Here is a 144,179-nt window from a genome sequence, read left to right as displayed (position 1 = left end):
GCCATGTGCCTCTCTGATACAGAGTATACAAATAGTCTGCCACAAGAATGATACTGAGATGGTCTTTACTATAATGTCAGTATGCTAGTCACAGCTACTTATCCTTAATATAAGTCAGCTTGTATTATTTTTATACAGACACAAAGATATTTTTCACTCTTTTTCACAATAAAGAAATAAAAAATTGAATTTAAGCTTAGATTCTGAATTAAAATATAAGTATAATGAGAGGTGCTTAAAAAAAATCAGTTTTGTATCTGTCATACAGGTTCTCTCTTGAACAACTATCAAGTAGAGAACGATATACAACAGATAATAGTGTTTTTCTGTACAGTTTAGTCCAACCTAAAGGATTTTTTCCAGTCTTAGTTATGCCCCTAGCATTTCATATTTTTCTGCATACTACTTCATGACTAATTGGGGTAACATAAGCTTGCTCTCCCTTGGATATTATTCACTGTCAGTTTTCTCTCCTGAATAAACTGATCTCTTGAAAACTTACTTACATAGCACACAGCAGGAGAAACAGAGAAGCAATCAGTGTCCAAAGAGAGGTGGAAAGAGGAGGCTGAATGAAAAAAATGCTAGATACGAATCTCACATTCCAGATGCTGAGGTAGAGAGGGTTTATCCCTAATACGTGGGTGAAATTGCTGAGAAGCGTTTATCCGCGTGAATATAGGATTCCCGTGGTGCTGCCGAGGTCAGCGACAGGGAGGGCGATGGGCTTGGTAAGCGCCCGCTCTGCACGCTGCCTAGGGACTGCGTTAACCTACGCACCCAGTTTTTTTTTCCAAGTCTACCAAACGTTTTAGAAATTAAAGTGTATGTGACAGGCCTACGTGGGCCACGTGTTCTTTGTTTGCTGCTTTGCCAAGYAAGCCCTTGCTTCCCTCTCTTTTATATTTCTTTATGCTCTGGATTCCTGAAGCTTGAGCGGCCGGTTCGGGAGGCACCTTTCGTTGAGGTAGCCCGAACCCCGGGACGGGGGCGTAAGCGGGGCAGGGCAGGGTGCTTAGCCTTTGATGGGTGGTTAAGCAGMAACGAAAGGAGAATCCGCTTATCTCAGGGTGCCCCCCTACATTGTTTTCAATTTCATTTTTTCATTGTGGGCTACATTGTTTTCAAACGGCTTTTAGCTGGGACTTCTCCTCTCTTGATAACATTATATACTGTTTGAGTGATTACCTCAAGAAATATGGCTGTTTCAGATACACCCCTTGGATACTACAGCTAGCCTCAACTCCAAATTGAGTTAAAAACTGTATTGTACTCGATAACACCAAAACACGCTCAGATCAGCTTCTGGCAGAAAGCATTATGTTCCTTCTTTCAGCAAGGAGAGCGGTGCAGATCCAATCCACTAATGCCCTGCGTGTGCCTGGCTGCTGGATAAACAGGCTAAGATTGCTGCAGATGTGGGCATTTACAGCGCGCCTGGGGAGCTGCAGGCTCCCCCGACGGTGTTATCCACCGCCCCCACCGGCACCAACTGCCCAAGGTTTCCGAGACTTGACATAAGCTGCATAAAACATTTTCTCCTCCTTTCCCAAAGTATCGCTTGGGTTATATTTATGCAACAGCTGTATCAGAAATTATTTTACTGGACAAAGTGATTAGTGACAATCTGAAATTATCCAGCTATTAAACCAAATGCTAATGTTAAGTTAATAGCATTTCTAGTTTAAAAACATGATGTGCTGAATTAAGAGGGTATTTTCCAGTGACATTAGGAAAGATCGTTCCCATAAAGGAAAACCTACACAGAAGAATCAGGGTCTGAGATTAGGCCCRGAATGTCATTATAGTCAATGGAAAGCCTGCCATAAAAACTAGGAAGTTTTCCCCTGGGGTTTCCAGGAAAGATTAAACTCATCACTGCCCCCATTAAGCGTGCAGGATGTTCACCTTTTGGACACTATAAACCTTTGAGATTCATTGGAGAAATCTGAGCAGAATTCTTACAGTTTCCAAACAGTTCAGGGGGAGAGAGAAAGCCCATTTTGCACCTGTCCCTCGCCTCCTCCAAGGCGCGAGAACTCATGGAGACAGACACATTTGTTTTTGCAAAGCGGCTCATGCGTGTGTGCATGCGTGTCTGTGTACCCTTAAGTGTGTCTCTGTACGTGGAATTCTTAATGACCATATGGGATCTTTGATACATGTGTAGTAAGTGCTTACCGATGGTTTGTTTTCTCCTGAGCATATGGAATCCTCAGAACAGTAAAAAATAACAAAAAATGTGTTTGAATAAAATAAGAAGTCTCCAAATCAAGACCAAGACAAAATTTAACAACTTTGAGATTTTTTTAAAATTTTCACATTCTGTTATTTCTTGCTATCATATCAAATCTCATTTTGTTGATCTGTTCTCCAGCCTAATTTTTGACACCCAGAGTAGTTTCCTGCCCAGAAAATTAAATAAAGAGGTATGATCTACAATTCAGACCAAGAGATAAACTCTTATAGCCTAGTCGCAACTTCTACAGTGACCACCCTCTTTAAAAAAGAGAAGCTAATGTTAGGGAACTACCAAGAAAAAGTTACCTGCTTCACAGAGATGTTATTAACCTTACCTAGACTATACTGGTCCAAATTCCACTGAAGTCWACAGAAAGATTCCTATTGAATTTGGAGCAAGTCTCAAACATATTAGATATTACTGTTTAGTTAAGCATCTAAGCTGAATACAAGCGCTGCACTTTTTGACATTTGCCAAAATCACCTGGCATTTTATGCAAAATATTCTGGAGAGCAAAGGATTTAACCTGCTTCTGTCAATCAGCATTTCCTTGTCACAAGTTTAATAACACCTTTTGCAACTGATTTTAGCTGGTATTAACAAAATCATTACTTTAACCCACTTGAAGGTATATCCTGCGATTGACTGTTGCCAAGTGGATTAACAGAGTTCATCAAGACAAGGGTTCTGAAGTATTAACATCACCTTTCAGTTTTATTTTTATCCTTTGATGTCAGTGTTTAACCCCAGAGAATTGAACTTTGAGTATCAAAAATATTTACAAGCTATGGGCCAGTGATCGTCTTGCAACACAGACTATGGAAATACGGAGCAATAAACAAGATGAACATTGTAGCTGGAGATGTTAGCCGTTCATTATACACATTCCTGTCCAGTCGAGCATTCAAACAGCAGATATACCTGAAAACTGGAGGCTGAATATATATAAATATTGTACCATTCAGTGTCCTGGCAAATGTTGCAGATAATTTATAAGAGTAACTGAATGAGCGCTTATATATACACACAACACATACCCAGCTTTCCAATTGCCTCCTCTCTTCCTCAAAGCTTTACAAGAAGGCACATATTCTTTTAATGACATTTCATTAAAAATATGCTTCTTTAGAAAGTGGTCAAGAATAAAGCCATGCTTCTGCTTGGCAGTGAAAGTGGTACAGCAGGCATCGTGCTGCAGCTAAAGAGCATCACAAGCTGCTTTACTATGGCTGTGAGTAGTAATCACAGGCGCTTCCCACGATAAATCACTGGCACTCCTTCCTTGACTTTTGATTTCCCGTTTCTGTCTTCTCTCTCTTGTTTCAAAGTTTTTGCTGTATGTTCCTTTTCTGAGTGGATAAAAGTGGAGCAATGGGAAATATAATTAGGTTATTAGGAAGACAATCCTCAATTGAACTAGTTTTGTTATTGCTTGAAAATTTGTTTTCCTAAAGCCCTGTACTGCAGTTAAAGAAAAAGTGGTCTCATTAAAAATAAAGTTTGGGTGACTCTCATTTGTTAGAAATAAGGCAGCAAAACAACTGACCTTCAGTGTCTATTCAGGTCAGAAGATAAATGTCAGAGTCTTGCTTTTGAAAACACAGATGCATTTTGCTGTTCAAATAAGCTTTACCAGGGCTCCGCTTTTTAGAATACATTTTCCATGATTAAGACTAACTGAAAGCAATCAGCAGAGGGTTTTTAGAGATGTATTTTAGGCAGTGCAGCAACAGTATTTTCAGATGTCCCCAGCGTTTCTGAACAGGTAAGAGAATTCTACTTCAATTATTTATTCCTCTCAAAATCTAGCTTCTCTTTTTATTAAATATTAAAATGTAAGAATTTTTTGAAAGACACTGTTTGCATTGATAATGGTGGTTCGCTGAATTACTTTTAACTAACTTACTAATTGAAAGCAGAGTTTGAAAAAAGTGAGTTAAGCATCTTCTGGGAATGGGATTGTAACAGTGTTTTTCAAGGTTACTTTCTCTTCATTAAAAACTTTGTAAAATAATAATGAAGAGGAAACCGTCTCATTAAGGAAAGAATAAGATCACTCATCAGTTTTACTGCTCTTCTCATCTAACTTGATATCAGTAGGAGCGTAGCAATGCCTCGCATTTCTTAAGAATTCTTTGCCCCACATGCACTGTAAACAGAGAGGAGCCATAATTATACTTCATTTGATCCATATCAAAGCAACTGATCCATGTATCGATTTACATAAAGTAAAGCGCATAAAGCATTTTTGCTTTTCACCCTTACTCCACCACCTTCTAACGAAAGTTTTCCTTTGCAGACTTCATTTGAATATAAAAATCTCCCGTTGAAATTTGCGATGTTAAACAAACCATACCAGTCATTCAACTTTTTAATTAAGGATTCAGTGTTCCATCCCTTTTCAGACATTAAAATTCAGGTGCAGTCATTAATCTTTCTAAATGAATTCACCTGTGGCTAATACTGATGTATTTTCTATGAGGCTTGTCATGGACTGCATACTGCATGCATAACCACTCTACAGTTAATTACACAAGGGATTATCGTTAGTGTCATAAAGATAAAGCCTTGCTAGAAGCCTTACAGACATTTTTTGAGCAACGACTTATTTCATTTTTGTTAACAGCCACCTAAGTACTTAAGAACAATAGAAGTTTGTTCACAGCGTGGAGAAGCGAGTGGCGAAGTTCAGAGAGCTCTCAGAACCGGGAACACTGTCCCGGGCAGCCGGCCACCTACTTGCTGTCTTCCCTGTATTCGTTTCGCAGCTATTGCTCTTAGCAGCAAGTTAGAAAGTAATGCAGATAAAGTACTTCTTTTAAGATTCATATGTTAGAGTTATAGGCCAAATATTCTTCTCTGAAAAAAGATGAACAGCACAGTTTATAAGGACTATAGTTTATAGCACTACGTGCCAGTCTACCGGGGAAGAAAAAAGTTCAAAGGTTGTTAAGGAACAAAGCAATCCCTGAATAGCAAGCAGTGTAATTTACAGGAAAGTTCGTGAAAACGTTCATGGTACAGTGGCAGGACAAACAAAAGCTCAGAGCAAAAGAAGAGAATAGCATATATACCACAAGAGTTCTTATACTCTAATGTCTAAGTTTATTTATTGGATATTATCAATTAGAAATACCACTCTGTCTAATAAGCATGTGCCTTGTAGTAGGCAAAGTCTTGGTGAGAGACACTTGCCGTCATCAGCAAGGCTAGAAAACATTTCCTATCAGTTGAATTCACAGGCACTCCTCCTGTCATAACTTGAGGAGACATRTCTCAGCTGTCCAAAGAGATCTAATCAACGCAGAGCAAACAAAATAAACATTCATAGATAAAAAAAACAAAAAAAACAAGAACAACTTTGTTTAAAATAGGCAAGATAATAGAGGAGAGAAAGAGATTTGATTTTAATGCCTGTTGCATCTATTTTAGATTAGCTTCAGTTGAATTACTCCTGATTTGCACTACTAAAAGACAATCCCCAACATGTTCCCAAATTATTGAAGAGTTTGAAATTATATACATCAGTGAAAAACTCAGAATGATAAAGCCAATTAAAAGAATGACATTGTGAAAGGCTGAAAACAGACAAAACAGTAACTATTGAAATAGTAAAAATTAAAACTTCATTTTTTTATTTCCTAATATTTTTAGGGACAAGACAGACAGACACAGACAGACACCTGAAACTACAGTATTTTTCTAATTCAGATATTTAATAAGAAAACTTATTCTCCAAGAATAAGTAATGTTTAGCCTGAGCAGAATAGTAGTAGGAAATAGATAAATAAAATAAACCAATCAAAAGCCTGATGTAATGATTTACTGTATTTTTTTTTTTAATTTCCCATACTTTTGAACACCTGAGAACAGAGGGGCAGTGGAGCAGAACCACCCACTTCAAAGCTTTACTTCACACTTTGCTTTCCCGTCTGTTAAATCCCTAAAGGCTTGCTTCTATAAACAATAGCAAGTAATTAGATTTATGCATGTAATTTGATTTAAATCGATTCTAGTGGTTATCCAGTGATGTTGCAGAAGACGCGAGGTGAGTCAGTGGACACACGTGCACTAGCAACTTCCCAAAAAATATGAAGCTGAAGCAATCACTGTTTTTACATAGAGCTTCATAGGTGCCATAAAAAGTATCACAAATTAAATTACTTATGTGAGCAACTTAAATTTAAGTGAGTTTTGGAAGCTTCCTCATACATCCTCCCATAATCTTTCTAGTTTATTCTGCTGTCATTGTTACAGTATCAAAACTACATGGAAGATGTTCAGGTATCAGTAGCAAATTCCTTATGAAGTCTTTGGATTTGCCTTTATTTGGGGGTAAGAGTCTCAGCTGGGACARTTTCCTGAGATGCGGCTGTGGGATGTGTTAGTGTGGACAGGGTGCAGTTCTTGCTGTGGTGGAAAAGATGCTAGTGAATACTAAACATAAAACAGAAAGCAACTCACATTGGTGTCTGAGGTCAGTGATGACCACTAAAACTGACTAAAGTACTGATTTCCTTCTATGTAAATGAGTGCAATATCCTCCCTTTTCTATTAAGAAGAAAAAAGAAATCCTCCAGTAGCCTTTTAACCAAAAAGGCTGCACATATGAAATTTTCATCAAAAAATGAATGGATTTTTTTTAATAGAAAGCCAATTATGTTGTCACTGTTCTTTGCCTCTAGAAATTTGAATTCACCTGTCATCTCAAAGAAATAATTTCTTATCCAAAGGGTAGGGAAAATTCTAACTATACAGGATGTATTTTTCCTCTTGTCCCTTCTGATTTAATATGATAATGGCTACCACCAAAATATAGTAAAAACCCCAAAGCAAGCCAAACCCCCAAACTATGATTTTTTTTTCTTGTTTCCAGTCTGCCTTCTTTATTGGGGTGGGGGGGGGGGGGGGGGGGGGGGGGGGGCATAAATCAGGAGAAAAGTGGGTCATGGTGGGTGGAGAAAAGCAAACTATGTTTTAATGAAAACTAAAACTTTGGGCAATTTTAATGTTCTTCCCTTTCCCTTTTTGTTCCTGGAGTTCCTAAAAACATCCTTGCAGGTGCCTAGAACAGCTATATTCCTCAAGCTGCCCTGTGGGAGAAAGAACAGTAAGACATTGAATTTAGAGCTTGGGAATGTCTTAGGCTTGCTGCAGGTAATAAACAGTGCTGTCATAGCTTCTTATTTATTTAATTTTGAGAATGAATTTGGTGCTAATGAGGTTGAGGGGCTGATAGTGAAGTCTAGAGTCAGGCACAGCATGGGCAGGTGCTCTGAAAGCTTCTTCAAACAGCTCTGTCAGCAAGCGCACTTTAATCCTGCCTTGCAATATCCCCACTCGCTATCAAAGTGCCAGTTCCTGCCAGGTGCCGAGTGCCCTCCACTCGCGGCAGTGACAGCGGAGGGGGAGCGTCACACAGCGAAATCAGTGCCTGGCAGAATCAGGGTCTTAAACTCTCTAGTGCAGAGCTGGAAATTTAATCTAAAATAAAGCAAACTTAGTCAAACACAGACCTTTGTCCTAAGGACAAAGACAATGGCACTAAAGTCTGTCCTCAGTAGTGCGATCAGTATTGACATCGAGGTTCTCCAGAGCTCACTTCACTGCGTTTAACAGTGACACTGGCCAGCCCATTTCCTTTGCTATGAAGTAGATGCTTTAAATGATGTAAAATTCAAATATTATTAAAGTTAGCAACTCCACATTAACCAACCGTATGCTGTCTGCTGATGAAGCAGACAACCTAAAAGGTTTGTCTGGAAGCACAAAGGTAATGGATTTGGATGCTGTAGAAGTGTAAAATCTAAACATGTGTTACACAGACCAAAAGCGACACAACTCTTGGACACTGAGTTACCTGTGCATAGGTCTCAATCATTTTTTTGGAAGAGGTCATCTGAACTCCAGGCATTAAAAAGCATTTATGTATTAAATGCATTAAAGAGCAAGTTTCTCAAGCTGATTTTGAGCTGAGGTATTCATTTTCTTTAAATGTCTTTTCTGCTTTGCTTGTTGCGCATCTAGCCCTGATCTTGATGAGTGCTCAGCTTCCTAAGCTCCTATTGCATTCAGCTGCTGCTCAGCAGTAATTTCACGCTTCTAGGTCTGGAGGCCCTGAAATTGTGATATGCTGTGGACACCTAACACTCACTAAAGATCTGGATATAGCACAGCCTGGTTTCCTACAGGTCAGTTGATTGAAATGTCCAAGACAACGAATCCTAACTGAAGCTTCTCCCATGGCTGGAGCATCTCTATGTCTCTTCTCTTTATGGATTCTCTGATGTCTAATATAGGCACAGTACCACCTTTCCCTCCAAGGAGTCACTAATAGTCTCCCTTCTACCTGGCCTCTTACTATCACAAAACCTGTATTAACTGTTTCTGTCCCTCCACAGTTTATGAGCACATTTGTTAATTTCAACCAAATTTGCCAGGAAGGTTTCAAAAAGACACATAGTATGATTGCGTTAACCTCATTTTATTCAGAAACAAGACTCAAGAACGTGCTGCTTATTGCAGTTGTGAACGTGAGGTCTCATGGATCTTGTAATGGAAGTTGTTAAATAATGTCAGCAAAAGAGAACAAAGCTGCAGTTAAGTTGCAGAAACCTACAAAAGTACATACTACATTGTATATTTTGGATCAAGTAATGGGTGAGGAAAGTGTTTGGAAAAAAAGATAAACATTTAATAAGAGTAGGCTTGACATGTTAAATTGAAGCCAAATTACAAACCTTTAAAAATTGTATTTGGAATTGCATGAATGATGACACAATATATGTATAGGACAGATTATTAAAAAATCTCAGAGGAACATCTTTGGAGAAGCATTGTTCATTCCTCGCTCTGGAGATAACAAACAGGAATAGGAATACAAATAAACTACAATATTCTTTAACACATTAGAGTTCTAATAGTGGATCCATCATGTTGGAGAATACATCCTTTCCTTTTTTGCATAAACACCCAGGTATACACAGTCTGTTCTTGTTACCCAGCACACACATTTGCACAGCAACAGTGGAGCTTTCAGATGGACTACACAAAGAAGGCAGATGCTAATTTCTTCGTTATCCCTTGCCATATCATCAGTTCYTTGCAGCAGGTTGTAAACTTACTGAGAAGAGAAATCCCATGCTTTAGTGCATCACAATGCACTAAGATACCAGTAAGGTTAATGTAACACCTGTGATGCAAATCTTTGACTGCTTTAATAACTAGATTATTACTCCATTACTCTTCCTAAACTCTATTCTTTAGTTCCTTTTAGTTGGCTTCTGTTAATCATTCATATTAGATATAATTTACATAGTTAATAATAGTATCTGTCAGGAGGATTTTGGAAATACACTTAATATTTTTGTGATTCACTAGTACAGCTAGTGYTAGGCTAACAAGGTTATGCTTAAACTAGACTGACAGCACTTTGTAAAACATTATTTTTCATTTTTGGACATTTCTCCATTTCAGCTCACAAGCAAGCAGGTTGGGGCCTGATACAACAGCCATGAAAGACTTCATTCCTCTCATTTATTCATTGAACAACGTGCCTTGTAGAGTATATTTGCAAGATGTCATATTCTAACAAGCATGTAAACAGGGCATGGCGTCAGAAGCAAATTTCACAAAAGACAAGTTCCTTTTCATCTGTGGGCTCTAGCGCTAAGAGCCCAGCAGGATCCATCCAGTTTACAAAAGCTGTTCCTTCTTGCATGCAGCGTGCACTTAGATATACCCACATCATCCCTACCAAATGTCTTTCTGGCTGCTCAGTTCATATTTGTCACCAGTACACAAAATGTAAAGTCTAAAGAAAGCATGAGCAGCTTGTGCATCACTAATCTCGTTACTGTAATGGCTATGAAAATATCCAACAAAAAAGTCGCTTATAAGCCAGTCCACACATACATGCTACGCACAGCATGTGCCCATGGATGTTCCCTGGCTCCCTGAAACAACGATGAAAACCAGTCATTTTAATGTTACTCCTCACATCCAACTGCAGGTGACAAATACCTCTTCTCACCCAGATGAAAGGGCTGCTGACAGTTCTTTCTACCTTAAAGACAGATGAAACACATTGATGGGAAYAAGAAGTTCACCAACCTCTCAAATCCAATTAAATATTTTTATCTTTAGAGTCTTTGGAAAGAGAAGAGGGATTCCTTTCCCCCTCTCCCCTTTTTGAGCTTCCTACTTGTCATTTATCCCCTCTTTAATTTGGCATATAAAACCCCCAAGACTTCAACCCTAAGTCTCTTGAGACCAAGATTACATCATTACTGTTATGGCATGTTATACACTAATCATAACCATTACCACTTACAAGTTCACAGCTTCATTCAATTAACTGCCTGACATGGATTTTGCAGTTAATTCATAGTGAAGGTCACCAGTGGTCGAATGGCAGGTGCATTCTGCTACCTCTCTGAATGCCAATTACCAGTCTTAAGCAAGTCCAGGGGAATACTGAGTCTGAACAAGTCAATTAAAAGGCTCCAAACTTAAGCATCATTTTTATAGGTGTGTCTAATAGTCTGTAAAATATTATGGCAARATTAGCATATTCAAATGACAGTCACACCACTTAAAACTCTAATTTACAATGAAAGGCAGAAAGGAAAATATTATTTTACTTTATCTTTTCAAAAGAAGAGAAAAAGATGAAATTATGGAACTATATTAGAAGCTGCTAGTACCATACCTAGCAGAGATAGGCCTATCACAAGTACTGATATGCTATTTAAATATTTCAAGATACAGCAAGTTACAAGCACTTCTCGATCTGCTGCTAAACCTAGGCCTGCTTGCTGCTGAAAGATAAAGACAGACATTATCGAATTACCTCGTAGTAGAGATGCATCAATATAAAAATACTGTCTTGCTCTCAACTTGCAGGACAAATTCCTAGAGTAGTTGTACTGAAATGTATGCAAGTAGACAATCGTATAAAGTATGATCCGAGAAGAAAGATATAATCAAGATAGTATTTCTAAGGTAGGACAGTTTCCAGCTGTGGCTGGCAGAACAGCTGAGGAAGGAGCCTGGACCAGTGACACCTGCCCAGATGTGGGGACCAGCCCAGGCATCCAGCAGCCAGACATCTGCCCTGCAATAGAAACTAGTCTCCCAAATATCCCTGGGAAGCAAGGAATGCCTATTTCTCAAGAGTATCCTGAGAATATCTAATGTGATGTGGAGCTGGCAATTCGTTTGCTTTAGAACAGGAGCCTAAATACTCAGATAGTGGACAAACATGTTTATTCAACCCTACTTTTACAGTCTAAACTGAGCTGCAAAACAAGCTTTGTATAATTCAGTGAGTCTAAGCTTCCCAATTTGGTACCAAGCATTCTTGTTCTAACTACATAATGCAATATTATTATTATATATATAAAAAAGATATTCTGTATCACAGTTACACAAAAAGGGAGAGTGGAATTAGATTAGGAAGTCCCAGTATAGAAATTTAGGCACCTTTTTTAAAAAGGTTACTAGAGGTTTGAAATGCTGAAGAAATTCACCTACCTAAAGAGGGAAAGGGGGGGGGGAGTCCCCAAAGCCTTATGTTGCAGTTCTAGTAAAGTTTCCTACCAATGTTAGCAACCTGCAAGCTTACTTAGTGCTAATATATAAAATTAATTTCATGCTTGTCTACTCTTATAAAATCACTGACAGAATACTTCACTTTTTAAGGTAAAATTGGGGACTCATAAACTTGACGTTATTTTAAGCTAACTAATATTTAGTTTATGTGGCTGTTCAATTAGCTGAAATAATAAAGCATAAACTAAGCAAAGGTTCCTGCTAGGAAAGCAAAATTTGTCAACACAGGTGCCAATGCTTTTTGTCTCTAYTCCCTTGCTGACCAACACTTGATGTGTTATTTCATACAGATGGAAAGTGACAGTGAGAAATATGTATATTCCTTCTCTATATTATACAGTGATAAATACAAAAGCACTGAGAAAAATGCCTAAGGTATAATATTGGAAGGATGGAAATCCCATCAATAATTAAAGTAGAACATTTACATGAGTAACTATTCACATATTTTATTAGAAATCATAGGCCCCAGGACAGTTTTCCTAGCAGTGGAAGAATGCACAATCCATTTGTACCTTGTGTCAAACAATACAGAGGAAAGGGTTTTATATTTTGTATTCCTAAGAAAACTCGAAAAGCAGAGAAAGCCACACCCAGGAATGAAAGTGAGATTACTCATTCTTATGCCCCAAAATAGTTTAATTCTTCTTAATTTTCCAACTGAATTAAACGCACACACACAAAAAATCCAGGGGAATATCAAACAGAACTAAACAACAGAAGGGTGTACAAATGAGAGGCAGATATAAGAAAACACTACTTTGGGAAACCTGAATAATTAAGAATAGTAAGACTATCTGCCCCAGGCTATTCCAGCAGCGCAGATATGCTGGTRTATCAAGCGATACAGTCTTCCTTCTCCAACTCAAATGCAATTCACTGGATCTGAAGAGGTTTAACTGCTAAGCAGGCTGCAAGAGGGGCAGGCTCTGGGGTCACGGCTCAGTAGCTAGACAGGCCCTCAGACCTCTTCCTCCCCACCACTGGTGCAGACCCAGCAGTCCCACCTGCTTTACATTTCGGTTCCCTCACTCCTGCGAGGCTCCACACAACTGCTCCTCCTTCTTTTCTCTTAAGAACCCATATATCAAGTCTACAGTCCATAGCTCTTTTAAGGGGACATCAGTAACACTCCAGCCCCTCTCTCAGGTCTCACTATGAAACATAAAAGACCTGAAAGCAAGCCTTCCCTTTGCCCTTTCGGTTTGCTTTTCTCACCATTTCTTTTCTGCAGTCACTGAGGACTTTTACAGAGGTTTTGATGACCCCTCTGTCCCAGGGACATCAAGCAAATGTTTCCTAACATGAATACAAATACTGTGTTCACCCCAGGGTTACCAGAGCGATATTTTAACAGACATGTCACAAACATTTCATACCCATCATACCAATGATTCTTCTAAACCCATTTTTCCTTAAATTGTAACCATCCTATTGCATAGTGTCACCTAGACTATTTCGTGATATAAAACAAGCAAGTGCTCTCCCCCACAATGTAAGGGGATAGGAGATTTAATATAATAGAAATGACAGAAAAGAGAAACCACTTTTTCATTAGATCAGTTACTTGCTGTTAATTCAGAAAACAAGTGTCTGGTATCCAAGTTATGGAAATAATTTAAGTAGCTACAAAATAAGTGTGATACAATTTGCTGTGGTTTTTACATTGTATTTTATTCTATGTAAGGGATATCTTGACACCTTTCTATATTTAAACATGATTCTGACAGGAATCAAACTAAAACTTCTGCTGAATGCTTTATGGTGTGTAGCTTGTTTTACCATTTTTAAAATTATGCATTTTTTTAAAGGAGAACTGCTTCCACTCCTGGGTCACCTACTTGAACTCAGCCATCTTGCCCTACAACAGGATCACTTTTCCTAATATTTGTGGTGTCACCTCTCAGAAGAGAGAGCAATATTACCTGTCCCCAGTGGAGAAACTTTTGCCTTTGTGGTCCTTGAGAGCGTTACCTTGCACAGGATGTTGTCTAACTGCTTTGCTGTCAGATGAGCCCAGTGCAAAGACACTGACTGGTGGGACCACGTTTCTGCCCAAACTTTGTATGGAGCTGCCTGTCCTTTTTCTCCTTAAAATAAGCACATAAACACCTAGACAGCTCCCAGACTGTAAAACAAAAAGCCACTAAAAAGAGGCCAACAAAACCATAAGCTAGGGAGCTCTTCAGATAAAGGAAGCTCAGCTCTGCCACAGGGGAAAGACTAAAACAAGGGGGGTGGGGGGAGGAATCCAGTCTTTTCCTTATCAGCCTGTCCTCACAGGACCAATCTTTCACTCTTGCAGTGGCTTTAAAGGTTGCCCAAACTCTCCACAGTATTCTCTAAGTCCTTAGAAAAACCTCTGCCTTGCAGGCTTCGCCACATACCTTATCCCTGCTGCTCACACAGGAGCTTCTGCTGGCTGGAGGAGATGGTCCTGTGCACCCACACAGCTGTCCTCAGGGAAGGAGACTTCACCCACCTCTCACAGGGCCTTTCTCCCCAGGCTCCAAGCACACTTGCAGCAAAATGTAAAATGCAATACATGTGCATTAACTTGGGTAATACTGATTTGACTCAGTGCAGCCACTGAGCCCACTCACTCTGATTTCCTTTATCAGTCACTTTAATTTCCATAGCAGATAAGTGACATATGGTCCTAACCAGTGGCTAATTACTAATTATCACCTAGAACAAAAGGCATTAATGTTTGGTTAATTGTTAATTGCTTGTGACAAAGTCCTTAGAAATAGTTGGTTTTCTTCTGAACGTAATTCAGAATTCTGTTCCATCAGAGCATGTTCTGAAACAGCAATGCTCATCTCTTCAAATGTGATTGATTTTAATAAGAAGAGATAGGGTTTTTTCACAACTGTAGTCTTAATCTCCCTAGTCTGGGCATATTTCTTCTGTCATAAAAACCAATGTAAAGTAATTCAGTGAAGATTCATAAGTAATTCATAATTCATTGCAAAAAGAACTCTCCCTAAAAGATGTTCACATTCTTCATATGGATTTTTAAGTTATGCAGTTATGGATATGATCCAAAAAGTATACAAAAATAATAGTTTGGATTTAATGAGCTGCCCTCATCCATTTTGGTAAGATAAATTTATGGAAGTTGGATGTATGGTTGATAAATAGCCAAAAAAATCCACAGCCTGTTGGAACATCTCTTCCTCCTTCTCCTCCAGGTTGCCTGCAGCTCCCACATCCAGCAGCTCTCACCCCACCTGGTACACAGGAAAGCTGGGGCAGCTCTTTCCTCTGCGACAGAATTCTTGTTAAAACTACAGGAAAGTCATTTACTCTCTCTGCTTCAGCTCCCCAACTATAAATTGAAAAGAATACTATTTCCAGGACTATGCTAAAGAAAATACTTTCCATTATAGACGGGGAAGTGCTTAGGTGTAAAGGTGCTGATATAAGTACCTTAGATGGATAAGTATCTAGGGTACAATACAGGCAGATAACAAATAGCTTAATCCAGCTCCTTATCAAGCTGGTCAGCAACTTCTGCAGAAGCAAGTTGTTGGACACAGGAGAAACCTCTTGAGGCTCAAAGTGGAAACTATTAGAGAGGTCTGAACTCTGCATCAAGGACTGCTCAGAACAGTGAAGTGCTATTAGTCCCAATTTACAGATGGGGAATCTGCTGTAAGAAGTTTGAGGAGTGCTTCTTCTGCTAGCTCTGCCTTTCCCAAAGGCCAGAGTGCAAAACTTTACAGAGCCAGCTGATACAGAAACGACAGAAGCACGGTCATCAGCCACGTGTGCCTCCTCTCGTGACTTCTGTGTTGCCCTGCTGTGCTTTCAGAGCCGGCGTAAATTAAATGCTGGTAAATTCAGACAAGTGGCAGAGTGCAGTTCTGCACAAATCCAGTATTATGTCTGAATGGAAGCTCGAAGCATGCAAAAAATGAGGATCAGGCCTCTAGAATATACTCTACAACAGCTATGAAATTACTGCATCATGTTTTTTTCATGCATTCAAATGGGATCTGTCTCCTTGCGCCTCCTCTGCATCATCTGACTGGACTGCCTGCTGGGAAGCCACAGTACCGTGGCACTTTGCACGGAGAGATCGCTCAGTCACACCATTTACAGCTATAGAGACTGTAAATCTCTCAGGGAGACTATGAAAGGGTGGCTGTAAAAGATATGCTGATTGTTTGTTAGATTTGTTTTTAATGTACAGTATTCATTCCTATTTAGTAAGCATTTTGCTAGAGCATCGAGGGTATTATAACTAATTTCCCTTCAAAAAAAAAAAAGCTTCTCATGGGCTGGTAAATTTTTCAGGGGTTTCCCTCTGACATTCTCTTTTTCTCCAGACTCTAAATTGAAACATAGCTGCCTTTAGTTTTTAAAACCACACTGCTATTACTAACCTGACTGTGTCTGCCTGTAGTAAAGCAAATTTTACAAGTGCGTTTTGCAGGTTTTTGATTTGAAATCTGTATTATTTTGCAGACTCTACTGCATTTTGCAGACCATATTGCATTTTAATGCCTTCACTGTATATGTAATCAGGTCAGTTGTTTACTTCTAAAAGTTTTTTTAAGATCCAAACCAGACTAAACTGAGAAACTACATTAGTCTTTTTCAGTTGTGTGTCTGAAGTGCACCAGAAGTCAGAGAAGAGAAAGTAAATGAAAAATGTGTTAACTAACAAGAGATCAGACATCTGCAAAAACAATGTTTTATAATCTCCCATTTAAAATGCACAAATCTTTCCATTTCACAGAGAAGATTTTCTAGATTCACTTCAATGAGAGCTAAGAATTGTGCAGAAATGACTTTAAATGAATGAAAATCATATATCACTGTTTAAACTGCCACTAGCCAAATAGCATTTTGCTAATGACTTCTACTTTCAGACTACAAATCAGACTTATTTGAGTAGCTGAATTGCTCCTGCTCTTATCCATCATGAGCAGACAGCAAAGTAACCTGGAAGATGCTGCTTCTGGGTGGGAAGGGGGAGGAGAAGTAGGTAATTTCTTCAGTGGATGAAGAAATTCTTGAAAATTTTCTCCAGTTTATTCCAGAGGAATTATTTTGAGACAGGGAACTTTGACCAGTCCCAGAAACTGTTATATAACAGTATGAGTTGAACATGGTTCATGGACGCTGTATTCTGACATTCAGGCCTCCAGCTTAGAGACTGTATTTCAGAGATGTTGTGTGCACATGCAGTTAAAAAAGTGCCATTGTATAAGTTCAAGATATTATTATTATTATTATTGCTATATTTTCACACAACCACTATGAACTCAAACAGTTTAGGGTAAAGAGAAGACAGTTAGTGTTAAATTCAGTTTTGAAATGAAAATTCACATTGATTTAGTACTTCTGTTCAGTCCATTGTTGTTCCCACCAATGTCAGTAAAATAGGAGTTAAGTCTGTCACATCTAAGCCAATTTGTCTTTGGTTAACTTCAATAAATTTTCGGATATGAATTTGCTCACTCGTGTATTTCCAAAGCTTGCTTTTAAGGTTCTTCCACATGTTTACAATATCCATAGCATGCTCAGTATTGTTTTGTAAATCATCTTTTGGGGAGCAGCAGGAACACAATAATTTAATTTCTTTCTATGGTTAAGAAAAGTGCTAAGATAGTCTCTCCTAATATGTAAGGAAACACAGAAAAGTGTTAGAAAGTGTTAGATTACTTGATGTGAAACAACCTTTCCTTTTTTTTTACAGTTACTAAATAATTACAGTTTTCCTTAGACAACCATCTTTTATTAATATATGGATTTCAATAGGATTTTAGCTCATATTTTTATCAAATAATTAACACTTACAGATTTTCAAAAGGAGGTATTTAATTTACAAGAGGCCTGTAAGAATTATGTTTTTCCTCATTAGGTTTAATTGAGGGATATGACATTTTGTTCAAGAGAAACTTTTTAGTCTTAATTAGTCAAACAATGCAATGGTTCAAGCTTCAGCAGCAGTTTAGTATGACGTTACTTAAAATTCTCAGAGACTAAGCACAGGGAGAAGTATATGAAGAAACTAAGAATAGAAGAGAACTGCAAATAGCATCAGTAAAACGGTCACATAAAACAACAATTTTCCCTCCTTGCTGAAAACTGAAGTCTCATAGCCTGAAAGTAAGGCTCCAGTCTTGCAGGCATATTTTCATATGCTTAATTTTAAAGCTGTATTGCTAAACAGTTCATAGGACCAGGACTTAGTGTAAAACATGTTTAACCCAGCTGATGACAAGAGAATTGTGTCAAATATAATTGAGATCAGTATTGGTGTCCCAGATTTGTGATTTATGTATGTTAGCGAATGTAAAACGTGAGACCTGAAGTCTCCTGAAAGGAAGATTAATGCTTTTGAAATGTTCCCATGAAGCCATACTCTGAAAGCATGCAAAATGTGCAGTTTCTCTCACTTTTGACACCCAGCCAGAAAAAAAACATTGGTTTTTTGATGGTGTTTTACTTTGCAATTTTAAGTTTGCTTGAACTCAAAACCTCATGGGCAGATTTGAGGGTGGAAGTGGGTGTGAGCGGACACAGGTTGAAACCAGCCCTCTGTTTGCACAAAGCTGGAGAGAGAAAGTCRTGCACGGTCCTGACGTACGCTCAGAGCGGGTGTGCATGAATATGTGTGCATACGCAGCTGGATCACAGCTAAAATCGGGAAAGGCCTTTGTCGGCTCATGTTCGATTTCGGTACAGTCCCTGGTTTCAAGACGTATAATAAATCTATTTAAGTTGAAGCTCCTGGAACCTTTTCCCTTTCCATCCTTGTACTGTAAGTGTTAACAAGGCACTCGGAGCTGTCAAACACTCTGAACAGTACACTTTGAATACTCAGCAAGCCAGGAAGGTCTCAAAGGTTGTGCCATGTAAAAGTCAAGTAATTAAACACTGATTACTTACTGTAAAAAAAAGAAAAAAAGTGTCTGCTGGGAAAGGTTGGATTCAGAAGGTCTAATTTAACACAGAAGATTTCAATGGAAATAAAGCCTTTAACTATATTCTGCTTGACTTCATCCAAAAGAAAGGGATGAGAGAAAAGATTAGAAAAGCTATTCAGTACCCTCTTTCAGCAGTGGTGCTTTGGGAGGTGACAACAGCTACTGGTAATTCTTTCCATAATCTTTTCCCCCAAACAGCATTTAGAATCCTCTTCAAAATTTGGCTGCGGATCTATGGCTTCACTATTTTTACAAAATACAAAAACACCTCCCTTCTGCGCTCTTGGCTACAGATTAAGTGTTTCAGTTCCCCAGAAACATCTCATTTAAAAAAAAAAGAGGTTGCAGACCCAGGGAAGTCTGCTTCACCTGATTCGCTTGCCTCCACGCACACAAGGTTTTCCTGCCTTCGCCCCGTGTCCCCGCGTGGCGGCTCCTTCCATCAGCGCCATCGAAAGCGGCAGCGCGTTTTYGTGGCTTGCCTGCCTCTGCAGTGTCCCCAGAGGAGGAAAAGGCCACGGGCCCCGCAGGCGACCGAAACTATTTTCTTTGCTATGAGCCGCCACTGCCCTGCCCCAACGCTCCCTGCCACCGCCGGCACGCCGGCTCTCCCATATCGCATGGGCAGGATTAAGAATTAACTATTAAAAGCTGTCACRTGTCTTCACAACATTAGGGAGTCGGTCATGTGAAACGTGGGCTTTTTTTTTTTTTTTCCACAGACACGCATAGAAATGAAAATTTTCTCTGCAGTAAATTATCTGCTCCAAGCTTCTCAAACACTTACGCATTAATATTGTTTATTGGAGACGGCAGAATGAAGGCCTCATTCGCAACACACAGCAAGTTGATTACTTACATCAATTGTTGTGATGGGAAAAAAAAGTGCTTCATTTTCTTGGCACTGAGAATTGGCTGAGTTTATTCACACCTACTGAAATATAAACAGGCTTATGTTTACATTAGGTACTTTGGGGAAAACATCCTGCAGCCAGAACTCTGGAGTGCTTCAGGAATTTTAAATACAGCTATGATATTATACCCTAACCAAGTAGGCTTCTCTGTTCACTTTTCTCTTTGCAATCACATTTCACATGTGTTGTACTCTCCTAAGGTTAAAATCCAGAGAGAAAATGCAGTATTTAACAAATTGATGCTTATTCCCCCACACCCTTCATATCATTAAATCTCATCTTTTCCCAGGATTCACTGTCAATGTAATTATAAGGCACTTGGGAGGTGAATGTTAGTTGGGGAACACAGGAATTCATTTTTAGAATTGTGTTGCATTTTGGCAATTGAAATTAAACTGTTTTCATGCACATTAAAGGAAATTCTGACTCCTTAGGTAAAAGAGCTAGCATGGAAAGCAAAGGTAAGGAGGGCAAGGTAACAAAAAGTGTGTGAGAGGAGAATCGCATGGCCAGTCGTTAGACTGAGAGCCAAGGGAACAGAGTCTCATTGCTGCTTTTGCCACAGGGTCCCTCTGCCTGCGGCAGCCACGTGCCCTGCCGAGCCTCTCGCCCCCATCCGGCCCCCGTTACCCGGGGCTGCTCCTCTGCCTGCGTGCCAGCATCTTCCTCTCGGAGAGCCTTTGTACAGCGCCCAGCATGAAAAGAGGCTCGTTCCTTGTGTATGGAGATTTCAGAGACTATTTTCCTTTCAAACAGTAATAAACAATTAATAGATTTCATAGTCGTATAAGCAGATGCCTCTCGAGTTAGGTGGGCTTATCACAGTCAGTGGAGACTTCTCYGTAAAATGCAAAAGTGCTTGCAACACATCATGGAGACCTGACTGGTATGTACTGGGCTCAAGTGGTCAATATGCTATTGAAGAAAGAATTCAAATCTTTTCAATCTAGACCAAAAACAGTAAGAAAAATCACTGTGTGTGATGAGGCAACTTGTGGCAAGATCAAGAGGAGAAACAACACGCGGTGACATGCTTAACTGCGCATAAGGAACAATTATTCAGGGCAGCAGTGAAATTGCTGAAAGAAATGTGGTTAGTAAATGAGCACTGCTGAGACAGGTGTATATTTTAATTCTACTCTGACTATTTTTTGAATGTAGAAGTACAGTTTTAATCAATGCGGCAGTTTCAACCTGTTTTTGATTTTTACCTGTTTTAAAATACTTCCTTTTCGAGTGGATAGAAGGGTAAACAAGGGAAGAGGTCCTCAAGCTTCCCAGAGGGTGGACAGATATCTCCACCCAGGCTTTACTTCAATTAAATCCATTCCTACAGAGAAAAGACACTAAAGCATTTCCTTAATTCCTCTGGTCTAAAGGTTCTCATTAACTCTTCAGACTTAATCCAGGCTCTGACACGGGCTTGAAACTTCAGCCTCAGTTTCCAAAGTGTTTTGAAGATTGGTTAATGTCTGTAAGACACTTTAAACATATCATGTAAGGAACCTTACTATAGGTCTCCTTTACTAATACATGTTTAGAGAAGAAAACATTACCATGGTAACAGTTCATGCTAAGCTTATATACATACATACATACATACATACATATAAATATGTATTTGTATATTTAAAGGCTCATGTACACATGCCTCGAGAGCAAACAAGATTTGTCCTTTTGTGAAATATATTTCCTTATCTAGAGAAGAAAATCTTTTTGTTTCCTTATCTCATAATAGAGCATGCTTTTCTTTTTCCCTTGGAAAATGTCTCGAAAGTCTTTTTTGGCAAGGAAAACGTCTCTGCTGAGGAGCACACGTGACGGTCGGGCRTAATGCGGTTAGAGAGAGAAAGGCAGGGAGGGAAAGTGAAGGCCTTGAGATACACTTGCTCTTTAAAAACAATTTTTGCTAATCATCAGAGTAAGTTAGTTACAACTTTATCAATAAGTTCTCCCAGGAAGGGCAAATCCTCTCAGCCTTAACCAGGCAAGTGGACTGTCCCTGGAAAACTTGAACTGGTTCTGCCACTTCTCCTCCTAATGGCGAAACGACTTTCCCACACGCGAACGTGTTTGTGCACGTGCATTTTGTCTCCCAGACAAACACTTATTGATTCCACTTAATCCCTGTGCTGCAAAGTTGTTACATTTGGAAATGGCCAGCGGACAGCTTCATTTGCAAGCGGCGTGTTCTGGGAGCCGAGCGCATCGCGACAGCTGGCAACTCCAGGAGTTTGTACCTGTCTCGTCCCTTAAGAAAAGAGGATGTTCAAAAGATGGCTCTGGAGACTGTTTTGCTTTCAGAGGTAACATCACACTTTACAGCAATGAGGAAGAACACCACTGGTGTCCTAAAATCTCCATCGCTCCCTCTCATGATACCTGAAAAAGTGATAATATCATAAAATGGCTATAATCACCATGGGCCATGCTGTAGACTGATTTCTCTGTTTAGAACTTTCTTAAACAAATAGTTCCACTGAAATAAATAGGATTGCTTGGATGAATAACTTCTCTCTCAGGACTTTACAGTCTGTTCCCAGGGAGTAGCAAATATTTTACTTTGAATAAATCACATTTTTTAATGCAAGTTTGACCTAATTTGGAATTAGTCTCTGCTATCTAAACTGTGTCCAGCCATGGTGGTGTGGAGTTCAAAATTACTCGTTACATGAGCAAAAGGGAATGCTAGAAAAGAGAAATATATTTGGCCGAGTAATCTCAAGGGGCACATACCCACCATTGCTAGATCAAAGTTTGGTCTCATGAAAACGAATGATAAACATAGTGAAAGAATACAGAAAAATGTTCAGAAATTTCTGTGAAACATTTTTCATTAGCCTTTTGATCTTTGTTGAAGATGGCAGAAAAACTGCAGACCTATTTCTTGAAAAAGGCAATTTATTTTCACTGAGAACTTGAAAATCTCAGGGTTTCCCAAAGCTGAGGGCCTTAGTGTTAATGACATGTCTGGAGAAGTATGAAACTGAGCACAGTTAGGCAGCAAATTATTAAAAAGAAAACCAGTGGGCAGTCCATACCAGTTTTTCAATGACGCAAATGCAGGGGAACTGAAGTAATAATGCAAATAGTGCGCAATATAAAAAGGTGTTTCATATTGATTAGGCTTCTCTGATTCTATAACAATAGTAACGAAAATATATTTTGTCGATGAATTTATTTTTTTGGTAAGATAACAGCCTGGAATAACATATCTGACTAACTAGCTGTAACAGATAACATGCAGAACTTCATTTAGAAATATCCTGCAAAACATAAGGGAGAACAATTCATCTGAAAATCAGATTTCTGTCTCAACAATTTTTCTTTCTTTTGGTATAAGCAAACCCTGAGGTGACAGAATCAGCGAGGAGTATGTGAATATGAGCATGTGCATATGTGAATGTATGGATGCATGTGTACATACACACATATATATGTATGTGGGTGTGTGTGTATGCATGTGAGTGTATGTGCATTTTTCTTCTTTTTCTCCTTGTCCGTTATCTTGGTGGAAATTAAAATCATTATTTCTTTTTGCAAGGAATTCCATTTTCACTTCTTCCTCCCCAAAACATACATCAGAGCATGTCTAACCATATATACACACACCATCATCATGTGTTAACATCAGAGACAGGCAATACCTGGGTAAGTCTTTAAGGTTTTGCAGACCCGGCCTGCCTGGGCCAGTACAGCAGAGCGCAGGGCTGCAGGCGAACACACGTGAGCCAGGTTTACGTGGCCTGGACTCYGCCTCGGAGGCATTTTGCCCGCCTTGTGCCGGTGGGCTTGCACATCGCGGGCAGTTTGCGGGGCGCAGGCGCTCTGCTGCTGCAGCCCGCGCGGCTGCTGGCGGGGCCGGTCCCCCTCCGCTAGCGGCTGCTCCCCGGGAGCTGAGAACTGTGTGACGAGCTGCGCGTCGCTCCTCGTTTTTTCAAGTTCTTCCACTTTGTGCTTTTGGCACGGAACTGCTGGGCAGGTGCAGCAGCGTTGAGAGAGGCAGGCGAAGCGGCGCCTGCAGCCGGGACGCGAGCGAGGCCCCGCTGCAGAGGGGCTGGCGCCTGCTCGGCGTCGGGGGCCACCGGCGGCCCGCGGCAGAGCCGGGGCTTCGCCAGCGTGCGAGCGGGCAGCCAGCCACTGCRGCAGATGGGCGGCAGAGCAGGCAGCCAAAAGGCAAGGCGCGCACGAAGGCAACTACGGAAATACACCTCTCAGCTGAATTGTGAAATGTCGATCTGTCTGCCTTAATCTTATAGCCCCGTATAGCTAAACAGCACCGACAGGTTGTATCTGTAGAAATTAATACTCTAAATGCAATTCCATTTTTGTATCAATACAAAGTAGGCTTTTGACTTATCTAAAATTAGCAGGTTCCAGAAAGAGCTACAGGCAATCAGTGTTATCATATAAACATATATTTAAAGTCAAAATGTAACAGATGTGAGGAAGAGTGCAGGTTTGTTACCGTAACAAAGTAAATTAAAAAGAGACTGCGAGGGGTTTCGTGTATGGAATCAAGCTCTTTGCAATGCTGGTTAATCCTGCTGCTCCTTAAGGAATGCCATCTATAAACTGTAGAAAATAAAATGGCAAATATTTCATGTCATTATATAAACCACTGACAAGCTCAATGCTAAAAACTTTTGGTCACCTCTACTGAAAAAGCTGGGGGAAAAAAGAAATAGAAAGCAGTTGGCAATGATCTCCGAGGATAACTGAAGGCTTGAAAAAAAATCTTCTCTGAAGAGAGTAAAAAGAATAGGACTGTTTATTTTAGAGAAAAGATAAATACAAAGAGGCCAGATAAAGCTTTATAAAATCATATATGGCAGCGAGAGTACAGAGTGGAATAGTCGGCTCCAGCTTTCTCATATTACACAGACAAAGGGATATTCAGTTAAAAGATGAAATTTAAAGCTGAAGAATGGAAATATTTGTCTCTGCAATGAAGAAGAATTATACTGTGGAACTCATTGCCAAAAGGCAGTGTTGGTTTTAGCAGGATTAAAAACAAATAAAAAAAATCACATGGACAGTGAGAGTATCCAGAGTGATAACACTGAGGTGTAAATCAGATATAAGTTGCATTGCAAACTCATTTCATTGGAGGGGAGACAGCAGAAGAAAAACCCTTCTTTTGGTGTTAGGCATCCTGAAAAATCCCTTCTTTATTCTTTCTCTAAAATAACAGATACTTGCCACTGCCAGACAAAGCCTGTGGGAGTAAATGAGCTACGAGCCAGATTCAGCATGTTAATGCTATAACAATAAGCAGAATAATAAAGGTTAAAATCACTTTTTGCTTTAAAGTAAGTGTTTCCACTTTTAAATAACAAAGAAATATGAAAAAGAATAGCAAGTATTGTTTGACTTTGTTGATGTCACAGACTCCCATCAGGAGACAAGTGGCAGCAATAACAGTGCAAGAGATTCAAGATGAGTGCCACAGTTTCACACGTGGACTTAGGCAGTGCTTCATGAAATGGGCTGCTTGCCAAAAAATATAAGTGGTAGCGATGGTGGTGGGAGCCAGAAGAGGGTGGGGGCTGGGAGGCGATGTCTGAGCTGTAAGCAATCCCCACATTTACTGTAATTAATGGTATGAGTCAAAGACTCACTCCATCATCAAACTCCCATGGAGAAGCATCATCACTACAGCTGCTTAGGTACTAAGGAAAAAAAAAAATCCAGACCAGACAGCTGAGATGGGTATTTAGGAGTTCTAGTTACTGAAATTTAAATAACAAGTGGAAAAAAGAACGAGGTATGTATTATGAGGATTTCATACTCTTGTTCAGAACCGTAAACAACTCAGTTTCTTTAAATTTAAAAAAAATTGCTTCAGAAGGGATAATCGCAGGACGCTGTTGGTCCCTCCCCACCCCGGTGAGAGCTGCTGCGTGTCTCTGTCTCAGCCGCCCCAGCTGCCTGGTGTCGCGGCGGACGTTGGCTTTGCACGACATCACGACGCAGAGCTGAATGCACCTTCCCGTCTCTGTGCCGGGTTCAGGTCTTCTCCCCGGCATAGCCGCCCTTGCAACTGTGGCCCGGTTTTGCAAGGGGCTCGGAGCCGGCATCGCACAGCTGCTGCAGCAGAAGGAAGGGTCTCCAGCATACCTGCATCGAGCCATTAAGAAGGGCTTTGGACGTTGCTTCAGCCGGGGAGYGCGAGCCCCGACGGCTCACAAATACCTCTCTTTTTATCTGGAGCTCATCAAGCCCTCACAGCTGCAAAGAAAAGGGGCTGGGAAGAAAAGTATGTCTTTAGATAAGAGATCTCTTCTACTCTGAAAATGTTGAGCTCTGTACCCCAACACTATGTACTGGGGGTGGCGCGGATCTCTCTCTTTCTCTCTGCTTGTATGTTGTTCAATGTTTTTTCAAGACCTTCCCTCTGGTTATGTCACAGCTTTGCTAAGTGGCATTGCAGTAGTATTATCCTTACACTGATTTAAGTGGAAGCTAAGGCAGAATGGGCAAATGATTTACCGGAGTTAATGTCAGTATTACTATCACTGTGCTGTTGCTGGTACTACAGAGCTACCCTGCTTGCAGCCATAGACTGTGTAGCTGAGAAAAGTTGAATTCAGCCTGTCCAGGACTTCAGAGGGTGTCCATGACTGCTCCAGGATCAGGGGTGTTAGCTGTTAGAATTTTTTTAGCTTTTGCCATACCATGCCATACAGGACTGCTTTCCTTTGAACAAGACATAGCTAGTGACACGTGTACTACTGAAGTATAACAAGGTGTTTTTCCAGGAAAATTTTACCTGATTTGTGTCAATGAAAGCCAAGATTTCCTCAACTTTTCCAGTGTCCCTGAAGTCAGGGAGCCATGACCATGGGATCCAAAGGATCTCTCTGCTCTCTGGTTTCTTTCTGCATGGGCTTAGTGGACAAGGTTGCCACATTAATTCCGCTGGACACTTCTTTATTCCCAGATGGGAAAAGAAGTTCAAAGAAAGTGCTGATTCTCATCTCAGGTCAAGAAGCATGTTGGTCATTGCGGCCGAAAGCAAAACACATGCATGCGATACTGAGATGATGAGCAATGTCCTCAGCTGTGGCCTGGCTGCAGCATGGTATTACTTTTTTTCAGAAACAACCATTTAAAATATGTCGTCAGGACAGAAAAACCTGTAAATTTCATCTGTGTTTATTGCATAAAAAGTTAGAAAGAGAGATGGGGAGCTGTGACAGCTGTCTCACATTGCTTGTTATCTTTAGATAATATAGCCGAGAGAAATGTGAAGGTTTGGACAAAATGCCCTTTCTTAAGTGTTATTTCTCCCAGTACAAAAAAACATGGGAAAGAAAAAAAGAGCAAATAAGAAGAAAAGTTAGCTTATTTTTAGATGAATCCGGTAAAAACAGTGACATATGATGTCAGTCACCAACTGGGCAAATATTTCTTTCAGGGATGTATATCTACCTTGCGTAACTAGGAAACCATTATCTGGCTTGGTCTTTTGCTGTTTCCCATTCAGCCTGTCATATTCTTGCCATAGCCTTACCTACAGCACCCATATTATTTTGAAACATTTACTGGTTCAAAGGGTAGTTCATAGGTACAGAAAAATGTGTTCAAACAGCAGAAATACTCTTAGTGAGATGACAATGTACTATTTATTGTCTAGCAAGCAAGAGGTGGAAGGAACAATTAAATACCAGAATAGACAACTGTAAACAGAACACTTTAAAACAGTCCAATAATGTTTTGTATTAAATCGTCCATTAAAACATTCACCCAGACAAGATGACTCTCTGTACTGGAGGACTGCATGAAATGATGTATTAGAAGTCTCAGATGAGTTTGTGATATCCCTGAGTTTTATGACTGAGAAATAATTCTGTATAGAAAACAAAATCTGCTAATAGGCATCTGCATATATATACACATGACTTTGAGAGGTAGGGAAAATCTACTAAAYTGATCTGACCCATCTCCTGTTATCCTGTTATTTTTCAACAACTTTCCAAGCTTGCCAATATAATGTTCCTAATATTTAGTATGATTCTACCTTTATTTAGGGCTTCCTGGTAGATTTGTACTCCACTTTAAATGAGCTCTTCCTAAGAGACAGACTCAAAAGGATTATATTTATGCACACAAGGCTTGAAATAAGACATATCCTAACCTTTAATTATGAATCACTGCCATGGTTTCTGAAAAGCAGCTGAAATCCTAGTGATGTTTTAAGAACGTAAAATCCTGAGGTTTATTTAAGAGGGTTCTGTTACTTTAAATGTCACATACTGAAAGCCCTTGTTAATAAAGACTGGCACAGGTCACACTGTCAAGGGTAAACAATCATTCCTAAATCCTTTGTTTCAGGCTACAGTGAAACCTAATCCCCATGGTGTTCTTGCCTGGCCATGCATGCATGTAGATATGCACCACTTTTATGGTACTAGTGCTTTCTTTCAAGCACGTTGCTCCTGACTGCAAGGCACTTGATTTCTGGTAATTAATCAGCTCATCATACATGCTGTGCTTCTCCCTCAGGCCCAACTCAAGTTAGTGATCCAAATCTGGCCCCGGGAAAAAAGAAACCATTTATGTTCTTAGTGCACAGAATGAAACCCTGATAAACAGTGCTTGGCTAAACGTTGAATTCAGATGGCATTATTTTCTTTTACAAGCTATAAGTCTAATTCTAATATAGCCTTCCCCCCATCAAAAAAAAAAGACAATTTTGTAATTTCTTGCTATTCTTGACAAAAAAATCACCTCACTCCGAGTTGTAGAAGACCTTTTTTTTTTTGCAAGCTATAAGTCTGTGGGTTTTTTTTGGTTTTTTTTGTTTTTTTTTGGTAAGCTTTAAGTCTATTTCTTCTGTCTACCCCTTCAAAAAGGCAAAAAAGTACCAAAACACAAAAATGTACCCAGAAATGAAACATCACAATTTACTGCATTATTTTTGAGATTTTGTGCTTCAGCGTCTGAACTCCTTGCCTGAAACATTAGTGTTCATTTTTTAAACAATGCTTTGTCACATGTTCATCCGTCATGCTTTATCTTTGTGTTCTTTCATGTTTGGATTGTCTGTATAACAACCTGGTTACTGCAAATTTTATCAGATCCAGGAAACAACTTCGTCTTGTGTTAGTAATTCTTCATGCCTAGAGATGTGGCTACTTTCATCCTTTTCAGTTAGGTACCAGTTGGCCTTAGCTGCCATTTGTGGAGTCGTGCATTGCTACTAAGGATCCACGAGAGCATTGGAAAGCGTAGCAGGCAAGCTCTCACTTTTTCTTTCTTATGATTAAAAAAATGACCTTTATGCCTACAACGATACCATGCTCAGGTCATGAGGGCTACTGGCTCCCTACCCTCCCTCAGCTCATGGGTTGTGGTACTGCTCCTTGTTCTGCTAATGCATAAGGATTTTGAGCACTTGCTTCCTGCAGTGATGAGACACACAGCCCTGCCAGCACTATTTCTGGGCTATATTTTTTTGGCACAAACTAAGCTTTTCATGCCAGTTCTTTTCCCTACGGCAAAGGCAAGAAACTGAAAGGAATTATTTCACCTAATAGCTYCTTGCCTCACAGGGCTGTTGTGAGACTTAATTAATTAATGTTTGTAAAGTGCTTGGAGAGCCTGGGATAAAAAGGTGCTATATAAGCATTGATACAAGTAGAAAATATTGTTATTATTAATTCCCAGTCTGATACAAAGCTATTGAGTGAATGGAAAGCAGAACTGTAGTCTCCTGTGCAAAAGTGGGGATGGTTTGTGTGCCACAAGGAGGGGCATCTCGGTGCATCGTTGTTTGCAAAGACTCGTGTATGAGATGTCTTTAAGCCATGGGTCAAGTTGACTCAGAATTCTAGCAAAACAAGAAGAAAGAAAAAAGGCTTTTGAGTACTACTGTGCTGCTTTTAATTTCTCTGTCTTTTCTTGTTCTAAGCATACCATCCAGATAAGGAAAATAAACCACACTGGACTACAGATTAAGTCAAATATCAAAATCATTGCATGCTGACCATGAAAACTCACTCATGCTGAATGTTTGTGGGTTATCAGGATCGAAGAGCACTTCAATATTTATCAAAAAATGTAGCCCACTATGGTTTAGTCTTCATTAACCTGGTGTGTATTTGAAGAACTCAACAGAGCTAATACAGTCCAAGCTAAAGCTGACATTTTTTGACTTAGGAAAACATTTATCCTCTTGAAGAGATATGTATCAGTTTGTAAATGTTGAGAAAGGGCAGAATAACATAAGGCTCACATATGCTATTGGGTTGTCTGCATGCAATAAGCTTTATGGAACTGAATTATGCCTTGTACATAGCGTCAAGAATGAACTTGTCATTTCTGTAATACCAGTAAAGCTTATTTCACGTATAATGGGACACCCCGCTGTGCATAGATGATACAATTTTTCTAGCTGGATTTAAAAATATTAAAATGAAAAAGAGGCTAAATTAGGCTGTGAAAGCTTGGTATACGTGATATGAAGGGTAGGCAACCAGCTGTAGGGAGTTTTGGAAATACATGGCATTACTCCACCTGCTACTTTTGGCTGATTGGGTTTCATGTCTGAACAAGACCTTGAGGAGTTTAGCTCATATAAAAGACTCTCCTGTTTCTATAGAAAGGAATATGGATCATAATGGGTGTTAGTTTTGATTCCCTGGCACTGCCTTTAGCCTTTTCAGTCTGTTCTTACTGTGCAACTAATGTTCACATCCATGATGTTCAGTTGGAAAAAGATCATTTGAAAACTTGTCATGCTAAAACAGTGAATTAATATTTCAAAGTTAAAATAAAATAATGTATTTATGCATACTGATGACATCCGATACACATATTCATCAGGAAGAGCAAATGAAATGGAGATTATGACACAAGACCTAGGCTCATGACTCAGCTTTTCTGTCTGTTTCTCCTCATAACTTGGGCAAGTTGTTTAATCTCCCCAAGCCTCCACAAGGGGTTGTGAATCTTTTTCTTTATTATTTGTATAAAATGGCAGGAAGTGAAGCAAAGGGGAGATGATAGGTGTGACTGAGAGGATCATGAATGTCAAGAGGGATAAAGAGAAATTAGGAGTTTGATACTTTAAGAAAAATAAAAGCCAAATGCCAATCAACCCTGACAGTTGACTGGAGTTCAAGACGAAGAGGTGTTTCAAGCAAAGTGGAGTTAGGCATTATTTACTGCTGATTTGCTCCACATTCATTTCTGAATCTCTGAATATTTTCTTCTCATATATAAAGTCTTAATGGCACAAGAAAGCTGGTGAGAACTGCGCATCTCTTCAGTGCTGGCCTTCCAATGCAAGATGTATAACTTTTTAGGATCCCTTTAGAGTTAAACTGAAACATAACAGGAGCCAGAAGCAGTAACTGATCCCTTTATTAGCTCTTTATTGGCTGTTGAATCTCATAATAATCACATTCTGGTGCTGCTTCTTAAACTAGGAGAATATCTCAAAAATTAAGGAATAACAAGGAAATAAACTATGATATTTAGAAGCATCATGACCATAGGTAGAAGGCAACGCATTAGTGTCTGCCATTTATGCATACTTTTTAACTAACTCACTTTAATGCTAGTTTTTGCATCTCATTTCCTCATGGCTGAAGTTCCTTGATTGCAGCTACTGTCAAATACTAACAGGAGACAGTTTAACCAGAAACTGCCAGTAATCTGCAGCCTGTGCAGATTCCCCATTTTGACTAAAGCCAGACTGTGGGGAGTTGCATAGCACTCTCATCCCCTAGCGCTTGTCAGAGCCTCTGTTTGCACTGACAAGCTGGCAGCATTTACGAGTTGCACCAGATCCCTCCATGTCACAGCAACCAGTCAGTGCTCAGGTAATAAGACAAACTGACCACTCCTCGTCCAGAGGATTCCCTCTGTAAAATGGTCGGGTAGCGGGGAGTGGACTGGGGCACATGGAAGACAGGAAAGCTCCATAATTCCTTGTATCACTGAGGACAGGAACATGTCAGAGTGCTGGTGGGAGACTGATCCAGAAAAGAAAGAAAGAAAAAAAAAAAGCTGGGCATTTTGCACCACCTGCAGTAGAAGCCTGTCAAGGGAAGAAGAGTGAGTATCTGGATCTGGCCGCATTTGAATGCAAATGAGAAGGAAAATACCAGCTGCAATGGGAACAGAGCAGTGGCCTCTGAAGGTTCAGTGGTTCAGTTGAATACCTCTCTTGTAACATCAGTGACTTATTTTTCAAAGGAGCTGTGCACCTGTAGTTCTTATTGTTCTCTACTGTTTGAATTGTTTATTCCTTCCAAAAATGAGTTTACAGTTAGATATAAATGTAGGTCTTTGTACAGGGCTAAGAAAAAAAAAAGGAGAAGGAAAAATGCAACAAAATACTATGTTGGGAGAGAGAGAGTTTTAGACCCTTGGTTTCTTCAGGTTTTGAAATAGGGTTTGGCTGGGTTTTCCCTACCAAATTAGTTCCTCCATCTCCACAAAAGGGACTGGAAATCTAAGAAGCTTCCTGAGTTAATCGAGTAGAGGGGAGAGCACAACCAGAGTCTTATCTGAGTTTTCCCTCTGGCTTTTCCACCAAACCATCCCTTTACTCCATAAACTTCCAGCAAGTTTAAAGGCTCTCCGGCAGCATAAATGTAAGTGGGTTGCCTAAGATAAGGGACACTGCATGAAATGGAGAACATGAAAGCAAGCACACATCGAAACAGCCATCTGCTCAGCCTTGGAATAGGAACATTGCAGAGCTCATCTGTGCATTAGTGTTGCCATTTAATGCAGTTTCTAACAAAAAAAGTTAATAAAATTCATGGCTGTAGCTGACTCACATTATAATGTCCTTCTAGAAAAAGCCTGTTCCATTGCTCTGTGAGCCTGTGCTCAGAATAGTAATATGAGCCATAAAGCAAACGGACTCAGGTTTCTGTTGCTGCAGGTAGGTGGACTTGCAGTTTGCAAGCAGTTGGAATATCCTTTTGGACTGCCAGCAACAACCAACCTGTTTGCCTGAAACGTACCACAGGCGAGGCTGTCCCCAAGCCTGCCAGGTGTTCTTAATATTCAACAACCGTGCCAACAGAGTATGTATTGAAGAGGAAGTACAGACCACTGTTATTTACATCACTGGAAAATTATTAATAATGAGATATAAGGTCAACAGAGTCTTAAAACACCTCATCAGCATTATCTGTTTCTACTCTCAGTTATGTTGCACTTGGTGGTCCACAATGAAACCTTTCAACATTTGCCTTTTAACTAAGAGTTCACTAGTCATATTACTAGTAAAGGTAATGGTAAGCTAAGTTGATGGAACACGGCAAATACCACAATAAGGGTAATTGCTTGCAAATAGAAGCTGTGAGGCTGTTAAGAGCAACCATTGTATACAAACAGTACAATTTAATAGCCTATCCTACAAATCATTGCAGTCATTTTAAAACTGTCATTCTGCAGAGAAATATTGTTTCTATAGGCTGGTTCTCATTCTAAAGCCTTTAAGGGATATATTTGCTAAGAGCTACTTCCATTTCATTTACATTATTAAATTAGGTTTCTCAAACAAATATTGTCTGTAGTATTAGTAAGCAGTTCTTGTTTCATTTACTGAAGATGGAGCCATGAATTCTCTGAAGGAAAAAACAGAGAGTTTTAAGATATGCAAAAATTTGGAGGGCACGATCCATAGCATCAGCCATTTTCTTAGGTGCTATAAAGTGGTGTTTTTCCACAGACTTCAGCAGAAGTGTTTTATTTTACGTAAACAAAGAGATAAGAATCCAGAAATCTCTAAGTACAGCCAGACTGCAAGACAATATATTTAACAGTTTGTAAAGTACATTTGTTTCCTCTCAAAGATGTTTAGAGAACAAGGTATTTAACTTCAGGATATATTAAATAAAGATTCCAAAAATATGAAAGAGAACTCTGCAAAATGCTGGAATCTGCCAGATTTATAGGACTGATGGGCTTTGTGTGCCTGTGTGTGCATGTGTGTCTATGCTTGTGACGCCTGAGATTCAACTGCCAATGTAATTACTGCGCTACCATGGGAGATACCGGGGCAGGGCTATTTCCTAAACCCCRCACTCCCTGGTGTTGAGCCCAGGTCTGTCTCAAGTGGGTGTTTCTAAACATCTCATGCTGAACTGTTTTATTTGGCGCAAATAAGTAAATAATCTGTAAAACAGAGGTTCAGCCCTGACACTTCCCTCTTAGATGAGCTCCTAATGTCGAGGATATTGGGCTTGGAGAGGAAGCATGTGTTGCATTGCCATGCCAAGACTTTTTCATATATTTTCTCCTAAATGGCTCAGGGATCATTAACCGTGAATCAAAAAACTCTGTAGTGCTTAAATCACGTTTGAAAATGAAACTCGGGCTCCTAAGTTACTTGGGATCTTTGGAAAATGTGATTCTTGCAAGATTTTATGCCCGTTCATACTACTGCTGGCCTGGAGTCCCAGTGCTGCCAAAGAGATTCGTAGGAATGGGGGTTCCCAGCGGCACTCAGCTGCGGTGTCTTGGGTTACACGGAACAGGGATGAAATCTCTGTCCAAATGACACCTCTGGCAAAATTCTCCATAATTTTTGGATTTCATTGAAGGTTGTGGGACAGGATTACAGGGGAAAACACCAGGCCTTGCATTTCAGAGACATTCACAGGCTGCAGCTAAATTCTTGCTTATTGCAACACAAATTAATTAATTCATCTCAAATAAAATAAATGCTATCAAGAACATGTAATACTAGCAGAGGAGGATTTTTTTTTTTAAGTTTACTCTATTAGTGGTTGCAATGGAAGAAGTAGGACATCCAGGTTCACTTTTTTCCCTTCTCAGGCAAACTGAATTTCCATCTCACGTCAACCGCTAACTGCTGGACTGGATAACAGCTTTTGTTGGTTTCTATTTAAATGTGCAGTATAAAACACCGTGAAAATACAATGAATGCGATCCACCCTAAATTGTTTGTAATTAACATTAATTGAAAAATAGGGGTAGATAGAAGGAAAAGCAAAGTGAGACTTTTTTGTTTACTTAAGCTAAATTTTCTATTCCAGAATTTTTTCATTATCTTGATTTTCACCCCCCCAGCTTAGAATGGGGAGATCTATGGAAATCTGAAAAATGCTATGGAATGGAACATGGGACAGGGCTGAAGAAATTGCTGCAAATCAATATAATACAGAACCTAAAAATGCAAATAGATTAAACAGATGTGACTACTAATTAATGAGTTAAACTGAAAAGGGAGACCTGAAGGTTATTGCTCCTTGTAAACAGTCTCAACATAACTAGCAAATGAAGAACATTTAATCTTTTCTCTCTCCACTGTGTAGCAGTGCCGACTAATCTGCCACTGATGCTCCGCACTTGGCTCTCCGTCTGCTATGCACTCAAAGTTTTTGCCACTATCTTCTTGCTTAAAAGCTGCACAGAATGTTATACATCAGTGCAAACAGTGTTTAAATGTGCCCAGCTAATCACTGTAGGCATTGTCACAGAACAGAGGAGCGATGCAGGCAGATCAGATGCTCTGGCAACTGTAGCATAATCCAATCATTCATTAACATAAATTAGAGCTACAATGCTGCAGGCCTAAGAACTGAAGAAAAGTTAGAAATCTGGAATTTAAAAGGACCTGGGTTTGCAGGGAACTTTCAAAGCATTGTCCTACACAAACCCTGTCTCCCTCAGCCAATGGACAAGGAATTTCATTTACCTAAAAATGGAGCCTTTGAAGAAGCTGATTAACACAGAGTTCAGCCTGGTGTTATGGGCTAAAGAAATGACTAGATAAAGCTTCTATTTTGAGACTGAAATAATAATGTAGCAGCACCTTTTCACATCATCTATTCTGTTTTTTAAAGAAAATACTTATATTACAAGTAATTAAGATGCCCTTCTGATTTTTGAAGCCTGCACGTTATAGTCAGGCTGCAGGCTTTCCTTCTGCGCTAGCTGCTAGTGGTTGCAGGCTTTCTGAAACGCTGGAAAGCAGTGCTGAGTGGCTTTCTGACTGAAAGGCAAGCTCATGCTTAAAGAATAAAAATGTCTCTTCTCACAATGTCACACATCTCCAGCTTTGGGTTTTTTTCCTCTAAGATGTGCTATATTTTTAGTTCCACTGGAACTATGGCAGCAAATTTTGTAGCATGTGAAGTAGGTTATACAAAGGGATTTAACTCACTCGCACAGAAAGTGAAATTCTTTCCTCAGCCTTGTGCCATAGAAAGTTTCCATTGTATTTGAAACTGTCAAATCCTCTTGTAATGATCAACCTACTTGAAACACAAAATTCTAATTTAGAACTAAATGACTTAGATGAAAAATTCACATTTTGAAGAATAAACTGACTATTGATTTCACAGTCTCATTGCATTTTATATATTTTATTTAGAAAATGCTTAATCAATTAATAGTGCCAAATTCTATTTTATCATTTTCAAAAAGAATCCAAGATTGCATTGTGCTCATAGGCATCGCATATAAATACATCAAAACATTTACATTTAGGCTTTCAGATACAAAGATGACTCTTCTGATTTGCTAAAATTGCTGGCACTAGATCCATTTGCTGATCTAGCAATATCTGTATTTTCATCTGTTTCTGATTTCAGTCTTTCCTTTTGTTTGCAGTTCTCACTGCTCCAATGAACCTATTACTTTCAAAAATGCTGTATTTGAAATTATACATAATAATCATGGATACATGCAGCATATACGAATAGGTTTGCTTTAAGCAGAAGAGAAAAGTTATTTGTGTGCTTACTTTTTAGGTAAGTAGTGGTGTTTCTCAAGGGAAGTGTATAAATACCTTTATCCCCAGACTCTGCTTCTTGATACAATTTAAAGTTTTAACAGAGATTTATAAAAATTTCATTTTTGGCTACAATATCTGCTTTCATGTTGTAATTGCTCTTGAACTTAGCTGAACAATTTGAAGGCTATCTTTAAATGTGTACTGCCTTTTTGCCTTCCCATCTCTCATTTTATTGGACCTTATGAATATTTGAACAGTGTCCCTCAGGTTGCACTCAATCAAATGTTTATCATGTTATTAATTTAATACTTTCAATCTAGCATATATGCTTAAGGAGATTTCCTCAGCTCTTTTCATAATCATAAACTGAAAAAAAAGGGATTAAAAAAAGAAGGACCTTTCTAGATGAGGAGCTTCATTCTATGCCTGACCCGTGAGGAGTGCTGGATAACCCAGAAGAGCCTCTGGTCTCCTTTCCTAGCAGTACCCGAGCGTTTCCCTCCCTCATGTTGCAAAGCAGGGTATGCAACATTTGACTGCATTTCCTGGTTCGAYAGAGTCAGCTTTTGTGATTGTTGGCATGCTGTAATTGTTAACGAGAAAGCTTAGCTCAACCCCAAAACGGAGTGGCCTAGAGCCTGTCTTGGGACATGCCTTATGGAGAAGATGAGGGTTTCAAGAAGAAAACACTGCATCTCCCAACAGTGTGCTGGGAGAGCGTTGCAGTGCTGGTGGCAGGAAAAGAACCACCGATAATAAAAAGAGTGCTTTCTAGATCACTGTCTGTCTAGTGGGTCCTTACCCAGTTCTCATCTAAATCCTGACCTAACCTGACCCTGAACAGGATATCGTTTGAAAATTGCACCAGATGCAAAATAATATGTGCTTAGGAAGTGAAAAAATGCAGTGCATGTGAGCATCTAATGTAAGACAAAATCTGCAGAGCGACTTAGCCATGGGATTTATTAATGGTTATTTCAAGTATATGTAAACTAGAGAAACAAGACTATGAAGTACTCAGTACAAAATGAAGAAACAATCTAAAGAAAAATGTCATAATATGAATGATTAATAAGGATGATAGCTTTAGCATAGCGATCTCTTTTCCCTGTCTTTGCTTTACAAAGACGTACTCTTCCACAGCTCCCAGCAGCTTGAGACTGACCAGTGTATGTATGTAACTCTTAAGCAGTTAAATATTTAAACTGCGCTCCTGTTTCTCCTAGATTCTCAAATGCCTGGGATTTCCAAATGCCTGGTATTCTCATTTTCAGATATTAGCCCATAATTTTGGTCTTGAACCTCTCTAACAGTGATGCAATCCCCAGATCTCTTTCCCCAAATATAGGATATATTTTTTCCCTACACTTATAATTTTCCTGGAGCAAGACATCACTACTTCAACAGGAAGGCAATAAAACATTTCTGAACACTAGAAAAGGCAGAGTCTCCCCTGTAATAGATTCCTATTTATTTTTAACAGAATCAATAGTTGTTTGCAAGTAATTGCACACTGCAGTCTGTAAGTAAGGTAAGATTGAGAGTATGCAGCTGTCTCCTGATTCAGGTACAGTAATCCGATGAAGTCTGTGGCTAGTTTCTTTGAGATCCTCAGTGCCAGCTCTTTCAGCAGGTTCAAAGAGTGACCCCTTTCCAGATGGCTCCCTATATCCCTTATGAAATCCATCAATACAGTAAACTTCCTTTTCCTAACCTCTACATTGATTGAAGTTAAGTACCACATTTGCTAGTAGAACTCAATGAAGCTAATCATCACGCAAGCGTGGCTCAGTGTTTCCTATTCAACAGACTCCAAAATACTTGAATATCATAACTGGTCTGCAGTTGACTGTATTTCTATCTTCATCTCAAAGAAGGATGAACTATTCCCTTTCAAACACGTCATACTCAGGTAACTCTCACTCATCAGACACAGGGAAATAATGAAAGATTTATACTAGCCAGTGGTTTTCTGTTACAAAGAGAATGCTCAAAGAAAGTGTCTTTGAGCCTCAGTCTAACTCTTCCTCTCCAGCTTCTCCACAATGCACAATTGCTTTGGGATGAGTATTAGTGAATCATATCCAAAATATTAATTCTTTTGCAAAAAGACTTTACTACTGACACTGGAGTATTATCTCTGGCTGGACTTTAATCATTGCTAGAACCTAAAAGACAGAATGACATAGTAATGTCAGCAGCAGCTTACAAGGTTTTTGCTTTCAGGAGAGCAGTCACATTATTCATTCTTATTTTAGTAAGATGCTCCCTTGAGAAGGGTRGGGATATATGTAACCCTAATTAAAATGCTGTTACTGAAAGGAACTGCCTAAAGAAGCACAGCTCTCCATTATGGCATAATTTTGATTTATTTTGATTTATAATAAGAAAAAAATCTACCTGTTGTGTACTCACAGAATTTGTTACTTCAGATGCCATAGAAGTATACAGACTGTGCAATGGAATATCTCCTAAAAGATGCTCATAGACAATGCAAATGAAATGGCTAATGAAACTAGCTCCTATCTTGCATAGAGGTTTCCAAAGGAGGTTTATGGGCACCCTTAAAGAATGTATTTTGTGCTCCATGAAATGACACAATGTCCTGGAGAGTCTATCAAGAAGCTCCAAGAAAGAAAGGCTTTTGGTTAAATGCACAGGTGTGCTGAGAAAAAGTACATACAAAAAAAGCTGAGGATAAAACAGGATTCAAAACTTCCATGAACTATGGACCAAGATATCACCGTAGGCCTTCTTGTGTCTATCCACCATTGGTGAAAAATGAGTTAAGACATTGCAAATATCCCAAGTTCATTTTTAATTAGATTTATCTATTTAAACAGAACAACACATCTCCAGCAGCAGATCAAATCCTAATGAAAATCATTCTACTTTGAAAGAAGCTGCGCAAAATTCTTTGTTCGATGCCATTGGACTTTTTGAGTACATTCCAAATGAAAAGTATAAGACTCAGGGTTTTCCAATAGTTTGATTCATATTTGTGAAGTTAATATTTTATACATTTATCTACCTAATCTATAACAGGAACAGGGAATGTGCTTAACAATCTAATTCAGAGAGTGGCATATCCATTGACTCCTGGGTGGAGTCCAGATGTTTTGCTATCAAGACCAGCTGCTACATGCTTCTAGAGAAAGAGGGATTTTTTTAATGAGACACAACACAACATGTGCTTCAGGTTACATGACATCACACGAGACCAGTCAGATAAAACTGCAAGTACCTAATTGAAGATATTTCATGGTGTTCAGAATTTAAAGAAATATTGCTTATCAAAAGAGAAGACATTTTTAAAAGTTATTCTGAAGGCATAAGAGAAGCATGTCATGGTTAGGCTGAATTTAAAAGCAATATTATGTCTTAATGTCATTTTTTCTAATGAAAGGGTGACGACAAGGTATTGCAGTGGGAACCCTTTTCCTGCACTCCCCTGCTATTTCCTTATCTTTGGGATCTCTGCTTCCTTCCTTGCTCTGACAGAGCCTAGGGACTGTTGCAAAGTCTTTTTTTCTTCTTTTCGAAGAGAAATAGGATCATAGCTTAAATTGCAGGAATGTGTGGTTTCTTTTTCTATCAGGGAAGTTTTATTATTCTTGTTTTCTTTAAGTAATTTTAATGATAATTTAGCATATATCCAGTGAGGTTCTTCCATATGCATAGAAATTCAGATACTGCAATGTATAAGTGGAAAAAAATTTAATCAATTTATGAGGAAAAGCAAGTCTAAAACACAGTCATCATTCCTTTTGCACACTGCTAATGGTAGTTCAAATAGAAGCACAAAGGCTCTTTACTAGCAAAGAGATAAATTTGTGTGGGACCATGGCAGCAACATATCTGCAGCATCGTTCTTGGTCAAGAGCTATTCTAATCTAGACATAATAAACCACTCTCTCTCTTTTGGATAATGATTTTCCCACATAAAAATCCTCTTTCATATTTCAACCACATGTAATCAAATGCCTATTTAATACCATGATATCTATCATCACGTCATCATAGTTATTTGTTCTAGTGTCAGTTCTTTCACTATCAGTTTAAACCCATAGCCTTTCACTGGCTGTCTGCTGATATTTAGAGTTATATCTGGTCCTGATGCGATTCAAAGAAAAAAAAGTGCATAGGTGTTCCAGAAATGAAAAGAATTAATTTTCCTGACTCTACTAAAGCTACTAACAAAAGCTGTACCAAAGTTCTTTATAAACAAAAGTTAACTTGCTTTTGCTTGGAACAAATTTGAGAATATAATGAGCACAAAGAAGATGGGAGAGTTGTACCTGCAGTGTCCTCCTCTGGCTAAACTGGCAACAGAACTTAATTAAAATTCTGCATACCAGCAAATCTATTTAATGCCCATATTAAAATGAAAATGTTACTGCAGTATGCTTTTCTGATGTCCAGCAAATATCATATTTGTATTTGTTGCATACAAATGAACATACCTATTAAAATAATGAACAATAATGAAAACTCAACTGTAATATCAATAACTAGAAAAGTTAGCAGGGAAGAAAGGAAAAAGTTTTATTTCAGCATATGCAGAACTTCTAGGATTTTTTATAATGAAAATGGTTTTAACCATTTACTCTGAATAGTATAATCTGTTTTCATAGTCTCATGAAATGTTGAAACATAACTGCAACTCTTCAACTCTTACATAAATAATCTAAATTCAAATGTAAGCTCTCCATTTGGTTTCAGTGAAAGTCCACTACTTTTTGGTAGTCTTTCAAGTGTTTAGGTGCACTAGAGCTGCTTACTTTACAGAACATAAATTAGTTTTTTCTTTGAACTAGCCATGTTCCTTTGTAAGCCTCAGATTTGGATGCCTGGAGTGTATTTATACACCTGGAAATACAAAAAAGGAAATGTGTTGTGCAAACGTTTCCTGTTCTGTGAAATAGGTGCTTAATATTGATACTCATAAAATGCTTATAAACCTAAGTTATCTGTGGCTGCAGTTCCCATCATCAGATTTAAACTATAAGTATTTGTGTACATATTTGCACCAGATTTTGCAGAGAACAGTATCTTTTTCAATATTTATATGCTGAGAAACAGATTTAGGACTAGCCGTGTTTGGAAGCAATATATTATTGAAAAAGATATTAATATAGGCTGTATTGCTTTTTTAGTATTTACAATATAAAGGCTTTTCTCCATTCCTTTTTTTGTTGTATGTTAATGAAATAACAAGGATAATTATGAGATAATTTTAGATAACAGAATTAATTTATTGATCTAAAGCTACTCTCTCCAATTAAAATATTGCAACTTTTAAGAACTAGAGCTTGTCAAAAGCAAAGCGATGTGCCAAAGGCACTCACATTAACAGTCATATTCAGCCACAGGGCTTTTTGCTTATAAAATGCATTTTTAGGCATGAAGAACAGCTATGATCTGGTCAAGTAACAGAGGCATAAACATCATATTTCTTTCTTATTTAAATTTTGAATGCCAGACACATGGCTTGTCTATATAGAAGGGATCAAGATATTGCAGTGAATTAATTAGACTTAGCTGATATAATAGTTTACACTATCAATGCATGCAGACAGTGTCACTCTTTTGCTCTCTGAATTTCAAAGCAGAAAGTGGAGCTAAATCTAGATCTGTTTATTCCATTCAGTCTGGAGGAGAATTGCCATTAAGTTCGTGCCATCCAGTGGTAGAGCTTTAAGCCAACCCCGTGGACTGCAATGGCCCAATGAAAGCCTGGTCAGTTCATTAGCGGTATTTGAGTCTGCAGGCACGCAGCGGTGTAGGAGAATATCCCCGAGTGGGCAGGGGTGTTTGCACTATAGCTCAGGTTGCATCTTTCCTTCCATTTCTGACCCAACCTCCATCCCAGCCTTCATTCTCTAGTTCTTCTCACCATACTAAAATTACATTTCTGAAGATCAGAATCCAAAAGCTGTTACATAGGTGCATATGAAACATATAGATTAATGTGCCATATAATACTGGTCAGAAAAAAGAACTCCCTAATCACCTGGGTTGAATGTATGAAGCAAGACCTATTTGCCTGCCATCTGTTAATGTAAATGGTGCAGCTAATTTAACAGTATTAGACCTGAATCATCATGCTATTATTCCAGTTTTACACCATGGTGAAACTGAAAGTGAATCATTAATATCAATGAAATTACACCGGTGTCAGCCAGGGAGTAATCTGCAGAGGGGGATCAGGTTCATTAATTTTAATAATTTATGATACAGTGTAGACTACAGAATTTTACTAAATCTACTTCTATTTAATGTGACCCACTGATCCTTTCATATATTACAAATCATCCAATGTATTTGATATGAGTCTATTATAAGCAGCTTTTGAGGAAGCATGACTTTTTAGCACAGAGTGTACCAACTTCTGAATTTTTCTGGGAAGACTGCCGACCCAAGCCCTGAGGTGTTGACCAAGATGTTAGCTGCTACACAATGAAGACTTCATGATGAAAAGATGAACTTTTCATGCCAACATAATGGTCATTCAAAATCTAAATGTAGGCCACTATATGATGTGTTGAAGTCTATAAGTATAAATTGAACGCAAGAAATGGAGCACCTAAAGAATCACTGATTTAATCTATCGTTTACCAAAACATCTGAAACTAAATTTTATGTGACATTTTCACCTTTAGAGCTTTGCAAAATACAAGTGAATGAAATTTGCTTAGAATTATAATTTCTGTTATTAATACAATTTTATAAATAGTATGAAATATATAATAGAATGAGTAAGAGTAAATTGAAAGCGTAAAGCATTTTTATAACATCAATAAAGCACTTTTATAACATAACAGTGTATTAATACTAGGGAAAATGCAGAGTACATAAGAATTGCAGTATGACGTTATAGTTATATCCTTCAAATTAACTTTACTGTAGGCACCGACTAAAATTTTTTTCTTAATGGCTGATAGTTGTTGATTGATGATAATGATGATTTTCTTAATTGATTATTTTAAAATGGCTGGTAAGATTCTCAAGTGATAGATTTTGTCATCCCTCCACTGATCCAGTAAAAATATACTATTTTGTAATAGTACAAGGTCTGCTGGCTATTTTCATGAATATCTTCAATTTGATTTCTAGCCTCACTTATCAATGGATTCCCTTAAAGAGGAGTGGGAAACCTGCTTCATTTGAACTAATGACTATTGTTGTAATCAGATTTTGCTTTCATACCAGTTCAAATTCAGAGAAAAAGCTACTGCAGCTCCTGAAGTTTCACAGCCAGTTTCAGGAAATCTGACCCCTCGGAATGTCATTTAGTGGCTTCCATTTTCCTTTTGGACACACAGCAGGAGTTCAGCTGTACAGGAGGAAAAAAACGTGAAGATATCTAAAAGAAGGCAAATTCGTTTCTTTCTGGAGGAGAGAAAATCATGGCTGTGCAATAGAAAAAAAAAAGGAAGACAGAAATGGACAGAGTTTGAAAGCAATAGAACACAAGCAAAAAAGAACTAATAATTTAGATAGTAAAAACAAGCATAACCTATGTTCCTCATTGGTAGCTATATAAAATAAATTATGCAGGGCATTTTTCCCTCTAGAATGACTCCTGCAATTCAAACCCTTACTACTCCCAGCAAAACTTAACTTCAGAGAATCATGTGTAAGGAGGAGCCAGGATGTACCATAGGTGAGAGGCAAAACATGAAACTGCCAGGCCTCTTCCCATTTCTTTTCCGTGCTGTGCTGAGAGGCTCTTGCTGTGCAGACTCCAAGCTTCCCGGCGTGCGGCRGGAAGGAGAGAGGAGGACACAGTCTTGTAATAGCACAAACGCTGCAAAACGGCAKCAGCGTGAGTGGGGAAACGGGTGCTGCTCTCCTTCGAAGGGTGCTGCTCCACCTCGTGCTCTTCATGCACCGTCTCAGGCAGAATTTCTCCTTTGGCAGGAGGGCTCTGCGCTTGCTGTCCACCATGGGACTTTTCAAACAAGAACTTAAGGTACCAGTTGTCTCTTCTGACCTCGGATGAGCTGGATGCCCGTTAACATAGCAAGATTCCTGACTGTCTGCTTAGGGCTGTGTTACGACTGAGCTGCATCATTTACTTCAGGTCTGTAAATTACAGATCACCAGTCTAAGTTGCACATAAGAATCTTTAAGGTGGCAGTGAATGAACCGCAAAAGGTTGGCACATGGGCCCAAGCAAATATCTGAACATTTGGATGCTTCCCCAAAGGCATATGTCTGAACCAAAGTTTGAAATCTCACAGAATATTGGCCTTCCTAATTTGATGTCTTTGTATTTCAAATATATAGCTACCCACTTCATGATATTCCATTGCTATCATATATTATTTTAGATCAAGATTTTTTTAAACTCTGCATTCTTATTAGACAGAAAAGGTCTACTTTTTGGTTTTCTTTTTTTTAACCTTTTACTTTTCCTGTCATTTTTCCAGTATGAAAATTATGCTTTAAAGGAAAATCTAAAAAGCAAAAAGAAAACAAAATATGGCTGAAAGACAGAAGAAAAAAACTTTTAGAAATTTTTTCACTCCACATTTTCCATTTAAAAACCTTATAAACTCTGTGTATCACTTTTGTTATTCCTCTAATACCCTTCAAATATTTCCATGTGGATTTTCTAGTGAGAGATCTTTTTTAGGCGTCTGTCCCTTTGATTATGAAGTCAAGAGGTTAAGGGTATTTTTGTGCATGTCTGATACATTGTCAAAGTTAAACAAACAGCATATTAAAAAATAGACAAACCTCAGAAAGGCATGGCTTGTAGTTCAGGCAGATTTTTTTTTATACAAATCAGTTAATCCATCCATAAATTTTGACAGAATGGAGTTACTCTCATTCACTGCATAATGATTTACATAATAGGCATAAGTTTGAAAAGCCATTACAGCTTGAAGTTTATTTTTTAGCACCTCCAGGGATCTTAAATACCTTTTAAAGATTTTTTTTTTTATTAAAGAAAATTACACAGCTGATTCCAGGAATTTATCCTGTTAGGTCTTGTGTCTAATAAATATTTAGACATTACCCACAGTCATACTATCTTGGGATATCACCTTACTGAGAGCAGCCCCTGCTTCACTTTCCATCCGGGCTGGTGCTGTTAACTTGCACTTGAGGGGGTGGAAGGTGACGTGCCCAGGCTCCAGCAACACAATTGTCCAGTTAATTACAGGAGCAACTGCAGAGTAACAAAGACTATCGCTTTAATTTGGAGCAAAATCTAGTTCTGGCTTCCTTCCAGGTAGACAAAATATAGATCACATATACTAAATACTGCTTCAGCGAAAACTGTCTCTCACGGGGTGTTAACAGGTTGGCCTCTTCAGACTTGCATACCTAAAGTTTCATACAAGAACCAAATCGATACCCAAGCTGGCAATCGATACCCAGTCAATTCAAGTTGGCAGAGGTGCTGACACTCTCCCTTCGCATCATATCCATTGAGCTGCTCATTGCCTCTGTTTTTCTGTATCCTGAGCACAGATTTGAAGGCATAATCTGATGTACCTGAGCTTGAAAAAGTGGTTAGTTCATTGCTGTGGAACAAGTAGGTACCAAATTTAGAAGCTGATCTCAGGAGATCTAAGATAAGCCGCTGGAGAGTGTATCTGCCGTGGTTTGAGATTTTACCGGCATGTATCTGCCACCCGCTCCGGGGAAGCCGCACCACCAGAAGGGGTGTGTGTCTGTGCTTCTGCCTCTCCAGCTCACAGCTGGGAACTGTAGTACAAATCCATCTTCATCAGTGGTTGAAGCTAATATAAAAATAGGCTCAAACATGCTTAATTATCAGCAAACTGCAGCTAACTTTCTAAGTCTTAATGCTACTGGCTGCAAGTGAATATTTCCTCTGAATGCAAGGAATCTATATTTCTGGAGTGGATTTTTCTGGAACTCTCTTCCTTAGATCATTTTTAAAGCACTTAGCTGAATATCAGGTTGTTAGTATTCATCCCGTTATCACTCCATGGATTCTGTATACTCAGATACCCCCCACTACTTCAGCACCCTTTTAATATAATAGGTTTATCTTCTTGATTTTTCCTTATTATTTGGATGACACTTCAGTAGACTTCTCAGAATAACAGGGTAGTTACTGTCACTGTCTGGCTTATGCTGTGGAATTATTATAAATACTGCTTTATGCCCTTTCTGTGCTTTGGCTGATGCCAGCATTTATAGGGACAGAATGACATTTAGCAATATCTCTTGCACCCTGGCACTTTTAATTAGTATGTCAAACTTGTGTACTTCCATTTCTATATCTATTTCTAAAGCAGAAGCACTCCGCTCGTAGTTTGGTGTCAGAATGCATGAAACCTCCTTGGCATAATGAGAATTAGAACCAGCAGCAAAATGAATGAATGATTAGCATTGGGCATAGATCCAGTGTTTGACATTCCAGTCATTAGAAAGTCTACTCTAATTAACGTAATTGGAATCTACTGGGTGTGCCATTGATGGATTTGCTTGTCACCACAGTTTTGTTTTATGTTCCATCAAACTCATTGGTGAAAACATGATGTATGCTGAGATTACCTTGCAAAGACCCAGTTCTTCAGAGGGATCTGCAAATTACAGCCTCTTGCTCCCACCCAGGGACTTGAAGAAGTCAATGCGAGGTGGGGTGCATGCTAGTGAACCCCTTTCCCTGATAATTATTTTCTCATAGTCCATATGGGTTATATATATAACAGCCACACTTTGCATTTATCTAGCACCTGGGGATTTCAAATGATCTCCTAAACACTGAGGAATCAATTGAGCCACTTTTTCTAACGCTAATAGCACCTTTTCCTACAAGGGGTCACTGGAACTACTCAGTAAACTCATTGCGGCTACTCAATACATCATCAGAATCTGGCTGTAATTAAGCAAGTCTTGCAACAACACTGTTATAATTAAAATCATACCCATTTTCTAACTGGTATACAGGGAAGCTGATATTTCCGTAACCATACAAATAATAAATAAATAATAAATAAATATAATAATAAATATATATAATTATATAAAAATATATAATAATATAATAAAAAATAATAAATAAATAATAAAACCAGAATGAGACCAAGGTCTCTGTTCAACAAAGACCGTCTCTGTAAGTTACCACTGAATCACTAGAACTGCTACATTACTTGAAGGATTTTATCCTGTCCTTTTATCCATAATCCTATTCCTTACATGATGACACAGTCTTCTCAGTTGCAGCCAGAACTTTTGCTTTTCAGCTTGAAGATGTACATCTGTGCTAACTTTCCATCTTCCATATATACATATACATATTTCATTAGATCAGGGCTCTCATAATGGTGGGTAAATAATCCATTTTTGGTCTGGAAAATAGCATTGATATTAAATGTAAATGGGAGGTTTGATTTCCATTACACTTTTCTAGTCTAAGGCATAGAATTCTATTAACAGAAGAAAAAAGACATACTTTAAGCTTTGAAAACATGGAATAGTTAAATAGATGCAAAYGGAAAGAAAATTTACATGATGGGGAAGTTTATAGACAAAGCTAAGTCCCTTTTAGTAATATAAAATCTGTGGTCACACTTGGAATGAAACACGTATCCCCAGAGACATTTAAAGAATACATGTAAGAAGAAAAATATCATTGTTAGGTCATGAATAATGTGCTTCAATAGATATCATGACAATAAGTATATTTTAGGAAACAGTATTGTTTATAGTAGTCTGTTGAAAGACTAAAAATATTTAACATTTCATTTATATTGTCTATTTTTTCCTACAGCTTTCTAAAAAATGGTCTGTAGAATATGCTTCTTTTTAACAGAAATTTCATGAGAACAGAAATACCGTTGTCATCAGTTGTTGTGGTTATTAACATGGGACTGTGGAAAATTTCCTCTTACCAAAACTGAGTCCTGTGAAACTAATCTACATTTATTTAAAAGCTGATGAAGACTTACAGATGTTGCAATGAGTGAGAGAAGTTAGAGTAGCATCCAAAGATGCCACTAGAAGGTGAGCTAGAAGGGTCTGCTGACCTCTGTGATTTACAGTCCACTGTTTGAGAATGACTGGATAAAAACTACAACAATCATTGCAAAATACGATTCGCTAGCATAAAGTTGTCTCTTTTGTAAGAGGAGAATAATCTTGGTCAAAATATAAAAAAAATTAAAATGTACAAGTATTTATATTGTGCCTGCCTCTAGAAAACTTGAAACTCAGCTTTGCTAGAAAGTTCAGATTTTGGTGAACTAAAGTGAGAAACTAAAAATTAAACCCAAAGAAAGAAACCAAAGCATTTTCCAGTAGGCTCTATGTTCCTTTAAATGTACAGTGAATAGCCAAGACTGCACAAATTGATGGGGAAATGAGCTATACTCTTGTGACAAGTACAGATTTAATAACTTCAAGTTGGTGGTTTAGTGTCTCATTCGAAAGACGGCATCTTCATTCATTCCACAAAGTTCAGCCTTTTAAGCTTTAGGAAAAGCAGAGGTGGCTGAACTCCAGCCTTCTTATCTGTCTTGCTTCTTCCAGCGGTAACTCCCAAATGTTTTTTTCTTCACTGTATAGCTATGACATAATAAATTATTTCAGGAAATTGATAAACTAGATAAAAAATGGTACATAACACATATATTGGCCTGGAAATGCAAATCCAGAAAATTGTATTAAATATAAAAGTACTATGCTCTAAACAGTCATCTTCCAAATATACACTAGAGACTAAACAGAAAAAAAAATCATAAAAATGAAGACAAGTTGATCTTAAAAAAAAAAAAAAAAAAGGAGCCAATTAAGATAATTACCCACCAAAAGTACTTTTATTTTGCAAGGCTCTATCTGGATGCCTCTCTGGAAGTCTGCATCTTCTGAACTTAAATGTGTTTTGCAATCTGTTTGTATGTTTTTGTACTTGGAACATATTTGTAAAGAGCACAAAGTTGCTTTTCCTCTTTAATTTTTTGTCATACCCAACTTGTTTCTGAGTAATGTGTGAATTACAAAAGTATCCTAGGTCTAGATCAACTAAAGTGCCATTGCAATGGTCTGTTTCATGACCTTTTGAAGGACTAAAACATTTCTTCAAAGTTTCTGAGGACTTTTTTCTCCTTAAGAGTATTTTCTTCTTAAGATCAGGTTTAATTTCTCTCTGCATTTAGACTTTCCATCAAGTAGGAGATGTCCAATTTCCTTGGGCTATTGACCTACACAGTTACRCAGTGTGGGAAGACAAGTCCTTCTCCTCCTCAGCAAAGGTTCCACCAGGCTTAGGCTGCAGAAATTAGCCTTGAGCACTGATAGGGTTTAAATAAGCTGATATGCTGCATCACTGAAAAAAGCATTTTCTGCATCACCAGCACCTCATTGTGATCTCACAAATTCTGGCTTTAAAACACTAACTCTTGATTTATACTAAATGCATCAGATCTGCTACATTCTGAATCCACTCCCATTTTAAGCCTATCATGCAACCAAACTGCCACACAAATGGGACCACGTCTTTTCCCAGGTATCATAAATTTAATTTCTGCTGCCTTTGCCAGCCTTTTTTTTTCTTAAATGACATGGATGGCTAGTAACCATTTTAATTCTTTTTCAATTTTTGCTTAATATGTTTTAAGTTAATATATTCCAATTTAACTTACTTTTGATAATAAAGTCTATAATAACATATTTATAACATTTACATTTTACCTAGTTAATTACAACTTAATAAACTTTTAACCTCTTGCTTAAAAGAAGTATTATACAGTAGCAATCCTTTTCAAAAAGGCTTTTTGTGCCATTGTTCTGGGGACTACATGCACGCCTAAATGGAAATGCTAGGTGAGACCCAAGTTAGGTGAATCGCTTTGGTCTGCAACGGGAGGAAGCAGAGAGGTCTCAGAGGAAGCTCCACCTGCGTTAGCTACGCTGAGATGCAAGACTCACAGCCCAGATGTACTGCCGTGGGTATATTGTTCCTGGTCAGTTTGAGGAGTAGGCAGAACAAAGTATGGCTATCTGGGATTGGATTCTTAAAAGTATATGAATGACAGTACACTGATTTGTGGTCCCTAACACGTGAAACAGCCTGCACTTCCTCAGCACCCCCAGTCAGCCTGCACTGTGTGGACCCAAAGCTAGAAAGGGCGGAGAGGATGTAAAATCAAACTTCCACCCCAAAATAGTATTAGTGGGTTTTCTTTCAAACTATTCTAGAAGGCAATTTCTGCCAGGTTCAGACAGCTGAATAAATAGCTCCTGGCTTGTTGACACTGAAGGGAAAAAAGCTCTAATTTATCACACTTTATCGCATGCACTTATCCTTAAGTTTTTGCCAGGATAAGTATATAAGATTGTGCATGGTGAATTTGTGTCTGTTTTTATGAAAATTGGATGAAGAACTGGGTCAAAGTGCTGTTCTTTACTACACTAGTCTAGCTGCAAATCCATTGTCATCTATATGACTTTGCCCATCAGATTTTGAACTTTGGTCCTGAGCAGTTTAAAGTAAATTGCTGTCCTTAAAACAACACTTCTTATTAATGCTCTGTGTAGCAAGTACCACTTATACAGTAGAAGCTGTAAAATGTGCAGCATATAAAGAATCCTTGTGGAAAGGTCTGWTTATCTCATCAGAATGAAATTATATCTATGTAGACATAATGTGCAGTAGATATATTGATATATATGCAGTATCATGTTGCATGTTATAATGCACTTTACAAATTGCCCAGAATTTGAAAAATAATTTTCAGGATGACATATTGCCAATGAAAACATGGCACTATAGCTTAAACTTGGTATTATTTTGTTATTTCATTTTTTTCTGCTCTTAATAATGAGAAAAACAATATTGATTTTGGATGTAACCATTAAAGAATGACGATTAAGAATTACAGAAATCTTTTGTCCTGCAAGGTCCTTATAATTCTCATGAAATTGTGAACTGGTGTACTTTGTTACCTCACAAATCATTAATATAGGCCAGCAGTAAATTGTGGGTTGGCACAGTGCCCAGCATAGCACCAAGATCAAGCCTCTGCTTTCTAGTAAATTAGAACCCAGCTCTTTATATCAGAGCTACATACATTTRCAGAGGCATTAGATGTGAAATCATCTTTTGTTTGCCCTTTGCTTTTCTACATGGCTAGCTTTAAACTAGGTCATGTAAAGGAAGTTATCTGCAGATTCAGGAAAAACTACACTGAATAGGCCTGTACCGTGAAATCAACAGCGAGGAGGATTTGCTGAGATGCATTTGAACCGAAGGCTGAAAAGTAAGTCTTTTACTGAGAAGTAACTCTTAATTGGGCAATTAAAACAAGTGTGAATCACTGTGTGCAGGCTCACAGAATCAGGCATTTCATGTGCATGATCACAGAGCACAAGACAGCACTGAAACCCATTGAAAAAGTGGGACTTGCTCTTGGCAATTTGGCATATTAATGAAATTAAAGCACTGGAACAAGACAGGGAGAAGTCACACCTTTTAAAATTGTTAGAAACATGTTAATGCATTACTTTTTGTATTCTAGTGATTACTAGCAATTTCTTAATCACTGTTTGTGTAATTACTTGTTGTTTGCTTGTATTTACACAAAATTAGGTCAGATTATTTCTAGCATGTTATTAATGTTACTTAAAAAAGTGGACAGATAGACTTACTTGTTGACAGATTGTCTTCCTTGATCAGTACATGTGAAGAGTATTTCATAGCAGCCCGATCACTTCATGAAGTTATAGAACAAAGAACAATGATTTCACAAAATTGTTCTTTTCCTTTGAACACTGATATATCTTAGTGGGCTTTTGGATATGGAGCATGAAAGGAAAGTGATGACAACATGGCTCCTGTTAAAGCTGATCTTCAGCTGGGGATAATCTGGGAAAGGCATCCTGGAGGATTGGACTCCATGGGAGTTTCCCARGTTTCCAGACATTTTTCCAGGTTTCGCAGGACTGTCCTGTTTACACTGTTTAGCCAATTACCTACAGCAGTCCTAACCTGTAGAGGTAATTTCCTAAGAAATGTCTTTGCTTCTCATCAAGGAAGCAACTGCTAATGCTTAAACTTGTCAATTGTTTCCATTTTACCCCCACTTCAGGGAAGGGGAATGCTCCTAACRACTGAAGTTTACCCGTGGAACAATGTCTAAGCCAGGAGCGAAAATTTCCCTCCCGGTACTGCTCGTGTTGTACAGTATCTTGGGTATACTTCTGCACTCCTGGAGCCGTAGAGGGAAGTCCCAGGAGAGGTTTCACAGCTGCTGCTCATCTCACCCATGCTAGATGACTGCCACCACCCGGCAGGGCTGACGGCCACGGGGCAGCTCGCAGGGGGTCAGGGTGCTGCACGCCGGCACCCTGAGGCCGGCACTTAACAGTCTTCACAACTCTGAGACTCCCGTTTTGGTGCCAGGAGCTGCCAGTGTTACTAAATCTTAAAACTAAGTATAATAAGCCCAAATTCTCAAGCAGTTACGTGGATACTAATAAAGTCAATGGAACTACACCTGCTTATACCAGCTCTGAGTTTGGCAGAATGTCATTACTCCAAATATTATTGTAAAATCACCCCTTCATGTATATGCTCAAAGATGGATGTACACAGCTATAGGCTCTTTGGGTGGCTGATAGAATGGGCCTTCTTTAAGTGCCACAGGCATTTCATATACAAATATTTTCTATGGTTTTCCTCCTCAGACAGGATAATATTGCTGCAGCCAATGTAAACATGCATGTGAACTTACCAATAGGTGGCAAAATGGGGACTGAGGTGTGAAGAACAACAAAAACCAACCAAACAGAAAAAAACACCCTAAAGAAATTGACTCCAAGGATGGAATACAGAGATTTTGGCCTTAGACAGAACAGATAAATTTTTCTGAAAACAGCTTACTGCTTATAAAATCTTACTAGATTGAACTTCTTCTTGTGTTCTGGAAAGATTTGCCTCATAATTATGATGAGGCAAAGATCAGAAAGGGAAACTCCTGCTTCCGGGGGTGCAGGAAAGTTTTGGGGTCAGTTTGCTACATCCCACCCACTGCAGCCCGCACTCCTCTCTCTGCCGGCTCCTTCCAGGTCTGCTGGACCAGAAGTCCTCCTGGGCAGCAGCCACAGGGCTTAGGGGGGCTAACAGGCCTCGGGCTCATTCGCTCCCTTTTGATATCCTCCTTTTACTCCTTCTTTGCAACAGCTCTGACTACAGAAGATTGTAGCATATAGTCAAAATACTTTCCAAGTATTCCACCCATACAAAGGAACAGAAAAGTGTCCATTTGCTCCACTGACATCTGAGCTAGATACTTTAAGCATAAATCACTCTTTCTCCATAAGTATTGAAAGATGAGAAGGGAAGCAACAGGAATATTAAAATGTCAGTAGTTTGAATATAATGCAGATGACCAGGTCCAGCACTTGTGCGGACCACTAATGCTTTATTGCTCCAGTTTAGTTTGAATTCAAGACTACTTATCACAAATGGCCTTTAATTGATTAAAAAAAAGAAAAAGTGTAGGTGATGAGCTGAAGGGGTTATAAATGGAGTGCACTATATATCAAATCAAGAATACCAAATTACCCAGAATACCAAATTGCCCACCTCTGCATTTTAGTACAAATTGAAATCTCAAAGTATGGTAAAACATAGAAATGATGCTTGGACAAGGACAGCACACGGGTGGCATCACATTATGTGTGGATTTACATTTGTTTCAATGAATTGGGGATCTGATAGCACTTTAGCTAATTAAAGTGTAAGCAAACAAAAGAGGGCTCAGAAGGAGTGGGCTATCATAGGAAAGGTTACAATAAAATGTAAGTTGATTATATGTATTATATTACTGAAAGTGAAGTCAAAACCCTTAGCTAGAAAAAATGTGAAATATGAGACTAAGAATAGAGTAAATGGGATACTATGAACATTTAGAAGATTTTTAGAAACATTAAGAAAATTGGTGAAGTAAAAATGACATAAGATATTTTGTACAAGGCTAGAATATGTGACCCTGTCTGATTTAGTTTTCTTGAAGACCACATTTAAACATATACTTCCTTTTATACCAAATGCGTGTAGTAGTTGACAGTAGTCCTGTGACTACTAAAAGTATGTACAGGACACAGAATAGAGAAAAAACAGAACTAGGCAATGATTATTGAGAGATTGCTTACGATTATCATGGAGTGATAAATGACAGTCCATAATCATAAAACCTATTTATTCTAGGTTATATACTAAAGATGTTAAAAATGAACAATGACACAACACAGGAATTTAGAAAGTGAATAATCTATTCTGATGGATGGAATGAAAGAAAATTTGCAGAAAAAAGAAAAAATCATGTTTTAGATAACATCAGTTTGCTTGAAAGARAGGAAAGGTAATGAGGGTGTTCAAAGTGCTTATGGGAAGAGTTTGGCAGTTCAGAGTAGAATTGTTGAAGTTAATAAAAATATTAAGAGCTAAGACTGCAAAAGAGTTTAGCAAAGTAGAACATGAACCCGCTGCAGGGTTTGCYGTGAATATTTGTATTCAGCACTGTTGGAGTGTATGAGACAGTGATAAATCAGGCAAGATTTGGAAAAGTCTCTGGAATCTCTATGTGAATCTCCTATAATATAAAGTAGTGCTGGTCCCACAAGGGGAGAGAAATGCTGACGGGGAGAATATGCTGCAGCATGCTGAAAGAGACACATGTTGAACACAAAATCTTTTGAAACCCAGGCTTGCATTTTTTGTTTAAACCCAATGAAATAGTTTTCAGAAAGGTAGTCATATAAGAAGGAAGGCACAGGAAAGTTTCCTCTTAATCATTTGGATATGATTTAGAGAGAGAGGAAATAAAAGCTACCCCCCCCCCCCACTAACTATTTCCAGCCTAATAGCACAGCAACCTTACTATGTCCAGCAGAGCCTGCACCAACCCTTCACACACAGGAACAGTTTTCTTGGGTTTATCTGACTCCCTTTTAATACACAGCAGCTGCTCTTAAATAAACTGTAATTCTGGATTTGCCTATTACTGTCACTAAATTTAACTTAATGGGCTCGAGTTTCACATCCCCATCAGCAATATCAGTAAGCAGTCACATTTGTTCTCCTCCCCACTCACCATCATCAGCTGAAGGAGCGTGGAAGAAGTCATGGCTTTCTCTGATGTCAGCCTGAGTTTCACCTGAGTCCTTCAGGTGGCAGGAGGAATTGAGGGCCCCATGTGCTTGATGTGCACCATTATCTCCAATTGTGTCCAGACAGCAGGATAACTTATTAGTGATACTGCCAAATTAAATATATTGAGAAGTGTTACCTTCAACCTGAAAGTCTCAATACCTATGACATTTAATGTAGATTTTGTTGACAGTGCATTCGATGCTGTTTTATCAAATACCAGATAAAATATCTGATTAAGGATTAAGTTTCAAGGAGGGTGGAATCAATCACAGTACTATAGTATCTGAGCTGGAAGAGCTAATTTGAAGAAGTTATTATACAAGAGGACTACTTCTCTTGTGGGAATAACTGTGGGTGTTACCATAAAAAATCTTAGCTTCATTGTTGGGTGTAATTGTATACCAGAGTAGCATCTAATACTCTGTAATAAAAGCATTTCTGCATTATTTGAAGTTATGGCAGAGAACTGAATGGATTTTTTTCTCGCACCATTATTGTCCATCAGTAAAATGCTTGCAATAAAAATATGCTGCTTATGAATGGTGTAACAACTGAGCATATTCCAGTTCCAAATAGTGTCATTGCATACTGATAATACTTTGAAATATATTTTCAAGAAGGGGCAGATTTTAGAGAAAATATTGGGTTCAATTAAGTGACCTGGATATCTGGCAATGTATTAGCTGTTCCAAACAGAAATACTTCCTCTGACTAAGTCTGCGAACAAAACCATCCCAATCACAGGAAGCCAGTTAGATATTAGGGATAAAAGTGCATAGTAATAAGCATGATGAATACAAATGGAATTTATTAGCTGTCTTTTTTTTTAGTTCTGGAAAGAAAAATAGAATTTTGGATCAAATGAACAGTTTCACTAATCAGTAGTATAGTTTAATAAATTCTATCTAACAGACTATGTCTTATTTAAAAGGTGTTTTGTTTCACATCATCTATTCAAACAAAAAAAGACTGAATACTATGACAAGTACACTGTATTTCCCTGAGCAGAGAGCAAAATATGCAGATTTATTTCAGTATTGTGATAGTATCGAGAAGCTTGACTCAGGGAACCCACTGCATTAGGGATGTAAAGTGACATTTACTTGAGATTAAAGAAGAGAAGAACCACGAAGAACAAAAGTAAAGTCTTCAGGAGAAGGCAGAATATGTATATGTTTCTCTGCTAAAGGTTTCTARGAAAGAAAGCTGTCACTAAAAAGTGAAGACAGATAGACAATACGTATTTTCATAGCTGTGGTCCAACCGGGCCCAAATAGAGATGCAAAAGAATATGTAATTATTTAAAAATTCTCAACTTTACTTTCCAGTAAAGAGGGTATGTTTCTTCACCTAGGGTAGGTAATATTTCTGTGCGGACTAGCCAAATGCAATATGCTGTATAACCAACAAAGTGACAGTGTATATTACAAATAGTTCAGTTACAACAAGAAGTGATCTGAGCCTTTGGCCATCCTTCAAACCAAATTGAACTCAAACCTTTGACATTTCAGTTGCATTGTCTCCTGCCTCATCCGACATTTCTCATGGCATAGTGGCAAGATGAAATGCCCAGAGGTCTGATATTCAAAAAGGGCAGCGACAGGCACCTTGCCACTTCCGCTGGACCATGGCTTAGTCAGAGGAAGAAAGCTAGAGCTGTGGAGGGGGGGCATTTTCCCCCTCAGGGCAAATATTGTTGGTAGGGAGAGGGCAGGCCCTTTTTCCATGCTGCACGATAACCTCYGAGGAGAGCATTGATGATGGATGACTGCCAAACTTCCCTGACAGAATGTTGCTATGCCCTAAAGAAAGAACAATATCATACTCACAGGAAACCCACAGAAAGTTCACTTCATTTGGATACAATAAATCTAATAAAGATTCCACTAATAAAAATACCAATATATTTTCTATATTCACATTAGATTTAGCTGGAAAAAAATCAGCAAAAYGTTATACAATCATTTCTCCCTGGATTTAAAAAATTCAGAGATTACATTTCCTTCCACAAATAAAACCAAGACATTTTCAGTTGGATCTAACAAAACGGAATAAGATCTGTAGCTTGCAGTAATGTATCTTTTTACCCTCATAAGAAGTATTGACTGGAAGGGTACCAGGTATTCTGTGATTAAAAGTGTATTAATCATTTACTGAAGATTATTGAATGCTTCAAGATGAATTGCCTGTTTATATCATTGATGCCAGTATGATTAATCCAAATCTCCTGCTAGGTTTAAGAGGACAGAATTTGAGATATAACTACAAGAACCCTCTTGATCCACAGTTAGTATGTCAATAGTTGTTGCATCCTTTACCTAAATTAGTAGAAGAAATGTTGTACAGAAAATTAAAGTACTTCAGTAATTACTGGGTTCTTTTTCCCACAATAATGGAGTTTATATAAATCTTTAAAGATGTGACAGATGGGAAGGCTGTAGTATTTGTCATACACACACATGCACACACACACACACACGTGCACACACACACACATGCGCGCACACACACATGCACGCATGCACGCACGCACGCACAGGGTTTATTCAAGGGAATAGGTGGAAACTATAGGTAAATGCATTAGAAGCATCCATACCTAAATGCTGATTAAGCTCAAATTCCTCCCAAACCAAAATTTTAGAAAAGACTGGCAGCTAAAGTATGTGACAAGAAGTCAGAAAATCTGAATTCTGTTTCTGTCTATCACCAGTCTTGTGCAACTTAAAGCAAACAGTTTAATCACTGGTGCCTCTCTGTTCTAATCTCTTACATGAAGATTATAAGGCACGTGCTGCAGGGAAGTAGGGTAAATTGAATTACTGACACTTGTAAAAGATTTGGAAACTATAGTAAGGAGCCTTTATAGAAGTACAAAGTATTGGTAGCTATGTGAAAAATCAAGGAGGGGCTTACACTGCTAGCGAAGTGGCAAAATTGCTAACTATTAAACTCTCACTGACTTTTATTTTTTGTGATGCTTAGGCCAATTAGAAGAATAAGTTATAGGCTTATTATACAAAACAATTCACACTTACATATTTTGCATTTTATCTAAATTAGATTGTCTTTATGCAGAAAGTTCAGCATCCTTATTGAAGTAAAAAATATTCAAAATTAAGTAAAACACATGATTGCTTATTGAAAGTGGTGTCCTTGATGTCATGCTATTACTACTACTTCTCTGCATTCTCCTGAGTATTGCATTTGTACACAAATTTTTTTGAAATGCAGTTATTAATAATTTTCATTTATTGTCAAAATGAGTATTGATTTACTTCTGAAATTCAGTTTATTTCACATTACAGCTAGCATCAAACAAGATAACAGGATGCTATTGGCATTACTAAAAGCCAAATGTAGGATTATGCCTGCTTATTATCTTAAGCAGCCATGCAAGCTAAGCTTCAACTAGTCCTACACAGGGAGCAATATTCATATATTAAATCTGACATGCAGTCCAGATACTGCAGAAAAAAAGTCACTTTATCTGGATTTCCTAAAGAAGAGTTGTTTATGTGATCAGACTATCTTTCTGCCTCTACTTTTTCCTGTTCCACCCAAAGCCTTTTGAGCCACTTGACCTATTTCAAGCAAATTCTCTGACATTTTTTAGTACTATAGGAATAATATGGGAAATTAATAAATATCTATTTAAGATGTTAACATTCGAAATATCCTGGAGACAAGGTACAGCATTAAATTCAGTGGGATCCTTCCCAACATAAGCTCATGTGGTGAAGATTTTGTCTTGCAGAGTGTGTATTTTGCCACCACCTTCCAATAATCATCATCATCATCATTTAGCAGATACCATGCTGTCATGACTAGTGTGAAGCAGACTTCAATTTCTTCTAGCAGTCTCAGGGAGCAAATAAGCATTTGTGCATTATGTATTGTATAAAATAAAATAAGCAAATTAATTTTATCTGTGGAACTACAAACAAAAAAATCTACTTAGTACAAACTTAGGATCAATATTATGAAACAAAAGCAAATTGACTTCCAGAACCAGTTCAATATTCTAATGATTGTAAAGTAAGAGATAAATAATAGAGTTGCTTCAAGTTGTATATTTCTGTGTGTTGTAGTTTCAGTGAAAAATACATTCTTTTAACATTTATTACTGATACAAAACCTGTAGTGCAATGTTTGATGGGTCAAGGGTCAAGTTAAACAAGCTAAAAAAGTAGGTCATGTGACAAGTATTCCATATTTCAGCCCGTGTTTCAACAGGGATGAAGCTCTCTTATGCTAAGCCCTGAATTTAAACTGAAAGCAACAACTCCTGTTACTATGCATTGCCCTGGTATTATTTCTGTTCTGCTAATATTCCTCTGCAGCATTTTATACTGACAGAAATGTATCACGGGGTCAGCACTGTGCTTATCTTGAGCTCATTCAAATAACTCCTGAGTATATGAATATGAGGACCGAGCTTTCCAAAAGGTTCTCTTGAAACTCCTTTTTTAAAGGGATATAATTTTACTATTTCATGATATTAAATACAGGAAAACTTTACATAGAATTTACTGTTACCAACATATGCAGAAAACCTCCTTATATTCTCACTTAATCATTTGTATATTTTAGGAAATTAATTTAATCAAATGTTCATTAGCAGTAATAATTAATTATAGCAAAGTTCATCAGACAACATATACGTGTTGCCAAATGATCACCATGATGTTCTTTTGACAGAGTTGTTACAGCACAAATGTTCATGCATTTTTATGCAGACATTTCACCAGAACATGACATATTAGCTATAAATCTGCATTTACAGCTCTATAAACTACAGATGCACTAAATAATATTTAAATGTATTTTAATTTTATTAATCGTATAATTTTGGATAATAAAAGCATATTCAAATACTATATAGATTATGTCTACAATGAAAAATTGATTATTTTCAATGTTAGTTATTTCTACAAATATGCTAAAAATTGTCCACAGAAGGATTCTTTTGTTTACTAATATATCAGTAAATTGAAAACCACTCCCTTTCAGAAAGTCTGCATTTTTTATCAGGAGCAGCATGACTTGAAATTCTTGCTGCCTGGAAAAGAAGAATAGCTTTGTAGTTAGGACATATGGCTTGGGGGAAGCATATTCAGTCACTTTGCCACAGGTTTCCTATGACTTTGGGTAACTCATCTTATCTGTCTATGGTTCATTCTTTTATTTATAAAATAGTGATAAGAGCTTACTTTCTGAAATAGCTTGCTCTATCCRTTTATGTTTTGGGGTGTAGTGGGGAGACATGAGGCATCTTTCATTACCTTTTTTCCAAGGCTTAACAAAATGAGGCCTTATTTTTGGTTTAAGCTTTTAGATACTGCTATGCTATATAGTAATAATATAATTATTATTGCTCTGACAAACCCATTAATTTAATTGCTCTTTCTGATTCTTGAAAACACTGTTGGCGCCTGAGCATTTYGTGCTCAAATTGGGCTGATGAAAACAGAAAAGAAAGCTCAGAATAAATCCCTGCTAAAACTGCAAGGAGTTTCTATACTTCCCTTTCCCCAACATTTAATATGTTTCCATATGTTTCTGGGTGAATTAGTCTCAGACGTGTATACAAAAACTTGGTTATGTTTGAGCTATTCAAGAATATTTCTTGACATTATATCAGAATTTGTCAATGTTGGAGTATATTGACAGCATGCAATTAAAGCAGCTGCCAAAAGTGTGTATGAATAATTAGTGGCAGCTAATAACCTGGGAGATAGCAGACCTATTTTGCTGGACCCTTTTCAAAAACAAATGAAAGATGAACATCCCTCAGACATCATAAAAAAGTTCCAGAGAGACAGGTAGGTCCAGTTGAGGTTGTCTGCATCAAGATATGACTGGAAGACTGAAAGAGCTGGGCGTAGGTATGGGCACATAACCAAACTGATTGGCCTTAGTTGGGTTGACATGCTTTTTTAAGTCAAATCTCTGTGTGGATGTCGAACTGGTAAACCCCATGTAGCAAATTTGCCTGCAGTATTCATTGAAATCCAGCCAAAGAAAGCCAAGTGTATTTGGCTTAAACCTGTACTTCTCCTTCACAGTGCAGTGACAGGTTCATCAGTACTTAAATTCTGGCACTGTTCGAACTGGAAACTTAATATATGAGTTTCCCTTAGCTCACCCCCCAGAGGCAAAGATACATCATGGCTCTTCAGTGAGCATTTGATTGTATTAGAAAACCTTGCAGTACCCAGACACAACATGGAAAAATCAGACTAGGGGGAGTTCTTTGGCACTACGCTTTCTTGCTTTTGTTCGTATGAGTCAGAACCATTAATTGAGAGTAGTTTTCTTTTCGAGATGTTTTACAGTTCTGCAATGTTGTTTTTCATCTTGGACTCAGTGTACTAGAGTGCCAGCCAAGAATAACAATTAGCTACTTAGCTTGTCCAGTTCTTATTTGAACTGGAATGTTAGATCAGTCCTTCAAACAATGGTGACAACATCTCTATTAAAGTCGGGGCCTGGTTCAGTAAAAAGGGTCACAGGCATCTGCGTTAAGTCATCTTGCTAAGGCTTTCCCTTTTTACTACACTTCTCGTATCATCCCACCATCAACACTGAGCAAACCAGCAGACTTCAGGTGTGTTCTTGGGAAATCTGCCCATTTTCACTCACCACAGTGATAGCATGTGAGGACGAATCTGTTTGGTTTCTAAAAAGCCCACATGAAAATTCATGAACGTGGTATTATGAAAATGTCAGTCATTGCTTTAAAATGAACTCAGAGAAAAAAACCCTACAGTTTCAGAGCTTTCAAAGGGTGGGTAATGGTCACAAATTGGATATTGTTCTTCTCAGGTTATCAGACAGAGATCCATTCTTTCATTCTGGCAAAGGAATTCAACATTGATAATTCTCGTTAATTGCTATCATCTTTCATTCGTTTTTTTTTTCTGTCAGTATGTGTTGTGCAGCAACTGTATAGACCAACTGTGTTTCTAGTCTGAAACAGTAAAATGATACAAATGCTAATTCTTTTCAAAGGACTTCACTTTTTAGTTAGAAGTCTGGGAGGAGAGAGAGGAAAATCAAGTAGCCAAATAGGAAAATGAAAAGATTAGATCCACAGTCTTCTAAATTGCARCACCAAGGACATATGCTTGCATAAAGCAGAGTCTAAGACTTTCCTTTTATGTTAGTCTTCAGTATCATATATGGAAGTATACTGAGCAATAATTGAGATCCAACTATCTCAGCTGCAGACTGAGCCTAGTTAATTCAGGTTTTCAAAAAAATCTATGCAAGAGCATAAGCAAAATGACCACTTAGTTTACTGGGTCTTGTCCTGCCTGACAAGTAAAAGTTCATGAATTTTTTAGAGTGAAAATAGAGTTAAGCATAGTTGTATATCACTCTCTTCTGGCCTAAGACAAACTACTCCATTGTCTCTGAGCAGGAAGCCCTGTGTTGCTGAGTAACTTTTTTGATACAGTTCAGGAGCATATGGTTGCCAGTTACTGACTGAAAATAATGATTAGTTACATTTTCACCTGTTCCTCTTCCACATCCCAGAAGTTTCTAGTGTGTCCAATTAGTATGCTTTCCCCTGTCCCCTGTAGGCAGAGGATAAAGGAAAGACTTTCCACTGGGGAATTAACGCTTAAGTCACCAGTTCTTCAGGCTGCATCTTGGCTGGGTGTAGGTTACTAAAAAGGAACATCTCCTTCCACCTTTGTTCTGATTGTAGAAATCTTCTATTTGATCATCAAGCATCCTGGTGGGAAAATCTTGTGGCCTTGTGTAAGGGGACAGGGAGAGTGAAATGGAGAGAGATAAATAAAAAATACAGTAGAAGGGACCAATCAACGAGTAAACATAACTGTGCTTCAAATCATCAGTGCAGAATCTGTGTTCCCAGCAATACCTCCCATGATTTTCTTTAAGATTCCTTCATGTGGTATTGAAAGAAAAGGCAATTTCTTTCAATAGGTTAGTGTGATTTGTGGAAGGAAACAATAAGTATGGATGAGAAATAYTACGAAGTTCAACAAGCCATTATACTTCCAGCCTGTTAGCACAGATTGAATTGAGAACTTCTAGCACAGGCTTCTTTCACTTAAATTAAGGGTATCAGGATAAAATTAAATATCCTAACCGTATTTTCACAAGTGATGTAACCAATATTATTTTCAGCAGGTAACAAGCACTGTTGGTGCTACTGGTATCTAAATACTTACTTGTAAGAGCCTGGTTCCTTTTGAAAACTACCCCAAGCCCCATATGTGACCCCTTCTAGGAGGATCACCCTTCTGGAAACAGTGGGCTATACATTCCCTATGATGATACTGGAAGTATCTCATGTCTGTCTGCGTGCTGGAGCTTTTTAAGCAAAATTCAATACRATTTGTTTTGTACAGTGACAAAACTTGTAAACAGCTCTCTGCTTCTAACAGATGAGTTAAACTCTTAATGAGTACTGCAGTAATGAATCCACAGAGAAGGACATATCTTATTTATATTGTTACCAAATTAAGAGCATCACCAAAAAAGCAGTTAAGTAAGGTATGTTAAAATTACTATCGTTATTGTCAATCACTTACACATGATGGCAAATATATGGAGCATAGAGAAACCCTCATATGCCCTAGAGACAAGCCTCACAAAGACAGGTGCTGATAATGAAAGGTATGCCAAGATTATTTTTCAAGGAAAACAAGATAGGAATTTCTCTGAGAAAATAAGTTTTACGAGGGGATTAGAAGGTGATAAAAGGTGGGTGTGGGGAGAACATGAATTGGATCATTGTAGCTTCAGAAGGGGGTGTTAGAGAATGTAATAAAGAATGCCGTAATGAAAAGAGGAATGAAGGAATAAAAAAAAAAAAGAAATAAAACTGAAGAGACAGTTTTATTACGTGATTTATAATGAAGTTTTGTGGGGCCTCAAACAGGAAATGATCTTGAATTTAATGTCGTTAAAAAATGAAAGGAAATTGATAAAGAGATTCAAGGAGTGATTTGATATGATTGAAGCAGAATAGCTAGAGATAATTTTATCAGTGGTGTGCTGTACAGACACTCTCAGGAACGGGGAGGCAGGAGAACAGAGGAGGCTAGTGGAGAAGGCTTTATTAAGTTATATCAGTCAAGATGAGAGAACAGGGGATGAGAGAACCAAATATTTAGCAGCTGGTATTCTGAGATGAGAATGAAGATAGCTCATACTAGACAAGACAAAATGGCCAAAATCATTCCAGCCAGATTTATTCCAGTTTCCACAAGATCTAAGCTTCTTCTTTAATCACTGTTTCATCTGAGGAAGAACGTTCATTAAGTAGATTCACCAGTACCTGCACAGGTAATGAAAACAGTGTGTTTCTTAAAAAGGCTTTGTAGGAATATACATAGCATCAGAGCAGTCCTTCCTTTGAGAAAGAAGGATTTAGTGGATAGCACAGAAGCAAATGCTATATAGGAGGCTTAATCTTTCAGGTTTTCATTCTCTCTCTTTCTTTTTTTTTTTCAGAGGGAGTAGGAAAAAAAGTAAGTATATACTTATCTGAGTCAGGAATGTCACCTGTTGAGCTAAGTTCTTTCTATCCTTGCTATTCATTTGAGCCACTTATACTCAGAAGGAAGCTGGATATAATGGTCATGCATTCAGTGAAAGGAGAACTTCATACTACATTATTTTATAATGCATATTTTCTTTCATAATCACAGTGAAATATAGGAAATAAAAAGGTTGAGCTAGGTCTTATGAATCATAACCACAGTGCAGAGAAGCCTTAACGTGTGCAGGGCTTGTAGTTTTAAAGCTTATGACTTCATCTCTAATTTTTAGGTCATGGAGATGATTTTTGTTTTCCTCTGTTGAAAATATGCACTTGTGTAACCCAGAGACGTATCTCTGGTGCTAGTGAAAAGTGTGAGAATGACAGTTCTGCATGGTGAAAGTAGCCCATTTCCTTACAGAAGGAAGAACAACTTGGGATGCAGCAGTGAAAGCTTCCTCTGCCTTGCTAGTATGTTCCAGTTCAGTGTGGACCTAGTCCGGTGCCTCCAAGGACAATCTGCAGAGGTCAGAAGAGGATTCTTGTGACAGTTCCTGGCCTCCCTGTCAGAGTGATAGCACAGGATGGCTGCCACGGAGGCACCTCGTGCTGCGGCCGCCTGCCACAGACTCCTAAACGTTACCAACTTGCAGCGCCTTCGGCAGAAGTCTCAAAGAATCTTTCCGTTTATGAACTATGCAACAGCTRTTTTGTCAAAAGCTGAAGAGGAAATGAAAGCAGGAAGAAAATGGCAAAGACATACTAAAAACCAAAACATTTTTGTTACCTTTTTTCAGTAACTTTTTTTTCTTAATGCCAAACATGGTGACATTATGTTCACATCAAGCATGTGCTGTAAAATTGCACTTGTCAAGCATTTCATTTGGCAGAAATGCAGAGGAGGAGATGGTGAGCCAAGAAATGTTTCTCCTTTTCTCCCTCATAAAATGGAGAGCTTCAGAACAAGCAGGAGTCTGTTCACTCTGTTACATTAATGTGTGAGAGACTGTCAGTTTTTTCAGTACAAACCTTCATTTTCAGATGGTTTCATCTCAGCTGTGGACACTTGATCGGGGCTGAAATCAGGCAGTAAGAACAGGCACTGCAGATACAGTGCAGCTTCTAATAGCACATAATAGCTTTGTGGACTAGATCAGTGTCTTTGTGATAGCTCTATCTGTGTTAGATTGCAAGTTATCGGGAGCAAGGACAGTCTCTGTGTTCACTCAGAGCACACAGCCCGAAAGGGGCATCCTCATCCACGGCCAGAAAGCAAAAGACACTGCAGCAAAGTAACAACAAGCTGAAAAGCCATATGACAAATCACTTGCTGTACCATGTAATAATTCTGTCTATCAATGATCTCTTCTTTCCTCTCCTGCCATTTGCAAATACATGAGCAGCTTTAGACATCTGCGTGATTAGGATGGCTGCTTCTTTCATTTTCTCTGTAAAAAATGGCACRTGGCATGAATGCGTGTTAACCTGTGGCTGCTGAGGGCAAGGGAAGCAGTGTTCGAATTCTTCGATATTCCTCCAGTTAGAAGCACTTCGGCTGCCTCACTGGGACCCTCTCTGGGAGCCTCCAGGTTTCCCACTGGCTCGGCCTGCCGAGGAGATGTCTTCGTGCTGCGGCAGCCCCACTGGAGACGACACAGTCCTAAGGAACATCCTGACTGGACAAATAAGCAAGTCCTGACTTTCAGTAACAGTTTGGTTGAAATCTCCCTAGCAAGCTCAAATATATAAAATTTTATTGGTATCATGCTTGCCAGCACCAGCAAACTACAACTCTGAGATATCTGTATCCTCTGTAGACAAGTGTAGGGTGAAATTTTTGTAGCAATTAGCTAGAAYAGGATTTTTCACAGAGGTGCATTTCACTTATGATGAGTATCTGTGACATATATTACAGCATTATTTTCCTTTTGGGACCAACTGTCCTCTCTGCTGGTTTGTCTTACAGGCTTAACAATCCTTAAATTTAGCCCCTTGAGTATTACATTTAAACACATTCATAGTTTTCCAAATATTTTGCAAGGGAGATTATAGCACCTGAGTAATAAAATCACAATAACAGTTTCTAGCTGGGTGAGAAAAATTTAAAACATATTTATCTTGAATGAGTGTGTGGAAAGCACACATTACTGTTAAAAAGTAATAATTAAACTGCCTCCATTCTATCTAGAAGCACAGACTCATTATAAATAAAGATAAACAAGTGCAATATAAAACCCCCAAACATTTATTCTTTTTTAATGGACTTTTAAGTCAGTTTCTCTAGTTGTTGATGAATGTAATAAAATTAAATTAAATTAAAAGAAATGTCAAGAAGAAAAAAAATTTAAAATTAACAAAGCCCACCATAAATTTGCAATTACTTGTCCATTAAAGGTCTTGAAGAAAGTTCATTTCAGCAAGGAAAGAATCGACACTACTGGAGCTTTAGCAGGAACAATTATTATCATTGCAAATTACTTAAACTATTAAACTGAGAATAATTCAGAAATATCATTAGCAGTCAAATTACTTAAAAAAACTTGTTTTCTTTCTCCTTTGTTTAATTTAAACTTAATGTCTGCTTATTCTCACACAAGCAGAAAATGCTGATAAATAATTCCAGAGCATGCCTAAACATCTCCCTTCACAGCTAGCTTCTAATTTGATCTCAGGAGACCCTTTTTGGTAGCTGAATAAAATATTTTCATTTATTCTAGGAAAGCCTACATCACCATACATTTCTAATCTCATGTTGCTTGGTAATGCCGCTAGATGAGGTCCTCAGCAAATCATTAAACTTGTTCAATAACAATGTTACAAAACACAAGAGATTTGCCCTTAGTGAAACAAAGAAGTTTTTCAAATATGGGGAAAAAAAAAACTTTAATAAGCTAACTTGAGTTTCTAGGGCAGTTTCAGAGATTATTTAACATTTTAAATTTCCTGGTGTGCACAGTACAAGAACAAGGAGACTTCAATGCATTGTCAGAGTGGTTTGAAAAAGCCATACTTTCATGTTATGGAAAATACAACAGTGATATTGCTTTTCTGATAGAATCAAACATTTTGTCTTGGTCAGCTCACTATGCCCATTACATGTTCACTGCATCTGAACAAAATATGGTGTTTTGAAATTTAAGGATTTAAACTCCCAATCTTATCTTTCTAACAACTAAGTATGTTTCCTGATGATATGATAATGTAAATGACTTTGCCATGGAATCCATGAATCATCAAGATGATTTGAAGAGAGGAAATTAAACACTTGATTCAATTAATCTTTCTTATTAGGCTAGAAATTCATGATTTGCACTCCTAATAAATATGATGTGAGATTGCATATGCATTAATCACACAAGTGACCTAGATACTGGCTGCCTGATCTGGAGGGGATGGAGAGTGCTGTAGAAGTGGTACACTGTCCCAGCGGAGAAAAGACTCTCATCGCCTGACAGATCATCCATCTTCTTTCATGGCTTTATTGTATTTTTTCCATATTGATGGAATGGCTTTCTCTCTGGGAAAAGTTTGTTGGGTCTAGTGCTCAAAATCAAACCTGTTTCCTCATACAACAGTAGGGAATAAAAGTGCAATGGGACAAAGAAGTATAACTTGGAGCTTAATTGAGGTCTGTTAAGCTTCTCATCACTTGAGCTCACTGAGATGTTGAGGTTAAACTTTTTTGTTTCCACTACATTTTTATAAAGGACTTCACTTAAGATTTTCAATATTCATTAAAAATAACTGGCATTCAGAGCATGCCTTCTGAATTTTTCCTTAAGAAGACAATTCAGTATTTATTTTACTTATGCATAAAAATGCACATAGTGTGATGTCTACCCATCCGTACATGAATCCACCCATCCACCCACCMCTCCATTCCTTGGGCCACTTATTCACATACCACATAAGAATAGAAATCATTTAGTCAATTCTGTTCCATCTCTGAATAATTAAATCAATAGTATGGAACTATAATTATGTATGTAACTATATGTTATGTACGTACTTAAAAACACATCTAGAGAATTACAAGGGAGTAGGTAGACAATTATATCTAGACATTTATTAGCCATAACTCTTCTCCAGATTTAGGAAAACAGCTAACATGGCCTGATAGTGCTAAGGGAGACACTGTTATCGAAGACGCTGCCTCTGCGGGTCACGACTAATAGCACCTACATAGTCCAGTTGCAGGGTGGGTCTGTCGAACATCTCTGACCCTCCCTGAGAGCATCCCCCTTTCCCAGTGGTCGCAAAAGAGCCCCGTGGCCTCATTCTCTTACCCTGTTAAAATCCAATATGGCTAACTTTGAGTGAGGTTAACAAAGAATGTTCTTATCAGTTAAAACCTTGAATATAGCTAATTTTACCTTACTTAGGATAAAGCATATCTGTAAGTGAACTATCTAAAGCTTATGAGTCTTCAGAATTGCCCTTGGAGTAAATGTGGGCTGAAAACGATCAAAGATTTTCCCTGTGATTATTGCCTATATATTTTAAGAAACTGCATTGAGTAAAATAATTTCAGTCTAGCCCTAGCTAGCAGCTTCTTATGAAGAGGAATGCCAAGACACTCCTGTATCCTTTTTTGTTTTCAGTTGAGATATAATTTTAGTGCATATAATACTTTTGGAATCATAAGTATTTTAAACCTTTTAAAAATAAACAATTTTGCAAACATGTTTTTTAAAGTTTATTGTCATTGTGAAACTAGTCATTTTAAAATATCAWCAAACTATTAAATGTCTTGTTAAAGCCATTTTTGGGGAAGGTAAAAGTTTTATTACATTTTGAATCTTGAGAAATGGAAGAAAAAATAATATTAATTTACAGAAAGAAAGAGAAAGGTGGAAATCAGTTATTTGTAACTGTTGCAAAAGATTTTTACATAGTATTTTGGCATATTCCATATGTAGAACCACTTGCAGAAAGAAACTTTTTCTGTGAACTGCAAAATATCCAATTTTTTATGAATAAGGGTTAGACTCTTTTCTTTTGTTTCACATAATCTCATTTTACTTTATGGTTCATCCTCAGCTCATTTCTGATCTCTTAGAAATACCTCTGGATAGGGCAAAAGCAATGTTTTAGTTCATCCATATAATCTCATTTTCACCATGACTAGTTTTTTGTTTACTTTTTTCCTCCTTTTCCAAAGGATAGTCAAATTGCCATATTTGCTAGCCTGCTTCACTTGTCTTTTGAAGATGGGATACATAAAACATACAGAGAAGACATACGGAACTTCCACAGCTTTGTCAGAATAGTTCATTTATCATAAAAATGTCTGATAAAGATGTCTGCATAAGATATTGATTCCTGAAATTGTATTTGCCTTTGAAGTACCTTCATGTGTTTGAACCTTCTGTGCCTTAGCTGCTTCTGCCCACAGTCTCTGCCAGAAGAGTATATTCCTTAGGACCCTTTTTGCTTTTCGTTATTAGGGAAGGAACGTAGCTGATACCAGCGCACACAAGAAATGACTGTGCAAGTACAGCATTCTGCTTGTCTCCGTAGTTTCYGAGTTGGTGGTAGCATCTCTGCCTGACTTCACAATGATGGCTATCGCACACAGAAATGCCAGTCACCGACACAGATACGACACATTGCGCGGCTACTACACAAACTCATTACAAAAAGATAGCATCTCCCCTTCCCCCACAAGTAGATTACAGTTAAAGTGTAGAACAAGAATTGACCTTTAAATATTCCCATTTTTTGTCTTTTCTGTGTGTATGCTTTTTCCAGGGAAGTGTTCAGGTCTCACTGTAATTTTTCCATTGAAGGAGAAAGTTTTGAATATTGTTGAGAGAATGGATAGGAAATGATGGACTAATAGCACACACAATGTCACTATATTTGAATTCTCCTGCTAATTATTGTATTATTTCTTGCATTTTGTTTGATATGCTACRTTGAAAGGTCTGTGTGAATGTTATTTCAGGGAATGTTTATTGAGCAACCAACATGCCTCTGTCTTTGCAAACTAATTAACTTTGTTCTTTCTGGTTTGTTTTTTTATGTAAAGTGTAATAATCTGAAACTGTTTTACAACAGCTCTGTCCTTTACAGAGCCATTACTTTGTGCTACTTAAAATAAAACTGGCTAGTTAAGCTTTAGTTCATATACATGTCTTTTCACTTTCTATTTTAATTTAAAGTGAATTCTGCAAGGTAAAAGTGATGAGGGCATCATAGGTGGAGATTCCCTGTAGTCTAAACTGGCAGTTTTGCTGAGCTCTAGATACAAGTCACCTCAGAGCAATTTGGAGGGGGGGGTTGTTTTTATGTTGCCTGTAACACTGCCTGCCAAAGAGTAATCTGAGACAAGAGGGTGGGCACTTGGCAACTTTTATCTTGGAGGTGACAATGCAGAGGCTGCTAATTAGTGAATGTTGTTTGTATCAACTAGATCTCGCATGCGAAAAGTGCACAAATTTTCTTTGTGCCAAATTGGCCTCCATGTAAGGATTGGGTGGATCCAATTAATGTCAAACAGCCCTGGGTACAGTGTTTGTATAAAGTAGAGTGAGATACACTTACATATGGCATCCTTTCCAGATGATGTGCTCAACTATGAGTAGGGATGAGATAATGAACACAGAGCATATTCCTTTCAACTGAACCAGACAGAAGACTGAATTTGTCCTGAACTAGATCATGAACTACTACAGCCAGCTTCTTACTTTCTTCTTTAAGTGCCACAAGATTTCAGCCAGCTATCGTCCCTCTATTTGATTTGTGTTGGTTAGTTATTCAATGGATTTCTTAATACCTCTCACTCAAAAAAGAGAGGCATTTCCCCCATTTCTGGAAATCAGACATATTATTGAAGGTGTGACAGATAACTTGTTTTAAGCGCTGACAAGCTCCCAACTTCTTGATGGGTGCCAGAAAGAAAATATAGCTCCAACTATTGTATTGCTTATTTGTCACAACCATGATAGAAGGAAGAAAAGGGATTTTTGTGCTGGTTTGACTAGGCTCTGTTTTGCATTGGAGACAAAGAACTGGACATGAGTGAGATATTGAGATTATCATTCCATGTATATCACGAAGGATAGTACCAGTGGGATGTATGGGCTCTAATTGTAAAGAAAACACGACAGAGTAAGTACAGGGAATTTGAAATGAAAACTGTACAGAAATGTGGATTAATTTAAACAAATCCAATCACACAAAGAGGCTGAAGTTCAGCATTAGATGGTTATTAATCATTTACAGAACGACACATATTCAGAGATTTACAAATACACATGCAAGGTGCTTGCTCAAAGGTACCAAGGCCTAATTCAGAGGGATAAATATGATCAGAATAAGGACTAAGTGAAACTGATGTTCCTAACAGCTGTCTCTCATTCCCTGTTCAGAAAGCAATACTCTACTAATGCAACGTGGAAGTGCAATACTGTACTGTTGGGCTTCCAGGTAATGCAGGAGATGTCAGCTCAAATGCAGTCACTCAGGGAACTATGTACTATGACTTTGTACTGTGATAAAGATTTGAAGAAGCATTCAGATGAAGGTGGAGAAAGTTGGAAGGCCATCAATTTTCAAAGCTCAGTTGCTACAGTAAAGCAAAAGATGTTCAGAGTCTTGTCTGTGGCCCAGGCTTAGGACTCTGCCATGGAGTGTATTTAAGTCAGAAATGCCTGATGAGTGTCTGAATAAGTGCCAGAATCAGAAAAATTTGTCAGTGTTAGGCAAGTAGGCCAGTAAGACCTAACCAGAAGGTCTTCATAACTTGAGCAATAATGTGGCAAAGCTATTTTTGAACATGAGCTGCTTTCTTAACATTATGGTATTCTGCCCAGTAGTGACTTATAAATGTAGTCAGGACAGGCTGGCATTAGCTAACATGTCTTTGTACCATACTTCACTGTGCAGAGTAGACATGCCCTATATCTGCAAAGAACAGGGATGGGGTTAATGCAGGAAAGATTTCTCCTGAATATTTTTCAAATAAACCAATAATTAAACAGGAGACAAAGCATGACATTTGCAATTTCACAGTACTTGTGTTTCACTTTTAGTAAATACTAAAATACGCATGATACATATGTCTTATTTGCTAACAGCTGTATTCAAATTCATAGGGAGAAAAATTAGCCAGATAGGCCAGGTCTATTTCTGTTGTTCATGATTTATCTATCTTTCAGTAAGCCCTTTGGTAGAGCTGAGAATAAACTATTGCCTTTACACTTTTTTGAACAGCTGAAGTCCTGAAGTGACTGAATTTTGAAAATGAACAAGGTGAAACATGCAGCCTATATCCTGTATGAACCTTAAAATTGTTATATATGCCAGTAGATAAATAGAAGGTATTTACCTTCAGTGCTATGTTTGCTTTTGGTTATCCTATCTTAAAAATGGATATAGCAAGAAAAGTGCCAGAAAAGAACAGCTAAGAGAAAGGATTTCTTACAAGAAGAGATTACAACAATTATACCTATTTAGTTAGAAAAGGAGATGGATGAGAGGACACATAATGGAGAGATATAAAATAATGAAGTGTAATAAAAATGTGCCAGTATTACAAATTGACTTCTTGGCCTTTTTTCTCTAATTTTGCTTTTAAAAAGCAACTATTTTAATGCTATTAATGCAAAGTGATAGCCATTTTCTCTCTCCAGAAGGACCTGGATGTTAGCAGTGGGTAGATTCACCCATGTATGTGCAACAGATCATAGATGCAAAATTTATAATGCAGAATTAACCATTTTATTTATATGCCTGAGATTAAAGTTTTGTCTGCAGTTTAAAGGATTTGCTGGCTTAGCTGGGGACCACAGTGCCATAGTATGCTTTGCAGAGCTTGCAAAGTATTTTGCAATACATCCACATTCACTGCACATTTCCCAGTTTTCACACTTCCTTTATACTATTTCTGTGTGGAGATACAGATTAAAATATTATCTTTGTCAAAACATAAGAAATCTGAGGAGGTTTGTACCTTACCAGTCTAACTTGCAGTGGAGTAGCACTTCAGAATTGACTAAAACAATGTTCTTAAGGTACTCACGGGAATAACACCACCACCGCTGTTACAGGTGAATAACAGGGTGTTCTTCTTAGGATGCTGACATTTAACAGTGAACCCTACTGCTGAAGTGAGCTTCAGAGAAGCTGTATAAATAAAACTTTCTTTTTGTAAAGGGCAGCAGGGACCGACATCTACATAAGCTGGATGTGGAGGAATCCGCTGAAGACAACGACTTGCTGAAAAATGCTTCATAGATGTCAGAGAGGGCTCTGCAGAGTCCTGACAAAAGCCTTGCTTCTTCATCTGAGTGACCAATAAATGCTGGGATTTCTGTTTTAGATAGTCAATATTCATTTCTGCTGTTTCTTTATTTCCCTAATTACTTAACTCCTTATTTCACTGATGATTTTGCCTCTTTTGATGAGGGTCTAGAGATAAGCAACAGTATTGGGTCTTCAGACCCAGACTAGCGCAGCTCTGCTGCCAAAGCCCAAAGAAACCTGGCTAGGTAGGGTTACTCAGAAAACTGTGAAAAGGCTGGCAGAGAGAGCAAAATCCCTTTCTGACAAATCTATGACACGAGCGAAAATTTCTGTTACAAATATATATGAATATATCCTCTGAATGGAAATTGCTGGATTATAGATGAATATGAGAGATGATTTTCACAAAAAACAATTGGATTGTAAGAGTTAACATGCTTGCTCATTTGGTTCCATGATTCTTGTTTATTTTCTATCCTTGAGGCTTGGGAAGACGCTGTTGGGATAAAATGACTCTAATAGAGAAGCACTTGTACAGATTTTCTCAAATCTGAACTCCGAAGTACTTAGCATCTTTGCATGTGGGCCATAGTAATTGTTTAAAAAATATTTAGTGTTGTCATTATAGAACAAAATGCAGCATACAGATGAAAATTAATACCATCAAGGAACTGAAAAAATCCTACAGCTACTTCAAAGCCATATCTATTTTGTAAGAGAAGTCATCTGTCTATTCCTTTCTTTAAGATGGTCAGAACAGTTTTGAGAAATAATGCATTTACTTCCTCATTAAGATTCTTGAATCTTCATTCAGGTAATCTTTGTAGTTTTTCTTTACAACTGGAACACGACTCAGTATATTCAACAACCATTTCTCAAGAAAATTTCTTAAATTTTGGGAAAGCCTTTCCCTATCTTCTTTGTTAGAAATAGTTTGGCCAAAATAGCTTCTGTGTAGTGAGCAAATTCAAAAGAAATATATGTGGTTGAATTCAGTACCTTAATCTAACTTGAATGAGTTAGAACAAAATATTATATGTGATAATCTTACATCACAGACCTTTGTTTGGAGAGCATCCAGACATGTTGCTAGTATTATCCTAAGTACGTTCTGGATAAGTGCTAATACTGATATCTATGCCTCTCAAAAGAGAGATATGAACAGGTTTTTCCAGTATTGAAAAGGACTTAACAAGCCTTTTTTATCTGACCTTTTAAAGTAGCATAGTGGGCAATAACCATTACCTGATCAAATATGAGAAATGTCAGGTGAGGAATAAGCACTGACAGGGAAATATTTCATCTCTTTAAGCTCATGAACAATCACTGACAAACCTTGGCTCCTATTAAGGCTACACTTTTTTTTTTCTCCAAATATTCAGTAATAGGTATGATGGGTTGCCTCTTGCAGCATTACCCCACTAAGTTAAATCTGAAGCTAAAAAGAGATCAAACAGTCTAAAGTGTCCTATAATTCTGAGAAATTCATCACTGTTAGTTACCCAGATATTCTCATTTTCATCACACAGTGCCAGGTCTCATTTAGTAATACATTTAATAATTCTAACAACCCACTTATCTACTTTTCTTTAAGATGTACAGCATAATCACTTTCAGATCATCATGTGTCACTGTAGATTCCTTTCCCTTCTGTTAATCCAAATAATTCAAGTTAATAGTGAATCAGAAAAACGGAGCGCTTTGTACTTAAAACCTCATACATGCTACAAATCTTAGGTTAGACAGACACCGTATTTATTTCATAAGAATTTGCTATCAAGAAAAACATTATGTCTAACATAGATCAGAAGTCACTGGGAACACTGAGGGGTTTGAGTCCTCTTTGCCAGTTTTAGTGTAGTGTTTTATCCTGGCAAAGCCCATTGATTTCAAAGGACTTGCTCTTTATAACAGATTCCAAAAAGTTCTGATGATTAGAAACATCAGGTTACAGAGAAGTGCTGGGCCAGAGCATGCTCTGCACCAAAACCATGCCAGTATCCAAATTCTTCAGTGTTCTGGGTAACTATGAAATTCTATTGCTCCCAAACAGAGCCAAAGCATTGGTTATGCTATAAAAGGAGAAATAATCTCCATGCCAGTCTGGAATTCCTGTCCATGTAAAATTCTTCAGATTTGACTCTCTTCTGTGTTTAATGTCTGTTTATAATATTTTTAATAGTTCATACTGTGAAGGAAAAACTAATTAAAATGAGGTCTTCTCCTTAGGCCCTGGCTCCAGCTGTTCTATTTAAAGCAGCTGGTAAACTTCCATAAATAGTCCGTCAAAGATTAACCCTGAGAAATGCAGACTGTTGAGGGGGGTTGTAGTTCCACCAGACAAAGTTCAGTATCAACACTTAACCTGCTAACAGAGAGAGAGATTACGTCAGGATCTGTGAGCGGCATATCGAGACATGAGGGACCCAGGCCCGAGCCCCGGCGGGGTTTTCCTACCCGTGCTGCTGCTTGGAGCAGCCCTTGGGCTGCCATATATTCAGCAGCGGTTCTTTCACCACTCAGCTGGTCTATAATCAGGGGTACAAAAGCAGGCTGTAGAGGTCTCTGATTTTTTTGCTTTGGGCTTGTAAAAGAAAGAGGAGGGTGAAACAAAGAGGATCTGAAGGCAAAAGAGCTGGGAGTTACAGCTCTGTGTTCTTCAGCTGAGTTTTATTTTTGCTGTGTGATTGCTCTGCAAAAACTAAAACTGACCCTGAAGAAAGGAGCTTAAAAGAGTAATCTCCCAGACTTTACCTCCCTGCAATTTTTGGTGAAAACTGCCCATCAGCTTTCAGGCACACTTCTCATTATCTGCAAGTGTAAACTTGCCCCAGCTGGCGATTAGGACCACAGTGCATTAAAAACACACTAGTGTAAATCCAGATCGATTCTGCATTGTGCATGGAGGAGAGGGGCCTCTTGAGAAGCAATATAAAAAACTAAAGGTCTTTTGGGTACCAGTTTAGGTTCAGGTTTGGCACCAGAAAGACCAGAGAAGCGGGCAGTAAAAATGAACAGTAACTTGAGGATATTTTAATAACAGCTGCTCTGTTTTCTTTCTTAGTGCGGTTTTATTTTATTTGCACTTTTGTAGTTTCATCTTGATGACATGGCTATTATTTTATAGCAGTTTCAAGAAGTTAATTAATGAACTGCACACATGTGACATGACACCACCTTGCCCAATTATCTCTGGCATCTATTTTTATGGTACAAAGCACAGCCGCTTTGTGAATTATTTTAGATTGTAAATTGGCTCTGGAAGCTGTTATTTTAATAGCCAAAACAATACAAGAGCAGTGCTTGATGGCTGACATACAGCAATGACAAATTGCCATGCATGATCTCATGAAAATCACCAAAGGACTTGGAGACGTTTGATAACACTTCTCTGCTCTTTAGATGTAAATATCTCTCTTGTTAAATCCACAACACCTTATGAAGTCCCTTAAAAACAGACTGCCATATTGCTGACAACCTGTAAATGACTCAACATTAGAGTATTAGGAAGAGAATGTATTAGGAAGAGAATGTATAATGCAGTTTTGGTCTGATTTACCTCAGGATCTTTGCGCTGGTAATAGCAGACCAAAAATATTGTTGTCTGCTTACCGGAAGTTAAGCATGAAGTAAAGGCAAGTATTTTAAGGCCAAGTTGTTTCTGGCACTGTATTTTCAACAGTGCAAAGAAGAAGGCCCAAGGCAGAGGTGGAACTGGGGCACAGATGTTATCCCTGTACTACCATCGCCACCCGTTGAGAGAGGCCTGGAGAGGCACAAGGGAAGTGTAGCCAAATACTGTCTTTGCTTCTTGATTGCACTGGAAGGGAGCTATGGCTGGTAGATATGGTGGATCCTCTCTAGCAATGACACAGAGATATCCCAGCAGCTTTCTGTATGTATCATTGCATCTTAGTACCAGGTATTTAGTTATAGACCATTGACTGCCCTCCCAAAATCAAATATAAAGCCCAAACTCACTCCTTTTGTGAGACTTAAATTCATTTTAAAATTCACCCTGAATCTTCTTGCAGAAACATTGCTCTCTCCAAATTTCTTCCTTCAGGAGGAGGAAGAAATAACCTACAATTAAAAATCTGCCTCCAAGAGGAAGCTGTAGCAGAAACTTAGAAAGGCCTGCTTAGGTAAAAGCCTGCCTGAAAAAAATTTCCTAGGGAGATGAACACCTGGCAAAAGGAAAACACTTTCAGCCTGTTCCGTACTTGTTTGACCAGAATGAACCCTCACTTTCAAATTGCATATGATATAAATGAAACACATCACTCCAATCTTGTTATTTTTATGCATTACATTTATGCACTACAAACACATTAGTCACTTATTGTGAATATTCATGGGAAAGTTCCTTCACCTAAACTTGATGAAAATGTTTCCCAACAATTAAATACATTTTAATTTTGATATAGAAATGCAAATTCTGTTCCTGCTACTTTATTCTACAAGATGAGATGTATGCTTTTAAAAATTAATTTCAAATATGTGCACAAATTGCCAATTACAAGTAAGAATGGAAATACATTATAGCTGAAGAATGAATTCCCCTTTTTGCACAAAATGCAACGGAAATGTTCTCTGTCTCTCTCAAATGTCTCTTTCATGCACAAATATACACATTTATTAGAATACATTCACATAAAAAAGATTCTGAGATAGCAAGAAATGAAAATAATAATGTTTTCAGTTTAGAATGTGATCCTTTAATAGGAATTTCTCATTGTAATCTGATTCTATACTTGAATATGTTGATGTAGAGTAAAAAGCAATATTCTAGAGACAAATATCTGTTCACTAAAACTAGCAATGGGTATAGAAAAACTTTCAGAGGTTTGGGAGTCATTTTGGATAAGCAGCCAAAAGTTCAGATGCATTCCCTAGTCTTTTAATTTTTTTTCCATATCACAAGACCTTCTTTAATTCATATCCATTAGTCTTTCCAGACCTCTTTCCAGGTCCACAGCAGTCCCTCACTGCCTTTTTCCATTTCACCAGACTTTCATGACCTGCTCTTATCATTTTCTTTCTATTTTAGGCTTTTTTTATAGCTCCCATTACTGTAGTATCTGAGCAGCTCATATTCTCCACTGTACTCATCCCTACAATACCCAAGTGTAACTGTGTGAGAAGAAAGGGAAGTACTATTATCCCCATTTTATAGCTCAATAATTGGAAAAAAAGAGAGACTCAGACCCAGATCTGCAATGGTATTTAGCCACCTAATTCCCTTTGAAATCAATGAGAGTTAGATACCTAAAAAGAACTATGACTGCAATGGAGTGAGAGTTAGAACATGATCTTCAGCTAATGACCTACTCGTCAAAACATCCCTTCTTATGCCACTCATTCTTTAGACTAGGTACTTCCTGCCCCCCTTTTATATTTGCCCATCATCCATAAACAAATGAGGGTGATTCTCACCTGTCTCCCATATATATGTGAATCTCTTCTGAACTGCAGTAACTTCTTTTCCATATCTTCTGTGCCTTGGACTACAATTTGTGGTGCATGAAGTGATAAAGTAAACTAAAACAATGGGAAAAGTAGCTGTGGAAACTCCAGAGTCCCACCAAAGAGAGACTGCTACTTTTAGTTACTCTTCAGAGGGAGGAGATATTTAAAGTCTAGAAGCAAGGGAGGAGTGTATTCCTAAAACTGAAAAAAAAAAAAAAAAAAAGAGAAAAGATGACGCTAGTAAAGAAATCACCTAGATATTTGAGAAACTGGATGGAAGAGAAATGACTATGCAAACGCTTCAATATAGCTCACAGTACTTCATACATTTCCTCTCTCTGGGCAATCACTTGATGATTTTAGTAAGCTGTTAAATTAACACTAAATGAAGTTTACTTGGTGCCAAAGGAGAAGGGAGGCAAACTCTAGAGGTGTGCATACTGACCAGAACAAAAGGACAATGAAGCTTTCGAGTAAGGGCATCTTCAAATTATTCTGTATTCCTAAACAATGGGTTACACAGGCAGTATTTCAGTGCAGAGCTAATTATGTTATTGTTCAGAGAATCCTTTGAGAAGATATAAACACATGCATGACTGGAAGCATTTAGGAAAAAAAAAATCAGACTATTTTCATAGTTGTGTTTGTAATACRATGTTTTAAAATAGCAGAAATAATACACAGTACAGATGCAACACATCTGCTCAGACATTTCTGCTTTTCAGCATGTTAAAGCAATTCAGATGCTCTAAATTATGACCTACTGTTGTGCTTGGAGTCATTTGAACAGGCCCCCTGGTATCTAAAACTGGGAAGTCTGTTTCAGCCTTAGAGATTTTGGTTTTAGCTCCATATTATACTTAGCCTTACTGCAGAATTATATTTGTTTTTTTGTATTTCTCCCCTTTGAAGAGACTTAGAATAATTTGCTGTTGTTCTCATTACAATAATAGATAGCATCAATGTATGCTAATGTCAGAGATACTGGATAGACAATTTAAGAATGAAAATCAGTAAGGCGAGAAAATGTCCAATACGAATAAACTAGTTAGGGCAGTGCTGTCTTTTTTCTCTCCCACACAATTTCAAGTATCAAAGAATAATGTGCAGAGGCTGGTTCAGATAATCACTCAGATGTTTCAATCCTTAAGTGATATTTAACCAACTAAGCACCAAACGCAGCAATGATGAAAATTAATCTGCCTGTACTTGTTTAAACAACTTTGCAACCATTCAGACCCCAGAAGCCAACTTCAGAGCTAAAGGAAAAGTCCTAGATAGGCATGAATTAAATGGGCAGAAATATGAGAGAATCTGAGATGCAAGTTTAAGTTACACTTTCTGAGTCCAGAAGGAGGACCAAGATATAAGATATGACCCTTTCTATTTTTTATTAGATTGGGCTTATGGCTGAATTTGGTCCTAGATCTGAAAAGAGAGTTGGAAGAGTGGCACATTCATATTTTTTATGAGATTTTTTATGCTCAGGTATTTTACCATTTCTATTCCCTATTCCTTTTGGGAGGCCAGAATTGTTTATAAATCTATATAAATTTATATATTAACATTTATACAAAAAGAGTGATTGAAAATGTGTATACACTTGAAAAGCACAATTTTAGAAAGCATAGCAAAGGTTTGGGGTGATTTTATTGTAGCTGAATGAACCTATTGTTAGTTGCAAGTTGAAAATGAGGAATTTGTGGCGGAAGGGCAGGAAAAATAAGGAGAGCAAGTAGTCACTGCAGAGTTAGGCAAAGCTGCCAACTAGAGTATATGCTGTCAGAAAAGTCCTACTTTGAGCAAAGAAGGAGAAAGTAGGCATAAAGGAGAAAAAAAACCAACCCTCTTCAAGTCTTCGGAAAATGCTAAAAGTCATTGATTCAAGATTATTCAAGTTCATACACAGAAGAGCTTAGATAAGATCAACCGGATAAAAACTGTGGTATTTGTCATTTCTAATTCCAGTAATTAAGTGCTGTTCTAATGCTACTTGAGAAGGCCTCAGTGGGATTATAATAATGGCATAATGATGGAAACAAAGACAAAGGAAGGATCAGAACTACTACAAAAAGAAAGGATATTGAAAAATTCATGACACAGACAATGATTGTCTTTAAAAGGTTAACTTCTGCTGACAGTTGCTGAAACAGAGAGGTGTCCAAGATTTCTTGTTCCCTATGTACTTGCCAAAAAAGCAAAAGCAAAAGACAGAAATAAATGTGATATATCACAGTGATATCTCTTGTGGTTGCTACTGATGACATTCCTTATAATGATCATAATCTCTTTTTGAGATTGTTGATTTTTCAGACAAAGCCATTTTTTTGGTCAAAAGGTACCATCTTATTGAGAATAAACCTACCAGATTTGATAGAAGTGGGAGAGGGAAAGAAAAGGAAAGAGGGAATAAGAGAAAAATGAGCTACCTCATGGTTAACTAAGAGTTTATTAGGGCAAGCATCAGAGAGGTAGGATTTAAGGTTCAAGTCAGGATTTGACAGAGCAAGGAGCTGGACCTTGATGACCCGCTCCATAGGGGATCCTGCCTGCTGTTTTATACTCTCTCTCACTGGCCCAGATATGTGTACAATGTATACAAGACTGAATAACTCCAATAGGAAAGTGGTAAAGCCCAGACTGCTGACAGGCCAAGGACTTAGTTAATCACTTCAGCAACGAAATGACATTCATGTCCTTGCTGCAGGAAGAGTTCTTTAACTTCCCCTCACCACACCACACCACACCACACCACACCCAGCTGGCTTACGGTCATCTCAGTGAGGGATGGGGAATTTTAGAAATCTCAAAGACTTTGGCAGGCAGAAGAATCATTTCTTGCTAAGCCTGGCTAAGAAAGGAACCAGACTGTTTTGTTCGCCTCTGAGGACCCCTGGAATGGAACACTCCTCCTTGCAGACCTCAAAAGTCACATTACTTCCTACCATTACATTGCTGGGAAACCTTATTATATGCAAATTTCCATCATTCTTATTCCACTTTTCTTCCTATCACTCTATCCAAGTTATTTTGCCATCTCTACATTGAACCATTATTCAATGTCCCATAGAGGGTATAATGCACACTCCTTATTAAGATACACATGTTCATGGAATAACCCAAAGCTCATTAAAAAGATAAACTTAGAGTATTCTATGCTATTCTCAGAGCATTCGCAAAATATGGAGCAAATATTGTACTTATAATTGCATTTTAATTGAGCTGTATCTGGTATAAAAAGATAGTTGCATATGGACTGTCAACTTGAATAATATTTTAAGGTACATCTTTTAATTTTACTGCTTTTATTGTTACTGTTACAGTTTGAGAAAATTTCCCCACAGCTGTTTTTATTTTGTGAAAATCATTCATCCCATGAGCATGACTGTAGCTGTGTGCAGTATACATAAATCCTTATGATCATTAAACACGTGTAGTTAAGGACTGTTGTGCATCCATACATGTTTCATTTTCTTGCTTTGTGTTTAATTTTTCAGCAGCTCTCCTTATTATTTCTATATCTCAGCTGTAGCACAAAAGGGAGATCGAGAATTAGCAAATAGCTTAATGCCATCCCATTTGCTGCCCCCATTACTGTTTCAAGCTTGGGGATTATTTTATATAGACTTACCAGTAGTTTCTTCACTCAATACCTAGAAAAGCTGCTTCTTCCTCATCACTTTCCCCAGGCATGTGGCCCTTAGTGACAACAGTCCTGTCCCACTACTACTGCCTCTGCATCATGCTCTCGTCCTAACTCCCTGACGGCTGAGTCCTAAGTGCAAGTTGCCGTTTCTTTTTTTACAAAGTCTCTGTTACTTTCACCTTTCCCTCCTTTCTCTGAATCCCTAATATTTGTCTCTTTCCTCCTGCTGCTCCGCTGCTGAGCTTCCACTGGCTCCCTTTGCTTTTGTTCCCGTTTCACCGCTCACATAAACACGCCGGGCTTCCTTCCTGCCCTGCTTCTTCCCCAGAACAATCCCCGTTATTCAGCATGCTTCCCAGGCTCTCACTTACTCGGCTCCCCTTCCTAGAATTTCTAGCTGTTATTTGACGATCCTCAGGCTGAAATGATTTTGACATACACAGGATCTCATTTTCTAAGCAATGGCCAAATCAGAGGAGCTCAAGGTTACTGGGTTTCACGTGAAACAGAGGTGAAACAGCAAATTGTTCCTGATTTCACTGTAGAAGTACAAAGAACCCCTAAAATTTTCCCCAAAGTGAGCGTAACAAAATGAAGCAAACCTTTCTGTGAATTCAATCTGAACAGATACTAAACTTTGGTAATTTTAGGTTCTTTTAGATTTTGCAGCAAATATTTTGTAGTGCTTTCCTTGATTATTTTCTTTTCACGAACATAGACATTGCTGCCTAAAGAACCCGCCTCCGTTTGGCTTAGGCTTCACTAATTTAGCAATTAACATTTAACAGCCAGATTGTTTTCCTGAGCCCAAGGGCACTAGTGCAAGAAAATATCTTCTGATCTATAACCTCACTGCAATCTCAAAGCTCCTAAAACCTAACTTTTTTATTCTAATCATTTTTGCTGATGCAGGAGCCAGTCATAACTATACTGCAAGTGGCAAAAAACTACACAACAGTCTCCACTCAGACAGCATTTATTGTGCTGTAATTTGTTCTAAGACAATAGGGGAGATGCAAATTCTAGAGAGGCATATTAATCTGTAGGTCAAACAATAACAAAATATTGAAAAACTGTCTTAATGATTTTTTACATTGCAGTGGAAAAGCATGTAATTCCATAGAGGGGTGCTGGTGATCCCATAAACCAGTAGAATAAAGCGGAGAGGTTTATTAACGCCACCAAGGCACTGAAATAGAATTTGTTTTATATCATGTACAACTGTATAGGTGTTTATTATTTATAACACATTCTTCTTTTTTAAAGGTCTCCATTCTAGGCCCTCTTCTGATGCTTCATATCTTGCTTTTCCCCATTGGTTTTAAACAGCAATTGTATTCCAGATGCAGCTTTAAATGGTGCTGCGTTAGCTGCTACCTTTCACTTTTTATTACAAAATTTAGTCTATTATAACAGCAGTATTTTTCATTGAAGAGTAAAACTTAAAAACTGCTGACTTCTTTGGGGGTGTGTGGAAAGAGGCTGCTCTGTGTGCACCATATGGCACTTAGCACCTTGTAGGATCAGGCCCTAAATGCTAGTAAATCCCAATTTACTGACGGTGCATCTTGTGCAGGCAGAGACAACACAATGTTCCTGCTCAGCCCTATCCATGAGCCTCTTCTCTGGTTTGAAGCAATGATCACTAATGCTATAAATACCAAACCAGCTGTCACTGATGTTCCTGTCAGCCATAACTGCAAGGGGCCAAGTCACAAAATGCTCAGTGGAGTAAGTGGGGTCCCCATACTTGCGTGAAGGGGGCCCTATACTCTTTAGAGCACAGAAGTTACTTGCCTCTCTCTCTAGTCTAGAAGCCTAGCACTGAGAAAGGAAGAAGCACAGAACAAACAGAATGAAATGACAGTGGCAGCCTTTATTCATAGAAAAGTGGTGGTGAACTAAGTAGAAACAATCTGCTCCAGCATAACAGCTAGTTACTGCTGTTAGCCCCTCATCTGTACACAGTAATCATGGAAAGACTGAATCACCCAAGAGGCTCTCTGGCAGACCCATAGACACATTGGTCTCATCCTGTCAATAGCATATTTGCTAGCAGTGGAATAACTAACAAACACCAGGGACACAGCCAGTCAGTGGCTACAGAGGCTTGCACTCTCAGCCTGACCCCAAGCACCCCACATTCTTTCACAGCTCACCATTCAGGGCAGCTGCTAATGCAGGCTTGGTCCGTGATCCCTTCTAAATTAATTGCCTACTGCAAGATAACCTGCCATTACAGGGGACTGGAGAGAGCAACCCTCCAAGCACTGCRTTCCTAAACCCCACCACTAAGCTGCCCACACAGTAACTCCCCAACATCACACTGGTGAGGGTCTAATATGTAAGTTAGCCTAGGTCAGGTGACCAATGTGCATCAGAGCCTGATTGCATGATTTGGGAGACCTGAGAGAGCTGCAGCTTCCCTGCAGGGCCAAGGCTGGGCCATTGGTGTCAGCAGGGAGCAGGAACGTGAAGCAGCTGGGACAGCAGCACCAGCTGTGAGGAGGTTGGAGCTGAGGGCCTAAAGACCTGAAGCACACCTGTGCAGGAGAGAGGACTTTCTTCTGTATTGAGGGCTGACTGAATAAATTTTTGGTCTTTAAATGTCCTGCTTATGCAGATAACAAGGGTGCTGATTTGTCTTGCTTGTGGTAGTGCTTGTGCCTGATGGGACTGCTGCTGTACTGGCTGTCAGGTGGCAGATGCTGTCAGTGCTAGGTGGTTGCAAGCTCAAAGTGGCTATAGGAGAATGAAGGAGGTTATTAGGAGGGCTCTGTCTAGAGCCCTCTAATAACTCTACGAGCTATTCAGTTCTCSTGAGATGAAATGCTAAATGTTAACCTTTTGAAAATTGTTCTGTTAAAGGTTTACTTATAAAGTGTTGATATTCTAAAACTATCTACAGCAGTAACATGCTTTCTTCTAATTATTTCAGTAGCTGTACTAAACAATGATAACTTTCAGAAGTACAAGTGTTTGCAAAAGATTGTCACTACCAGGTTGTGCTGTAAGTATAGAACATTATAATAGCAAGACTCTGGTTTAATGTATAATAATTGCTATAGGCATAGTTTTATTTTCTCCCTGCTTTTCAGCATAATCTGTTGGGGAGCACTGATTTGTGGTGAAAATGACTAACAAAGCTATATGTACACACTGTAGTAATAATAGCAATCAGTGTGCCTTATCAAAAGCAGGAAAAACTTAAAATCTTTAGTGTGATCTGAAGCATCCATACCCAGGATTTCTATTGTAATTACCAAGGAAACACTGTATTGATCACCAGTTATTCTCTTAGAATTCCTTTTTTTTGTAGAATACATTATCCTTTAAAGAAAAACAAATATCAGCTGTTTGTGTTTTCCTTCTAGGAAAGTTGATGTCTTTTTCCATGTCTCAATCTRCATCTTAAAATACACCTACAATTGACTTCTAGAGATGCGCACGATTAAAGCACCAAATCTCTCCTCATTGTTTAGCCAGAAGATCCTCCATGGAGAAAGAGGGGTAGGATCAATTCTGACAGCTGGTATGCCACAGTAAAGCTGCCCAAAACAAACTATACCAACTGACTGACGGCAAATTTTTCTATATTCCTCTTGCCTCTAAATGTGCTGGGCAAAAGCAGTAACAGCTATGCATACCTACAGGGTGCTCAAACACCCTTGTGCAAAGAGACATCTTTGAATTTTGTACTTTTCAGGGACTGTCCCCCATCTCTCCAATGCCTCCTCTTCTCCCACTATCTTTTTCTGACCTTTTCCAGACAGCTCATTTATTACACACCATTCTGCTGCTAGTTGGCCCTTTGCTCTCTTGGAGGTAGGCCAGGATTTGTCCCAGTTTCTGCTAGTGTACCAGCAGTGATAATGTTTAGTCTAAAAGTTTTAAATGGCAATTGTTTCTTTTTTTTTCTTTTTTTTTTTCTTTTTCACTTAACACTGTTGTCTGCTTACAAGAAATACTAGCAAGGGAAAAAAAAAGTATGTGACCTATTAAAATGAAAGATTGCCCATTCTTGTAATTACAAGTAACAGGAAGCCTGGTAGTACCTTGTTTGTTAAATTCTTCTGACCTCTTCCAAAAAAATTGTACAAAAAGTCAGTTATTAGTACATCTAGAGCTAAGATCCTGCTCTACGCACATATGTTAGTCATTTACTAGGTTTTTTTTCCCCCCCTTCTTGCTAGAACTGCAGTGAATTGATAGCTAGATATTCAAACACGGGTGGACAATCCCCTTTAGGCTGCCTTGGAAGAACTTGCTAATAACTAACTGCCGTTCTTCTCTGGCTCGGGTTCCCGGTTGCTGTAAGCGCATAAGGGGGCCCATTTCAACCTGATTTGATAAAAGGAGCTGTGAAGGATTCCTCAGGAAGCAGTGTCCTGGGCAATGGCAGTCCTAGGTCTTACGCCATCTAGGTAGATAGGGCAAAGGAGACTAAAAAAATCACAGTAGTTTTTGGAGTGGACTCCCTTGCGAAATGTTTAATATGAAATGCTGAATTGCCCGGGCTTTTTAGAACATGATGGAAGAGACTAAGCCTAAACACTGCACAGTCCCTAGGCCTCTGTCAGGTGTGAAGATTTAGTTCCTATTACAGGGAGTAAAAGGATCAGCTGCAAATAAAATATATGCTGTGGATTAACCAAAAGCCCTATTCCTTTGCTATACACACATCTAGGCCAAAAGTTAAGTACCTTGGAGGACACCCCTCAGTGCTACTCTGTGACTACACAGTTGTTCTTAAGCCCAGCTTTGGAGTCATGTCTTGTAATTTACTTTACTCATTCTGGAGAACTGAAGTAGTTATCTTAGTTGGACTTTCAAATTTGAAAGATTGATCATATGAAAATGGAAATTACCATCTTTTACCTCCAATTTATAGAAGCAAGCATAGTCATTAACACAGTTATGCATCCAAAATAACACAGTTATGCATCCAAAATATTAGGTGGTTGCTATTTGGGATTTCTTTCCTACAAAAGAAAATGCCAAACTTCTGTTCGTATTTGCAGGGTACCATTTCACAAAAAGCTTTTATATTCTGATTCTGAACTTCTGTTAATAGGGTCTTATGTGTTAGGAATGCTTATCTGTAAAATCACAAGCAAACTTTTGGAAACCTAAGGGAAAAGAATCACGGGGGAAAAAAGAAACTCTAACTTTGAATATCAAATGTAATTTGTTATGGCTGTAAAATTAAACTGAAATGAGGAAATGGAAATGAGAAATGGAAATCAATGAAGTTATTTAACATGTATGCATATAACATGAATGAACAAATAAGTTTGTGTTGTAAACATCCTTTTTTAATAATGTGACTGCTTTCTGATACATGCAGACTAGCACATTTAAAACTGGTTTAAAAAAAGTACCTGAAAACTGCTTGGTCCTAAATCAAGCAGAAGTTTTAGTCCCTCAAGAGAGTTATTAGAAGGACTGTTTACTTATCCAAGTGACCTATATCCATGTTAGTGAACTTCAGTACTATGAAAACTAATTCATGTGTGTGTGTATATATATATATATACGCATATATACACACAGGGAATCAATGATCTTTATGTACAGTGAAACTTTTGATTTCTTATGCTGTTCTTCTAAGTAATAACACTATCATGCCTGGAAACTTCTCCTGTATACTTTTTCTTTTCCCCAACAGAACCCTACTCTCGTCTGATGACCTGCACCTTTCAAATGACTGTTCATTGAAAAGAAATCCCTGGATAACCTGAATTGTCCCACAACTATGTAAAATTTCATTAAGTGGACAACTATAGTGAAGAGGATCATAGGTGGGACAGCTACTCGAGAGGAGAAAAGAATGTAGGGGAACTACTGGTAAAGGGAGAACTCTGGGGTAAACTTTCCCTTGTGCATTTATAACCCACAATGCTACTGAGTCACTGTTAATAGCTAACTCAAAGATTCTGTATGTGAAAACAGAGTAATAAATAATACAAAATTGACTGGCTGGCAGTGCTGACCTTGAAATGGGAATTTGGGAGGAGAATCCAACTGAATATTTGTGTCACCACTTTGGTGTATCTCTGGGAAATTGTCATTCATATCACAAACAATCTTTTCTTTAAGTCAGTCACCGCATCCTCATGGGTCCTTGTTGCTAATGGAGACAGAAATACTATTCTAGTCTGGGATTTAATACGTTTCACACATAGATTCATTCTGCACTACCTTTTTTCAGTTGAAGTGGAATTTCAACATTTTTGTGACTTTTGACACATCATCACTCATAATGGGGTCTTACTTCTAGGGAATAATGAACATATTCTTGTGCCAAATTTGAGGATGTCGTGTTCACACACACTATTTGTAGGTTTTGTACCGCAAAATCAAATGGGTTCATGTGAGGAGATTATTATGAATAGTCCTGTCATTTCTCTAGCTTCCAACAGTGCTTCTAATAATCTCCAGAGCACCTAATTATTCCTATTCTCTCTGTGGCCAATGAAGTTGAATTTAAATATGCATGTAAATATTTTGGAATAAAGATGATAGCATTAAAGCAAAATATTTTGCTGACAAATTTTCAAACCTGGGCCTCCATGTGGACCTAGATAAATGCCCTGAATGCAAAAGGTTATAAACACTACCTTAAGCTTGATTTCACTTTGTGGTTTTGGTAGGTGGTCTGTGTTCCTTACTGTGACATAAAGTATAGGTTTTTATATGGGCATATATGTGTATGTGTGAGTGCACACGTATGCACACTAGGAGAAATGTCCCTGCACAGCAAATATGCCCACTGAGAAATCTAAATTTATGTAGTAGTGGTTTTAATTCAATTCAGGGCCAAACTGTCATCTCAAGTCCCAAATCTGTTGTTGCAAGCTGATTTTGCATGAAAAAATTAGGCACCAATGTGCAATTTGCTTGGAATAAAGCATGGCACAGTCATTTTAGCAGGCAAAATTCCATACAGATTGAAAAGGGGACACACATGGGAGGCTGAATATAAAACCTGCAGCACAGATAAGCCCAAGGAATTTCTGCTCATTGATGAACAGGAGCAGATCCTTAGTGCATATAAGTGGGAATTGTCAAATTCGGGAATAGCTGAACTGGGGATTAATTGGAGCCATGGAGATTTAGAGCAGTGTTGGCACTAGAGCTCACTTACACAGGCTGTATATTTGGTCGATAAAATTCTGAGAACTTTATCGAACATCTAGGTTTACACTGCACAGTCTCCTTCATTTTGGCGGGTGCTTATGAGTAGCCCTGTTGTAGTACCAAGGCATTGTTTATGCAAGATCTCATGAGTGTGAATGAGATTTGCACTTCTAGCCCCGGGAATTTTTTGAAATATGTTTTGTTTTCCAAAAGGCTTCTGAACATCTGGAAATGCTGGCACTGTGCTGTCTCTGCATAAATCATAAATGACTGGAAGTGACTTTTTTTCCCCCCCTGTAACTGGTCCTTTTAAGCATTATTGCACCACTACAAAATCAAACAAATTTCTTTTCCTTTGCTGGAGGAGGAGGAGGAGGAGGCGGAGGAGAAGGAGGAACACTTGGTCTCTGGGGAAATCCCTTCCATTTCTCTTTCCCAACTTCTGCTCATCAAATGAGAAGGAGATAAAGAGAATTTCTTGGACTGGTACAAATAAAGGCCAATTTTTGGGTCTGTTCTGGTCAGGTAAAATTGCTTCTGCTGCTGCTGCTACCACTTCCATTCTTAATAACCATTCAGTGACCTTCACTCCCCATCAATCTGTCTCTGAATAGTTATTCTATTTTCAGCTTTTCCTCTAGCTCCCTTGTCCCTTGGAAGACAGCTGTGCGGCTTTTCAAGCACTGACAACGGTTCCACTGCATGGCTGAGCTTCCCTGAGGTGTTGGGGGCTGCTTCCTTTCCCAAGACTGCTCTGTGGGCTGTCGCACTTGGGATGCGTTCTCACATCTGAAGAGCTGTACCTGGATAGTACTGGCAGTGCCACCATGGATGCCACTATGCTAGGTCAGAGTCTCTTGTGGTAGATCTCTTTGCATTGTTCACATTAGCGGACTGTGATAATCTTGTTTTACCCTGAGAAAAGAAAGATGTGACAGAGTAACTGAGGAGACAGTCTCAGCATAAAAAATAATGGTTAAGTATTTCCAATAATACATTACACTAGTATAAGAAGATGACTCAAACTCTCTATCTCACCTTTTCAAGCACTTGCTAGTCTACACATAGAATCCTAACTGAATATTCAAATCACTTTAAGTTACTTAAAAATACAGAAGGGTCTGAAGCATATCCTTGGATCAGAAGAGCCCAGGGCTTGGGAGAGGTTCAGAACCCAAACCTGGATCCTGCCGTAAATGCTGGTCAGCCTTATCTCTAATTCAGTGCTGTCAATCATTTGCAGATTTGCTCTTCTAAATGTCTTAATCCTTTCATCTTTGTTGATCTGTAAATGACGCCAAACCTGCATTTTGATAATATGCACTTACTAGTTCCCTGTATTTGCACATCTGAACAAATGTGGAAAGCTGTCTTCTTTCCTCTCACAGGGGACTTCAACTTACTTCAGTAGAAAACTTAACTCAAAGACAACTAAGAAAAATACCACAGATATACTAAGATGACTAATTGGTATTTGGTTTGTAGTTACATGCTGACAATGATTAAACTAATTACAAGGCATACTGTGCTAAATTGCTAGCTCTTTGTATACTTTTAGTGTAGCTGAGAGAACCAGAGAGGTTCTGGTTCAAAGTCTGATTGTGTTAAAAAGAATCCAGTTAAGAATACTTGCAGAGCTGTCAGTGTGCGTACACACATGCACATGCACAAACACACACATGCACACAGCTGCACTCTTACACCACAGAGAGAACTCAATAAAAAATCCTTCAGTCAGAAAACATTCTGATATTGTTGTGCTCTGTTAAACTGTTGCTTTGTTTCAACTGAGATTGCTTCAGTGCAAAGCAAAGTGATTCATATATATTTGTCCAGAGCACGTCCTCTATGCCTCTATGCTCTCAAACTAAGGGTATTCATTCGAAAATGTAGGAAACATTTGTGCCTAGGAGATAACATCCCCTATTTCACCTAGGGTGTAGCAAGAAAATAATCTGTATTATATCAAACACTGTAACTTTTTTTAGCATATGTTTTATTTTTTGGGTCACCTCCTCTGCTAATCAGCAGATGTTGCTTTGGCAGTGCCCTTTTATGTACAACTTGGTTCTAGGGACCACTGGGAATACCAGCAAGGGCCTTTTTTCACCTCCCGCCTCTTCCTAGCCTGGCAGAAGTCAGCAATGAAGTTACACAGAGTAGGACTACACAGAAAAATATCAGTCATTTACTGAGGGCAAAGATTTTTTTCTCAAGGGTAGAGGTAAAACTTGCACCAAACTGACTCATCCTTAATTTTATGTATTAACTTAGTTTTTACAACACAGGGATTACATTTGTGGATTTACTGTCTTTGTTTTTTTTGACTGTCTTATTCATCTCATATGTGCTATGTTAAGTATTACATATGCAATAGTGTCTCAAACCTTATCCAGTTGCACAATATTTACATTTATTATATTTAATAATTAAATGTTTAATACATTCTTACTATCTTATGTACGTTAATTAAAGCTATGCCAAGCATTAAAGTGAGGTAAAAGTGAGGAGCCATTGTTACTGGTGTCCCTGAGAATAAATGCCACACAGCGCTGAAGAGATCAGGACTTTGTGCTCTCTACCTTTAATGCAGAATTTCAGCTAACTACCACAGTTTTGACATACCAAAGCTAGGTTTGAATTCTAAGAAATTTCTTACAAAATTGAGATTCTTATTCTAGTCCCCCTTGGACTCAGAAAGTTAAAAGGTGGTTATGAGGTGGTAGAAGTGACATTTGAAAGTTTAATTCTGGCTAACTTCAAGAAATAAGTTGGTTTCTATTTCATTTAAATCCCTTTGCTATTCCTTTGTTCAGTCCACTTCAGCTAGAGCAGGATGAAACTTAGATAAACCCCAAATTAGTCTTCTCCTACCCACTGTATTCAACATCAGGCTTGGCAATGCTATGGTAAGGCTGGCCAGGTTCTCTCTACATCAGGTTAATTCTAATAACTGAGTCTACTAGCATATGCCAGCCTCCATCACCACACTGAATTGCTGTTCTTCCTCTCACTGAATGCAGTGCATTCAGTTTGATTTCTGTTTGTTAGACAAATGTTATGTATAGGTATGAAAAATTACCCTTTTTTGCTGAACTCCAGATTGTACATTCCCACATAATACTTAACTGTGTGGGAGGCCAGAATCAACAAATGGTCAGATATTTACAAAATGGTTCAAATCTTTAAACTCACCCCCCCCCCCAAATGGCAATGTTACAAATGTAATTAAAATATAACTTCATCTGAATATTCATTATTTTTATAATGGTAAAAATATAGCTTACATCATGTCTCATGGCCTATTTATAAAATCGAACAAAATCAAAGTGAGCATATAGAAATAAAAAACAGAATAAACTGGTGGAATAATTGAGAAATTGAGTTCATCCTTGAGAAGTCACAAAGCAGAAAACTCCTAAGAATGAGTGTGAATACTACAGTTCTTAGAAGGTGAATGGATCTAATTCCTCTTGAACCAAGATGATGTGTGTGTTGTTCTGCAACTGCATGTTTTAGGAATTCCACTGCAAATCCCACGCCAGCTCCAGTCAGAGTGCTGAGAAATGGCATCTCCCTGATCCCTGATGCTACACCGAGGGCAATTTGGCTGCAAGTTGTCTTTTGGTTCAGTTGTTTCAGGTCATCTCAGGTGCTGTTACTGAACAAAGTGAAGAGAAGGGCCCCACTAAACAGATAGGATAAGCTTTATGATCAGTCATACCTGAACTGCTCCTGTTAGTGAACAGGATATGATTACTGCCCCTGGAGTGAGAGCGCAATATTCCCTCTTTTTCCCCTGCTATGTAGCAAGTGTAATACATAAGTTGTACTTCTGAGAAAGAGGCAGTCAAGATTAGCTCTGTGCAGAGCACATACTCTAGTTTGCAAGGTGATACAAGCAAAATCATAATTTTGCTCATTGACAAAGAATAGGCAAAACTGATAGGCATGTATGAAACTTTTCATGTTCTTTCCTAACTAATAGCATGACCTTTAATTTACTTTAACTTCAGCCAGCTTGCCTTCTCCTAGGGACTTCCCTTCTCCTAAATGGTTTCCCAAAGCACAGTCCTGATGGAAACACAGAGCAGATATTAGCTTATGGCAAGGACTCATTAAAACACTTTTACTGATAGATGCACCAGAGAACCCTGATAGGTAGGACACAACAAACCAAGCTTCATCATCCAGTAGCATCACATCTGTATGGCAGGGGAATGCAAATGGTGAAAGCTTATCTGTCATTGTTTTTCACAGCTGATTCACAAATTGTGTTTTAATGATATTTTCTCAAAATATCACCAAAAAGAGATCATTTTAAAAATGGTAGATTCGGAACATCTGTGTTTTGCCAACAAAATCTGACCATTAGGGAACTACAGCTTTGTAGTTGCCGAGAAAATAATGACAACTCAAGCCAAGAATCAATTATACTGAGGAGATGGTTCTATATCCTTCTTCTCTGGGAAGAGAACAGGTGCTTTATAATTTACATAAATTATGCAAAATCTGAAGCATTTACAGTAACCAAATGCTTACCAAGAGACATGAATGAAGAGGTAAGTTAACTGATGATGTTCTGTATTCCAAACAGTGCACCTTTGGCACTTCTGAAGTTATACCTCTGTGAGGGTTTCTATTACATGTCCTATTTTCATGGATCCATAATTCAATCCTAAAAAAAATCTCTGATTTGCATCTTGGCAAGAAAATATCTTAAACTGAGACTGGACTTTTTTTATTAGGTATGGGGAAAAAAGTCAGTTTAATTGTCTCTAAGTTATGCAAGTATAAAAATGGAATGTATTGGTTTCAGACGCTATTTTACGTTGCTACAACTCAAAACTGCTTGTTTTTTTAAGGGAAACTTTACAAGTGGTTAGTCTGAAATGTGGATTAGTGCATTTGGGAAACTTGGAAAAAGAAATGTAAAAATGCTTGACTTCTGACCTCTTTATGAAAATGTTTATTCTCTGGGTACATGCCATTCTTTCAGTCCAACTTTCTTCAGGATGCAGGGCCTTGCTCTACCATCATGTATGTAAGACAGCTCTCAGTTTCATCCATTTTACATGATTCAGGTGAATGGATTGAGTCTGTTACACAATTTACATGAAATGCATTGCCTGCCTTTCCGCAGACCTTACACACTCTTAAAGATCTTGGCAGGTGAATAAGTACTGGGGGGAATGATTAAAATTATCAAGAAAAAACTCAGCAGACTGMACTATATACATTATATATTAAGGTTTAGATTGACCCTGAAAGGGAAGTGATTGGTAGGTAGACAGGAAATGYTAACTCCTTTATTCAGTAACTTTCCTAAGAACTGTTCAAGTGACAGGGATTGGAGGCGCTGTTCTCCATACCCTGATAATCTTGCCGTATTGATGAAAGGTGTAATTTCCTTCTAGATTATGCCCAGTGCTTCTCATGTGTTTTGCTTTGTTCCTAACTAGTGGCATGTATCCTAAAGCAGCCAGAATAGTGGCACACAAGGTGTACTGCTGCTCCAAAATTCTCTGCAGGAGTGGCTGGATGTCCCTGTCTGTTGCAGTGTGTTATATATGATAACACTAAACAGAATAGAAATACGTTACATAGCAATTTGTAGTAGATGAACTGAAATAATGTTATGGAAAAAAAACTGTTCGTATTAAGCTAATGCCAAATTTGGTATGTCAGGACACTTCCTCCAACAGGAAGTTCCCCCAACAGGACCTTGTAGTTTATCCTACATAACTCTATTGGAAAAGAGAACTGAGAGCTCAAACCAGTCAGTATCCTTACGTGTTTCAGTGAATTAAACCATTTCTGAATATAGAGGAATTTTCACTTATGCAGACACCATGAATGTCTACCTGTGAAAACATGTGGACGTGGTTTTGCATACATTTTTGGCTTATAGAAACACATATGTACTCTACCTATACATGCTGCCAGAATTTCCAAATGAGCAAAAATTTGCATGAAACATTTTGCAAATATATTTTAGAAAGTAATGAAAAACTCCTTCTATAGTTTATGACAGCAATTTCAATCTTTTCTGTTGGTTCCTAGACCTTGATGTGAAATAAAACCAAGCACAGATTACAATTACCAAGAATTTCACTGTAAAAATTCTTAAGAAATTATCAAGTTCTGTGCTTTCCCTCCTGTTCTGTTGCTCCCTTTATGCCTTTTGTATAAATGTTCACGCAACAAAGGTGTGGAGATTAAAAGAACCATCTGTTTATGAGCAAACATTTGATCCTGTATGTGCACTTACTGTTTGAAGTTCAGAGAGCAAACCAGAAAAAGCACATAGCACGAGCATTAATGTTGAACTGAATGTTCACTGGCAATTTTTTAAAAATTACTTTGTTATCAAATGGTTGTTTCAGCAGTTCTGCATGAACTGTGCTCAACTCAGTCTTGCCAAGGCTCAACAAGCCAATAGGGAAGTCTGCCAGACCCATCAGGACTGCCCAGTTTGGGCCACCTCACGTAGGATGAATGAAGGGCATTACGCTGATCTAAAGAAACTTATTAGAACCTGCAATTCATTAAGGAGGAATGTTTCTGTAAAAAATATGGAAATTTTCCTGAATACAAYAGAATGTAGGTAGAGCGATGGGGCTGAGAAATGCAGAGCTTTTCTGCAGGTCCTAATGGCATTCTAATGGAGATTTCCTTGATTCCCCGGCAGCATATAGCTGACTTAGCAAAYCCCTAATTGCAGGCCCTGAAGGCAAAATGTACTTTTCAGCTCTCTGTACTGGATATATATGTGCATATATAATTCAGTGATTCCCCCAGGATTTTAAAAAAGGGCAAAAGTAAATGTCATCTGAATACCAAAGGCAGTAAAGGAATAGCTGGTTGGGTCCAATGGCATTCAGTTCTCTCCATGGTTCCAACCCCCAGTTTTATATTTTTAAGCAGAGCTGAACGCTAATTCCTACTTCATCCTGAAATGCACTTTTGTGAAAATGTTGTGTTGCATAGGAGTCTGTAGGCTACTGGTTTGTTGTTCATCTCTAAAACTCTTGAGACAAGAATACTTTCACTGACAAGAACACCATCATCATCCTTTCCTTATCCACTGTTCTGCAGTTTTCCCATATAACCTTAATTTTCTAGGTTCTGTTTTTCTGTAAGTTGTCTTCTAGTTCTCCTAGGGTTTTCCTCTTCACATGTTTGCTTCTCTTCTGTGTCCATCCCACCTTTCATACTAGTGCTGCACACTGTCCCTGACAGTCTGTCTTTGGTGTCAACAGTCAAATCTTCACTGGTCCCAGAGAAATATTGCCTAGGTCCCTATTTACAAAATAGGGGCAATGTTTTTTCAAAGTCCATAGGTTCCTGAAGTGGTTGAATTATTTCAGTTGGAATTAAAGTCTAAATGCAAACATATTATGGCCCAAAGTACATCTAAGGATTAAAAGTTTTAAGTAAATGCCAAATATTGCAAATGAGGAATATGAGAGAACCCAGGGAGTTTTTCTCTCTGCAATGAAAGCATATAGATTTATGTCACTTTTCCCAAATATATGTTTGTAAAAGCCTTTTGTACAGCAGCATGCCATCATATATTCTAAATACTGCACTTGCAGTCCAGGAAAAAAAAAAAAGCTATTTTAGGAATATATATTTTTTATTTTTTAAAGAAAGAGGTTTATTTTTCATTTCCTCTTGTTGGGAGACCAGGTGCCTTAGTTACCATGAGCCCACCACAGCAGGGCTCAGAGGGAGCCATAAAAAATGACATGCTAATCCATACTTCTTTTGGCATAAACTTGTCACGGTTTTAAAGCCTGTTATTTTGGGACATTCCAGAGCCGAAAGYGAGTGCTGGAAATTAAATTTTTTCAAAGGTATAAGGTGTCATTTGAAAATCTGTGGCTCACAGAACTATGAGCTTTGATATCACGTGGAAAAAATCTGTGCCTGACCTAGGATACTCAAGGTTAAAAGACAGAGGTGCATCCAGGGTGAAGGTGAAAATGTTATTACTCTTGTGTAGAAAAGGAAGAGTTTCCTAAAGGATAATTTTTTGAAAAGTGGTAGCTGTACAAAAGTATTCCTGAGATTGCAAAATTAGAACAGGTCTCATGAAGATGAGTGGAGACTCATCTGATAACTACAGGACACATTCTTCGTACTAATAGCTTGAAAGTTGAACAGTAAGTGTGAGAGTTGGTATGGTTCAGTAGTTAGAACTCATTATTCCTGGCTTGGACAAAGACCTGCTACACGATCTAGGACAAATCACTTCACCGCTTTATCTCTCCAAGTCCTCCTTCCTTATGTCTTCCCTACTGATCTAATTTTCCAGACAGTATTTTGTTTCTTCATGTGTTTCTTGATGTTTTTTAAATATTTGTTCATGTATAAAAATACGACTGAGTAGAAAGGATGTAGGGACCTGCATGCGTAAGATCTCACCTGTCCTACCTTTGGGCCTTTCAGTAAGTCTGTAAAAAACCTAGGAATGACTTTTCCAGGAAAATTTGATATCATACATGTCTATTCAGTAGAAAAGTTGATGAAAAAGCAGTGTCTGGAGCTTAACACACACTGTAGTCTGAGGAATAAAAAGGAAAAGAGAGTGCCTGAAAATGCATTTTATGTTCTGTGCATGGAGCTACAATCACTTATTAAGGCTGAAACCCCCCTTTACCAAAGCTCAGATAATGGTAATATAGACAGGCAGTCTTTAGTGACCAGGATCGCTAAGCTTGCAAACATTTGTGTATTTACACATATTCTGTGTACTGGCTATTAAGAAATGTGATGAAGTTATTTTGGTTCACAAATTAACTGTACCTTAGTTAGGTGCCAATGGTCCAGCTTTTATATACCTTCCAATTAAATAGACGCTGATACCTACTGGACAGTGTTGTGTGCAGTTGTTCCTGTATTGTGTACCTGCCAGCGGATATCAAGCAATTTCACAAGCACTTACAAAAAAAATGAGTAAAAAATGTCCTGCTGCTCTGAACTCCTACAATGCCACTTTAGAAAGTCTTCTCTGTGTTTCATTTCTGCTGGGGCGTATGTTGATGTTTGTACCATCTCCCTAGGTTTAGATCATTTAAAAGACTTCTCATGACAGAGGAAAAATAAGGTATAAAAAATGTGCCCTCAGAGGGACTATCTTTAGGTAAACAACTAAAGGTATGACATCTTGAGATCTTTGTTAGGGGTTGTAGCTATATAAGCTTTATGATACCATACTGAGCAGTCAATTCTATTTTATAGTTTCACTTTACGAAACATGGTTTGTATGACGGGAGTAAAATAGGAGTATAGGATCCAATCCAAGAACTATGTCATCCAGAATATAGCAGTGGCCAAGAGCAGAAGCAGAGTAAGGTAAGAGTTAGAAAATCTGTCATAGGCTAATCTCCCCTCCACAGTCTAATTTGCCCTCCTTATAGATGTCCTCTTGATCTCTAATAATTATTTTCTATTTCAATTTTTTTCAATAATTCTGATAATTCTACATAGTCTTCATATTTGTGCAACTATCTAGTTACTCCCTCTGTTCAACTTCTCACTGTGTAGGTACATTATATTATGTCCCAGCCAGTTATCTCAAATACRTGTCTATGCTACTGCGCTACTGCTGGATTTCTTTGATCTTTTTTTTTTTCTTGCCATACAATGTTTATGTCTGTGTGAAGTCATGCAGAAACTGCACAAATAAGAATCTCCCCTCAAAAATCATTAAATTTCATATGATTTCATAGTATTTAATTATGAGAAATATTTGTGGAGAAAGCTCGCTTTCAACATAACTAAAGAGACTTACAGAAGTCAGACCCAATGTTTTTTCCTCATAAATGGTGATGTGTCTTTCCAAATGCTTATCTTCATTACTATGGAAACCCTCCTTTCTAATACTATTTGCAGCATGTGAGAAGAGTACATATTCATTTTAGTACAGCCATATTCCCTACAAAGTCCATACTGCTACTGTAAGACAGTCAGGTCGAAACCTATGAGTCTTTGGAAGCTCAAGGTTGCTATTTCTCAGCAGATATATAAGCAAGTGGAGGCRGCATGTGGGAACAAACAAGATTAGTCATCCAATCTACTCCTCCACATAGAGTTGTGTGAATAATTGATTTTTTCACTTTGCTGGCTGCTGAACATTTAAAACAAAACATTTTTCCAGACTTCTCTTTGAAATGAAAAGTAGAGAAATGGCTTGAATGTAATAACTTGTTTAATTTGCATTTTTTAGTAAAAAGTTTATCTTCTCATGAAATACTCTTTTGAAACAAAAAGTAAATATTTCACTAATTACTATTTTTAGTTGAAACCATTAACTGAATTTGACATAAATTTCATAAATAGTTTGGGCTAGGATAAATCTGCATTATTCAATGAATAACACCATTGATCAAATACTCCCAGCTCTAACATAAAATCTGAAGTCTTCTAATTGCCTTCTTCCTTCAGTTACACACAGTGAAAAAGAGTGTTAATGAAGATGTTCGATATGGTGGAAACATAAACTTCATCACATTAATGTGCCATATTTTATGTTTACAATTCACTGCTGTTGCTAGGCAGATGTAATTTGCCAGTAAAAAGCAGCTATTACTAATGTAGTATTAAGAATGTGTCCTCACTTTGACCTTGTGCACCTATATTCAGTTCTTCACACCTGTAGGATCACACCTTTTTTTATAAAATATACTGGTTGGACTCTACAAAAGGTTAGATTTACAAAAAATGACCCTCCATTCTTTAAACAACACAGTAGCACATGAAATTCCCCGTGAACTTTATGCAATTGTACATAGTGTTGTGTCTCTAATTCTTTCCCTGAAGAAATGTTTTCTATTAAATTTTATTTCAGCTGGAAAGATGATGAGAACAAATGGTTGTGATTGCCCACTGCAGTAGAGAAATAGCATATAGGTACAAATACATGCATCAGCTGATGTACAATAATGTTCTTGAAAACAATGTTACTTACAGCCAGGTGTCAAAACCATTTGGAATTAAGTTTTATATATCCTACCCTAGATTTCAGATTGATTGTCAATGTTGTTATTATTTTTGTTGTTGTTATTATTATTATTCTATGAGGCCCTAAAGGCAACAGATAATCATGTTGAGTTAGATTTTGTGTAAATGGAAGTCTCTGTCTCAAGAGCTCACAGTCTAAAGAATCTTACAGTGATTTAGAATAGGATAAGGTTTAAAAAACAGACTGGGGAATTTGGATACTGGATTTAAAACACCTCAGTGGGTGTGTAGTTTTTTCTAAGGGGTAATATGTTCCTTTGGTAAAGAGCTTCACGTTTAGTTTTTGTTAATATTGAAATTATTGTTGATAGCCTAGTAGGTGATTCAGTCCTCCTTTCAGCCTTTTTATTTTAGGAGCAGTAAATAAATACAGTACAATCTGATTGGCCAAAGAAAATGATCAGTTACTGTATAAGGCTGAGCCCTTTCACCCTGATAACAATTCTTGCTATAAAGCTTCGGAGATTTCTTTGGCTAAGGAATAATATGGGTAATGAAAATTGAAATTTAATCAACATTTTAATATAGATATGCCTTCGGATTTTTTTTCTTTTTAAAGACATAGTAAATTATTACAGCTAGTCAGGGTTTAGTCTTGAAATTTTTTGGCTTTTGCAACTTCCATGGAAAATTGTGAGTACTGTAGGTTCTCTGTATCTACTGAATTGGTTCCTTTTATTTTCTGTAGATATTTTTAGAAGTATCTAGCAATTACTTTAAACTTAGAACTGTACAAAAGGAAGCACCTTCACAGGGTTCTCCATCCTAGTTAAGATATTTTTGTAAAATTTTCAAGAAATCCGTGCCTTTGTCCAAATTAAGAAATATTTTCCTGCACAAAGAGTTTTTCTGGAATGTGGTTTGGTTAGCAAGTTTCAGTAACACATTACTACAGAGTGAGATTGTCCACGAAGGCCCATCACTACTTGGATGAAAACAGAGAACTGTGGTCCCGCAGCCCATGTGATCCCTGAACAGCTGGTCTGAGGATTCGGTGCTCTGAGGTGCCCATCCCTGGCTGCGGCACAGCTCCAGAGCCCAGCCCTGGCACACGAACTGATGCACCAGTTGTTCTCTCACAGCGGGTGGCGGGCTCTAGGCCAGGGCAATGCCATAGTGCTTCAACATTTGCAACATTTTAAAGAGTGATCATATTTCAAGTATTAAGGACACAAGGCAAACATTTAAAGCCGTTCTGATATGGAAATTCCATGACTGTATGTCTTAGTTTAAACTGATGGCAAAAGCGAAGGAGGAAAGTTAACAATGGGGCAGAACAAGGCTATTCTTAGCCATAATGGAAGAGAATATATACAGATTGATAGCAGCCTATAAATGTACATTTTAGGCAAAAATAAAGCAATTAAGGCAATCTTAAAATTGGAGAATAAACCTTGGCAAAATCAGAAAATAAATAATTCAGTTCACAAACAAGTTCCAATATATCATTCTGCTTACAAATGATCTTTTGCATGAAAATTCTTGAAACTAGTTAAAACATGTAGATAACCTTAGTCACCAAGGGAATTTAAGAAGTCCAGATCTGGGAAGCATTGAGAATTTTATCTATTATGACTCTGGGTGCTATGACTCCATCACTTTGACCTTCTTCATTAGCAAGGGCTTACTTAATTAATTTACAAAGTCATAGAAAACAAGCCAAAATTGTTTTAAAGACAACATGTTGATTTGAAGGCTTAGGCTATGTAAAGTAGGACATGAAATATTTCTTATGAGTACTAACACTGAGTGCTTGAAATAAATCTTAGGTGTATTTTGTAATACAATTTTCAAACAGCCTTATTTAAAATGGAGCTATTTTGGTTTACACCAGGCAAGATGCTGGATTCCTGTTTTTCATCTATCTTTTTAGAGACCTCTTAAGAAACAAAGAAACAATTAGCTGTTTTCTCATTATAGCATTGTGCCACCATTATAATAGTTATGGTCGACAAGGCACTTCCATTATTGGTTTCTATTTTCAGCTGCCACTAACTTTCGGAAACAATTATTCTTAGAGCTGAAATTTCTCATGCTTGTTCTTAATCCCAGAGGTGAATTATTCTGGAAAGTTTATAAAATTACACTTGGCTGTTTTTCTGAAATATCTAAGCATGAAAATGGGTATGTTTCACCAGTTATTGTATTTGTTATTTATATCATAAGTTCTTCTGGGCAGGGATTTCGTCTTATGTTTAGTATACTTTATTGCAATAAAATCTAGACTGCGGTTTTGATACTATATAAATAAAAACAAGCTTAATTTTTCAAAAGCTTTCTTTAAAGATTTGGTAAGTCAAGTATATTTCTGTCTTAAACTTTGGGGTATGGATTTTGGTAGGTGATAGTTTATTTACAAAATTCTACATTACATGCAATTGAAAATAGTGGCCCTGATTATCAGTTGCAGACAAAAAGTGGTTGATGGAACTCAGTGTGGAACAAGAATTTACCTGCACTTAGCCACTTGCTGTATTCTCCCTGGGCTAAGGCTATTCTCATATATTCGACTACCTGCCACTCCAGATGGTAACTGAGGATCTGCAGGGGAAAGGAATCTCTTTGCAGCACATCTTTTTCCAGTCTTTGCTTGACAGTGAAGCCAGAGAGAAGCTAACAGGACGGCAACAGGACTTCTCACAGATCATTTTCTGCAAACCCAAGCAGCGCTGTTACACTTTTAGCTGGTGCGAGCTGACCTAAAAAATATGTTTGAGCTATACTGGATTTATAGCAGCTGAAAATCTGGTCTCGTCCATGTCAGTCCTCACCCAGAAATCTCACAGATCCCTTTGCATACTCCTAGCCTTGTCCTTCTGAAGCACTTTATTTTCTGCAGCCATATTTTCACCTGTATAATATCACTCACTTCCTTACACCTCTACCGATAAATTATTCATGCTTTACAACATCATGACTTTTCTGTCACTCTCAGCTCTTTTTCTGTCCTCCTTTGATTCCATGAAGTAGAACTTGAGACTTTCCAAGCCACTTCCTTCCCTCTCTTAATTTTGTTCCTCTCTCTCCTATTGACTTTGACTAATAGCATCTTCATTAATACCATTTCTTTTTCTCATAGTTCTTACAGTTAACTCTTTGGGCATATGATAGTGTTTCTATGATCATGTATTACACTGCATGAATGCAGAGAAATGGAAGGCATCTTCTAGGTTATCAAGTGAAATTTCAGCCTGTCATGTTGTAAAATTGCTTGATAAATATTAAACTCCATTTTAAGCCCAATTGCTTGCTCCCTTTGCTACTACCAGAAAACAGTTCTAGGGTCAACCAATTCCTGTGCTGTCTAGAAACATTTTCAGCTTAATATAAATATGGCCAATAGAAACACATTTATTCTTCTGCAAATGTTACCTGCATCTCATTCAAGACAAGATCTACTTCTTTTCTAGAGATAATTACTTGCTCTTTGCTTCAAGAGGGAAAGTCAAATTCTTCATATAGGAAGGTAGAATATGTTTCTCTATTGCCACTATGCCATTCTGTACACGCATATACTGTAGGCCTTCTTTATCTTTCTTTGCTTTTAGCCTTATTCCCTATGAAGGCACAATCACTTGGTGTATATCACTCTGCATGTTCCCTTAATAACTTTGTAATCCACTAGCCAATATCAAGCACATTAAAGAAAGAAATATGAATCAAAAAATTAAGTTCTTATAACTTACATGAAAACAAGTAAACTGAGAGGGGGATAAAGGTTCCGTAAGTGTTTTGACTGAGTGGAAAGTATGATCCCACACTGGAAGRTATACACAGAAGAGAAATATCTTAGTCTACTTTACAGGAAAAGCTTGGATACAAGCACTGTTTGGCATCACTGTCAATCTGCCTTGATAAGATTGAGATTGCTAATAAACCTTGATTCTCATAGCCATAAAACCTTTTTGTTTTTGTCAAACACACTTGAAATGTTTCAAGACAAGACCTGTGTCTTCCTGCAAGTTCAGCAACAGCTATAATAGTATGTGTGCAGGTGCAGTGGGATACCACTGCATCTCTAGATAGACGGACACACAGATTCCAGCTTGGACTGTAGTTGAAAACTTTCAGCCCCAGCTGACAACACAGAAAGGAAGGAACGCTGAATTCACTGAGGAGTTCATCAGATGGAGACATTATACTGTGCTTGATTTGAATGCTTTGAATGCAACAGAACATTAAAAAGAGCTCTTCATTAGGTATGTATGTGTATGTAAGTTTCCCTAAGAGAGTATTCTCCATAATATGAGATTGCTTGGGATCCAATTACTTTAATGCCTATTATGCTCACTTTTCATGCGAAACACCTGCTAATAACACAGCAATAGTATCACTCTCAAGGTTGCTGTTGTACTGAGAGTGTAGGATATATATATACATATATATATATATATATGTTTATGAGATGTAGACCCCTTTTCATGTGATAGTGCTCCACAAGGGGTATGTTCACCTCTATTAGCTCTGAAGGCTAATTCAGTAGCATTTTTACAGAATTATGATTATTTCATAGGAACCAGCAGTGGATATTTTTAAGACCCAGATTTTTAAAGACATTTATACACCTATGTGACTACAAGCACCATTCAAAAACATTGTCAAATCCTTTATTCATAATTAATTCCTTTCTGAACACATTTTATTCAATAATGTGTTGTTTTCAGGCTGGATTTCTGGTGAATATCACTTCTGCTAATATCCCTTGTTACAAAAGCATGGATCAAACTTCTGAGGGCTTACCAATGTGAGGAAAAAGTACAGCGTAGCTAGTGTGGAATAGCTGCTCAGCAAAAGCTCTTCTTCTCTACCTCTTTCTGTGGATTTTAGAAGTGGATTACCCTAATCTGCAGAAAGGCACGTTTTCTGTGGAATAATAAAGTCCAAATAAGGAGTTATTACTATTATAGTCTAAATTTATACCATGGTAATTTCATATTAACTTCTCCAGTGCCTTATGTATGCAAGCCCTATATGGGAACATGATCATGGTAGCATGACTCTCTCTCTTTTTATAGATAACTGTGAGGCTGTGATTTGGGAAGATGCTTTTAAATTAAAAATATTTAGAAGTATGTTTCAAAGTACAGATAAATAGAAGCTAAATAATATACATTAAAATTCCCACTTTTGAAATATAACCAATGATTCACTGTTGGTATCATAATAATTAAAGTAAATATTACATCAGATAAGCAAACAAAGAAAATCACTTCTTTTTAAAGTGCTCTGTGACTTACAAGTGTTGGAAAGCATCAGTGTCTTTGTAGCAGGATTTTTGAAATGAATTTCCAGCTGGAATCTGCAATTTAGGTCCTTGTTTCTGCTTTATACCTTTTTATTTCACTCCCCCTCACCGAAATTGCTGCCCTTCCTTCTACCACTCATTTGCTATGACCAGGATTTTAATAGCAACAGAACTATGACTGCACTGTTTTCGATTACCTGAAACTGAGATCATGGCTAGAACCTAATAAATCCTCCCTCTCATTGCTAGTATTGTGTGGCCACATGGTGGCTTAGAAAATCTTAGTCAAAATATATAAAGGGTAAAAATGTACAGACCTTTTCAGCAACATTCACTACAAGAAAAGCCTTTGGCTACTCGCTGTTTTCTGAGTCTACTGAGCTAAGAGCTATTTGATTTCACTGTTCTTGAAGAATGCACACAGACCAGGGAGAGCACACACAGGAAACAGTGGGAATCAAAGCAGTGGTCTGGAGCAGAGCTGGGAGGCTGGATGCTGAAAAGCAAATGAATTCAGGGAAAGTAAAGGGTAGCAGGATAAAATRGGACAGGGAAGTTAGGATACTAAAGAAACTCACCTGGGACATCAGAACTTAACTAAACTATCACATGTACAGGTTTTCCTTTTATTTGGACTTTCTGAACGGAGGGACTTTTTCCAAAGAGATGTGATCATTTTAGAGATGCATATTATTGTGAAAACCTAAAGTACATAATGATAGCATAATTTCACGTGGCATAATGGTGTGAGGCTCTGATGTKTTTCACACAGATGTAAAGATATGCCTACACAAAACTTTTCCTGAGCATTTCAGCAGTATATTCTGCACAGAATTCTGTGTGGATCTTCAAATATTAAGCAAAAACTCTCCATTAAATATGTTGAGGCAGGGGTGACATATTTCCCTGCTTGCTAGTGGTCTAAGCGTTTTCATTTTTTTGTGTTTTTTTATTATTTTTGCATTGTGTTTTCATATTTTAAATGTATGTTCATATGTTCTGTGTGCTTTTTGGTGGATATGGTGAACGCTGAATTTCTTTCAAGTGTTTTCATGAGGTATAAACCATTAATACATAGCTCAGTCCTAATACCACATGTAAAATATCATAGCAAAGGCCCTTTCTTTGGTGTGCACTCTCTCTCAAATTACTCTGCATATGTGCATATTTGTATGTTTATGAGAGTAAGCTGGGACTCTTTGTTTCTGTTTAGTCTGGAGTAAATAAATTTCCTGCATCACATTTTGTAAATACTACCATCTATTTACATCATTTATGGTTAACCAATTGGATACATGTGTATCTGTACAGCATGTTGCATATACTACAATCATTAGGGAAATATCTTAGCACAATCTTAGAACAGATTAAGAAAACTTTTTCATTAAAATCTCAAGAGTGGGCATTTAGACATAATTATGTTGCATGTGATCAGTAGCACATAACTGTATCTTTTTACTGCAGACTAAATTCTGAAGTGAAGACAAATCAGACTTATCACAATTTATGATGGGAATATGAAGTCAGCAGGTCCACGTATACTTTTACATTGGTAAGGAGAATAGCCACTTTTCATATACAAGTAAAGAGAGAAAAGTATTGTTATGCTCCAGAATGAACAAAAATATTGCTTTGTATAAAAATTTGACACCAATTTCTGTAAGTACAGAATATAGACAGACAATTGAATTCATTTTCAGTTTACCCTCATTAGGAGTCACAAATAATACATATATTGTACATTTCTAATACAATCTTCTTGCTCATAATGAAAGAAGTCAGTCTTGAACCATGACATGCAGTTTATCAAAATTTTTTGAGGTATGTAAAAGAACTACAACTGCAGGGTGGAAAATAAGTTATACTCCGCAATCTGATACTATGTTTTCCAGCTACAAAATGTACTAGAGAGATTAGTCTTCTGCTGTCTTTACTAAACTGAGCAAGTTAAAACTGATTTCCTGAAACACACAGCAAAAGAGAGTGATCCAGTCAATCTCCTCCCAGTAACCCTGTCCAAAAGTCTTGAGTCTACAGTCAAAACTTGGCAAGATGTGGACAGGACCACATACAATGGAAAACCACCCAAAAGCATCATGACATTTATTATACTTAAGAGAATACACAAACTCTGTCTGAACCCAAATGAAGGGGAACAAATACTCTTTGCAATAATATGAATCAAGTTTCCCAAACAGCAGGGTATACAGAGACAAAACTGAAGCCAGCAAAACATCTTATACAAAAAAATGCATTTAGTATTTCAGTTCAAGTCCCTTTTTCCATTTCTATTCTATTTTTACAACAGGAAAAGAAGATGCCAGTAGCTGTAGAAGTGAGCAAAGTCATTCATTACAGGTACATGAAGCTCTTGTGTTCACATAAGAATGGGACACCTTATTCAGTAGAAAACATCAAACAACATTTAGAAAATTTTAATGTGAATTTAAGAGATGTATGTATTGTCTGTCTGTCTACAGAGCTGTTTGAAGGCTTAAAAAATGATGTTTTGTTTATAACTGATGTTAAAGGCACCCAGAGCTTTTCAGTCCAAGCAGGCATTAGATTCAATGTCTAGCTCCATTTTTTCCCTCACCAAAAGAGTGTTGAGCATGAGTTAATTGTTACCCTGTACTACACATTACCTTCATTTCAGTGGTTTAAGACCAAATTTTGCAGTCAGTCAGAGGAAAAATAGCTGTGGACTTCAAGCCCCAAGTGCTGCTTCACAGAAACGACCTCCCCTCGGCAGTGCCTGTGTGCCCAGACTGCACACCCTGCCTGCTGTGGCCCTCTGGCAGCTGCCTCCCAGAGGGGAACCCACAGTCACTTCAGGGCTCTGCCAAGAAAAGTGATTTGTTCACTGCTATCCACCTTTACTGTGAAAGAAATAATATGAGATTCTGCGGTCAATATTTCCAGCTTTTCTTCCCTGACTCAAACGGTCATGGACATCTACCTCTGTTCACTGAATGCAATCGTTACTCTGTGTGATGCACTCTTCCCATTCATCTGTGAGATTAACATGTAGTGAAAAGCATCTATTGGACAGAAGCAGGTGCTTCATTTAGAGAGACATTATTCTGCTTCCTTTATATTGAGCTTTTTTTTTTTTTTTAAACTGGAAACAGAGCCAGCTGATCCCATGCTTGCATAGTTATATTTTGTGAGGCTGACTGTTACTGAAGCACTTCAGAAAAGTGCTTTCAAATGATCAGCCTTGGGTCCTAATTGTTTCATGTCTTACAAAAAATAGAATTAAGAATTACAAAACTCCCAAACACTGCAACATCTCAGGGAAGCTGACTGCAAAACTGCAGTTCAAGACAAATTAAAACATAGCTATTATAAATTCTGAAATTATGAGTTTTATAACAGAAAGAGGAATTGACCTTCACTTCTGATCTTACAAATCTGTAGTGCTAAGAAACATGTAATATTCATCATTTATCTGTAGTGCCTCACAAGATAGCATGAAAATGTATCATTTGCTAACACTGTATGTATAGACTTGAGCTGATATTGTCCTACAGCCTGTGGAGGCCTCTCCTTGGTATCTAATCATACTTGTATGAATCAAATTAGCAAAATAGTACAATTCCACATTGCGGTAGTTTGTGTAAATACACAGACTATGTAATGTATTTTAAGGTTTATTTGCAGTTTAGGGAGTAGAAAGGCAACTTGGACCAAGGCCTGTATTGGAAATTCCCTCACTGTTGCAGCGCTTTCCTTCACAGAGAGGCTGTAAGCAGAGTCACCAGTTCAAACCGGATCCAACAGGCCTTGATGCATTCCATAAAAGGAAAGGGGTTGGGTCGTGACCTGTGACTGCTTAAGAAGCTTCTGGAACAAGTCAGGAAGTACCTCAGCAGGTATCTTGTTCCTGTTGGTATGCGGAGACCATACTGGTGAGGCTCTTCGTCACCTAGGCTGCTACGTGCTCTCTCCTATAGCGCTATAGTAAATAAAGCTTCTGTTCTGACCTAACCCGAAAGTATTGAGAATTTCTTCGACAACATTTTCAAATCTAGTCACATACATCAAGCCACAAAAATAGCTCCTTTATTTAGAGGGAAATTTAGAGATAATGATAACATAAGGATTAAGTATGTCTTGATCTGAATGATCACAATGTCAAAAAAGACTGCTCGTTCTCAGCAGTCTGTTGGTGCTGCAGGACTCTACCGATTCTGGTCTATAAATACAGTGCTAGCTCTTCCAAATGATACATTTTCACATTATCTTGTAATGCAGTCTCTTTTTGGTCTATCTTCTGTAACAGCCCCTGTGATATTAATACTTGCCTTCCTGAAACTAGGTTTGCTAGGTTATGGTTAACACCAGCAGAATAATTTTACTATGTAGTAATGCAGGCTTGATTTTTGCTTTACTAGACAACTCTTTATCTTACTCTTATTTCTCTCTCTCTGTCTTTTTTAATTATTCTTTTTGGCTTCAGTAAATGCTGAATACACTGAATTCATTTTAAGGTTTGAAATAGGTGACTGACTGAAATCAAAATACCAGAAATATTTTGAAGGAATATTAAAAGCCTCAGTGATTTACAAGTCTGTATATGAAAGATGTAGAGCATGTTTGTGTTATTTCAAATAGATTGCCTTTAGAGGCCAGTCCTTAAGGCAGGGATTCTCCTAGTTACTTGGGACACACTCTTTTTTGGAAAAATGCAAGCACCTCAGGAGAATCAGAAGCAAAATATCTGAGCTGAGATCCTGGACCTGTATAGTTGATTTCAGGCCAGGCTTGAAAATCAAGCCCAATTCTCTCATCTGGAAATAGAGTAAATTACTACTGTGTAACTGGCTTAAAATGTTTGTTGCCCCATTGAAAAAATTGCACTATTCTGCATGGACAAAACTAAAAATACAAATAAAAACATTAATGGCAATTCGATTACTAATGAGACCTAATGTTCCTATCATCTGACAGCTGTGAGACCATTCAGGTGGTCTTCAGCCTAGCCTTGGTGTTAGAGTTCCAAGTTATTTAAAAACTCATTATCATAACAGAGCTAGATCCTTTGATGACAAAGAATCAAGACTGAATGATTAGAGATTTGTATTATGTTAGCTAGTGATTAATGAGAAGTCAGTGTCTGAGCTTATAACTAAGACAAGTCCTTAATTAAACAACAGGTTAGCTAACAAACATCAGAGGAAAGAGGCTGTGTGAGAGAGCGAAGCCATTCTTTCACTGCGTCTGATTAACACATATCCAGCTGACTGGCAAAACGTTTGTCAGAAGGCTTCAGGGGTATTTCATTTCAGCCAAAGCCTTAAAGGGACAGATATCCTTACAAGGATGATTGGAGAAACATTGACAGTTAACCTTAGGATCTCATTCTTTACTATTCAGACACTTTTTGAGTATATCATTTGCTTAGCATCAATGAAAATAGCTGTAAACTCTTAGCATTCTTTAATTTATTCATTTGTTGATTTTTCATTTTTCTTTTGCTCTGTCCAGCTTTGCCTGTGCCAGTTTATGAAAATCAGTTTTCCCTTATTTTTCAAAAACAACAAAGTCATTAGCAAGGCTTATAATATGAACTTGTTTTCTGTTGCTGTCATTACTGGTGATGATGTATGAAACATTTCCAATGAACCTAAAATGCCAAGAGCAGCAAACAGCTCAGTTGGAATTCTTTTCGAGCTAGAATACTGTAATTCTCTCTCAACTGCTGGTCTCCCCATGGGCAAATACAACACCTACTAGTTGTGCAAAATTCTGCCTTTTTTTTTTCTCACAGAGAGTCACACTAGAAATTATCACTTGTACATTTAATCTGCTCTGTTTTTTCAAAGTCCATAATTTGCAAACAAATTTTTACTAGCATATGCCTGAGGTCTGCTCTCAAAAATAGATAGCTGACCCTGCACTGAGAATATTGCATTTTATCTTCAGACTAGTTGTACTCCTTAGATGTTTTCTTTTCTTCCATTTGACTCCTCCAGGTTTTCTGTTTGCAACTGATTGAAGATATAAAATAGATTGCAAACCTTTTGATGATAATGCCCAATCTTTGGATTTGAAATCCACTCACCAATCTTTGGAACATGTAGAAGTAGATTGAACAGTCATCATAATTACAATTGTAGATGCTTTTTAATTGTTTCTAATTACTGTCCTTCTAGCAGCTTCTTCCTACTCTAAAGGAAAAGGCAAACACCACATCACTGCTGTTACTGAGCTAAGGATACAAACTAAGATCTTTAAACCTGAATTAATTACAAATACTGTATGCCCATTTAATTTTAAGTATATGTTTAAGCAAAATGAAGTTTTATTAAATATTTGCATAATGCAACAATGACAGAGGATGCTGATTGTGYGTTACATCTGAACAAGCTTTAAATTAGTTATCTTGGGAAATGCCAGTGGGGTATTTGCAGCTGAGCTGGGCACAGGCTTATCATGTGAGGGCTCTTTCTGCTCTTGGTGGGGTGGGAGGAGAGGCTGTAGCATAATCTGAGCTCTGCACTGATGGTAACTGACTGCTGGGCAGCTGATCCAGCTGGTTTAAAGCCAGCTGCAGTATGCCTTCACGGCCTCTGCTTGAAGAAATTGTGGTGGTCAGGACAGGCCCTTGAATGAATGCTTTCACACCTTCTGTACTTGAGCACAAGCTTAGGATGCTTTACTAAATTGGGAAAGAAAATAGGATGTCTGTCTTGTAAAGGTTTTAGCTGGGGACTTAGAGACTGTCATCTGATTCCTGTGTAACCTTAGAAAAATCACTCAAGTTCTTATTACAGGGGTTTCCCCATTTTCATTACTGTCGCCCTTGCTTACTGTTCTACATAGGGAAATTAGCTAGCAAAGATGTGGCAAAATAGTTATACCACTATAATTGAATGAGTACATTTCTCTATGTGGCCATTCTGAAAGTAATTTTAGAGGATACATGTGGTGGTGTTCTGGATAAGAGTGACCAGATGGAGGGCTCTACCAGGAAAGCTAAAACAGCTAATGCAGATTAATTTACCTCTCTATACTATTATAATGCTACTAATAGGTGACCAACCTTACCCTACTTTTAGGATATTAGATATTGAATACATTGCACCCTTCTTCCACTCTCAATCTCTGTTGTTTCATGATTACACATGATAATCCCACTTAGAGCCAAAGATAGAGGAGTAACTGTTTTTGCTGGTCTTGCTCAATCTTATGGAAATTTTATTGTGAACATCATCTAAGTAGAAAACTGGAATTGTGAATGATTTAAAAAAACATATTTCGTATTGAGGTTAAAAGCTTTTAATGTTAATCAATTGTTTTGATGTCTATGACTGTGTCGATGGTTCCAAGACATCATCTGAGATGCCTCCGAAAGAACATAGTTTTTTATTGGATTGTATAGTTTAAATCTGCAACCTTTTTCTCCTTTTAATTCAGCAAGCTGTTATGAGAGTACTTGCATTACTCACACAGGGTAAAAATATCTGTAAAATTTGCAAACCTAAAGTAAATTTCAAGCATATGCTTTCTGAACTCATTACACTGTTCTCTGGTAACTTAGCTCTTAGCACATTTCTTTTTCAAACCAGACAAGTGGGACTCCATTTATAAATATTTTGTTTGAGAATGTAAATCTTGAAGATAAAAAAAAAAAACCACCAAAGGAAGTGTACAGACCCATACTGTCCCAGCTGAACTGTAAAAATCACTCCTTCAGATGTTTGGCTCTAGAAATACACGTGTTTCTGCAGGTCTCCCTTTCCCTCTCCCCTGTTCTTTCCTTGCCCCCTCCTCTCTGCTAGCTTATTTAAAATCTACAAGCCAGATACTCAATTTATATAATGATCTTCATATGCAACAAGTAAGAATTTGCCCTTTAAGATATATAATCGATAAGAAAGTACTTGAAAAATAATATTGGGGACAACATTAATATGCTGGCTGCTTTCTGTTTACTATTGGCACTGTGTGCCCTTTTCATTTTCACTATGTGACCATTTCAGCATTTATGACACAAAGATTTTTTTTTCCTCTGAAAAAAACATGTTGGGAGGGAGCTCATTTTGAAGTAATTGGTTAAAATCTAGTAATGAAAACAGGGAAATGGTTTTGATTTTCATTATGTTTAGGGTCATTCCCAGGTCACATTTGACACAGATTCAATGTTCATATAAATTTAATAAAATCWGTAAAGGAAATTCAAGTAACAGCTGTGAAAAGAATGTGATCAATAGGAGCCAAAATAAGTGTCACTTTGAAATTTGCCAACTGCTGATGGATAGTTAAATGAATAAAACTGTAATGTCTCTACCAACTTTTAAGAGCAGAAAGCCCTGGGAAATCAGTCACTTAAGTGACAGAAACTTTGCATGCTAGCAAAGTTGTAATGGTTATTTCTGTTCATTTTATATCAGATTTCTTACTCAGGGTTTAAATCATACTGTGAGTTATTTCATCACACCCATGGTCTTTTGATAAGGGAGTAGTGATAAAGTTATGTTAAATAGCTCTTTTACCACAGTAACCAAATCTCCAAAAATCCTTCAAATATACTCCTTTAATCTATGGACTGAGATGAGGTATTCATCTTCTTCTTACCCTATTCAGCCTTCATCTTAAAAAAATCCCTTCTGCATATTTTCTTCATTCCCAGGGCATCTCTGGGTAGTGGCATGGCGGTGCGCACCCAGCGGTTGAGGCCATGTCATGGCCATGTCCCCAGGCAGGCTGGCTGTAAGGGGCAGGGAAGAGCAGGGAGCAGTATGGCTCACCACCATTGCAGGCACAGTCATAGCCACATAAAGATATTTAATACCATCCTACTTTGTATGGGAAGAGAAATAGTTGTATTGTCATAATCTTTCACACAATATAACTGCATTGACATCCAGGATTTTTTTTGGTATATGTCTACTATTTAAAAAAATACTGTGTCAGAATATTTATGCTAGTAAGATGAGGTCTCCTGATCAGTCTTAAAACTCTTCAGCAGTGTTTTAAATGTGGTAAACTAATGGAGGATTCATTCAAAGACCAGAGAAGTTGAAAGCAATCTTCTCAGTGATTTCAGTGGATTTTGATAGAGAAGTTGAAGCTCTAATACTGTGATACTTACATAAATCCTCTGCAGATGAATTGGTGAAAACCATGTTTGGATTAGAGGTGAATATAAAATCAGAAGCAAAATATGATGGTAGGTGCTTGATATGTTGCTGCTGTAATAAAAAATAGTATGCATAGTAGTAAAGACTATTTGAACTTAATTTCCCTGTGTTCATTTATTTTTCATTTGTGTGCTTTTTAAGTTGTTATCATAAGATGCTAGATACTACTTGAAAGTGTGTTACCTTTGATTGACACTTGTCAAGATATAAAAAGGCATTCAGCTCCAGCTGAACTATCTTAAATTCCAATAATGCAAATGTACGTGTGTGCAAACTATAGTGACCCCAGTATGCTTTTCTAAAAGAATCAATAATGTTACCAGAAATACCCTCAGGGCCCCAACATGTGTTTATAATATGCATACTTCTAGCTAAAATCAGCATCTGAATTACTGGAATATGCTGCATTATATCCTCAGATAATGTAAATCAGCGTAATTCCACTAAAGTCAACCAAGGGAAGCTGATTTACAGCAGCAGAAGACCCAGCTTGCTGTAGGTACCCCATTGTTTTTTTCTTATTAACCCATTGGTGTATTATTATATTTTGTCTTCTTTAGTTTCAGAAACACTTTTTCTTGGGCTGAATGGGCTTGTATCCATGACAAGGAAAATCAGGAAACTTACAGAGCAATTTACTGACTTCTTCACAGGATGTGTTAAGAGAGGCGAATAAGGCTATGTCAACAGTAGTAACCTGTAGTGCAGCCCAACAGGAGTGGACTGGCAGAACAAGATGGCCAGTGCTGAGTAACCAGTGTCCACACTGAACACATTTCAGGAAGCTTTGTTTTGGACTACGTCTAGTCTGATCCTGTGAACTCAATGCCTGTTAGCACTTGGATCGCATTTACTGCACTCCTGATGGGAAGATGTGCTTCATAAGCTCTCTCATGAGCCAAACTAAAAAACCAGCATAGGCTGCCTCTAAAACCCTGGTTGTTATTTGGTTCATCTTCCCTTATCTTCCCCTTGACTTTGTTTTATCATCATGATTTAATAAAACACAAATTTACTATATTCAAAATGATGGCTGATTCCATCAGAGACTTGACCCATTCTTCTTAGAATTGCAGCATTCACAGTGAAATAAGTGTAAGCTGATTTTACTTTTAAAGGAACTTAGTCCTACACATAAAGACTATTTGCTACAGGTATTCATTTCAGTATGTTTGTGGCTTGACAGAATCTGTTCTTGTTACTTTATAGAAATGCTAGCTGCCTTTGCTGTACCATTTAAAAATGTGTTAACTGTAATCTACTTCGGATATGATGAAATTATGGACAGATGGATTGAAATGGATGAATGAGTGAAACTATTCAACGAAAGTGCACTCAACCTGGCAGAGAGAGCATTTAATAAGTGGAAATAATATATATAGTCAAGTCCTTATAGCTTCTCTAATTTGTGTTTCAGGTCCTTGTAAGAAATGTCTGATACTTAGTTTAAAAACCTTTCCTTTTCTGTGAAGCAGGTACCGCATACAGTATGTTCTTCAAGCACGACTACCACCTCTAGGAAGAGGATCTTAGCTACGGAATATATTGGTATGATTAAATTCTATCCATAGGGGTGGCTGGGCATTGTGTAAATGTATTTGGAGTATCTTTAAAGACGCTAGTCTAGAGAAGAGTGATGACACAGGTATTCTTCTGGGCAAACTGAGCATTTATCCAGCTGCTTCAGTGAGTTTGAGAGTTCATAATAAGCTTGACACTGCTGTGGCTGGTAGTACTAGCAGAACTAGCAGCAGCATTATTAGCAACATCTTAATTAGTTTGGTTAAAGATAGCTGAGGCACTCCGAGGTGATCTGTCCCCACCTGGGCTGTGTCTGTACTGTTCTGAGTGGCCATGAGCATGATGCAATCTGCTTTTTGTCTGCCTCTTACCTCAGCGCGTTTGCCATGCTGACAGCATGAAGACAGCCTTGTGCTTGGGCATGTGAGACCTGCTGCCATGCCTGAGCCCATGTTTGAAGGTTTCCTACTCTTGAAAACTGACTGCAGCGTGTCTGTAACCTGTGTCTCTGACTGTGGAATAGAAAAGAGGAAATCAGCCACACTTTTTATGTCATTTTATATTTTCAACCCATTATTATCAAATGATGTGTCATTACTAGTTTTGCTTTTTAAAACTCAAAGTGCTTGTCAACTGCCTGTTTGAAATGTTCTCTGGAGACTGACAAGGTAATACCACTTGTAGCTTCTGTTGTGCTGTACACTTCTGAAGTTATGCTATTGCAGAACTTCTTAAAAGTCTCAAAACTAAGTATATAATATATGCACTAAGTGAACTGCACAACAGTTATTTCTAAGATAAAATATAGTCTGTGTTTTTTAACTGCCCATAGAAAGTTCACTCAAGTTTATTAGCAAAAACATCAAAGCAGGGATGGATTGAATTAGTTTTTACATATCAAAAGATATCAGCTAATAGCATTTTTCTCCAGCCCATTTTCCTATTGAATGCAATGTCAATGGGATCAGGATTTGGCTGAATTTGCCTCTTTAATCTATTCATTGCAAATCATACTCATGACAATGGAATTTGCATGTCCATGCACAGTAGCCCAAGTTATAGCAGAAGACTGAATGATTGTTGGGTGTTGGTTAGATGCATTATCTGTGCAAGATCATGCCAAACTCAAAGTGAAGGTATAACTGAGAACATTATAAATAGGATTTTTAAATGGCTTGCTCATAAGTGTGGCTTCATCTTTCAAGCTCAATTATACGGTGATTTGAGACATCATAGACAAATATTAAATGCAGTTAAATTAAAAGATTTAGGTCTTTATAGAGACATAAATGTGCATTTTATAAGGCAATCAATTTTTGGTCTTCTGACGATTATCCTGGAAGGTTCTGAGAATTTCCTATGAAGCTTTCAGAAGAAATTTTAGACTGTTAGGATTGTGGTTGGATAGTGGTGAAAATAAGAAAGATTTTTCGTTTTGTAACCCAGATACAAAAATTGTACTGCAAAGACTTTCACCTGTTGGCTTTTGGAGTTCATAAAAGGTCCAAAGACCCCTGATATCAACAGACAACTGTCCACATAGCCTTGCCTGAGAGATGGCAGGCTGCTTGAAGTCGTAAATCTAATCAGAGTTTAAGTAACTACTTGGAGCTGATATTGCAGTCAGCATGTTTTATAATATAAGCATTTGCAAATAATAAATGTTTTAGGTCCTATCAGGTTTAGATTTATTACCAATTCCATTGTCTGCTGCATAGACTGTTGAGGGAATTGGTAGAGCTATTTTATTAGTGGTGCTACATATTGAGTGCTCTTCCAAAGTCTCTTTTTATCACACTTTAAAAATCATTCCCTAATTTAACAACGATACTACGAGAGCTCTTTTATTCTGTTCAATTATGTGGAAGCACACTAACCTTTTTTTTTCTTTTCTTTTTTCAGGGGGGTTAATCTTCAGGGATGAAACAGATTACCAGCTTTTGAACCAATTTAAGTAGAATCTCCAGAAACAAAGCCAGGACAAATAATTATTGGCAGTTCACAGAAGGCATTCTGTGCCCACAGCTCTGCAGGATGCCGTTAAAGTCAGTTCACTTGTCTTAATGGGAAACACCTGTGGTCTGGAACACAAGACGAAAAATCAAACTAACCATGCCTCCGACATTGAAAATAAATTCTGAAGATAAAACCTCCCCTCAGGTCCCTCCCCATTCCTTCTTTCATCTGCACTCTACAGAACACCTCCCCAGACTCTCACTGGTGTCGTTCCTTTCTTTTAAAACAGATATGAAAGCCTGTCTTCAAAATTAGATTCATTCACAGACACTGAAGGATGTCAAGCAATTTCAGTTGCAATATTAAAGCAGAAGAAATCATCCTACAAACAAAAACATGCTTAATAAAGGCTCAGTTGGAGCCCTTCTTTTAGCTTGCTGTTAAAAGTGAATGCAAATTAGCTGAAAACTCTTACTACAAATAATACTCTAAAACTTTAAAAATAYGTTAATCTCTCAAATTCTAAGAGCTTTTGCTTTTTTGTTACTTGCTCGCAGTATATAGGAGATAATCTATTGCTGTAGCTATTTTAAAATTAAAATATTGAAATTATGGTAGGATAAGAAGTATGTTCTGGATGTTTACATACAACACAAATTCATGTAACAATTTTCATTTGGAAAGTTCAACTACACAGCAATCATATATAAGTATAAATATYAGTGAATTTAAATGTAGATCACAGCTTGAAGCGACCTGCAGCTTTACTAGCATTGCAGGTCACAGAAAGTCATAGTTTCAATTAGAAGTGCTAGCAGAAATTCAGGAAGAAGTTTTAATCAAGTGAATCCCTGGTGAAAAACATATATGCATTTTTTGTGTATTTATTAATGTGTACATGCATCATTTTGGTCTGTTTCCTCTCTCCACTACTTTTCAACAGAAATATCAGGAAGAAGAATTCAGAGAGAATAAAATTTATTTTTAAACATTTGCAGTTACAGAGAAAAGGCCATGACACAGCAGGATGTTGGAAGAAGCAATTTCTGAACCCCAAATTTTTAGAACTCTAAAAATACATCAGACTCTGAGAACTAACACCTATATTTGTCATTTTGTACAAGTTTAAAAATGTCAAAGCACATAAAAATAGGTCTTTTCTCCCTTACCGACTTGTGTTTGTTGTGTTAGCTTCAGAGTCAAGCTACTGTGGTAACTTGAGTACTTCAAATATGTATTTACAGTATAGAAATAATATGAAAAATGGCTTTCATCTGACTTTTCATGCATCCAGGAAACAGATTTATTCATTAAAAAAAAAAAAAATACTAAAAGGAAATGGCTCCAACTTCAGAAATGCTTTTAATCAATCTTTCTGTATCCAAGGTGGTTGTGTCGTGTGTTGATGATGACTAAAGAAAAAAAAAAACCAACACAGCAGTGGCATGAACTGAAAAAGTAATTTCTAAATACAGAAAGATACCCAATTTCTGAAGAATATAGTGATCCCTGAAGTTATCTCGTGCAGCCTGAACACTTTGTAGTCAAGGGGGTTTCCTTTTCTCCATTATTCACTGTATCTCATTTGTGGAAAGACTTTCCCTTTGATCACAGGGACACGCACTAAAGGAACTGTGTTCCACATAACCCCTTGATGTGTCTTCAAGCTTCATTACGTTGGAAAGCTGAGTGTAGAGTACTTTGCCGAGCAGTTAGGTGTCTGATACTTCCCATCTGGAGAGATGATGCCAAGAGGTTCTAGGTTATCTAAGGCTGCTCTTATACCCAGCCTCCTGACAGCCATTATACAGTGCTATGCAGCTGCTTTGGCTTGCCTTTCCTTCCCCCTCCCACCAGCCGGCATGGCCAACTGTACTGGTTTGATAAGATAACAGTATTACCCACAAGTAATATACAAAAACCCACCCAAATAGAGAGATGGGTCTTAAAGTGAATGCAAACCTTCTCCGTGCTGCTTGGATCCTCCTCACCCCTTCCTTTTTAATCCTGTTTCACCTGTATTACTTCCTACTCCCATCTGTCTAGCTTGAAATTGCAATGCCAGCATGCAGAAGAGAGGCATGATGTCTTTCCCATGTCAGGTGCTAAATAGCCTGGTCTGTGAGAGTGTCTTAAAAGCACACTTCAAAGAGGTGAGGATTGTTCTGGGATGGCACTGCTGCACCTGGCAGGCCAGCTTGCAAATACCAACCAGCAACCATTGTATGTCACTTAATGCCATGAGACTTGTCTCCTGAAATGATATGCCTTTACGTTTAAAAATCACTTCCCTTCTCACATCAACTCATATGCAAACCCATGAAAGGTTTTCTCATGTTCTCAGGTGGCATGGATTGAGTTGTTGGGTGCACATGAGCTCTGAATCATGGCCAGGTTTGAAGGCCTCTGCTAGAAAAAGTGCTATTGAGACAGCAGTCACCTGAATGGAGCCCACAAACTACAGAAATATGCCTTAACCTTAGAGGAGAAGGGACTGTCTTGTTCTGTGCAGGCATTCAGGTGGGCTGGGTCTAAAGCACAAGTACTTTCTTTGTGCCCTTTCTGGGCTTCCAAGTATTGGTTCAGAGACCCTGGGGAAATTAAGGGTAAAGGCCATAGCTCAGAAGCCAGGCCTCTTGATGAAGTCAGTCCCCTTTTGCTACAAACACAGAGGATAATGAGAAAAAGTCAGACAACACCCTCTTTAGCATGGCATGGTGAGATCATTGTGTGTAGATGGTGCCGTCAAGTGAGGCCAATGCTAGAAATATTTTATTGGCACCTGAAAAGGATAGGGTAGAATAATGATCCTGATGAAGTATGCAGTGTGGCTGTACCTGGATTGACTGGGGACAAATTTAGGGCCTTTATTTTCAATGTGTCTAGGCAGTTAGGCATGAAATTTCATTTCCATGTTTATCTCTAATGTGATCTCACAGTCAGGAAAACCTGCTACAGCTGGGGAACAAGTACAAAATTCATTCATTTGAGAAACAGTGAGCTGTGCATTTGGTTTGTGTCATGTCTTTATTTTCTATAACTTCTCTCTTTCTTCCAGGAAGTACAATAGTGCAGTGTCAAATTATATACAATGCTGAGAATGCTGGAATGCTGCAACAGGTGTTTCAGAAACCACATGTTAATGCTAGTGTAGGACAAGCTATTGCTGTAGTGCAAGAGTCTTCACCTTCTACTTTACCTTTGTAAATGGGCAGCAGCTTTTAAAAATACTCTCAAATCTGTAACACCTATTATGCCAGGATCACCTTCCCCTGCGACTTTTTTTTTTCAAGGAGGAGGGCAAGAGGGGAAGAGAAAGAAAGGAATGATGTTATCAGCAAGAGGAGGTTGGACATACGTTATCACATCCAGCTGATTCTGAGCAATTAGAATTGAAAAAGTTAGGAGACATTTAACTGTGATACAAATAAGGATTTTCACACTAAATTCTGCTGATTCGCACAAATGAAAAAGCAGTGTGGAGGAAAGGACAATTACAGAAGTACTACCCGAATGTAAAGACTTTATATAAAGTCTTTTATGAAAAGACTCTGGAGAAAATACTTAAGGACAGCTAATCCACATGAAAAGCTAATCTCCGTAATGTTTAGAGTTAAATACCAGTGTGTGGTATAGGATAAGTGGCATATCTGCAATTCATTTGCACAACAATAGTTTAAATTTATCCTATTGCAAAAAGCCTAACAGAACCATGGTCCACCTTTAAATTGATAATACAGAGACATGGCATCAACCCTGGTTCCTCCATTCTGTATGGTTTATGTTCACAACTTCTACAGAGGGCAATACAGAGCTATGATTTGAGTAAAATAACTGCCACACTTAGCATCTCTATGCATTTGGATCAGCTGAGACTGCTACCTAACTCGTGCATTTGAACAGAAGAGAGTTTTTAGCCAGAAAAATGTAGCACATCATGCCAGAAAGTAGCATTGTTTGTAAAATTATTTTAGCTTTTACAGAAATTCAAGATAGTCTGGAACTGAATTTTCTGTTTCACAGAATATTCAAGAGTTTTGCATTGCAAAATACAATAAAAAGGAAAATCAAAAGATACATCCTATGAAAAAATGATTTGATTTTATTAATTCAAAACCTTTCATTCAGGCTTCGACTTTTTATTTCCTGATACAACAGGCTGAAATTGGAAAATAAAAATATTCTTTCTAGAAAGTCCCAGTCAGAAAATTTCAACTTTATTAGAATGTGCTTCACCCTTTTTTTCTTTTTCAAAATTATCCCCTGCCAAATTCAACATATTTCTGCGATAGGTGCTTTATTTGAAAATGTCTAATCGACTGAAAGAGAAATGTAGATTGAGACACCATGTAAATCAATACCCAAAGCTAAAGAAAACACAAGAAAGCAAATATTGTAAGCATCAGTAAAATCAGAACTACTTGAGTTTGACATACAAACGGGTAAAATAAAATGCTTTTTGCTTTGATTTTTCCCTTGATATTCCTGGCAGGATAGTGTACTGTGGTATTAGACATCTGGGTTAAACTCTAGAGCTTACTGGATTTGATCAAGGCTTTTTCTGTCATTTTAATCTTTTAAAAACACCACCAAACAGATATGGCAAAAGATTACGGAGCCTAGTTTATCTGTTATAGTCTATCCTCTTTTGTTAAGATATCCTTATGCTTCAAAAGTTGAGCAGATACATCTCAGAACTTAAAAAAGATTAAGCTTATGGTATTTCTAATTGTGATTTGTGATGTCCAACTAAAGAAATTATAAATCATAGCATTATACTTAGCCAATCTGATCCAATCACAAGCCACACTTTAATTTTCAATAGAGACATTAAACTCTTGCTCCTTTTAGAAGCAGCATGTGTCAGCTTCAGGCAGAGATTTGAACACTGGCGCTGATCCAGGAACAAAGAGGAACTTGAAGTGGAGCTGCTACTGAAATGCACGCACAGCTTCTTCAGATGAGATGTCAGCAGCACTTGTTCTTATGTCTGATAATGAAGTTTTATTTTTCTCAAATGAATTACAGGACAAATACACATAAGGCATTTAACTCTTCCATGAGATGCAGGTACTTGAAGCTGCGAATGGAAGGAAGGCATTTAACTCAAGGCATAACAGTACTATTGGTAAACCACAACTTCTTACACTACTACTGTAATTTAAATTAAGTAGAAGTCTAGCTTATAAACTCGCACTATGACCCATACTTTATGGTCCTTTTATATCTCTTGGGTCCTGATCACAATGAAACTTTCTTAGTCTAAAGCAATTTAATGCAAACATTCCTGGGGCAGGCTATAAAATGTGATTTTTGCAGTCAGTCTTTTATGGGTATTTTGGAGGAATATTGTATACCCCGTTGAAAAAAGGATGACGAATGTAGACGTTACGACATATGTGTGGGGTTTAGCTGAGTCTGTATTTGCACATGAATATTAACCCTGGTAATTGAGAAAACCTGTCTCTCCACACATTTTGTTCATTTCCACAAAAAGCATGTGCATAGATTTAAGAGAGAATTAGTGCCTTGCCTTACTTAATTACAAATTTTCTGGCTRTGAGACTCCCCATGCTAGCTTCTCTTTGAGGGCAATGGACTCGACAGATGCCATGTTACACCTACTAGTTGGGGATAATTCTGCTTGCTACTAAGCACTAACAATAACACATGGAGATGTAAGTTGTGAATCGAGTTCAGCAGACAGCATGGTTTCCAATTCTTAAGCATTTTGCAGCAAAACTAAAAAGCACCATCAAAGATGTTCACAAGTGGTATCATTGCAAATGTTTACAAAACATGAAAGGAATGGTAAAATATGTGCTTAAAAATGTACATGTTGAGATCTCAAGAGAAAGGCAAGAAAACACATGCCTTTGAGAAGAAGATTTGGTTTTCTGCACAATGCACCAACTGACTTTTTAAACAGTAATGGTGAATACATCATTAACAATATTTTTTATAGGGCACCGGCGTATGAATGAATTGCCATGAGATAAGCCAAGCTAAGTTTATGTCCTGACTTTCCTCTAAGTAGCTTTTCTTTGTGATCATATTTGTATTCTGTGAATGCAATGGGACATCTAGTTGGCCAGGGGTTTCAGGAGGATTTGCCGTATTGTGAGCAACCCAAAGATGATCAAACAAGCTTTTCAACTCAAAAAGCCATATTTTTGAGAGCATAAACTAGAATAAATAGCTAATTATGAGTAAACTTACTCCTGCCTGCTGTGTTCTTGTGAGGCAGACCCCCATGTGGTTTTCATCCCAGAACCATGACTCAGAACCTCCCTGGCTACTGCAAACTTTACCCTCTACCTTCAGACTCCTTTGGCCCTAGAAAAATTTTACTTCTGCTACCAGAAACAAAAAGGACCAGACTCAAGATTGTTTCTTCTTCTCATCAGCCTTTGCCTGAGCTATGAATACCTGTTTCTTTTCCAGGACTGTCCCCTTCTCCTCCTGCATCTTCTGGTCCGCAGCCCCTGTCCCATCAGAAACACTGAATTCATTCCAGGGAAGGAACAGTTCTGCTTTTCTTGCTTTCAGAGGACTTCACCTAACCTACTTTCATGGGAGAAGACAAAAACTGAGAAAAAAACACAAGTAAAGTAGACTGCCATCACAGTGAGAGAGAGTACCCAAGGAAAATATGTCTATATTTTTGTCTTCCCTTGTCTTCCCTACTTGGGCAGATCACAAACATTTTTGGTTTTCTAGGCTCATTGAAGTATTATAAAATATAAATGAGAGTCAACCAAAGGAAAGTATCAATTAAAATGTGGTAGATAAGTGTCTTCTGAAAGGATTTTAAAAATGTTTTAAAACAACAATATATCAAACGGTAATAATAACAGAACAAAAATGTTACCACCCTCTGTGTGTCTCTGGCAAAGTGAAGGGCAGCTCCATTATGACTGTCACAGCCTCAGGAGCTTGCAGTGTATTGCTACAAAAAGTTTCCATTTCAAAATCTTAGTGAGTACTAACTCAATGAACAACGGAAATAAATGACGCTTATGAAGAAACATAATATTAGTCAATGGCCAGACACCAGGGTCTCTACAGCTTCTGGTCACAGACAAATTCTTATTTCGATTTTCTGTTCTGCTTCTTCAATAGAGTAATAATCTTATCACTCCATTTGCTCTTCACAGCTGGCCTGAGATTCTTGGTTGGTTTTCTGTTGCAATTTAACTTGCTTATATGTGGCTGAGACATTTACTAGCAATCAGAATGTGCCATTTACAAAATGCAACCCCATAACTTCAGGGTTGGTGTGCTGTGTCTAGTCAGGCATAATTACCTCCAAGGACTCCTTTCTTTCATTTGGGAGGCAAACTGAGCAAGGCAATATTTAAACAGAAAGTGCTCTTGTAAGATTTTGGCTCCCTGACAATGAATGTGTGGGCATACTTGCCTTGCCCTACTCAACACAACAGTCTCTCATTTAGGAATGAGTTTGTTGTGCTCTGTTCTTGGTATTCTGTTGGCCATCACCTGAAGGGATTGGGAAGGTTCTTTTCCCACATTACGGCATATTAAATTGAGATGGGTTTTTGTCTTTCTCTTAGCAGAGGCCACAGATGCACAAAGTAGGCTCAGATTATTTCTTCATGCCTGTGTGATGCATCACATGATGCTGAGAGTGGGCATTGAAGTTTTTTCCTGAAAAGACTGGGGGAAAGGATTTAGAATTTCTCAAATCTGGTGAAGACAAGAGACAATATCTTTTTCTACTCCTTTTGACCTCTTTTGCAAGGAAGATRCTAAAATAGCTGGAACTGGATTTGAAATAGGGGCTAGTGGCAGCCTCAGACAACAAGTAGGGGTGAGTGAAGAAGGAATCTGCCTGCAATGAATTATTGCCAAATGATGACCAAGTGGTTATTGCCAGATGATTCTCAAGTATACCATGGCTGTGACGCAGTTATACCACATCTTTCATCTCTTGTTGCTTTTGTATATCTTTAAGACAATGCCAGTGCAGTAGTTATACCAAGGAAGCATACTCCATCATGGCCAGATTCAGACACTCTTGTGTCGACACACTACAAAGGGTGCTGATCTCATAAGCTGGAGCAGGCATGTTGCATTATACAGTACATCCACTTTCACCCTCCTCAGTAAATCCATGCTTGACATATCTCTTCAGACTGTAGCTGGAACATAGACTTCATAYGCTGAATCATTCATTTAGGCAAAAAAGCTTAATTGTGTACATTGATTATAGGAATGCACACAATTTAGCTGGATGAAAACTGTAAGGGTTAGAAACAGTCATGTTTCAGGTCATAATGCACTCTAGTTGATCAAGTTAATGAAAAGCATCCATTACAGATAATAATAATTCCATAATTTTTTGCTGTAGATTTACCTTTATAAAACCATTGGGCAGTGGCCATCATAAAAATATTGAATTTTACAGATATATGGTTGGTATGGTTATGGAGTTCATTGTATTCCTATTTGTTTGACTAAGGTCTACTTACACGATCAACTGTTTAAAATATATAGGATCTTAACAGTGGATTTGAAAGGCTGTTGATAAAATTTCTGATCCCCCTACAGTCAATAGCCAAAGTCCAATTGACTTCAATGGGAAAAGAGCAATTTCTTTCCTCTAATACAGGGTCAGAACCTTCACAGAGCAGAATGCTTTTTGTGCAGGAGATCATGGGAGCTGAGACTGTGAGCACTCTGCAGAATAGGACCCTAACTGTGAATATAACATGGCTTCCTCCAGCGCTACCATAAGATTATTTATTTTAATCCTAAAAACCTTTTAAAAAGTGTTGATGTCATATATTATGAATAAAATAAAATCTGTGTATAGGCAATCTTACAACTTAATAGCTCAGCGGGATGTAAAACCCCATTCACCACAGTTTGCTTGAATGAATCAACCTGTTTCCTGAGAGAAGTTATAATAGCACAAAATGTTTTTAATAATGTTTGAAGAGAACTAGTTACAAGCTGTGTTTAGATTTAAATATAATATTTGAGTCTAAAAGAAATGGGTAACTATAATGTGTCTCATCTGTCAAAGACACAAAATGGACAAGAAGTTATTTAGTACCATAGCAGGAAAGATTCCAACAATTTGCAAAAAGTGATAGGAACTAAAAATAGTCAACAAAATTTTAATAGAGACTGATACTATGTATAAAAATAGTGATTTGATTTGTTAATTTTCCAGTCTGTAGAACATGTAATATGCAGGGTTGAGCAAAACTGCAAAGTTTTTTGAAAAACATTTGCAATTTTATTTGACAAATTCACCCCTGCAAAAYTTGCTTTCAATGAAATTTCTTACGGTGGGGCCTTTGCACTGAAAACAGGTAGACTTTTAGAAATGAGTTTGTTGTGCTCTGCTCTTGGTATTTTGTTGGCCATCACATGCAAGTGATGTGGGTTTTTTCTCCATTAGTTTGCAAATCCATTGTGGTTCAAGGATAGACCTAATTTATTTTGCTGTGTTTTTGCTTTCATATGTTAACATGACTTACATCCATTTCAGTATTTCATTGCTGTGTCCATTCAGCACTTGTTATTCATCCAGAGACTTAAAAGGACACCCAAGGTCTCTGGAACACCTCTGTGGTACAGACTCTGTTTTTGCAGTAGATAGATAGTTTTAGGCTGAGACAAGGGTTTGCTATACCCAGGGGTCTCTATTTCTAACACTCTACTGTTTGCTCAGCTAATGAGGTCAGAACACCTTTATCAGTAATGAAATGATTCTCTCTTGTGTAACATGCCTCTCTAAAACAATGCACCATGAATGATGCAGTCAAAAGGAATTATAACTGTACAGTATATTAACACTGAAGCTTTTAGTGTAGGATTCATGAAATGAAGTGAAATATACAGAAACCTTATTAGCACGAGTAAGATGTAGGTCACGCTACAGGGTTGTTCTAGGGAAAGATTAATGAGCAGTTCGATTCTGGTATCTAGGTATATAAAGATCACCACAGAGCTTTTGTCTGCCTCACCCCTGAGTCTGCCTAGTCTTTAAATGATTAGTCGGCAACCATTTTTTGTCCTGATACAAATTCAATAGACTAAACCCACAGTTGCTCTAGAGCTGAGCTTGGCACATCCAAGATGAATGTCAGGAGGAGACAAAAGTCTCTTTAATCTACAATTACTTTCTGACTGTCTAGTTTGAATTAGCCGAAGGGCTCCTCTAACTTGTGTAGGCTTTCAGCGGCTCCCTGGTCTGTTGAGCTAATGAAGATTCCTGGAACAGGCAGCTCAGCGGCTTCACCTTGCTCTGCTGCCCAGCTGGGCCCCATACTCATGGAAACTGTCCTACTCATTTCAAGCAGCTTGAAGGTCCGAGTAAAGGCCTTCATGATGGGCTAAGAACTGATGCACCAGCTGGGTCAGGACTGTCACAGAAAGCTCCAGTCAAGGGGGCAGTAGTAGTGCAGTAAAAACATCCAAGTTTAATGGAAACCCTTTTGGGGTGACCTTTTGGGAAGGTCACCTCTGACCTTCCAGTGCAGAAGTAGATAGTGGCACTGAATGGGGACTGAGAGCTGGAGGGGCAGCAGTGCTGAGGAATGAAGTTGGGAAAGGCAGAGGTGAGCACTAGCAGTAAAATTGAACAAGGGCTACAAAGGCCTGTAGCAGTCACAGCATGCCACTGCATTGAAATCTGGTTAAAATGCTAAGAACATAGCTCCATAACTTCTCAAGGACTAAGGTTAGGTTGACTGACCTATAGTTCCACAGATACTCCTTGCCTTTCTTGAAAATGGTGTGATGTTTGCTTTTTTCCAGTGCAGGAGCCTCCCACAGTCACCATGAACTATCAAAGATGATGAAGTGGTGTTGTAATGACATCAGCCTGCTCCCTCAGTGCAGGTGTTATAAAAGCATTGTTAAATTACTACCTGATTATGAAGACTTTTAAGTGTGGGAAAGCATACTGATGAACAGAGGACACAGGCAAGATTTTGTAGACTGTCCACCTGTCAAAGGCAAGGCCCATTGATTACAAATGAGAACTTTCCTGTGTTACATCTGAATGACTTAGGGGTATCTACTTGTCACAATAAATGTATAAGCTTTAGTAATAGAAGCAGCTTGGCTGTATTAGCCCACACCTTTGTCCAGTCAAGCATACTTAGCTTGGATAACTAATACTAATGCAGATCTATGGCTAACTCAGATTACTTGGAGCTTGCTCATATATCTCTCCCTGGCACTTCATTATGCCACATAGCCATGTGCTAAGTGTCAGTCCAGAAACAAGAAGATTGCATTTTCTCCTCATGGAGCATTTGAAGTTTAGCTGATGTTTCCTAATAGACCTGGGTAAAGAAAGCCCAGAAAAGTATTTATAGATAGAAGTTGGTCCTTTGTCTCTTGTTTTTAATTTGTCCACTGGGCATTTTACAAGCTTTTTGTGCTTTGAAAATGATTTAATATTTTATGAAAAATCTTCAGCCTCTGGAAAGCTCTGGGGGCTGAACTTCTTTCTTAAACAGCAGTGACACTCTGAGGACTGAAAAGACCACTCTGTTGTACTCTATCAAATGTAGGCCAGCAGAACAAATACTGCGTATTATAACAACATACTCTTTAAGCTGTGCAAAGCAGGTATTTGGACCACACCATGGGGCACTGTGATCAAGCAGCTAAAGCTTCCTGGCAGTGGAATCAAAGAGTTCAAATTACTCTCCAGACTGATGATGAAAGCTGTAATCATAATCCTGGCTGTAGGGTTAAGGAGTCACTGGGTTGATATTATCCCAGGTATGTGTCACCATGCTTCTTTCTTAAATGCTGCTGGCACAGAAACTGATGTTAACCACATTAGTCTGCTAAGGTAGGCAAACTCAGGATGGCTTTTTTTTGTTTGTTTGCACAATTTTTGCTCCAGAGCTTCTTCAACAGTCTCCCATTTGGACACTGTTTCTCTTTGTATGCAACTACTTACTTGTGTTCTACCATTTAAAAAAGCAAATTTTGAAAGACCGCTAGCATAATGGCAATATGATGAGTAGTTTACAAGGCAGTCCTCTGATTCTCTTATTGCACTACTCTAACTAGCCATCAGCCTTATAGTTTATCCACCCAGGAGCCAAATTATTGCCTCATAAAAAAGCTTAGTACTTTATTATGACATAAATATAATTGTATTTAAAGACCTCATAGGTTACAGTTAGCAAAATTATCTTTTATCTCATTTCATGATAACAATAAGTTTTAATAACCTCAGTGACWTTCTGTGGACAAGTATGATGTTAAGAACTTTCTTCCAAAGTATTTCTAAGTATAGCAAAAAAAGTAAAATATAATTCCTTTCATTAAAAGCTAAAAAATTTACCTTCTTTCCAGTCTAATTTCCCTGATGTGACAGTACACTCAAAGTGAACCATTTGTCTATACAAATTACTTTTTACTGACTTCAGGTTAATTAAATAAGACATAGTGTCTCTAAGTGGCAATGTGGAGGCAACTTTACTCAGTTTCATAGAATTCTAAAGATTTATCAATATGCCTGCACAAATGTCATTAACCTTTAATTAAATTTCAATTTTCAGATGAAATCTGCCTTTTCAGTGAACTATTTTATTCACAATTCCCAGTGAAATTAAAACAAATGTGTATAAAACAAATATCTACAGGAACAAACAGCTAGGTACAGATAATCAACAGTTGTAGCCTGGTCTCTGAAATTATGCTGATGGCCAGGCTTACAGTTTTGCAATTTTACAATTTACAGATTTCTGAATGTTTATGTTATTAAAGATTTATATAGGCTTAATAGGATTTACAAAACCAACTAAATAAGGCCAACCTAATCCTGTGGACTTCAATAGGAGATCCTGTTTATGGACTGTATGTCTTTGTCTTTATGTTCTTATATGCTTAAACTCGAGCTGTGTATAATTTCATTTTACATTACAAATGATGAATGCCAAAAGTTTGTTACGAATAAGAATTGCACTTGGAAAAAAATCCAGCATGAAACTTTGCACGCATTCCATCTAAAATTTCCTTTATGTGAAAGCATGAATGTAAAAGAAATTGGCAATGGAGCCAATTTGGATAAAAACAAACAAACTATTATTTCATCCGCCAATTTGGGAAATACAACCATGAATGAGTCCTAATTTTTTTCCATAGAACAGTTAATATATTACTATAGCCAACATTTCTGACTGATTTTTTTCAAATAGAATCCACTTCTACCCACAAAATCACTGGAAGTCTTTATATATGAAAAATCAGCAAAACTAATGAGATTTTATTTACTATTGCAATAATTGAAGGAAATAATGTATATAATTACTATGTATTATTAAGATCTTATCAGATCTGTTCATTGAGATCACAGGGGAAGTCTTCTTAGAAACTGTACATTCTGAGCTTTCAACTTGTGTGTATTATGAAGTGGTTAATAACTAAGCAAACTAAATAAAGAAGCACATATATTTCCCATTTATCAAATCACATGCAGATTGATATAAGAACATAAGAATGTCCATATGGAGTTAGACCACACCTCTGTCAAGGCTGGGATTCTCTCTTCAGCATTTGCCAGTACCAGATGCCTAATGAAAGTATATGAAAGCAGGACAAATACATGGAGCTATTATATGCTGGGATATTCTGCAGAATACTTCTCAGCCATCTGTGGCTCAGGTAGTTCCTGAACTATAGATATGGTGTCTGTGTTTAACTGCCCTAGGCAGATTTTTCTGTCATGAATCTTTCTGAAGTCATGCAAACTTTTCTGTCTGCGATATCCTATGGCATGTAGTGCCGTAGCTTAATTGTGAGTTCTTTGCAGAAGCACCTCTTGTTTGTTCTGGGCTTGCCACCTGCTAATTTTATCTGTTGCGCCTCACTTTTTATTTTTGAAGGCAGAATGAGCAATCATTTACTAATTCACCTACTTCATGCTGTACAGCTTTTCAGGCTAAGGGGTCCTGGACTATTTAATCACTGCGCTTCCCTTTACAGAAGCTGTGTATACCTTTGATCATCCTTCTCACCTTTCTCTGTATCTTTTCTAGTTCCACTGTGTAACTTCTGAAGGTGGAGGAGGAGGACAGAATGGAAGTGTACATATTACTTAAGATGTGGGTCCTGTTTTATGTTTCCTTCTTTATTCCTTTCTAATAATTCCTTACATTTGATTTGCTTCTTGACCTTGATTTGCTTTGAAGAATTAATCTGATCTTTTCACAGTTACCTATTGTAACATACTTTCTCATTCCTGAGAATAATTGTCAGTTCAGAATTCTTTATTGTATAAGCAAAATTAGGGATTTTTCCCCATATRAATCAATTTACATTTGTCTACTTCAATTTGGATTTTTTTTTTCACCTGACCATTCATTGTATTAGATTCTTCTGCAGTCCTTCTGCACTGGCTCTCACCTTTGCTATCTTTAACACCTTTCTGTCATCAGAAAAATTTGTTGCCCCACTATTCATCTGTCTTCCAGATCATTTATGAATATGCTGAACTTCCACTTGGGATTACTCCTCTTACTCTTTATGAAAACTTAAGTTTTAACCTGTTATTTATCTCTGTAAGAATCTTCCTTTGGTAGCTTAATTTCCTTAATAGCCTTTGGTGAGATGCCTTGTCAAATACCTTTGGGATATATTTTTCCTTGCTCACAGTTATCTATTAGCATATTTTTTAAGGGATAATAATGTGAGTGTAATAGAGAACTTGAGTATTCAAACTTTGCTGAGTGACAGAAGACGTTACCAACTTTGGTCCTGCTTATAAAGTATATGAATGAGAAAATTGAAAATTAGTGACTTTCTCTTCTCCTTTGTGTAAAAAAATTGATAAGTTTATGCTAGTCAACTATGACACTTCACATTGCGAGTTATATTTGGCTTCAGTTCTGATAACAGAATATGTCTTATTGCCATGCTCACAGGATTGTCCATTGTATGTTACAACTAAAAAGGAAAAAATCCTTCTGTTTCTCTATAGATGTTTATAACCTTCTTTATATGGTCTTAATAACCTCTCAGTACATGAAACGCAGAATGATATAATATTCATGAACTGTTAATTTTCCCCATACATGTTCAGAATGAATTTACGCTATGTAGGCTACATTCGGCTCCAGCTCCAATCTGCCCTACAAGGGTTTCCGTAGGCTAATAACTGTGTAGTAGAACACTGACTCTATAAATGGTGTATACTGATATAAACTCCATACAAATCCAGTTACTAACAAAGTGTATGATTGCATAGATAACTTACAAGGAGATTAAAAGACATATATTTTAATTTGTTTACTACTGTAGAAGTAACTGCACAGGTATGCACTTACATTGTAGTAACGTCCAAGTTTGAGATAGCCTTAATGAAACTACTTTACATTTACAAAGTTTGAGATAGTTCGTCTGTTAATGAAAGCATGCCAAGCTACTTACCTGGAGTAACAGATTATTTATGGACAGTAGCTTTGGAAATACCTAATATCTAAAAATCTAGTATTTAAGGTTATGAACTCTGCAATAGGTTAGGCCATAGCAAACCAAACCATCCCTGTTTTAGAAAAACTAGGAAAACAAACACAACTCCTTTGATTTAGCCCAATAATAGTCAGTCTCACCTTGGACGAATCCAGACTACGTTTCTCACATTTTCAAATGCCTGTCTGTCAGTGCCTCTCACACTTTCAAATGTACAGTCTGCTTGTTTGTATGAAGCTTTCAGCGTGTGATTTGCACCAGATTTATGTTTAAAGCCTCACCTCTCCATTCATGTGTCAAATCCTAAATTAAGTCTCTTGGTTACTTCATGGTAACTTGTTCATGTAGCCATATTGTACATTAGCTAATAGAGTTTCTCTCTCATCAGATGCCTCAGCTGGACTTTTTATTCCTACTGACTCCACAAACTGTTTCTTTGAACTCTGTGCATGAATCCCCAACCCAGTTTGTCCGGTCTCTCTTCTGTGCAGTGAGATGTCCAGGCTCCACAGACATTTTATCCTGTGTTGAGGAAATGTTGGATAGGTGCCCAGATCGTCTTTTTGTTTGTGAATATAAACAGAGTTTAGAGGCAGTGTGATAGGAATGACAAAGCGGATTGTAATGGCAGAAAATCCACTAGAGAAAGTGAACTATGTAACTTGTGACTGATGAGGTGAGAATATTTCATCAGTTACAAATTCATGGTTGAAAGTTTTAGTGTTGACAGGGTTTTATCATAATATAAATTGAATATAATGGATTTACTCTGGATTTACACCAGAGTGTGTGAGAATGGAATTCGGCTCAGTATTTTTGGTTATACATCATAGACAGGTTACTTCTAAAAATTAATTTAAATGCTGCATTGGGTTCCATTTTCCAACTCCAGTCTCCCAGATGTAGCTTGTCTCAGTAAAGTCACAGTTCCTTATACTGAACTAAACATTTTACTGCCGCCCAGCACTGAGCTATCACAGACTAGGTATGCACAAAACGGCTGGCATTTCCGTTCTGCAGTGTCCTTAAAGCCTTGCTGCCATTCTCATACGTTATTCCTTGACAAAGGCTGTAAAGAGTAATTTCATAAATTTCATTAATTATATAAACAATGATAGCAATATTGGTAGAATAGCAGACAACATTTTGAAAGCCTTGAGCCTTCCCTTCACAAGTTGCTTTATTAGCTTGCGCCAGAAGACAAACATTAGGCCATGCCACACAACATTGTTTCTTTTCTTTTCATTGACTATATAATTACTAAAAACCTGTGAATCTGTTTAATAATATGTCAGTTATTTAAAAACAGCTGAGATATTTATGCAAGTCAAATACAAGGAAGGGGTCATTAGGCGGCCCAATAACGTTAGTAAAAGTGTGATGAATAGAGCTATGGAAGTATAGTGCATTGGTTTTCTATGCCTGAAAGTAATACTCGTTTTGTTTTCAGATTTGGTGAAGTTGTTAAAGGGCAAGCACAATGTGATTTCTAAGTAAGACATTACTTTTGTTTTCTTTGTGTATTTAATCTGGTAGAAAAGTAGCATTAGACCAAATGTACATGATTGATATTTTTTATTTGGAAAACCATAAGAAGAAACTTTTAATGAGAAATATAAATGAATTTTTAAAGAATTAGTGTTGCAAACAGGCTGACTGATGCACTCACTTTTTTTCCTGTAAGATGGTTGGCTTTTGTAGTCCAGCCAATGTAAGGCAGTTTAAATCTTGCAGTACATTTCATAATTTTAACAGCCCCGCATCCTGGAGTCATGTGAGACTCAGTTTTCATTTACCAAAATGATGTACATTTCTAACCCTTATAATACTATGGAAAAGCCTTGCAAAAATATAATTAAAGTTTCAGAAACTAGAGGACAAAGCCCCAGTTCTTAATATAAACTGTACTATTCATTATAATTTACGTCTAACATGAGATGTTAAAAAACATGGGTATCAGTTTGATTGGGCTTGTTACAATTAAATCTTCTGATGTCCAGTGAACTGGTCAGTGAGTATTTTAAATCAGATATGAATTTTCCATTTATTTTAAGAAACTAAATTAAATATTATATCATTAGAAATGAGAGGTGTGGTCAACATGATAGTTAGGGAAATTGATTTTACCAACACTTAAAGATTTTGTCTTCACAAGGCAAAAACGGTATGGGTTAAACCTCAAGAAAGGAAGAGTAAGTTAACCCAAACAGGAATCTTGAAAGTGACAGCATAACTAGAAAAATGAATAAAATTGAACCAATAAAATCTTTCAGGTAAATGTTATAAACACTTAATTAAAGGGGAAAATGGAACTGAGTTCACTTGCTTCATTTGTGAAGCTGCTTTTATAGCCCATATTATTTTTCCCAAATATTTGCTTCTAGTTTGCAGTCTCTGCTGATAAACATGGCATGCTTGTGCTCCGTGTGCATCTTTGGTTCTATATGTATTGTGAAACAGTTGGCACATCTGATTCTGGCAACTGAATGGCATGCTACATAGCATTAATACCGCTTTTCCCTTATCCAATCTACCACATAGTCCATGGGTTTTAGAGGGAAAATAATTCTGAAAAATATTGGCAAGCTTGTACTGTCCTATAGCTAAACTACCTGGCAAAAAGAACCTCATATACCAGCTTTCCTCCTATAATCTCCATTTATTTGTTTCTTATATGTCTGCTTCTAGTTCAAATAACTGTACAGCCTTATAAAATGGAAGTAAATGTCATATCTAAATGCATTGTTAGTACGTTAAACCCTCATTTTAGAAGGGGTCCTTAAGCACACATCTAACTTTGAGAGCATTTTCCTGTATATGCCAGCTTTGATTTAACCTTGAAAAGACTATGCACGTGTTAAATAAACAGAGCTTGCCACAATTAGTGACTTGAAATGCGTGCAGTTTGTTACCCTAAAAGCAGATGGCAATGACAATAGCAACAAGAGAGACTGAATTCCCCTTTGTTTTTAATGAACAGAGAGGCGAGGCAAGCCTTCCGAGGAGCCTGAACAAAACCGAGCGACTATTGCTGCCCTGAAGATGCAGCACTGGGCTCGACTGCCGCAGCAGAGATGGAGGAGGCGGCAGTGGGTGGCTGGCAAGGAGAGGCAGGCAAGGCGCTCCCACCTCTGCAGTGCTCCCTCTCCGGGGCTCTGCCAAAAATACGCTATTGTGACCCTGGCTGTGGAGAGGGGCCAGTACCCCTCCGGAACAGCTACCACTGCACACCCTGACCCTCTTCACAGTAGCAGAAGTACTTGTTTTAAATAACATTGAAGCAAATATGTAGCTCTGGCAAAAGAGAAATGTTTGCTGAAATTCAAAGTTTTCATTTTGCAATTATTTTTATTTCAGGTTTTTCATATTTTGTACATGCATAACCCCAATAAAAACTTAAAATATATTTTATTTTTCAAATAAAAATATTTTCAGAATTTCTGTTTGTAGAAAAATTTGTAGAACTCAATCTAAACACTTGTTTTTAAGGGTCCAAGTTATACTGTCTCAAATTCTTTCGTAAAATGGAACTTCTGTGTTTACACATTGCACTACAAAGAGTGTAACTATCCCCAAAATGTGGATGGCTTGTTATACTGATCTCTTAGAAGACTTGAGTTCTGGTCTTACGATAATATATGTGGATGAAACGGATTTTCCAAGCTTTGGGCTCAATATGAGCTGATTAACTACTGGTGTTGCACACTCTTCAAACATTAAACTCTTATAGTTTAAATGCATTTGAAACTGATGACCACAAATGATCTACATTTTTCTGAACTGGAAACTTCAAAATTATGTGATCACATGAGAGAAATTTAACAGGGTTTCTGTAATCCACAAGTCTCATTGCCTTCTAATGATCTTGTTTAATCACTTGTTTAAGCTTTTCATAATCTACCTCCCTTAATGAAAGTGTGTACTACGTTTGAAATTGAAGAGAAATTAGAAGTAGGAACAGGAAATAATTGCTAGTTACCCTGCTGCAAACACCCATTACATTCATTTTGCTAGCAACACAATCTTAGTTATTTATCTTTAGAGTAACAATCATTAATATTTGTAAATCTATCTTTAACCTTATGAGTCTGAGGTAACTGAATAAATAAGCAAGCTCTGAGGAGATGTACTATCTATTCTGTGTCTATATTTAGTGAGTTCAGTTGGAAGCTGTGGGAGAAGAACTATCTAGCATCTAAGCTAACTCCAGCCAAGTCAATGGGAAYTTTTCCATTGATTCCCAAGAACTTTGGACTGAGTCCCTAAATTCTTATGACTCAGGAGGAGAGCAAAATAGTATGAAGTGGTTTCCACAAATATTGCTTTAACAGAACTTCAAGACTTCTTTTTTAAATTCTGCTTTGGTGAGGAAAGCGAGAAGAACAAGTAGCATCTGCACGGAGTGCAAGTTGGCAAGAATTCCAGTCTGCCACTTTCCAAATTGTTTTAGAAATGTTTGGCACGTCTCTGTCACAAATTACAGCTGATTATAATTTCACAGTATGTGCAAGCAGATGGAGGAGATGAATTGGGGAAAAGTTTCACCCCAGACAAATTAATTATTAGTAAGTATTTTCAGAGCAGAAGTTAAATATTAAAACTGTGGCTTGAAATAAAGAATTATGGGATGTCCACATAAATCTATAGCTTTGAATCAAACATTTTATGAACAATTTGACACCTGGATGAATAATCTGTTATTTTTAGAGATGAAAATATAATTCATATTAAAAAGGAGATTGTGCTTCAGGAATTCTTAATGACCAGTCAGTTTTCTCAAGTGATCTACTTAATCAACAGGTTCATGAGCAGCTACAAACAGAAAACATTCTTAGTAGGGAGGCCGATGGAGATGCTCTGTACATATTTCTCCACCTGTGGGAAATTACCCATATTTGATAGAAAGCTTCAAGAACACTTGTGGTTTTTAGTCAGTCAGCACTATTTATGGTAAGAGTTAAATCAGAAAACTAGCTTCACTATCAGTCTTTTTATTTTGTAATTCATGTTTCAGGCAATAAACTATTACCTGTTGCATGTCTATGTCTTCAAAAGTCAAGCTGAAGAGGTAGAGGAGGAGAAAGGACTGGCTGATCAGAAAGGACCATTGCAACAACGCAAGCAGTAGAGAACAGGGAAACATGCTAAATGCTGCCGTATCACAAAATGGGTGGATGAATGGGTGGATGACGTCTTCCTCTCTCTTCCCCATTCTGGAACCTGGGATTCTGTAGCTGAAGCAGGTGCTCATAAAAATGTTTTCCTGCAGGGCTGTTGAAGGGGTCTTTCTACAGCCCTAATGTCCAGTTGCACCAAACAGGTAAGCATAGTGCAATCTTATGCAGACCTACATGTAATTCCACAGTTAGTGAAGTAATTTCTGTATATATGTTATTAGAAAAATTGCTGGTTTTGGCATGAAAGATTTGATGCAACTAAAATACAGCATTCAACTGATAGTTTTGAGATGAACAGTAGAGACTTAGGTTCTTAAGAATCCAAGTAATATGTCTTCTTCATACAAGGAAAATGTTTGATTTGAACAGAAGAGAAATGAAATGACAATTCTGTGAATGAGCAAAAATGAACTTATTTTGCTATTATTATTGTTGTCATTTCTTTATTTTTTAAAGAGGAAGTTAAAAGTTTACAAAGGAAGAAATAGCTGCAATTACTRTGTGGTGGCTAAAATTGATTTAATAATATTTAAATAGTTGTGGAATGTACTTGAAATGAAGAGGAATATGTGAGAAAGATTGTCTGTCTGCATTTGAATATAAAATCTTGAATGTAATAGGAAAAAAGACAGTGTTGTGCATATATTTATCATTACTCTAGTTCAAGATTTTTCTTATGATAAAATGGCTTTAAGTATTTTTGCTAATTGAATTTTATTTTTCCAAGGGCTTGTGACAATCTGAACTATTTTACAAAGGAAAATGCTTCTTTGATATGCTTTCAATTTTCCCTGGAAAACCTTTAAATCAGCGGATGGTGCTTATGTGGCATCGTATTTGTAGCGAGTCAAACACAGTGCATAATCAATGACTCTTTCTGTTCTCYGAATAGAAGCTTTACTTGATCTTTAAGATTATGTCAAAGACTCATCATGTTAAACATTTTTAAATTTTTATAGTGTGCTATAGGTTGATAGGGAGATGGATATGTGTTGAAATAACCCCCAGTAATTCAACCCAACATGTTTTTACAAAGAAGAATCTTTTTTACTATTCCAGATATTTGAACATTGCAATAAGGCTAAGAGATATCAGCAGCCTCTAGAAAGGAACAGTTTTCTAAATCAGTTTGGCCACTGCTGCTTTCTAATGCACAGAAAAATATTACTATTTCATAGCATTTATCCATTTAGATAATACTAAATTTAGCTGTTTTGGTCTTCATCTTGCAGAGTTAGATCTGTGTAAAATAGGTGAATAATCAGCCGGTGGTGCCTTTATATGTTTGATGTTATATATGTGTCTTATTCTTTGTAAAAATCAAGCTTAGACTATATTAATTGTTTTTGCAGTATTGAATATGATGGGATCCTATTTTTGGTTCAGGGTTACCACTTTAATATACATCTAGTAATTTTTTCTGTCCTTTGAGTGACAGTGTTCAGTGGTAATAACAAAGAATTGTTATAGGTACTGAGGAAAAATGTAGCTGGATATGCACAAGGGAGTCATTCAGTTTGGTTTAATAAGGTAGTGTTTGCCTTCTCTCCCATTTTTCTAACAGCATGGTTTGAGTAAGCTTGTTTTACTTTGCATTGCAACTGCTAGAAGTACACACATAGTCAGTTGCTATGCATAAGATGATGAATGGTATCTTACAAATGGTGATTGATTAAAACATATTTGCTGTGTTATTTGTACTCATCTAACCATACTCTAAAATTCAATTTTATGGAAGTCTGTAAATATGAAGCATAACTTTAGTCAGGAGAAATTAAGCATACTTCAGACCTGCAGCTAAGTTTATGCAAAGTTCAGTTTCTTTTTAATCCTGCAGAATTTAGACCATTTTGGAGGGTAATGTTAGTCCAGACAACTGCAGAGAAAATGACAGGCTAAAATCCTGCTGCCACCATCGTCAGTGGAAAGTCTTCTATGGATTTCAGCTGGGCCATTTTCACCCAAAATTCAATTAATATGAGGTCTCAGAGCTTTGAAAAGTACAGCTGAGCTATCTGTGTGTTTTGAGTTTAGTAAATGGCCATAATGAAGAAATAATTTGCTCAATTATTTCAGATTTGTACTCAGTTTCAAGTTATTAAATGTCATAGTGAATATGATTAATGTGCTACCATGTATAAATTCTGGCATATGGATTAAGACTACTGATACTGTTTACGCTGGACATGTTCTATCCTTCTTGGTGTTTTATTATGCTATATACTTTTAGTCAGATCTGCAAACACATTAGTAAGTGTGACACAAAATAAACAACACCATGACCCACCACACTGGATAACTAATCATATAATAAAGCAATCTTTTGAACCAATGCTGTCTTTTCCCCCTGTTGTGTACATTTCTTTCAAGACAGTGGTTCTTTCAGGAGATATTGTTTAACCATGCATTAAACTTCCCATACGTTATCATAATAAAATCAACATAAAATGAGATGCAAGCAATCCATAAGAATAGCTTAYAAGGATTTACTTTGTGGTACTTAGTCCACATTTCTTTATATTGTTATTCAGAGAATATATTGCTGAGATATCAGCAATGCACACATGCAAAACATGCACTTGTGTGTTCATATATATCATGCACAGGTGTCTAGTTATCTGTTTATGTGCTTATTAATTCTTTATTATTTCTCAATAATTGTCCAGCAAATATAAAAACATTAATGGTGCAATATATAAGTAACTCTAAATTAAGTTATTCAATTAATAGGACTACTGCATACTAGTTTTTGCCTACATTATCTTATGTTGAGACCAACTTTAATTAACACCTCATAAAACAAACCAGCCTCTTACAATGAATGAATTTATTATACACAAAGGCTACATGTTTAAGAGGTCTCCACTGTATGTTAATTAGATCTGAACTATGAGCTAGATCTGCTAAATACTACAGATTTCATATGTAGTGGAAATAAAGATGCAAATCACATAACAATAAATTCAAATCTTTGTTACAAACACCCTGGAGAGAACTTTAACAAATCATAACTGTCAAAGGGATGGATGATGAAAGTTTTTTGTCATGCAAAAGAATACAAATCACTCTGCTGTTGCAAGCATTGCTCCTTTATTTTCTTGGTTGTAGGCACATCATCAACTTTAATGATAAAAGCCTTCCACAAAAATAATTCTTAAGCCTCAGGAACAAACACCTCTTTGGCACCCTGAGAGAATGTTCCACAAACATCATCAATCTCCTTCTGAGTATGATTTATAACCTTTCCCTTTGGCCGGCTCAAGCTGTCCGTGTGCATGCCCCAGCAGCGTCACGTTGGGATTCTCCTCCACTTTGTCCTCCAAGCACACACCAGTAGGTTGGCATGCTTGTGGCCAGCTTTCCAAAAACATGGTTGGAAAATAGGAGAAGGAAGGTTGACTAGAATCCTATCCAAGCGGACACATCAGAAATGTACTGGTCAAATGAGAGAAAAAGGGAAGGGATATGTATCTAGATTCAAACTAATGGGCCAAGTTCTCATACAGATTTACTGCATGAAGCCAGGAGGGGTGTTTATGAAGAAGATGCTTGTCCCTTCCTGACTGTGTGGCTCCTCTAATTTATTTAATTGCCTGTATCTACTAAAGGGCTGTCCATGCACCAAGAGAGCCAAAGCAGAGCATAGTTTAGTGAGATTCTTCTCCATGTGTGACATGACTTTTATGCCAGGTGCTGTATAAGGTTTGTGCGAAAGGGTGATTAAGGCAGCTGCACACCAGCTGAGACTCCCCTCAAGGAGATTCAAGTGTTCTCTAGCCCCTTTGCTTCACTAAGCTGCATGAGAGGGACTTGGTATGTCCCTTCTTTGTGCCAGCCCTACAAGTCAGTTTACGTTCATTTAAAGGAATGGAAATAATAGGAAAATCTGAGTCATTATATGCATTGAGGAGAGACAGCAGAAGGAAGGTTGTTGTAAGGCAGTGGGATAAAATAACAGCTTAAACTGGTGAAATTTAGCATCTGGGAATACAGCTTCCTCTTCATGACTCAGCGAACCGA

This window comes from Apteryx rowi, unplaced genomic scaffold, assembly GCF_003343035.1.
Source record: "Apteryx rowi isolate R43461 unplaced genomic scaffold, aptRow1 scaffold_467, whole genome shotgun sequence".
Taxonomy (NCBI): Eukaryota; Metazoa; Chordata; class Aves; order Apterygiformes; family Apterygidae; genus Apteryx; species Apteryx rowi.
The sequence above is the reverse complement of the archived record's forward strand: the minus strand, read 5'-3'. Positions refer to the sequence as shown.